The sequence below is a fragment of the Aythya fuligula genome, chromosome 3 (assembly GCF_009819795.1).
Source record: "Aythya fuligula isolate bAytFul2 chromosome 3, bAytFul2.pri, whole genome shotgun sequence".
In the NCBI taxonomy this organism is placed as follows: domain Eukaryota; kingdom Metazoa; phylum Chordata; class Aves; order Anseriformes; family Anatidae; genus Aythya; species Aythya fuligula.
Window position 1 is genome coordinate 80,919,460 of NC_045561.1, and position 144,179 is coordinate 81,063,638.

General features: G+C 40.0%; 2 protein-coding genes and 1 non-coding gene across 5 annotated transcripts; 1 reads left to right on the plus strand and 2 right to left on the minus strand.

Annotated features, from left to right (window-relative positions):
• Positions 1-5,415: 5,415 nt before the first annotated feature.
• AKAP7 (A-kinase anchoring protein 7) lies at positions 5,416-91,493 on the plus strand. Of its 3 annotated transcripts, XR_004253075.1 has the most exons (8): positions 5,416-5,527; positions 6,506-6,651; positions 11,113-11,249; positions 16,400-16,560; positions 30,564-30,676; positions 41,644-41,788; positions 89,221-89,935; positions 90,177-90,244. XR_004253075.1 is itself a non-coding variant. In XM_032184261.1 (7 exons), the coding sequence occupies exons 1-7, from the start codon at positions 5,479-5,481 to the stop codon at positions 90,374-90,376; spliced, it is 951 nt and encodes a 316-aa protein (XP_032040152.1). In that variant the 5' UTR covers positions 5,416-5,478; the 3' UTR covers positions 90,377-91,493. The 3 variants fall into 3 exon arrangements, 2 of the variants coding, with proteins under 2 accessions (XP_032040152.1, XP_032040153.1); XM_032184261.1 differs by lacking the exon at positions 89,221-89,935 and having other exon boundaries at positions 90,177-91,493; XM_032184262.1 differs by lacking the exons at positions 89,221-89,935; positions 90,177-90,244 and adding an exon at positions 43,354-43,956.
• TRNAQ-UUG lies at positions 19,171-19,242 on the minus strand. The gene has a single exon. It is a non-coding gene; the product is annotated as a tRNA-Gln (tRNA).
• On the minus strand, positions 35,151-37,586 carry MSH5 (mutS homolog 5). Its single transcript, XM_032184260.1, has one exon. The coding sequence runs from the start codon at positions 37,584-37,586 to the stop codon at positions 35,151-35,153; it is 2,436 nt and encodes an 811-aa protein (XP_032040151.1).
• Positions 91,494-144,179: the final 52,686 nt, after the last annotated feature.

Below are 144,179 nucleotides of genomic sequence, written 5' to 3' on the forward strand. Positions count from 1 at the left end.
TTGCTTTTTGATCTTTGCATTAGATTACTTTAACCCTGTCTCTTTTTGTCTACCTTTCATTTAGTAGTATCTGTAGTTTTGCAACACATGCTTTTCATTGTTCCTGTAGTAAGTCTCTTATTACTATCAGATCATGGTCTATTTTTCTTCACTTGTGAGAAAACAAGTTGTTCTATCAGCAGTGGCCGTAATGAAGGCTTGTTTCATATCAGTTATGTCCTCCCTTCTTATCACAATAATCCAAGCTTCCCCTATAGTCTCCATGCCCTCCCATTACAATACCGTCAACTCCCTCCCACATCCTACACAATATCCCAATATCCTCTTTCAATATTTAGGCCTCCCTGTAGCATGTCCCGTTTCTGCTCCTTTACTTCCTAACCTCCCACAAGTGAGCCATGTCCTGAATTGTCACAGCTCCCCCATATCTCTTGCTTGACTAACATAAGAGATAATATGTGTCGATAGTATGTGCTGTGACCTATCATTTAATGAGCTGACCAGTATTCATGGCCAGCTGCCACCATTTCATCGAAAAGCATGAAAAAACACAGCACCGTTTCTTCATTCCCTCCTTTGAGAGCTACATGAATCTCTCTTTTCCCCCAAACCACTCATCTTCAGGAAAGGCGTGGGAATATCGTACCTCCTACTTTGTACTAAATTTGACTGAAATTAGGTGATGGACTAAGAGGCAGTCAGGTGAGAGGCTAACAGGCGTGGGAAGGGTGGTTGTATAGGCAAATCCATTTGTAGAGCTGCCTGTTCTTCCTCTTTCTGTTAATGCCACTCAGCTGTCATTACGTGAGAGCTCTGATTTTTTTTTTTTTCTCTTCAAAGGGATAACTGTACCACTGAGAGGTTAATCAGAAACTACGAAAGGCAAGGCCACAGGAAACTGATAATGCTTTGGCATTAGCCCAAACCTAAGTATTAACAAAAACAAAAACCAAAAACCAACCAACCAAACAAACAAATAAAAACCAAACCAAACCAACCAACCAACCAAACAAACAAACAAAAAACAAAAACAAATAAACAGAAAAAAAAAACACACATTGGCTTGCTTCAGACAGGCACCAGGTCAGTGACCACTACGTAACTTGCACAGTATTTGGGCAGGCAGGAAGATCAGAACTTCTCAGCCTTCTAGTCCTCAGCTGAACATTCTGCTTCCAACCACTTTTAGGACTTAAAGGGTCAATTTGTGATATCAGCTAATCTTATCAGATCCAGCTAATGCATTTTTAATTTCTTACTTCCCCTTATCCTGTATATTCAGGCACCTCATGAACCTAAAGAATATATCCATGTATCAGTACTAGGCTAGTGGCATTGGTTACATACAATTTTAGGTCTACCAAAAATGTAAAAATATGTTGCATTTTCAAGTGTTATAGAGACCATTAAATGCTCACTTATCTAGTATTACATTAGACTCCCCTGTCCACTGTACAAACAGAAATATTCCTTCTAGAGTTTGGTTGCTGAAGATTTCAGCAAAACATCTCATGAATTGACTGGGAACAATTTCAGGTTCAAAACTGTGTTTTACATTGCATTTTTACAGACACTTAATAACAATAGATTTTCTCCCAGTATTTCATCGGTAACTCCATGGAATCAAACCTTTAAGTATATATATATATATATTTAACAACGATAACCAGCTAGGAAGAGATGACCACTTATATAGTTAGCCTCCTAACGATAGCTGATATTTAGCTTGAAACACATACAGTGAAAAAAACTGCCAGCAGCCTTATCCTAAAGCTCCTCTGTGATTCCACCAAACTTGGATTTCTGTGTTGCATCCACTCTTTGGTTTCCACAGGCCCCATGAAAACAGTGTGAAAGACATTGAGGGCAAACACAGCATGAGATGGGTCAAAAAGGTTGTAAAGTATTTCCAAACAAACTTTATCTCCCAGAAAGGGAAGGCACAGACAAGCCAAATACAGAAACTCATTTAATTTTCCCTAGTCTCTCAGGTTTGAACATCCAGAATGCATGCAGCTTTGCAGCTTCCTCCCTAATGCAGGCGCCTTTTTTTTTTAATCTTTTTTTTCCCCTCCAATCCTACTCCCTTTAAAAGCGAAAGTAAGAATTTGTATATATGGATAAACAATCAGCTCCTTCAGATCTGGTCTATATGCACAGGCTGATCTGCAAAAACAGAAGGCGAGATTTGGCTTGGCTTCGCCCACAGAATGTAGTGACAGCGTTTGGCTTCCAAAGGGCACAAAGTCTTTATTTAAGCAGGAAAATAGTGTCTTGCATTCCTCGCCTCGGAGAAACAGCCTCTCGTGTACACCCAAGAGGTTGATTCCCAATAGGAGATTGTACAGCCACAGTAGAAGCATTATTGCCAATGGGAAGGGTGGGCCAGAGCTACGTTAGGAGACTGGGTGACTGCATAAAGAATGGATGTTTCAAGGAAGATGATGTTTTTCCCTGGACTGCAGCTAAAAGGATGAAAACTAGAGCTTTGGGTGGTATAAAATTCCTCTGGTGGTCCCAAGACACAAATGATTATTTTGAGGAGTCTGAGGAGTAGTCAGCTCCAAGCACTCCCGTGGAGTTACAGGCGTCCTGTTTAGCTGACAATTGTTGGTAAAACAGAATGAAAACAACAAATGGACATAACATACATGAGATGTATGTTATGAGATACGTAACATATATGGGATGTACGTGACATACATGGGATGTACATGACATACATGTATATGGGATGTAGGTGACATATATGAGATGTGTGTGGAATATATGAGATGTATGTGGTATATATGAGAGGTATGTAATATATACGAGATATACACAACAACCAACGTACATCTCGTGTCAGGACACGCTATCCGGATGCCTTCACTGCGTACAGGGCAGCTGGACAACAGCACACCACAGAGTTCAAGCTGCAGGCAGACCATAGGGCAAAACACACGCTCCAAACTCGAGCGGGGAACCCTCGGCCCCCTCAGCACCACCATGAGGGCCACCCCCTGCGCGGGGCAGCGTCGGGGGCGGGAGCACCGCCATGGCGGCCCACCCCGCCCCTCCCGCCATGCCGCACGCGGGGCTCCGTGCGCGGGGCACGCCGGGGGCTGTAGTCCCGGGGCAGCGCCGTGCCCCGTGCTCCGTGCCCCGGCCGTCCCGCGGCGGGGCTCCCCGCCGGGCATGCAGCGGCTGCTGCGCCGCCTGCTCCCCGCGCTGCGCCCCGTGCCGCGGCCCCGCGCCCTGCTCGCTCCGCCGCGGCCCATGGCGCTGCTCCCGGCGGCGGCGGCAGCGGGGGGCGGCGGGGGCACCCCCGGCGGGTCCCCCCCCCGGGAGCACGGTGAGGAGGCGGCCGGAGGGGGAGGGAGGGAGGGAGGGAGGGAGGGAGGCGGCCGGGCTGGGCTGGGCTGGGCTGGGCTCGGCACCCCGGCGCCGTCCCTGTAACGGGAGCGGGGGGCTCCAGGGCAGCTCCGGGCCTGATCCCCCCCCGGGCTCCGGGGTGCGGGTGGGAAGTAATGAAACGTGCCTTAGGGCGCCCCGCTGGGCGTGCTTCCCTGTACGAGCTAGGGGGATCTTCCTTGTCCTTATCGCTGTTTCCTGCTGGAACAGATGGCTCGTGAAGATCAGGAACCACTTAAAGACATCTATAAGATCATGCAGGTTCCTGCTCGTTTATAAAACCCAGGCGATGTCATTAAACTTGCAATTAAAAAAGAGTTTATCCTGCAGTAGCGTGGTGATCAAGGCGCTCCTACTTTTTGGGTTGCCTAGGTCTCGGATGACCTGCGTGAAGTCAGGAATCCCTAAAAGTTCTGTTTTCACCTTGTTTTAGTGACCGAAACACACTTCTCGGACTCTGTTGCTGCTGTCTTCAGCGTGTTGTGCCAGGGATCTTGATAACTTCTCTGCCCTGGTTGTCAGTTTCATGGATTTTTGTCTTTTCCTTCAGTTCGTGATCTCTTTTAAGGATAATACATTGTTTTCTGTGTGCTGGTGGATCACCAGCAATAACCTCTGTTGTGTACACTTTATATGTTAAGTAATAAATTCATGATTGCTTTAACATCTCTTTGTGGCACATAGTTTGTAGTGTCTACAGGGGGTACAAACAACCAGTCTAAATAGCTTGCTTCGTTTTACTCAGCCTCTGGCACAAAGTTAGGTGTCAGATCACAACCACGGAGTGATTTATGCCTCCCTACTTCAGGCTGGAGTGAATTAGCATTGAACCAACTTGTTCTTTTACTTATCATCCTTAGCATAGAGTGATACACGCACACAGAAAACCAAAACCCACTCTATAGGGCTCTAATAGCCCAGGCTGGGTCTGTACCGTTGATTTTACACAGATAGTGCAGCTTTGCAGGGCACAAGAAAATAATACACACTTCTGCTGCCAAATTTCCCCCTTGGGCCAGATTTGGGCTATCTGCACTGGTCACAAGAGGAGCTTTGAAAGCGTGTTGTCTGTAGTAATGAGCTGTCCTGGGATAAACTGCAATTCTGACATAAGGCTTCTTCCACTACAGTAATCCCATTGTGGACTTGTCCCAGAAGAATATTGCTGGATGTTTGGTTACGTGCACATTTTCTGTTGCTAGAGGAGATTTTGATTTTTATCTTCTTACGGTATAGCTTAGTACACAGCTATTAGCATTTACTGATGAAGAAATATGAAACAAGTATAGGGAAATGACTGTGCATAATTAGTACTCTTGGGGGGAAAAAGGCCTTTTTGAAAACTTTTTAGTGGAGTTCCTTCTGTCATTGTGGTATTTCTCTGAGATTCATGTTTATACATGCAAGATGAATTTAGATTTGTAGTGATTCCTTCTTAAATGTCATTAGTTTCTAGAACAGGTTGAAATTGTTGCTGTCTATAACATGTTAATGCTGTGTGGGAGATGCAGGAATAGAATAATCATCTCATTCTTGCATGATGTAGTTAGCTGAGAGTTCTTTGTTTTATGTGGAACTGTAGGATTCCCTTTGTGCTCCTCCATGCCTTATTTGCAGTGTGTTTACACTGCAGGTCATTTGCCAGTGTTCATCTGCATTCAATTTCATATGCCATTGCTGTTATCTATAGTGAACTTCACATGCTATGTAAAGGCTTACTGTTTTATACTTGGTCATAACTGTCCTCTTTGCACATAATTGCATTTACTCAGTACTGAACAAGAACAAGTTACTAAACATAGAAAGCTAAATGCACTTTTTATGCTATTCCACATCGAGTGTTGAAGTCCTTTTGCTGATATGTTGACGAGGAAATGCTGGTAAATAGAGAAATTTATAAATTGTATATTGCTTGTGTATAATGCCAACGGCTGTTTGTATTGAAAACTCAGACCCGGTGTCTTAAAATATATTACAGATGGGCTGGAAAATGTACAGGAAAAGAAGAAAATCTTTGCTGAGATTAAAAAAGCAACACAACAGAGAAAAAAGCCATGTCCATCTGCTGAATCAGTAGACTCTCTGATGGCAGAAATGCCGTTTGCCAACACAGATATTGAAGATGAATTTGCTCGTAAGTAAATCTAAACAGAAATTGTGTTTCTGTTCCACATGCGCTTCTTGGTTCTGCCTGTTGGAGCTCATGGGTGGGCTCTGTGCGTGGGGTGGTAGAGCTCCTGCAAGCAGTATCAAGCCTGGTGTATCCGTTGTTGGTAGGCAATCCTGTAGGTACATGAGCGTATTAAAAATGTACTATTTTATGATCTGTTTCAAGATTTAGCTGCAGAATAAAGACATCTTGTATGTCTATTTGCATTACTACATACGAACTTTTCAATTGATGGCTTCCAGCTGATGGTTGGAAGAGCTGTCTTGCAATGCCTGTGTTCTCAGCACATGGCTATAAATAAGTGCACCTGTCAGTGGACAGTGCAGGACTGCAGTCTGGTCAGCTTATGGATGTGTATACCTCCATGTGGTGGGAGAGGGTCTGCAAAGTCTTGAGGAAATAAGCTGGGAGGGAAGTGATTTATGGTACAGAGAGAACTGAGGACATGCGCTTTTCTTCGTGTTGGAAGGAGCCTTCGGGAAAGGAGCCAGACAGTAGGTCTTGTTTAGATTAAATTTTCTTCTGGGCAGGGTTTGTTCTATGAACTATAGGTTGGCCAGTCCTAGTCTACTGCAACCTTTTCCTTTAATAATCCTGTGTATTACCTGGTTTTGAAGTCATGTCCACACATTTCATGTGTGGAGAGTTGCAGGCCAAGTCCACTGCAGTGAGCTGACAAAACATGGGAGTAGCTTGGAAGCTGTGTTAGCAGTTGATGAGCCCTGCTTGGATATACATACTTTTATTTCAAGTATGGTATTCCACCTGGGTGACTGTGTTAATTCAAGTTGGAATAGGATCCCAATCAGACAGTTCAGTGCACGGGCAGATCAGATGCTTCAGTCAGTTGACTGAAGGCAGCTCCTGTAGGCATGATGTTATTTGTATCTTTGTTCTGATTTGTCCGTATGCTGATTTTTTTAATTCTTTTTTTCTTTTCAGTGCATGCCACCTCCGAATTAAATAAGGAAAAGAAAAGAAAGAGGACTACTGGAAAGGAAATTCCAGAAGGCAGTGAGAGAAATAAGAAAAAGAAAAAACAGTATCAGCCAAATTATTTCATTTCTATTCCAATTACTAATCCAGAGGTGATGTTCTTTATGATAGTAATTTTGTATAACCAGAATTACTTCAACAGCTACATGTGTTTGTAAGAAGAGAGGTTTATATTTATCTTTTTACTCAGTTGTATGGATTTCATACTGTTTTGATTGTAGCTGGCTTAAATTTCCCCTTTGTACTTTTCCAGTATTACATATTTGGTGTTTCATTTAGAATAAGGAAAAGAGACATTTCATTTAATAGGGAAAAACTCTGCATTATTTTTAGCTCTCCTTATAGGTAAGAATTTAAATTTGGATCTGTTGTTGTTTTAACAAGGCATTTTGTAGTTTAAAAAGTTTCCAGTAAAATAGATGATCTTATTTAAAATTCAAACAAGCTGTTGTTTTAGTGACAAGCTGTTCAGATGGATTCAAGAAGTGCAGTGGACTTTTAAAGAACATGTATTTTCCTATAGTTGGCATATGTTGTCTCATTTAACCTAACAGTGAACAAAGATGATGTTTTTATGTGCTATGGGATGTGTCTGATACAGCTTTGGTATTGAGTTTCTTCATCAAGGAAAGCAGGTGTATTATGTTTAAAAAGTTGAAAACAACAGTTTACCACCATTTCCAATTTTAGATTTATATTTTAATATCAGAAGCTATATCTTTCAGGTGATCTTTAACTCATTCTACATCTGTACTGTTTTCAGAGAAAGTCAAAGATTGAGATAATCTGAAATTAAAAAGATACAATATAGATTTGAAAGTTACGATGCAGTCTTCGATGCTTCAAAAAGCACTGTGTGAAGAAGAGATTGCAGAGGCTCTATTCTTCGTCTTCAGAATAGATCAGGAATAGCCTGACACAAATATCTTCTATGCCATCTTGGTCTGAAATGGCTTTTCTTTCTGTCTCTTCCATGATTTAACAGCAACAATTAATGCAAAGGTTACATAATCTGATCTTTGAGAATTGCTGCTCACAATTGTTATGTTGAATTGGTGGCTGAGTAGAAAAAATCTTAACTAAACATCCATTTTTATATGCCCTGTATTGTTTACAAAGGTAAAGAAACAACTCTAAATCTCAGAGCATTTTGGGAATTCCAAGACTTTGCTAAAAAGTTTTGTTTATACTTGCCTCAGATGTAGAGTTGTTATGAAAGTAGAAAATACACGTTGGAATTTGTATAGGCAACATTAGCCAAAATGTAGACTTAAGACACCTGGCTTCTTGATAGCCAGAGGGGATCTGGTAATTACTAGTAGCATTTCAATTAGGAAGGAGGGGTCTTTCCTTTGTGAGGATCTAATTTTACTCCGGTGAATTGTTTTAGGCATTAGTACTCTTTCTTCATGTTTTATATAGGCTTTTAGGCTTTACACAGAGAAACATTTTGTAGTAAGGAATATTTCTGGAACATTTAATGAACTGTTCCTGTTGAAAATTAAACATTTTCCTTGCTTTCATTTTAATCATGTTCCAAATCTTCAGAAGTAAAATGAGGTATTCCATTAATTTGGGATTTATATTTAACGTTTTATTAGTTCTGTAAGAATAGTTGAATGTTATTACTTGGCAGGTTAGTCTTTCGGGCTCTTCCAGTCTTGATTATAATTTCAATTAATCTGTTAAATCTTTAAAGCTCACAGTAATCACTTCCCAGTAGTGTTCTTGCAGTAAGCAGAATCGTTATTTTATTACTCTTCAGAATAACATATCCCAGGGAATGGGAGAGGATACCTTGAAATTACTATTTGAGTCCTTATTTAGGGGGAAATTTTATAAATAATCTGAGAGGAGAATTATTGAGTATGATCTGCCCTCAGCCGTTTCTTTTTGGAAATGGATATGGAAGTTAGGAAATCTCAGATTAGATGAAGTTGTTGTCAGCATGACAGCAGTTGAAATTTAACATAAAATTTCATAAGGCAATGTAAATAGCAAGTAAAAACAATATGAAGTTTTCATTCATGCATGGGCTATAACTAGATATTACTGAGATTCAGGAAGAGTCCTGGCTAGCTTGATTAAAATTCAGTGCTCTCAGCTGTTAAATGCACATTCGATTTACCAAAGAGAACAGCATCAGTCTGAAGTCATGACAGCATGGCTAAGCTCTAGCTGTTGTGTTACATTTTGATCACGTGAGTTCTGGGAAAACACACTAAAAATAAATTGCTGAATTCACAAAAATGGATTTGAAAAGTTCTTTTATCCCTTCTCTCTGTACAACCTCAACATCTATCATACAGAATGTTGTTGCTCCAGCCAGAGAACACGATCACTCATCGTTCTATTTTGCTGTTATCAAGAAGGCAGCACATTTCTCTGCTGGGTTCAACAACAGCTTGTCTCTGGACCTGCTAACTATCCATCTTTGGAATTAATCTTCTTCCAAAGGTGCGTTATTCATTAGGTTTTAACCTGTCAGAGGTACTAATTTTCTACGGTGTTTTGTGGAATTTGTGGTGGTGAAAAGAGAGCTTTGAAAGAACGTGCGTGTGTTACAGGCTGCAGTGTGAGTATGGCAATTACCTGTTCTTTGAGATCTGACAGATGATGAATAAAAATATGCATATTTTTTAGGCAGTCAACCCCTGATAACTGAAAATCAGCCACAGCATGTGTTCTTTCTTGCCTGAGCTAAAACTGAGCTATAGGAGGGACCTGGGGGTAGTGCAGGGAGTTTAGGAAATGAGTAGGAAGGGATTTGGAAGTACTACTGAAGGGAACTGTATGGGCGAGGGAAAGTGGAGTGTTGGCTGAATAACTGAATGCTGAGTAACGCTGATCTTTTTCTGAGCTAGGATATGGTTTTATCACTGTGATAACACAGCTCCAAACCTGTCTAATGTATTCCGAAGGGCGTGTATACTTACACGTATCTTTTTTTTTTTTTTTCTTTGCCAGCTCTCAGGTACAAATTAAATTTAGATAGACTAGTCAAAAATAGTTGAAAATGGAACGAAACTGTAATTGTTATGATAGAGCATTTCATTTTTTTTTCTTTACTGGGGTAACTGCATTTGCTTTAGTTTATAAACTTAAATAATTATGCAGTCGATACACTGTAGCTATCAGGGATTGTGTTTACCAGTTTCTTGTGTAAACACGGGTTAAGTTTCTCCTGCATCTTGGACTACAATGGAAGCGTCACGTATTTATGATAAGTTCTGACTATGAAGGAAACGGTCTTATATTATAACAAGAGTTATAATCGGAGTGCTGGTGCAATTTTCTTCATGTGTCTCACACTACTAAAGACATGTCTGAGTTGTAGATGCCATATTACTTCTGGCAAGTGAGTTTCGTTTCCTTCTCTCCACCCTTCCTGGAGTTGGTTCTCTTCAGCTATAACTAGTTTTTATTTATATGGCGCTTTACCTCAAATAAATAAAGTGGTACTAGATATATTAGGTAAAACTCCTGCATGGCAAACCTCATCATAAGGACGTGGGTCACAGAAGTACTGACCACTCCCATTATAGTGTACTTTTTATGGAAATTTGTGTGTTAATTATCATCAGCAGAGTAACTGAATTGTAGCTTTTTATTTTAGCCTAACAGCTACTTATGCGTGTTATAAAAATTAATATATACAGTATATTCATTAAGCATTCACCAATGGGTTGCAAATAAAAATCAGATTCAAGTTTTCTACGTGCTTCTTTTAGACTATATACCCCAAAGCTGATTTGTCTGTAATATCTTTGCTTATCATCTTTTAGAAATAACTCATTTTGTCATGTGGTCAGGGTTACTGGATTTGATTTAATTTCTACTAATATACTCAAGCATTCTTGAAGCTTTTTTTTAAAAAATACTATAATACAAGTATTGTAACTGCAGGCACAGTAAGCAAGTTGAATACAATTTGTATAGCATGTATAACTATACAAATAAATTTAATTGAAGAAAAATGTGAACCAAACACTTTTATAGAAAAAGACTGGTGATGTTAGAACTGTATTACAGAGATTCATTAAAACGTTTGAAGAGATTATATAAATTATACAATCTTTTGGACAGTGTAATCAGAATTGTAAATCTCCACAAATAGCTTACTGACTATTTGCCTGTTCCTTTTTTGCCTGATACTGTAAAGGCCCCTTTATCTTTTCAGACACTTGTCTGCACATAGCAGTATACATGTTTAGCAGACAGTAGAGAAGCTCTCTAAAGAAGCCTCTGATCTGGACTACTGGCAGTGTAAAACTGGATGATTTTAATCTGTTCTGGGAATTTGTCATTTTATGGAACCTAGCTCCTGTTAAGATGTGATGGGAAATGTCCTGCTACTTGTTAATCACTGCATTTGTACCCACTATGAGTTTACTCAGGCCAATTAGCACGGCTTTATCAGAGGATAAAACTTGCTTCTGCTAGGATGATTTCTACATAAACATTTGACTTCAGTTTGTGCGCTTTTGTGTTCACTTACATTACGGGATGCAGTAATTGCTAACTGCTGTTTCTGTGCCTGTCTGTCTTTCCAGATTACTGACGGTATTCGGGCCGTCCAAGATGCAATAATACAAAAGGATCATAGGCTTTCCAAAGCAATGGTTCGCTGTGCCTCGCTGCACGTCACCATGTTGGTGATGCATTTATCTGGAGAAGAAGAAATTGGCATGTAGGTATTTTGGTGTTAAATGTATAAAAGTAGTTTTGTTGGAGGAGTTAATAAAAAGAGTAGGAGGGGTAACTGATGCTTGTTTTTTTGTCATCCCTAAATTACTAGGGCTACTGAGCATTTAATTCACGTTGTTCTTAAGCTGCTAATCTTAATATCAGCCATTTTCCTAATTTATGGTATGTCATAAATTCTGCACAAAGTACTCTTTTTGCTTCCTTACATTTTTCATAACTGTGTGCTGAACTTGCATGCACAAATCTCATGTTTGCTAAAGTAGTTATTTCAAAACAATGTTTTGTTGTAGGGGATGTTGAGCAGATCAACAGAGGAGCTTTCAGAATTTTGTAGCTCAGCAGATATTATAGGCCAAATTAGTAACTTTCACTGAAAGACTTCAATGAAATAAGCCTTAGCTGCAAGGTAATGCCTCATGCAGTTGGCTTTTAATGCCTCTAAATGAATTTATTATACTCAAACTATAAGTACATTTTTAAAAGAGAGTTCATTAGGCCTTATCAAAAGTATAATTTTTATATTGCTTCAGTGAAATAGCTGAGTTTTTGCTCATATAAAACTCCTAACAGTCATGGAAAGGGCTATGTGTTATGTGATGATACCATGTATAAGTGTCAAATGTGACTATTTGCTTTATAAAAAGTGCAGTTCTTGGATGGCTTTTACTGTCTATCACATGCTGTATAGCTCTCTGACAAGCCTACTTTAAAGTACAAGTTCCATGGTTAATATGAAGAAATTCAGACTTTTAAGTCCATACAGATATAATTTATGAACCTTTAGAATAATAGTTTGTGTGTCTAGCTGTATGTTTGACTTGAAAACATCCTTTGTGTTTCATAGTCCTACTTCACACAGACTTTCCTGGCAGTTGCTATTGAGATGTGGTGCCCAGTAGCCTACATATGTCATGTCTCTCTGTATGTGTACATTGTAATTGCAGGATGGAGATGACAAACACTTGGGTACCTGTAACAGTGTTAATTAAAATACTGATAAATGGCCTGCTGGCATTATACAGACATCTGGGAATCCTCCATTGCTTATGTATCAATTTTGAAGAGAATTAGTAATGAATCAAAAGTCCTTATATTGTAGTTTTGTGAAAGAAAAACGTTACTTATTCATCTACCCAAGATGAGTTATTTCAGGGGTCTTCCATGATCTATATATTGTAGTCGTTTTCTCTGCAGTATTAGAAGACATGCAGTCCATATACTGAATTACATAGATCAAATAATGAACAAGTACAGTGAGACATTGCTTGCGTTTTGGTCACACAGTTACAAAATGATGTGTATAATAAGTGTGTGCATTGAATCATTTTTCCCCCAGAAGGTTTTGCTATTGAAGTACAGGTTGCTCATAGGAAAGCCAGAATCCAACGCGGAATGTGAGAACAATTAGTAGAAGGTATTTTGGCTGAAAACATTTATCACACCTAAAAATAATGATATCAATGTATCTAAATCAATTGCCCAGCTTGTTTTTCACACGTTTCCCTGAATGTTGTAATATTGAATCCTTGAGGGATCTATGCTGTCACCTCTTCTGTGAGGTTACAAATCTGTTGGCTTCTTCCTCCAACACTGCTCTGAAGGGAGACACAGACAGCTGGGAGCAGGGAATCGAAACGAGAGGAAAGGATTCTAGATTTGCTGGGCTCCCTCTCCTCTCCACGTTGTCTCCTAGAGTTGGCACACAAGCTTCCTCCTTCTCTGGTTGATGAGTGAACTTTGGTAGCCCCTGAAAATCGTAGAGAACAACCACCAACTGTGTGAGCACTTTTTTTTTTTTTTTAAGGGTTTTAAGTATGAACTTCTGAAGAAGGCAGTATGAGAGGATACCTCAAAGGCAAGTATGCCTCCTCATGACTGGAGTCATGAATTCTGTATCAAAATGAATATTGCCAAGTTCAGTATTCTCAGCAACATCCTTTGCAGCTCTCTCTGTTCAGCTGCCACCTGGGCACTTACTTATGGAGTTCTTCTCTGCCTCTCCCAGCAGAACTCCACAGTCCAGGCATGCAGGAGCTGTCTTCTAGTCAGCAGCAGCTTCCCCAGGGATTCACCCCTTTCCTGGCCAGGTGCCTACTACAGGTGTCTAGCTCAGCTATCCTCAGGTATTCTAGGTTGCATTTCTATTATATGGAATTCTTATTTTTCTCATAACTGTTGTTTTCTGCTTAATATTCTGTAAGTACTTGAAGAGTTAAAACTTGAATTTTCTTTTCCTTGCATCACCAATTTTTGATACTACATTAATGGAATTAAATCAAGAACCAGACTAGCAGAAGAACCTGTGTGTAATTTCAGATGACAGTAGCCTCTCAAACAAAGGGCAACTAGTGAACTAGACGTCTAAGAGTTCACAGATCCAAAAGTTTGGATGTGTTAAGTTACTTAGATATCTACAGTTTTTCTACTCTATATGCACAATAGTACTTCTGTCTGTATAGAAATGAAATGAGTTGAATGCTATTTGAAGTCCAAACACATGATAAGAATGTTCTGAACATAATACTCAGTTCAGCACAAAGCTCTTTGTATGATGTTTTAGTACATACAGCTTTTGCCTTGGAAATAGAAGATCTGCATTTTAGGTTTCTCCTTCTAAGGGAATCCAGACCTACAATTTGCATGGGAATTTTCTAACTCATGGGCTGTAGTCTAGCCTTCATGAGGACACGTTACAACTGTTTTTATAAGACTGTATGAAATCAAGAATGTGAGGTTTAAAATAACATAACGAAAACAAGCAAAAAAGAGTCATGACAGCACTCCCTTCAAGCAAAGCAGTTGTAGTCCATGCTAACAGCATGTCTTTTATCTATTTACTTTAATGTCAAATGCATTCGTAGCATACTTGGGATCTGGTATTGGAAATTAGGATACCAGCCTTCACAGTAAGTGCCTTCATTAACAGACTATAGCTTAAAGTTCCTTTTGTAACTTGTCAAAGACTGTGAATCTAACCTTTTTATTATAAATATGAAAGCTATTGAATTCTAAACTAACAGTTCAGAAATTCCTGAAAAGAATTACACCAAACAAATGCTATAATGTTTACATTAGAACAGTATAGAAAACGAGAAGCACTGCTTCTGTAACCCTTGTTTGTATACACTGAGAACATACTGCCTTTTTTTATTATTATTTTTCCAGTTTGGAGCAAAATGCATGTAAGCTCTTTTGTTATGTTTGTGGGGTAGTTGCACTGAGTGTAATTACTGTTTGGCATTGTAAGTACTATTTGGTATGGAATAAGAAGAAAATACCACTGTTGTGTTCATTGCTGTTGAATTCAGCGGAAACGTTTGTCCTTTGTGCTTTATTCTTACAAAGCAATCGTCAGTTGTTATAAAATAATAGATGGAAAAGAAAAATACAAAATATTCTCAATAGAGATGACAGCAATTTTAAAAAAATAATTTAGTGTATTTAAAGATTATTAAAAAAAAAAAAGTAGAACTAAATCTTTAGCGACAACAGTGCTAAACTGAAAACACACTGCTCTGTTTGAGTTGACCTTTCATAGACCTCATCAACTGAAATTGGGCTGGTCAGTGAGTTCTGCAGCACACCCTACAGTATGGAAATACAAGTCTGTATTCAGTTGGGGACCAGAGCTTTCCATGGCTGTCTGTGTACCAGTTCTCAGATGTAAAAAGTCCAAAGAGGGATTTTAGGGCATGATTTAGTACTTAAAAGCCCACTGAAGTCTTTGATACTGTTTATTAGTAATATCTGTATCTGTTTTTGAATGATTTTCAGGTTCGTGTCAGTAAATAAATACAGAAACAATAATCTGTGAAATAATCTGACAGGCATAATCAGTATTAGATGGTGTTTTTAAAAAGCCTTGAAGTATAGCAGACATGGAAGGCATTCAGAACAATCTTGTCTTAAGGTGATGAAGGTGGCAGAGATAATGCTTAAAAATAAATACCTTTGCCAAGGAACAAGTAATAGCATTGTTGCTGAAAGTGATCATACAGGAGCTAAAATACTTCCAGTTTGTAGCTTAAAGTCATAAGAAAAAACACAGGAGAACTATATCAATCAGAGATGCTTTCTTAACTTGATTTCAATTAACTGTATGGTTCCCATCAAGACTCTGTCTTGTTAAACATAATGGAAAAGTGAGTAGAGCTGTTTGTATGTGTACAGGCTTAAAAAATAGATTTCAGAAATCATGGTGATGGCTTTCATCCAGTTAATGTAGAGAGAATAAAATAAACTCCTGAGATTTTTTTAACCTTTTACTGCCATCTAGCGTTGATAAAGTCAACATTGTTTTAGTGAGCAGTTTAAATATAGTTTCACTGAGTAGAACTAAAAACTTGGAGCATGCAAGAGATTTTTAGAAGACACTAAGAATATATATATATACATTTTTTTTTCTCATGAATCATTTCAAAACAAGTACATGTACTTAATGGGGCTAATTAAAATGATTATTAACAGGTTACCAGGCTTGCTACAGTTTCTTAAATTACATGTAGATTATATGTGCGCACTACTTCTCCCTTAAAGAAAGTAAGCATTAATTTAGTATGTCTTTTCCTGATAGCTCTCAATGAGCTTAATAGTAATTTACATCTAATTACATCTAATTTTATCATTATATATATATATAGTACATATAAAATGTCACTAACTTCTGTTTACAGTAACAAGTAATATTCTGTAGCACGTTTGAATGAAGCAGCATCTTAGAGTGTCCCATTGCAATGTCAGGAGAAGAACAAAAGTAGGCTACTTTCAGAATGGAAAACCAAATGCTTCTGAATTAGACTCTTACTTAAATGGGATGCACAGAGTAATAGAAATATTGTCATCTTATTATCTAGTCTCCTTGAGAATTGAGATACATTCTTTCAAGGAATTGTACCTGCTGCTAAGTCTGCCTTGTAGTTTCCATGTTTTTACAGCAGGGCATATGAACCAGTTTACCATTATAAAATGATGAGAACAGTACTGACTGCATTGATAGGGAGTAGTGCAAAAGTACCTGAGTAGCTAATAAATTAATACTAATAAAGCTTTTTGAAACTTATGTATAGAAGGATTAATAGTAATGTAAACATTAATATTTGACTTTCACACAGATGTTTTCTTTCTTCTTGACAGAGCAGTTGATGCTCTTTCAGACAGCAAGGATTTTGTAGAAGATCTCCTAAAAGGAAAAACTGTGGACTTGTCTTTTCAAGGAATCGATCATTTCAAAAATGAAGTTGGATTTGTGAAGTTGACAGAAAATGATCATACAGCTGTACTTACAGAAATAGCAGGTAAGAAAAGTTATTTCTTACACATTGTGAAGACAGGCTCAGAGAGTTGGGGTTGCTCAGCCTAAAGATGAAAAGGCCCAGGGGAGACATTACAGTGGCCTTCCAGTGCCTAAAGGGGGCCTGCAGGAGGGACTCTTTGTCAGGGATTGTAATGGTAGGACAAGGAGTAATGTCTTTAAACTAAAAAGGGTAGATTTAGATTAGATATTAGGAAGAAATCCTTTACTCTGAGGGTGGTACGAAGTGTGAGAACAGGTCATCCAGAGAAGCTGTGGCTTCCCCATCCCTGGAAGTGCTCAAGGCCAGGCTGGATGGGGCTTTGGGCAACCTGGTCTAGTGGAAGGTGTCCCTGCCCATGGGAGGGGGATCAGAACTGAGTGGTCTTTAAGGTCCCTTCCAACCCAAACCAGTCTGTGATTCTATGATTCTGTGATGTATTTGCACCACCTGCATGTGCACTAACTCTCAGTTCTGTCTTAGCAGTGGAGCTAAGGCTGCTTCATTTGCCAGTCAGGTAAAATGCATCCAAAATATAGTTCTCAAGTCAGTAGGAATATATAAATTAAAAGGCATATAAATATCAGCTGAATAACAGCAGACAGTATTTAGATCAAACCAAGGTACAGTGGAGGTTTTTTTATCTGTTTACAAGGCTGTACTTAAATTATGTTGTTTACAGATATTAAAGAAAAATTATCAGTAAACAGTACTGTCTGTAATTCACCAGTGTCCTTTAAAACTATCCCAGTAATTCCAGCTATTCTTTGAAAAGACTCTTTAAAAGAGTTTTTCAGTATTGATGAATCATCTTTTGTGTTCTGTGGAATGTGAGGTCACACCATTTTTTAATAGTGCAATAACCCATATCAGGCATTTTGCGGAACAGCAAAGACTACTGTTGTCACGCTACATCTTGTGCAGTCCAGTACAGAGAAAAAAATGGAGAAAGTCTTCGTTAATACAGTGCTTTATCTAGCAGTTCACTAGGTTAATTTCTGAAGTGCATTTCCATAATGTTTAGTATTTTTAAACTTACATTTTGAAGAGACGTTGAAGAGAAGAGTGTGAGAGAGCTTTCCAGCTTACTAAATTGCTTGTGTTGTTATTGGGCGATGCCTTCTTACTTTAAGCAATGTTTGATAGAGAAGTATTTTTAATATTTATTATAGTAGGAATTGAGCAGTACTTACAGTTCCAGAGAGGCTTTGGTTGTCAAATAATACCATAATTATTTTAGGGATTTAATGTACCAAGTATTTTTTCAGTCATTTGGAAGATGCACTTCCTCATCCTTGTCTTTGAGTTTGTCTTTACCTTTCTTTTAAAGGTGATTACTGTGTGTACGCTGCTTTATGAACAGTGAGAGTTCACGTATAAGCTGAGTTCCCTTTCAGTACCTCTTATGAAAGGAGATGAATGGTTTCTGTTAGTCACTGACTTTTGATTTTAAGGAATTTATAGTGAATTATTAATAATTCTAAAATAACTGAAGTTGCTGGACTCAGACAGCTAAACATCTTCTGGCTACAGGAAATAAAGACATTGTTCTAAGTGATTTACTATATATTATAGCCTAGTTAAACAGATTTTTATCAGAATATTTGGTAAAAGATGAGGTCAGATTTCAACTTCAACATTGAACGTTTTTCAGATTTTCAATGTTGAAGGTCCTTCGCAGTGGATGAACTCATGGTACAGTCAAATTCAGCAAACAAGCAAACCTATGTTTTCTTAGTAAAGTATAACTATCGGTACTCATTGGTGAACTTTCTTTGCTTATATTAGAACTACAGCTGTATCTTACTGTTTTCATTTAACATTGCTCTTTAGTAAAAATGTTTCTTATTTCAGTTCTTACTTTTGACAACTGAATGGACTGTTTCTTGCCTTAGGACTGTCTTTTAGTTTGTTGACCTATGTAATGATGTATGTTTCATTCAGATTTATTTCTGAAACAGGGTAAGGAGCTGAACATTACCAGAAGAAAATGGTAAAATGAAATGGCTGAAAGTGTTAAATGGATATGACTTATCATATTCTTTCCTAACACTTCTTTACTGGCTGTCAGAACTGTAACTTCTCAATTGCTGCTGATTCCAGAATCTCTTTTGATGCTTTCTTGGAAGTGCTAGTATTATTTCATAACAGGTAGCCTATATTTTGTGAAAGCAAATTCAGCTTTATGTTGATACTTAAGCCAGGAAAAAGTTTTCAGGTTTATAATCACTGCATATCAAAGATCATAAAAGTTTCAAAAGCTTTCAAAAAGCTTTCAAAAGTTAGCTTAGTTGCATGTTAAATTAGTGGAAAGACCAGTAGAAGGAAAATGGACACACTAAATGTTTTCAGTCTATGTCTTCATTAAGATTGAATTGCAAAGACTTTTAATATAAGTAACCTGGTTAAATAGATAAATTGTTAATACACTTATATCACAGAATCATCTAGGTTGGAAGAGACCTCCAAGATCACCTAGTCCAATCTCTGACCTAACAGTGAGCAGCCCACCACTAACCCAGATCACTAAGTTCTGCATCTAAATGTCTTTTAAAGAAGACCTCCAGGGGTGTTGACTGAACCACTTCCCTAGGCAAAGGGAAACATCCCCATAGGTTCTGCTGAGACTTGAACTCAGATCACTGGATTCAAAGTCCAGAGTGCTGCCCATTACACCACAGAACCAAATCTGTGGCCAAGAGTAATTTTGATCCTGTAGCTCACAAGACTGTAACTGCTGTTTGTCATTTACTACTGTGTAGCCAGGCAAGGATAAGCAATTTAATTGATAAGTGAAGGCACCCCACACAGAGTACTTTGCAGGAAAGGGCTTGTTACTTCAAGGTAGTGCAATTTAGAATAGTAAATAATATGAAACAAAAGAATCTCTGTGAACTTTTCAAAACTGATGAGGCAAATGGGAGTCATTAGGGTCCCCCCATCTCCCAAATGTATCACACATATAGTTCCTTTAGCATAATGATGCACTTAGAGGCCTAATTACAGCACATTTACTTTGCAAGCAGTTTTTACAAAGCATTAGCAGACAGTCCTCTAGTGGCCAAAACTCCTACTATGGGTAGTGTATTTTGGAAAAGATGGAATTATAACAGTGTTGATCTGAATTTTTTAAAAATCCTGCAAAATTTAAATAATGATGTATACATTTTTTTCCATCACATCCACAAATTAGGAAAAAAGTAAAAATGCCATTGGAAATTAGGATCTTCTTGTGGTCAGTGGAGAATAGATGTATTATAAAAAAGGTATTCTTCAATTTTGCACTTCCAATAGTAACCAACTAGGTATGATAAGAAGGGAAATGCATTGTAATCATCCTTCCTCTGCCTTTAGATGAGCCATTAGACGTGAATGAAATGAAATCAGATGCTATGGGCAGAGTTCAGGGAATTTTAGGCTGGCAGATTGCGATTTTCTAAAATATTACCCCTATTACTACGGAGAATCGGAGAGCAAGGTAGAGACATGTAGAAACTGAATGAGAAGTCTGTGTCTTGTTACACAGAGAATTTTCCTGAGCTGGAAAAAAGGCAATCCTGGTTTGTGGGTTCTTCGTCTGTTATGTTTCATGGTTGAGTTTTGTAGCGCTTACACAATATAGTAGAACTACTTACTGTCAGAAAAGAGCTTAATGAACTTTCCCTAACATTTACAGCAAACAGTAATTTTGTATTGACATTGTTGTAACAAAACAATAGGCTTGCATATGAGGCAAATCACAAAGCATCTAACAATGTAATGAACCCACTTTTCTTACTGTCCAGCGTTTTCTGGTTGACTATACAGACACTAAGCATACAGCTACTAAAAAAAATAAATTATGAGTTCACAATTGTGCTAAATAACTGTTTTTTGAAAAAAAGACTAAATTCCTTGAGGCACAGTGACATTTTACATGATCCTTCACAAGCAGCAAGAATTGTCTTGCCTTTAAAAAAAAAAATAAAAATAAGAATTGTGGAACTTTCAAAATATAGTAACACACCATATGGAGGCTAGAGCTGAGGTATCCTTTTTTTGGCTGCCAGGAAGAGTTTTTAGTACTTGCACAGAAAGTTGCAAGTACAGTAAATGAAATTATTATTTGTCTCCATTTAACATTATGGTTTTGTAGATGGCATGAAAGGAAAATATTAATGGTTTTCTTTCAAATCTAAGGAACCAGAGATCTGATGGTATAATTTCACATACTTATGAAAGAATTTCTAATGTATCATTTTTATAACACTTTGAAGATAAGTTGGTGGAGTTTTAAAAATTCTGGTAAGCTTTAATTCTCTTTCTACTTGGAAGCTCTTACTTTAGTGAATGTTCATTTGTTCATTCAGCTTCATGCTGCACATAGTATATGACTTTTTTGTATGAATTGTCTTATCACAGTGTGAGTGCTCTGCTTCTCTCTTTCTGAAGTGGAAACACCTTGGAAACACCTAACACAGCCTTTCTTTATGACTACGGAAAATCTGAATTTTCTTGTCATTTTTCTCCTGGACGTGATTATACAGCTTATAGAGGGCTTTAAGAAGCATAAATCCACATTTGATTCTGTGATATACCAGCTTCAGTTTTTCTCCTCCTGTATTAGTTCCTCTTTTGTTGTCTTCTCTGTATGTTTTTCATGTCACTTTTCTTAGCTTGGCCTTCTTTTGAACCATCATTTCTAGACATCACACTTTCTGCTTTAGACTCTAATCTTAGAACCATTGTCTCCCCCATCTCCCTTTGTTATTAAAAATCTCATTTCCTAACCTTCATACTGCAGTTTACAATTACTTAAATATTTTTTCTCTTTTTTTAGCATTTTTATCTACTTGTGGCATGCATTTTGTTTGATCTGGATTGATTCTTAGGCTCACCTGTGTGAGCTTTTATGTACAAGTGATAAAATTGTGCTCTACTATCAAAAACTGTGCTCTGTTGTACTCTTGCATGTTTTTGAGTTCAGAATGTCCAGAACACAATGTCTTGAATTAAATCTGAGTATGTTCCGCGTATTTTCTGAGTTTGTGTTTAGCTGGAATTTTGTGATCTTGGTGTTGTTTTTCAAGTCTTAGCGATGCTTTCAAGATCTGAAATATAAAGAGAAATCCTGACACAGCTTATTGACAGAATTTATAATAGGAATGTTTTTTCTTTGATGTTTTTCTACAATTTCTTGGCTTTGATTTCTTTTGTTTGAGCGTGGCCTATTTTTGGAATATGCTCTTTCCCTCTCTAATACACTCAATGTATTCCAGTCATAGTTGTTGACCTTTGGCTTATATCATAGCCATTGAAAAGAGTGGATGAGTGTTTTTTTTATTATTTTAACTTCTGGGACTGATATTACCTTTTGCTGGTTTGGATATATTGGATGCTTCATCTAACAGGTTGCACAGGTTCAACAATGGAGTTTTTTAATGCTTATGTTGTTAGCAAAATGAGTCCAATAAAAATGATCGCATATTTCATCTACAGTTGTTTTCCTTGTATATTAGAGATTATATTTTGGTGCACTGCTCTGCTTGTATACCATGTAGTACTTTCTGGACTGTACTTAAAATAATAAATACATTCTAATGTAAAGAAGCACATGAGCAAAAATGTACCACTTAGTTTGTTTTTTGTAATACATTTCATGTATTCTGTCAAAAATATGCCTGGCATTCCTGCTTTGTGGTTGTATCCTGAGTACATGATTTTATGGGCACAGCTGCCAGAGACAATATCAGAAACTCTTTGCTGCTGGGCTGCTGATACCAGGATCTGTATGACGAGTGCTGCTCACAGCCTACTGCTGTGATGCTATATGTGTTTGACATAAACTAATTGTTGAAAATTTATTCTCTCTTCTAGTACAGCTTGTCTGTGATACAACTGGTGTCCCTGGAAAACTGGAGTTTTAAAACTGAAGCTTACAGAAATTAAAAAATATACAATATTGCTTGTAGGTTATTAATCATTTTGTTGTTGTCTGTGGAGCAGTAAAGAGAGATCACTCCTGTAGTTGGTTTGATTTTTGGCAAGAACTAATTTTAGTTTATTACAGAATCACTGTTTTGCAACTTCAAAGTTATATATAGCTTCTCTTGTACTCTAAAGTGAATTCTGACTTAACCTGTTATTTTGTCTTCTGTGAAGATGTTGAAAGAAAAATATTGGTACAAGAGAAAATGTGTTAAGTTCAAATCAGCTTTCTGTAAGATACCACTTAGTTCCATAAATTACATGGAAATTTATCATATCCAGACATTGTCAGTATCAAAATATTATAATGATAAGTGCATGTCTGGTAGTACCAATGTAAATGCAAGTTTGCCAGAGACAAAAATTAAGGAGAAACAGGGTTAATATGGATCTTCTGTTTTAATTTGCTATTTATTCCTTAGCATTTATTCCATTATTTTATTCCATATATATATAGCATTTATTCCATTATTTTATTCCATATATATATAGCATGTATTCCATTATTCCATATACCATTAACAGCATCCTGTAATTATCTACCAGAAATAACACAATTAGTTCTGAAGTGTTAAGTCAGAAGTTTGAGAAGTATTATAATCAATTTTTGTCCAAGACGTCATAGAAATCCTGAGCTAAAAGCTACACATACAGTGATTTAATAAATAATTTCTTGTGCTTTTCTATACTATGGAATATTTGAAATACTAAGTGAATTTGAGAAATACAACAAATTCTTCAGCTTAAATTTTCATTTTTATAATTACATTAAAAATGCTCTTTGAAGCTGATAAAGTGAGTAGGTGAATCCCGTTTCCTTATTTTAACCATAGGCTTTGCAGTGTTGGTTATATGAATGAACGATGGTGTTTATGCTCTGACCATTAGAGGGAGCCTGCATTCCACGAACAAGTTACTCTTCTGTTTATGTGGATAACCATTTCGTTTGCTTTTGATCCCTTTTTTAGTAAATATTGATTTGTTGGATTAAATATTTTAATTAGAATTACAGAAGGAAGACAAGTAGTCACTTCCTCTAACTGTTTACTAAAACTGACATTTACTCTAATCTCTCTAAATTGGTGTTCTTAACAGTTGCTACTAGAGGGAGAAATGGAGAGCAAGTCACACTGCCTATCAGTTGCTTTAAATACATTACAGCTTTACGCAAGCGTAAGTTGGCATTGCCACCATGCCAAAGCAGCCTTTATCCCTGTTGTGCTGGGGATTTCTGCCACCACACAGCGAATTCAAATGTGGTTAAATTAACCATTTGTCCTTTGCCAGGTAACTTTAACCTATTTGGTTCCCCACTGCAGTTTACTGAAGAGGTGCATGACTGTCAGCACAAAGAACAGGAGTGGTGGCTGGCATGGGGCTAGAGAGAAGCAGCCTGTTTTGGCAAGGATGGGGGTTTATGCACTTCTTTAAAGATTATGTAACCGCAATATTTAGCATCTGTTTTAGGGTGAGACCCTAGAGAAATAGTTTAATTCGGTTAATTTGGTTCACTTCAGTTCCAGATGGCTGAAGCTAAGATAAATGAATTTTGCTTCTTGTCAGTTACTCTTAAGTCATGTCATATGATGTAAAATTGAAGAAATTTATTTATGTACTAGGGAGATTGAAATATCTTTAGTTTGTCATGGTTTCTTATCTTTGCACTTTAACCTCATGGTGACTTTTATTGTCACTGTAACTGTAAAATACATGAAACAAACTATCCATGTGCATTGCTCTGAATCTGCACGTTAATTTCTCCTTTTTCATTTATTGTGAGGTGGTTTTGATTGTTAGCATCCCTCTGATGTTGTCTGAACACAGACAGTTATCTGGTAAAGGCTGCTGAGCACTGCTCGATAGTTTAATGAACTGGATGTGCTGTTCACTGTGTTCATTACCTTCATTCCTCTAAAATACCTTTTAGTGATCTCCACGCTGGTTCTTTAATGCTGAAAATGTTGAGTCCCACGGTCCTTTGAAAACAAGGACAGCAAATGCTTTTGGGTTTTCATTCACATTATTTTATGTAGAGCACTACCAAACACAGAATAACAGTCACTGTGATAAACATCTTATTAAAAAGAAACAATACAATATGTTTTTGTGAGTTAAAAGAAGCGGTGTTCACCTACTTTTGTGATGGTGACAAACATTTAGGAAGTATTGAGATGACTTAAAGCCCTTAGGAGAACTGAGTTTTATCAAGAAATCTGATGTAAGTTTCTATTTCAGTCTATCACTTTCAGCCTTCACACTATCACTGTCTTGTAAGGCCTACCTTATTTATTGGCATCTGTGCACAGTGTGGATTGCTTGGTCCAGGTGCTTCTTGGATCCTACCTTATGAATGAGCACGTTTTTAATCTATGCTTCTGTGTAACAATGGGGTGAAAGAGAACAACCCACACATATTGATGATATGTGGTTGAAAGAACCATGTAGCTTGCTGATACGTGATAGTGGTATGGTATGTATGGTGACAACTCACTATAGAAAAGCCTAAACAATATATAACCAAGTAACCATGAAGAAACACTGGGAATCATCTTGACTGTGGTTTGCCTGCTGGCACAGTGCAGAGCTGAATGAATATTTGAGGAGAAACTCTAGGGATGATGGGGAGTAGAAATAGCCCTTTTCATACAGAGAAACAAGGTCTTTCTTTTTCTTAGACCTTGGAGACAAAAGCACATCAGGTAGTTACTGACCCTGGTTTAACCACCGTATTTTTCCACCAGAGATTGACTATTGCTGAGCTGTTCAAGAGTCAATAGCTCTTGTCTGACAATAGCTAGGGTCACTCGTCAGTCTAACGCAATCCTTCCTGACCCTGTTAAGGGTCTTAGCAGTAAGGCGGTTGAGAGCGTGGTGCTTGGTGCAGTGTTTGACTATATATTCCAAGGATAATGTGATTTCTGAAGTAATTTATTTTATCACTTGGTACTTACTTCTCATGATTTATTGATGAGGTTGTGATAAATCTTACCATCTGAAGTGGTTGGTTTAAATTTCTTCGTTGGCTTACATGTTGGTCCTTGTGAGGCTTTGTACTTTGTTATGCTCAGTACTATTACAAAAAGTAAGGATAACTAAAAAGCTTCTTTATAAAAAAAAAAACAAATTTCTGCCAATTGGTAACCAACACTCTATACTCTTAAAATACTCTTAAATGCAAACAAACAACCGAAGAACTTAACAATTTTAACATGACTTGACATGCTGAAGTTATGATTGGAAGTTAGCTATGCTTAGCTTCTTCTCTGTCTTCAGCTTTGAGTGTATAGTCAGAAATCTTTCAGTAAAGAGACAAAATGCTGTTTCTAAATTCTAAATCTTTTAATTGAGGTATGAGCAAAAATTAATAGACTAGAAAAAAGTGTGTACATAGTAGTTTTTCATATTTAATGAAATCTTGGAAGATAAAGCTACTTGCTACTTACTTATGGAACATTGCTCAATATGCAGCTCTTCTATGAATCATTCTGTATTGATCTAGCTGTTTAAATTTTGGGCCTTTCCAGTATATAGCTGTTCTGAGCAAGCTTCATTCTGTAATATATCACATTTCAAGTCTAATTATGGGAAAACAGTCGTCTAATGGATTCAGCCACATCCAATGTAAGAGATGCAGATGACATTCAGTAATTTTGACATTATAAAAATAACGTACAAAATGGTGTTGCAGAGTACTTCAAATTGCATGAAAGATGCTCTGAAAGCTGTCCAAAAATTTGTTCCAGGAAGTCATTGAGAATGCAAAAATAGCCTTAATTTTTCAAGGGTGTACTTTGAAGCTGCAAACATCGGTCAGCCTGAAACTAATAAGGGAAAACACAGATTCTGTTTTGTTTTCCAGTCCAGCTAGTAACGTTGAAATCTGGTGTAAGGATGGCTGATCCTTATCTGTTAAGACCAGTCTATCATTCTTATAACTGGCCTCTCTCATTTACTCCAGTTTGGGCAATCTCCATCACAGAGTTTAACCTTCATATAGTTGCTCAGTTTTCAAATTGACTTTCATGCTGTCCCATAAACCTTCTCTTGCCCACAATATCCATGCTTCCTTCCCCTGTTCTTTTAAAACCCTCCTTGTCACCACCTCTTTAAAGGACTGCATGGATATTAATAGCATTGCATTATCTTTTACCCTTCCTGTAGTCTCAGGATAACATTTCCCTTTGTTTCTTCCCTGAGCCACCACCACCATCCCACCCATCCCTTCACATTTCTTTCTATTTTCATTATCTTTGAGGAGGGGAATACTGGTAGTTACTGGTTTATTTATCACAAAGTGAAGATACCCAGGCCGTGTGGTTGTGGTTCAGCAACATGAAGTGTAGGGGCCCTACTGTCCAGCTGTAACACATATTGTATACCATAGGATTACCATAGGATCGTTCTACCCTGTTGAAACTGCCGTGCTTAAAATCCCATGATCAGATGTGTGGGGGCAAACCACTGGTCTGACACTGAGCTCTTTCTTAAAGGAGTTAGGGGGAGACCCCTAGATGTGGATCTTCACCACTAGAAATCTTAATTGCAGAGGTGAGAGATAAAGCATGCTGGCCATAAGACATGCTGGCAGAAAGAATTGAGCTTTTTAGGAGGAAAAAAAACTACAATTCGTTAGATCAAGAGTATCAGAGGGTAGCATGAACTTTTTTTTTTATAAGACTAATCCTTTGCTGGAACATCAAAGTCAATGAGTCCCCAAATGATGCTGTTAAGGGAACGAAAGAAAGGGACCAGAAAATGGGTTTGTTACACATCATTTCAGTTTTAAATAAATGTAACACTTTATTCAGCGTTTACTCAGCTACCAACATCAGAAAATAAGCAGACCATCTGAAGCATAGAAATTCATGCACAGCATTACTAAACGACTTGATTTGAACTTCTGTATCTCAATTTGAAGAAGCAGCAAACATTTCTTTATAGTCTTCTCTTTTGATATGTTAATCTGTTGTTCAACAGCATTTGTGTGCGCAGCTCCACAATAGTTTAGTGGGGATTTAGTGCAAATTTAGAAATGTTTCTTGCAGACACAAAATAAACAAGTAGGTAAGCTGTATTTACGTATAGACATGTATCTATAGCTACGGATATACAGTAGATCTAGATATATAGATCTAGGTATCTGTGGATCCACAGATCTACAGATGCCTGTGTGTTGTAAGTTATGCCTGCATATACATATATATGTAGATATGGAGAGAGAGGGAGGGAGGGGAGGAAGGAAGGAAATGGGCACAAACTGAAACATGGGAGGCTTGGGCTGAACATCAGGAAACACTTCTTTACTGAGCACTGGCACAGGTTGCCCAGAGAGGCTGTGAAGTTTCCCTCCTGGGAGATCTTCAAAAGCTGCCTGGATGTGGTCCTGGGCACCTTGCTCAGGTGATTTGGACCAGATGGCCTCCAGATGTCCCTTCCCACCTCAACCATTCTGTGTTTCTATATTATATGCATATGTATATATATGCACACATATGCTCTTTTATATAACCCTATATTGTAAATAGAGGAATAAAACCAGAGGAAAGCATAATGACATCCATTATAACACAACAGGTTTGTTTCATTTGTGTAAATGAAGTCTAGGTCAGTTCTGAGCCTCGTCTCTTGGGCTGCATCACACCTCCACCTTCTTCTGTGTTACATGCCGTGTATACATTTGTCCTGCAGAGAGAGAGATCTTGCAGCTGAATTTGAAACCATGCCCTTAAAAAATAAATGTTGGTGCTCTTCTTCATCTCTGTTTTCTCAATGTTTATCACAAAACTTGTAATAAAAAAAACGTTTGTTTACTCCATTGACTCCTAGAGTATTGTATATTACTAGGTAGTATAGTAAAAACTGCAAGAAATAAATGTAAATGATAAATGAGTGGAAAATAAAAACAAAAGACTGAAAACAAGTCTAAGTGCACTGACTAGCTCGGAGGCAAGTGACTGTTTATAGCATATGTTGTTACTTGTGCTTTGAACAGTGTATTGTGGATTTGCCTGAATTTATGTAGCTATGGAAGAAGGTGGTTTCAGTGCTGACAATTCACATTGTCCTACAACCAAATTCTCTTCTGTTCAGCTGTTCAGTTTCACAGCAGAGAAAACTAGCTAGAAATACTAGCTTCAAGGAAGGACTGAAAGAGCTTCATGAGTTCTCTGTAACTTTTTGTCTCTTTTCAATTGAAGTGTATCAGCTTTACTGTTTTAAGACTTCTGTTGTTTGGCAGGAGAGAGAGGCAAAATGGTTTTGATGCATTATATATTCTGCTCTACTGGTAAAAGGCAAAATTTTATCTTCTAGTAGGTCACTTTCAGTGTTTGTGATGGTAGTGTGACCCTGATACCACTGTGTAGATGCTTCATGGTTTTTAATCCTAATGACTTTTCAGCTTCTTCTGAGGTAGAAAAAAAAGGGTATACTTTTTTTTTTTTCTTCTTCTTCTTTTTAAGTTGCATCGGCATCTTTTAAGTGGAGAATGAAACTTGAAAGAGAATCTTCAAGTGGGCTTCTCTAGGAAGTGCTGTTTGGGTCTTTGATTTCCTTGGCATCTTTCAAAATCCCAGTCTCAGCTGCATAGACTGTGGAGCCTAGGTTTATAAATCATACGCAGCAGAGAACAAGAAGTGAATTTTGATCTCCGGGCCTAAGGAGAACACTCTGAGGTTCTTTTAGAACTTATTTTTTTGTGAAGTAATGCACAAGCCTGTAAAATCTTTCTTACTTGTGATTTCCAACTACCTCACAAGTACCTCACTGAAGCAATGAAAAACAAGGTACAAGTAGGGACTCTGGAACGATGTTTTACACGAGCATGAGCTGGCAGACTTAGGCTAACCAGCTTTATATGCCTGAATTCCTCTTCCTTGGACCATCCCTATTTTTTTCACCTATCTTTGCTGTTCACTTCCCAGTGTAATGCATTTCCTTCCAGGCGAGAGAATAATGCACTGGTTCTTTCTGTTACAGCTGAAATATCCAGCCAAAAAGTAATACACTTTAATGCAAACACATCATTATAGCAAGGGTTGATTAAATTCATGTGATAGGATTGATTTTTTTCCATATTCTGAATTTAGCTCAAGGACAGTGTGAGTCAACTAGACTTAGAGCCAGAGAAACAGTGTAAGTTGTATTTGCAAAGAAGGAAAAAAAAAATGCAGTTTTTCTGTTTCTCAGTAACAGAGATAGTCTATTTACCATTATTATTTTTGCCACAGGTTTTGTTAAATTTTATCAAAAACATTTCAAAATTACAACAGATACTTTTCATGTAAAGTATTTCAGTTAAAAAATGAAACATAGTTCAAAAATGACACTAAAACTTACTTCCAAGAAATGAAATACTGTATAGGGTAAATAAGCTGCAAAATAGTAAGCTATGTCTATGCAGTAGAGTTGCTTAGGCCTTTGCTGAAGATAGGTAAAAGTGTACTTTAAAAATAGGAAGTGAGCTTCAAAGGCAAATGAAGCTTAAGAAAAGCATAAGAAAAATCATCCAACTTCAGTATACTTGATGTGTCCTCAAACTCTGCCATGTAAATGGCAGCTCAGCACCAGATTTTATAGCTTCCAATTTCAGATTTCCTTTGGTCTAACTGGGAGATTACCCAAATACAGAGTAGAGCTTGCCACAGAACAGGGTTTTTGAAGAGGGAAATTTCCATTATATACTCAGTTTTCCTGAAGTTTGCAAATTTTTTTCAGTGAGAGTAACTCCAGAACCATTTTATTGTGAATTTCCTAATTTGATAGCAAAAGCAGACAGCATGAACAGCTTTTTAATTGCCATTATTTTAATAAAGCCAAATTTGTGACCCATATTAACTGCAAATGCAAGAATATTTTCATATGGAATAATACGCACCTTTGAAGCTAACTAGAAATCTCTTTGCCTGATAGTACTCTTGCTTGTTTTTTTTGTTTTTTGCTTTTAATGTGGTGTGGCTGTGACTCATGCTACAGTTGCACATTTTAAGCATTCTATCATCTAGTGTCTGAGTTCCTCTATATTTTCCTTCTCTCTTCAGAGACTATGAAGAAGATATTTCAAGAAAAAGGCATCTTGGCAGGAGAAGGAAGAGCTTTTAAACCCCATCTGACTTTCATGAAGTTGTCAAAATCAACGCAGCTACGTAAGGAGGTGAGCTCACATTTCACATAGCTCAGCAGCAATCTAGAAAGTTTAATTTGGAAACAAACACTGGAGTTGCTTATGCTGTAGCATCATAGTTATTATGTCTTTGTAACCAGCTGAAGAGGTAAGACTTTAAAATACTGATACTTTAGAAAAAAAAACAAACATTAGTACATCTACTGTGTAAGCAGTAGTCCTGTACTGTACTGCACTGCAGGTTAGTAAACTTGACGTTCTCAATACAGTAAAGTCATGGTCTCTTCTGTAAAACTACGCAAAGCCAAAGGATGTAAGTACTTGCTCAAAATTACAGAATTAGTATTAGGGTATAGATTATATATTTATAAATGGTATCACACTGTTTGTATGCAGTTTGTTTGAATAGTGTTGTTTTGTTACTGCCTGAGAGAAAGTAAGCAAACGAACAGTAGAATTTGTATTTAGATGATGCATAATATGCAGACTGTCACTTCTCTCGATTGAATATGCTTTGGTGAATTCCGGGGTAGTGATGAAACACAGCATTTATATTCTTTCTTGCAGGTATAGTATTCCTTGAGCATTTATTAGCTTTTTTGACAAGAAAAAGACAAATACAAACAAGTTACAGTAACTTTAATGAGAAGTACATAGACTCAATACTAGTATATCTAGGGTTTTATTTCACACTGGTTTATCAGTAATATAGTATTGACCATAAGGTATATCTCCATAAGATTTCTTTGCTGACACTGCATAGAATGTTTTATGTGACCCTTTGATATTGACCAGGAAAATAATTTTCAAAATAAATATATTTTTTTTAAAATAAGAACTAAAGCACGTAGTATAAATATTTTAAGTTGAGTTAGCAACCATTAAAGATAAATACTTTAAAATTTTCATTATAATAAAAGAACTCTAAAATTTAAAGATGTGAATTTTAATTAAGTAGTATTGTGAAATCATTTGGAAGAATGAAATGAGTTCTGAGATACATCAAGAAACTTCAAGGACATAACACGTATCTGCTCTGAAACAGAAATAAGGACTTGTCCACAGGTTGTAGGTGGTATGTTATAGCTCTCAAAATTGTAAGTTCAAATAAGCTTTTGCTTGTATTAACAATTGCTTTTACAAGTACAGCTCTTCTAGAATATTAATTTAACTGTTTTTTTAAAACCTCTCAGATAACTAGGGTGCTTTTTTTTTCCATTCTTTTTTTTTTTTTTTAATAGCTGTTTTTTATTATTTTAATGTTTATCTACCTTTCATGAACTATTGCTCAGGATAGATATTTTCTGTGTTCTGAAATTCATGGCTACTGACAGAACCAGGTCAGTGTCATTCCAAATCATCTTCTTTAGTCCTCCACAATACTGGATAATGCATATAATATTCTAAAGATACACTGTTTGGAAAGATATTATATATTAAAAATCTGTAAATTATTTTAACAGGAGTTTTTCTCTGTCAATCCACTGTCTGTCATAAGCATCATAACCATTATTTCTAGTTGCATTGTGCCTATGCATTCAGTAAGACAGTTTCATGGATTTACTGAAACAAGCCTGAAGCACAAAAGGTATAACTATTTTGTAAAACATTTTAACGAAACATTTAGTTGCATTCTCAGATCATTCAACAGTATGAAAAACAAGAAATGGTACATGAAGTTTGAATGAAAACACTTGTAAAAGAGCAAATGGAATGAGGTAGTTGACTGTAGTTCACAGCTACAGCTTCATAACTGTTTTAATATTTTTAAAATGTGTGTTTTCTAATTTGAAGCAATACCTTAAGACACCCTTAATAATGACATCTGAGTTCCACCAACGTTTCCTTTTGGAAAAAAAAATTAAAACTTTTTCAATGCTTAATATAGATAAACACATTTAGAGATGCATATGTTCTGAAAAAGATTTTAACTTTCTGTAGTTGATACTGGTATTTAGAAAGAAAAGAGTGTGAGAATTCAGAATTAATAAAAGAAAACAGCTTTCTACTTTGAAGGCACAGCATTAAGCTAAAAATAGAAAAATGATAAATGGAAAAAAAAACACCTTGGAATTATAAATTAATAAAGGGTAAAAATTTCAGATAATGTGGGTGAGGAAAAGGGCTATCTGAGTACTCTTAGCTTTTCAGGTTAAAGAGCCATCTTAACTGCTCAGAAGTGGGAGCAACTCACAACTCAATTTGACAGTTCCAAAATCTCAATTGCCACGGAAAACTTCCCCACTTGCCACTGAAAATTAAGAAGGCACAGTGTGCCTGTGGGTGTCCTTGTGGAAGGAGATAAAGGGAGATAATTTACTTGCATGTGCTTAGCTGTTTCCACACTTGACTGGATGATAAGAATCTTGGATTGGTTCATTATCTTCTGTACAAAGAACCTAATGAAACAGTGAAAGAAGCAATTGGAGTTTTCCACTTAAAGAAAACATTCCTATTCCTGCTTCCCCTATGAGCCTGCTATGTTGCTGGAGGTCAGTCACAACCCCTCTGTTTTTCACTCACCCAGACTGCTGTTTATTTCAGGGAGTGGTGTGAGGCACATTTGATACATGCTGTATGACATTCTGAGATCCTTTGATGCATAGTGCTGCCAGAACTGCAGATAGGGTGAAGTGGATTTTGTAAGTGGATGACTGACAGCTACACTGCTCAGGTGGCATCTACTTGGTCAATAAGCAGTGTATCCTTAGCCTAGGCAGAGGCTGACAAGGAGGTATTCAAAAAATATCTTGTATGAATATTTAACATATTTAATATATAGTACATATTTAGAGTGCTGCATGTATAATTAGTCAAATATATCAGTGAGAAAAATCCTTTTGTATTTAAAACACTTCTAAGAGTTGTGCATGGCCTGTACTCTGCTACCGTTCAACTTCAACAGTAATATTGCCAATATGTTAGATAGTATCTTGCAGACGGTATTATTACGATTGCACCAAAAATAGCAGGAAATGCATGATTCAGTCATTTATTCGTGTATTTTTAATGTGAATTATGTTAAACCTTTGTCACTATCCTAGTTTCATTAGAGATAACAAAAGCTACTTATTTTGTAATACTAAAGCACATCATAAAGGAAGAAATTCTGCACTGAATCAAAACCAAAGCAGTGTTTCTGAATTCACAACTTTTGGTGGACACATTCGTCTTTTTGCTATCTTCAGTGAAACATACCAAGCAAATAAGATGTTTAATACTGATAGTATGAATATAATTATTTTTTCCTCATGTATTTTTTCTCTCGCTGTATGTGACATTAATATTTTTGGTTCTTGAAATCGGATACAAGTGAAGAGAGATGTAATATATCTGCTGATGTCTTTTATGGGCCATATTGTGGGCAATTATAGCAAGTTTTGGCAGTTGGTTAGAAATCTAATGTCTCTTCTGTCTTACTCTTAGATAAGGAATCTCAGGCACTTATCCCATTGCAGGGAAGGTTATTACTTCTGTGGTACTTAGATATCATGTCTGCTGCTTCATTAATTTGTTCCTGAATATTTTTGGCATACTAATTCATCAAACGCTGTGTTCAGTAAAGATCATTTGCACTGACAGAAGTGAAGGGGAATGCTATGGCTCTGGTATTATTCCCTTAACCATAACTTTTACTCAATGCTTTAAAATAGACTATAAAATGTCAGTTCCTGTTTTACGTCCTTAGTATAGTTTTCCATTTCCTAGACTTGTAATTTTGTTTTTATTTATACTCATACAGTATAGATAGTAGTCTTACAATAGTCCTACAAGTCCTATAGGTAGTAATATAGGACCTGAAGAGAAGAGAGTTATTCGCAGTAAAACCAAAGTGCTTCCCCTGTAATCAGTCCCTGCTGATTCTGACTTCCAGTATTCTTTTTATAGCAACTCTTGGGATCTCTGGCATTTTAGACAGAAATGCTGTTTTAAGAAAAGCGTAAGAAAAAGCCACAGAGCTCATTAAATTCCTCTCTATATTTCCATTCATCAGCCTTTACTTCAGAGGTTTGTATTGTGCCAACTGTTACTTGCTGATCTGGGAGTCTCAGGCACTTATTTGTAATCTTTTGATGCTGATCTTAAAATAGCTGAAACAATCCCTTTGACACAAACACAAAACAATAAACACTTTGCTTATACAGTCTCTTGAGACCAGCAGAAATACTTTGTGATTTTTCTACAGTATTTTTTTCAGTCTGGGGATCTAACAAGAGGGGCTCAAAAAGCACAAACTGTATAATCCAACAGGTGGAAGAGGTTCTTGAATTCTCTTTGTTCAGCCTTCTTGTTTTCATATCATACACCATATTGCAGAGATATCCAAGATATATACACATCTCCAATACTTTTTTTTTTAAACAATAAGAAAGGACGTACACTACAGACAGTTTTTTACAAGTGAAATGTATTGTAAGGTGTTAATGATTGTGATCATTGCTTAAATTACTGAACTGTCCTGCTAAACATGGTGGATACCATGTAATTCATGCTTTTACATGTGTTACAGAACTGAGGCTGCAGAAGGCAGCACCTCTTTACGCATGAACTCTTCTAAGTCCAGATTGGGATCATCAAGGTCTAGGCAAAGAAACTTTTCCACAACAGACTTGCATTTTTCCATCTGGTCTCCTTTTGAAGGATGATCGATACGTTTGATAGCTTTTCCATTGCGAATCAGTTCCGATACTTCCACTCCTCTTTCAATAATTTTGGCCGGCATTCCAGCTAACGCAGCGATGTTGGCAGCATGACTGACAGTGGACACGCCTTGTTTGATCTGATAGAAAAATATCAACTCATCTCCATCTTGGTGGGTCTCCATGGTCAGGTACTCCAGCAGAGGTGAGGCAGGCAGGAGTTCTAGCTGCATCAAACTGTGAAAATTCGTGGAGACAAAGACCTGCGGACAGCGGGTTCCTTGATTGATCCAGTACCTCAGCACGGCAGCCAGAAGGGACAGCCCATCCAGTGTGTTGGTCCCTTTACCAAACTCATCAATAAGCACCAAGGACCTCTCTGTAGCATTGTTCACTGCCTTGGCAACCTGGTTAAGATCAATCATGAAAGTGGAGAGCCCTACAGAAACAGATTCCCTGCTGTGGATTCTTGTGTAAATCCCGTCAATTGCTCCAATCTCTGCCTCGGCTGCAGGGACATAACTGCCAATCAGAGCCATAAATATTATAAGACCTACTTGCTTTAAGTAGACGCTCTTTCCAGATGAGTTGGGCCCTGTGATGATCTTTATTCGCCTGGCAGCCTCACCGCTGTTCACAGGATTGGCCACAAAAGTCTTTGCGCATAGTTCCATGAGCGGGTGTCTCCCTTCCTTGATGTGGAAGCCATGGCGGTGAGTAAAGCGCGGCCGGCAGTAGGAGTTCTCCCGAGCCATCACTGCCAAAGCCAGCAGCACGTCAAGGTGTGCAGTGTACTCGATCACGCTGCTAAGCACATCAGACTTCTCCAAGATCTTTGTCTGCAGCTGGTGCATAATTAGTGTTTCCTGGTCTCTTATCTCACAGTGCAAGTCACCCAGCAGGCTGTCTAGCTCCTTAGTCCTCGCACTTCTGTAGTGCAGTTTATCCTCTGACAAAAACATGAAGTCCAAGCCTTCAATTTCAAAGTCACTCTTCTCCACCATAGTTGGTAGCCGTGGAATGGAGAGAAGGAACCCAATCAGAGGAATGTAGATCACACAGCAGGAAGGAATATGGTCGTCCAAGGTTTCCAGTTCTTTCCGTGCCACTTCTGTAAGGAAGTCTGACAGTCCCATGAGCCTTCGTTTCTTTTCATCAATGGTGGGATCCACATTAGGTCTAACAGTGAAGCGGTTCTCTGAGATGCTGCCTTCAAAGTCCACCACTTTGCTGATGAGACTGGCGATGTAGTGCAGGTCATCAGTGAAGACACGTGAAATAGTCTGAAAGAGTTCGATGTTAGTGGGCAGAGAACGGCACGTGTCTCTAAGGCACACTGCACTGTACAGTGTCTTATAGAGAGCCTGCCAGTCACTAACTTTTGTATGGGAAAGAGTCATTCTTTTTAGAATAAGAGGCACGTTTTTTATATTCCTGAGACAATCTTGAAGGGTGAGGACTGTTTCATGGTTCTGAGCCAGCAGGAAGAAGTGGATAACATCCAGCCGTTTGTTCAGCTCTGTCAAGTTCCGAGTAGGTCGTGTAAGCCAAAGCTTCAGTAGCTTTTCTCCCCATTTGCACCTGCAGCGGTTTAAAATCCCATATAAACTGAATCCTTCTTTTAATCCACTGGACAGCTTGTACACAGAAGGATGGATATCACTTTTAAATATCTGTAGGACACAGTAAGCGTCTTGGTCCATATTCACGGTATCTGACAGCACAAACTTTTTAAAGGCCAAAATAGGAACCACAACACTGCTTTCTTCTAGCTCGATTCCAACCCTTCTCCTGTCTAGGAACTTAAGGAGCCCCCCTAGAGCTCGTATAACAAGTGGGCTCTCAAAAGGGATGACCGAGGACAAGTAGAGAATTTTCTCTGTTGCAGTCATATGGGATGGGATGAATGGAAATTGCCTAGATAGGATTCGTTGTTTGCTGACTTCTAGACCAAAGTCTGTGTTAGGAAACAAGACAATTTCTGGTTTTCCCGCATCTTTATCACTATCACTAGCTGTTAGGTCAGCCAGGAATTTGGCAATATTCTGGTCCTGTTTTGCACTTGTCACTATGCATTGAGGATGAACTTCCTCAATTACTTTTTGCAGTAGGTCAAGGTCTTCATTATCAGGTGTGTCAGGCATGAAGTAAACTGAGCAGTCTTCTGTATCATAGTACGTAACTGCAAACTGCCCTGCGTACCACAGAACAGACATATGCGTCTCAGAACACTCCTGGTCCTCTTGTTCGGGCACAAGCAGTGACGGCAAGGGACAGCTTGTGGTTGATGTCGAACTCATTCTGTTGGTGAAGAAAATTTTTATTCACAACTCATCCTAGCAGTCCTGGGAACTAACTGTAATTGACAACGGCAAGTTAACACTCATTCTCCCAACCGTGGAGAAAGTAACATGCTACCAGCAATTAAAGACAGATGTTAACAGTTCCAGTGAAAGGATGCAGCCAATATCTACAGATGCATCTTGATTCTAAGCAAGCTGTAACTTGTAACTAAGTTTATATTTTTTCTTAGTATCTTTTAGTACTATCACACCCTTCAAACTCCTCATAATGCTGTTTGAACCCTTCTGCTACTGACTCGGTGTTACAAGCCAATAGCTGGAGAAACTCCAAACCACCTTTAGGTACGGAGCTTGAAAGCTCAAACATAGTAAATTTTGTCTATCTTCAGGTTGCGTAGATTGTAATTAATCTAATCTCATATCTAATATGTAATCCCAGCAGGCATCTAATAGCCTGCTGTATAACCCGTTTCCATAATAAGCTATAGAAATAACTGTAGAAGGTAAAAACTTGCTGTCAGCCATGTGCTGATGGTTAAGGTACTGAAGCAACTCACATGTGAGATGCCAACAGATCTGGGATTGTTTAGCCTGGAGAGGGCTCAAGGAGGGCTCTTACCACAGCGTATAAATACCTGATGGGGGGAGTGCAGAAGGCAGAGCCAGATCCTCCTCAGTGATGCTCACTGACAGGCAGAGGCAGTAGACACAAAAAGTACAGGAAATGCCACTAAAACATGAAAAAAACAAACAAACTTTCACTGTGAGGGTGATCAAACACTGGAACAGGTTGTCGGAGAGGTTGTGGGGTGTACAGCTTTGGAGATACTCGGACCCTGACTGGACACGGCCCAGCTGCTGCAAGCGATCCTGCTTCGAGCTTGGAGTGGACTGGGGGATTTCCACAGGTCCTGCCCAGCCTCAGCAACTCTCTGATTTGTATCCAGTCTTTCAGAGATGCAGCTTTACTATATGTGTGCCCAAATACCCATCAGTACAGTAAAGTACGCTCACCAGTTTGCCCCTATGAAGGCCAAAGTCACCGTCAGCTCCCTGGCTCCAGCCCTCTCCCTGCCCAGTACTCACCCTCCTCACTCATAAATGGGCAGCTCCTCTAAGCAGCTACATGAAGTAGCTGCTGCTACTTCATGAAGTCCGAAACTCTGATCTCACCCCCTTTTCTCCCCTTCCTTCCCCAGACTGGAGCTTGGCTCCTGATCCTGTCAGGAGGGAGACACGCTCTGGGCTGAGCCCTCTCCCCACGGCCTGCCTCTGCCAGTGACTGCCACAGAGGCAGCCTGTCCTTCTGCAGGCCCATTTGCACAGGCCCGTCCCTCCACAGGCATCCTCCTCTTCCTCATCCAGCACCCAAGTACAGCATCTCTCTGTAAGCAGCATCTACAGCTTTCCCAGATGGGAATAACTCCTCTCTTTCTTCCCCACTGCTGCAAACACTTTCAAATAAATGAACTCTCCCATGCACCTGTGTTGTTTAATCCTTTCTTTCACCATCTGTATCTCATTGCAACCATTGCAAGCAGTACTCCATAAATTGCTCCAAACTCAGTTTTCCTTTGGCTGCTTTTCCAAATGTCTTTCTGTAGTGCATCAGAAACATAACTCACTTTGGACCATTCAATATTTGATTCACACATGACTGATCTGTTTTTGACAAGCAAGTTCCCCGCCTTGTGTGAATGCTATTATTCATTGTAGCATGCATAGGTTATCTTAATCTTTTCTTCTTTTTTTTTGATGAGTATTCAAGGCTTCACATTTTGAGAAGTGTTCTCCTGTCTGAAAAGGTCTTTTTTATTCCTAATTGATGTCTAAATGCATTTCAGAGAGCTGTCAGCCAGAGAGCACCAACTGATGATTTAATTTCAAAATAACTTTAGTACATAGAAACCAATCTAGCCACAGAATATCATATTTTAAATAAAAATGACTATGGAGTCTTCCAGTGTGATTATTTACCCTAAAGGAAAAACATCCACCACTAGATGTCATCATTTCAGACATTAAGGAACTGGAAAGATGGTTTTTGACCTCTACTAAATTAGAGTTCATGGGAAAGAGAACCAGCTGTGTAGGTCGTTACTCAAGCATAGTGCTTCTGAATTTTATCTAAGTAAAAGCTCAGTAGAAATACCACCACTGAGCACATATTGCATGTGACTAATTGTGAAGCATCACAAGAAATGATTAAATGTAATGCTGAGATCAACTGAGGTAGAGTAAGGGTATGTGCAAGGGGAAAGCGTATGTCTACTTTATGGCGCCTGGTTGAGGACCTTTCCAGTGCAGAAGGGGATAATAAAAGAAGGGGGAAGCCACAGACAGCAGCATATAGAGACACAAACCTCCCTATCATACAACTGGGAGATATAGTGGGGGCAAAAACTGGTCAGTCACACTGATTGCTAGGGTTCTGAAGAGTGTAGGAATGCTTATTTCTGTAGCGTCATCTGGTCGAGGGCCTTGTCAAATGGGACAATAAGGAAAGATGTATACCGAATATATGGAGTCACAGAGCTGTCAGACAAACCCAACAGGGACAAAAACAAGAAACAAACGTTATCCGTCTCACTAATTAATGATCTGTCAGGAAACTGCAGGCAAAACCATACCTTTGCAACTGTTGGGGACATAAACTTGAGGGTGCAGGGTGTTTGCAGTCCCGCTGACCAGTTTGCAGGTCAGCGGGACTGCAAACTGATGGGGCAATGAACAGTGGGGGGAGATCAAGGAGGAACAAAAGAGGAACAGACAGAGGGTGTTGTAAAGGTGGCCAGTTGTGTGTAAAATGGAGCTTGTCTGACGTTAGCCCTTTGGCTGACCACTGCAGACTGTTCTGTCTTCTTACAAAGCCTCTTAACCATCTCTCTTTCTTTTCTCTCCCAATACTGTGCACATGGTACAAGGACAAGGTACCAGATACTGGGGTCTGGTGTGGGTGGATTTGGAGTCAGACTGGCTCTTTGGGCATCTCGGGCCTGGAGTGTCAACGGCTGGAGCCAGTGGGATCTCTGTGCCAGGCGCTGGGGTGGGTGGGGGTCTGTCTGCTCTCAGCCCTGTCCCTGGGGGCTGTGTGTGGCAGTGCCTTGTCTGTGGCAATGTGTGTGACATGTCCACGTCCTCAGTGCTTGTACCTGTGTCTCAGGGCCACATGCCCAGCTTCTCTACTGTTCGCACCTGCAAAGAGGAGAGCAGCTGGCACATCCACCAGAGACCCCATGTCCCCACCAGAGACCCCGCGTCCCCGGGGCACTGGGCTGGCTCCAGCATCTGGGCTGGAGGGAGCCCTGGGTGGAGGTGCTGCAGGCTGCAGCCCTTGCTTACATCCCTTAGCACACTGTAGCAGTTTTTGAAGAGGAACTGACATTATGTTGAAGTACACTGAAGGAGAAAATAGAGTTTCTACAGAGATCATCATTTTTATTGAAAACATGATGGAATGAGGAGCATTAAACTGCTAAAATACTATTATTACTGCTGATATTATGAATCATTAATATTTATCATTAGAATTGACTCAGTCTTTTTGATAGGTAAAGTTCAGAAATATAAGTAAGTTTTTGGATTTGCTGACATAAAAAGCCTCGTGTTGGTTATACAGAAACATGTTTTCCTGTTTGGTGATTTTAAAAACACAGAAAACTTTCCTTGACAAACATTTGAGATTCCTCTGTGTAATTACATGCCCGGTGCTGACAGAGAATTATTTCCAGTTACGTGTTCCATGAAGACTCTTGCAAGCCACTTGAAGTTAAAGCAGTTATAGTGTTGTACACAGCTGTACACAGGATTGAAGAGGGATGAGTAGACAGGAGGCATAATGACACTTCTATTTCCATGTTTAAGTTCTGCATCAGATAACTGCTTAACTGAGACAGAAGATTTGGCACAATGTTGTTTCAGTATTCTTTTTGCATTTTGAAGCAATTTCCCATTCTAATTATAACTCTGGTTAAAACAAAAACTATAGGAATTAAATGTGAAAATTCAGTCTCCTAGCAGAATGCCTGATTGAATTTTCTGTTGATATTGAAAGGTAAAAAAAATTGACGCAAGCCTATATGAAGATTTTAAAAACCAGTATTTTGGAGATGAAGTCCTTCATCGCTTAGATCTTTGCTCCATGTTGAAAAAAAAGCAACCCAATGGCTACTACTACTGTGAGTCCTCTGTTTTTCTTGGTAAGTACATCTTCATTTTCTTCCTGTATCAATCATGCCTGTAAATTATATGCCTGAAAAGTCATTTTTTCTGTGGTGGATGTTAGGCAATTCTCTCTGTTGATTATAAAGATAGCCTGTGTGACTAAGTAAGATTAGATGCAGTAGTTTTCGATTATTAAAGCTAAATGAAGTGTGTGGTTTGGCAAAGATGTGACCTTACTCAGACTGTATTCCTATATAGAGAAAATTTCAAGGTACAACAGATTTAATGATAACTGTTCAGAGTATCATCAACACTTCAAACATTGTACAAAATACCTTGCCTAGATCATTGCAATGCTAGAAGTTACATTTGTGTCCTTCTGCTTTATCTGAACAGAAGTTTCACATCCTGGTGATTATTCTAGGCTTGTCTTCTTATTTTTGCCATTTGTATATAGCTGGCACTTCAGTTGGTGTGCATGGAAAGTCTGTGCACCGAGACTATGGGATAATTGCTGTATAATTAATTAACCACCTCTCCAGGGTGGTTAGCTCTCACTAGATGATAGTGGAGCTTGGAGTTGGGGTTAGTTGTATTTACAACAAGAGTTGTAAGATTCTTCAATGAAGTAACTCAGGAATGCTGAGGATTTTTCTTAATGCAGCCAGCCCTTTAAACCTAGGAATGTATTGTGCGATGTGTTGGGAATATCTTGAAAGATACCATTCACCTTGGGGATCTTTAAGAAACCAGATGACATGGGAAGACAGGCAAGTAGTAATACTGCAAAATAAGAGCTTTTTTACATTAATTTTATTTTTTACTTTACTAATTTGTCTGGTTCTTTGTATGTGCCATGTTAGATGTTGAGTCTTAAAAGAGGTTTATAGCAAGGAATAGGTCATGGTCTCAGGAGGTCAGTTGGTATTTTTTCTTATTTGTACTGAGTACAGCTTGATTTTTATGTTTTGGGCATTTTTTTCCTGAATTTGTGTCAGAGGTTGAATGCAGTGGTGTTGGAAGACATGGGATACTGACATTCATGACAAAAGTTCATGTGAACTCTTAACTTTGTCTTTTTTCCTTAAAAATAGAGATTCAGAACTCTGTTGTGCATGTTGTCAATGAGCAATAGTTCCATTTCAAAAAGAATATGGATGGTCTTAATAAATCTGAATAAATCAAAGTCTTAACTCATACTCAAGGGAAAAGAAAACATCTGTTCTTGTATGGATTCTCTGACAAAAAGAAAGAAATATAAAAAATCTTTTTACAGGGAGCCTCAACAATAAAATACTTAAAGACCATGATGCATTTCTTCTCATATACTTTGCAACATTTTCCAGATCTCTGCTAATAAACAGGAATATTCATAACAAAAATTCACCATAAATCATTTCAACAAGCAATCATTCAGTGGATCTAACCTTTCCTACTCCAAAGCATACTAACCTTATTAATGAAAATATTAATGACCAAGGAACGATCGTATCCTCAGAAAGAAAGAACAAAACACGCAACGTTAGGGAAGTTTTCCAAGACTGTTGCCATCCCAACTAGTTGAATAGAAACATCTTCACTGGAGTCTTTTCTTGTGCAGGCAGTTTAATAGAAAGACACGTCTTCACCCTTGAAAACTAAGAAATCTTTAAACGGATGAAAACAACAATTTGTTATGAAGATAACATCCTTAAGGACTAAAAAATCTTAAAAAGATGAAAACATCTATTGGTTTTGAAGATGCATCCTTAAGGACAAAGAAATCTGAAAAAAAAAGAGGAAAACTTTACAGAAGTGCTGTGTCCACCCCCAAATTCTGCAAAACCCTTAAAGGCATGATGAGCATAAAATAAAAGGAAAACTGCTGATCCAGATACCTTTTCTGGTAGAGCTAATTTTGGTGGAAAGATCCAATTTTCTAAGGCTTATAACTGATGGGATCAATACATTATACTCCATTTTTGCTTAGCAAATACTGTTCTTTCATCATCATAAAAACTGTACCGGGTTCATGTGCCTCATCTACTGTTTTTCAGGCACTCTTCGTTCAGCATCTGAATTGTTTCATTCTTAATGCTGTGTCAAAACTAATACTGTAGTGGAGACAAAAAGTGTTAATGAGCAACTACTACGAACTCTGTATTTCTGTAGTTTGGACCAGCTTTGCATAAGCACTGCTATTAAAAGGTGACTCTAATCACCAGGACTCCATGTGGGGCTTTGGTGACAGCTTGCTTTGTGTCTTGTGGTGCCTTGCTCCTCCTTGTGGTCCTTGTTCCCACGGTATTACTGGTGGGATATTACTGTTTTTGAGAGGACTGTTTTGAGGATTTATTATTAAATACTTATACAAGAATTTCAGCATTTCAGGCACTTTGTAAATGCTGAATATTATTTCCTGTTAATGATTTTGTTTGCACTTAGGCCCCCCTTATTTAGAAGAGGTATACTGTTACAAAACAAATAGAAAGTAGTTGCCTGCAGTACAGAGGAAAAAAAATTGTAGGATGGCTATTTAAATTTGTGACAATATTGCAAAATCCAGATCAGTCAAAACCAAAAAGAGATTTATTTATACATCTCTCTCTCTGTATATAATATTTATTGCCGTGTGTTATGTATGTCCCATATTTATATCTCTGTGTGTATATATATATATATGACGTCTTCTGTACACATTTGTACATTCAGTTAGGTATTTATGTGCATCCAAATGCTTAGAGAAATTACAAGATGATTTAACATCGTATAATTTTTTTTAATTTGGATGAAATTAAGGCTCAGCTATTCACAAATACACTTGTTTTAGAATCTGTATCTGATTAATGAATTTGGCAAATACTCATTACAAATAAAGATGTTTAGTAGTATATTTGGTAGATATTGACAATGTGTTTTCGAAACATTTGTTTAAATCTCTCTTCTTGAACTTTTCTTGTTACTGACATTTCAGAATGCTAAAATGAGATAGTCTTTCATCTGTCTTTTGAGTCCCATTAAATGGTTGGTAACAGCAGTCAATCAACTGGTATTCAAAGCAAGAATCAGATGCTTGTTTGGCTTTGGCTGAGTGGTGTTGTGACAATGCCTAAACAATTTATGGGAATTGTCATCTTCACAGTCTGAGCAAAATTCTCTGAATTATTTTTACATTAGTACTACATCTGGCTTTCTCAAGCCAAGAATATTTGAATAGATGTTCTTCACTGACACCACATTAAGAAAGTGTAGCTTTATTATCCTCGCCTCCCTCAACCTTACATGAATGTGGATGCATCTTGCTGAAATGTATGCATCTTGTTTTTCTGTTTTTGAATACATTAATATATACTTATCTAAAGCCAAAAGGAGAGGGAAGACATCTATATTGGAACAGAGTTTTAATGACTTCTATTTTAATTTTAGAGAAGAATTGATTTTTTTTTAAACCCAATATATAAAATATTTTAAAATGTTACATGAACAGGGGTTTTAGTAACTATAGGTAATTAGGGCATTAAAATAAACATGGGGAGAATTAACCCAGTTTTATTAATACATCAGAAACAATAGAATTTGAAATTTACTTTATATAGACAAGAGCTGTATCCAGCTCTCGTTCTTTCTACATGCACATGGCACTCAAGCACTTGTCTTTTTTTTTCCTTGAAGTGCAGAGAAAATGTAACATCAGTATTTACTTTTTGTTACCTGGAGTTTGGGCCACATTTCAGGGTTATGCATCTAATACGATGAAAAGATCTAAAAAGGGATCAGATGTAATGTTAGAAGAGAAACAGAAATCCATGCACAATGAAGAACTATGTACTACCATTGCTAAGTGCCACAACACCTATCAGCTTGGTAGCTAGACATTTTAAAAACATGTTTAAAAGTATAGGAAGCACAAAAGCTCAATATAGATAAAGACAGAGGTGAAACACCTGCTGAGCTGCAACAATACGCACAGCAGGTAAATAAGCTTTGACAGTATGTTACAGAGAAACATCCACTATCTTCAGCAGAGCCTACAGACATCTGCACCAAAAGATTTCTCTCCATCTGCATGTCAGCCCCACAGGGTATGTATTCAGGAGTTAAAATTTGACTTGACAGTGACAATGGGGAGAAGCTTCATTCTCAAAGCAGAGATCAGTTTGTTCTTTAAAGCAAATAAATCAGCAAGCTGACAAAAAGTCCTTCAGACCACCCACCTCATGGCAGCTGTTGTATGTCACCTTGAATCCCAAATAGCAGTGAATGCTAGAATATGTTGAGCTTCTCAATATATACGCTTTCACCTGAATGATGAATGAGTTCTTTATGTCACAGTAAAGATGTTCAGTAGACCCTCAAAGGGAACATTATATACATCTTCTTATGTTAAACATGCCTTTGACATTATGTACCCCTCTTAAATATTTTCTGGATCCATGTATTAAGATTTTTATACAAATCTGTTTTAAAGAAAATGTGTTTATAGTAATATAATGTAAAATCAAATTATATGCACATTAAGGAAAGTTGTCAGATGCTAAGCTGTATTCAGCCTGTAAACTGTGTTAAGTTTCTCCTGCATGGCTGGTATGGAGAAGGTTAAATATGAGACTTCCCATGTGCCAGGTTGGAGGTTGAAGTGCTGTTATGGTTCCCCTTAATCCTTGCAATCTAGCAGTAGCAATCTAGAAATCAAAATACCAGACCACAAACATCTAATTTATCTGAATAAAAGCGTAAAAATATGGTAAAAGTTAATGTTTCTTGCTCCTCAAATAATAACCCATACAGATGGGTTTTAAGTAGCAGAACATCTGTGTGTCGGTCTACATTTCTGTGGAGCCACGTACAAGTTAGGTCTAACTTCATTTTCCAGGAACCTTCTGAAAGTCTCTCTGAAATGGGAGACACCTTCAGACAGTCATTCATCCCATCCTAAAATATGTGTGTATGACAGGCAAGATCTAAGAAGTGTCTAAGATAGGCAAGATTAGAATCTCAGATATATTACGTGAACGGTTGTTAATATTTGTTAATTAGTTTGCTTGTTAATTTTTTATATAGAAATGCGTAGATTCTCAACGAAAGGATGCATTATATTTGCAAGCTTCATGTTTCTGAGGTAGGGCAATAACCATATGAATGGAATGTGTTACAAGCAAAATATATTTTTGCAGATCTCTACTGTTAGGCCATCTGAGTCATTTAAGTAACTTTTTAATAGCCTTGATTTAGGATTTAGTGTTGCAGTTTATGCTTCCACATTACATTTTATGGTTCCACCAAGGCAGCTAGTCAGCACTCCTCTCTCAAACAAGGAACAAGATGCTCCTGCTGGCAGCTTATAGAAGAGCTCTCTATTTTGTGGATAAACTTGCCAGGAATAGATTTTGGGAATACTGACCAAGAAGAAAGGAATTACAAAGGAGGAAACACATCTGTACTGGATACAGGAAATAGATATGATAACATCACTTTTTGAACTCAAAGTAATACTGAAAAGAAATAGTAGACTTAAAATGAAAGAATTGGTGGCCAATGGACAGCTGGGAGAGATTGTCAACATCCCTTGGTTTGCTGTTTTAAAAAAATGCAGTGTCATGCAAGAAGGATGGTGATACCTCACCTTCATCAAGGAAGAAATGAATTCAAATACAGTGTGCAATATGAATTCTTCCCAATTTGTCTGACATCTTTTTAAAGCAGCACTGGGTCAAATGAAAAGAAAGACTGGCATTTGTCTGCTTTACATACTGTCCTACTTCCCTGTCTACAGATGGTTTGACCTGACTGTGACTGATTTTACTCGTATAGCAATTAAACATTTTCTCACATAGGAAGCAACAGTAGTAACGAAGTAAATGCTGTTTTGATCATCCAGATTCTACATGCTCCAAAAATACGCTTCTCTCATGTTTCTTTTGCTATCCATGCCTGCATGGCATTGAATTACTTCTAAAATGAATCATTCTTTGAACTTATCTGATACCTGTTCTTATTTCTGCTTCTTCTGTAAATTCCAAATATGCCCGTTAAATTCACTTCTTAATTTTTCTTTTCGTGATAATGTGTTTAAAGGCTAGCTTCTAACTTCTCTACTCTATTTGGCTGTGATTAACCACTCTTGCGTTTCTTGCATACCTATGACACTCATCCTAAATTTTAATTAAAAACGACAGTCATACTGCTTATGGATAAAATGTCTTGGGCAGCTTACCAGGGGCTATTTCTGAACATTTGTAATTAGCAATTCATTCACTGTTTGTGATGAGTTTTTCCACAGCCGCTGCAATTTTGTGCATATAGTATGCTAAATAACTCTTTGCCTTACATACAAAGCAACAGGTATTGTGGGTTAATCTGTAGTCTTTCCCCAAAGCACTAATTCTTAACAGCATAATGTGGTCTAATACTGACTCATAAAAGTGATCCTTTAAACGCGGCAGAGAAACACTCATATTTTAGTTTATAATGTAGAAGTCAGACTCTATTTAAGGTGGATAGAAAATGGTGATCCAGTGGTTTCATACACAAATCAAGTATCTTGTATTGACTTCTGAGGATAGAGTGGTCCCCTATTGCTTCCTTCTCTCTGGTCTTACATTAAAACTTGATAGATGTTCTCTTTAGCTCTAGTGATACAGCTCATCTTGTATCAGTACACTGGACAGTTTCTTCTGTACTTGGTAATTTTGTTATTGAAACATTAACCATCGGTACAGTATTTTTCTTCATGATAGAGCATTTTTATTTTAGTTTTTTAATACCAGTTTAATAAAACCATTGTAACTTAGAAGTTACAATGGCAAATTCTGTGTAGATACAAAGGAGAACAAGTTGATTGAAGTTAAAATAACCAATGTAAATATGACTTGAAAGTGGAAATTTTCATTTCATAGTAATATTCAGTTGTTTTGAGGGCAAATTCTAATATCCACGACTTTGAGCTTTAATGTTGGCAAATGTGTTAGAAGCTGTTCATTGGAAAGTGACAATGAATTTTCAAGAAAGAAGCATGCTTTGTATTCAATCATGCATCTCTTAATACCGATGGTAAGGAAAACTTTCTCATCACCTTCCGTGATTGCAATTTGTGATTCAGTGATTATGGGGTATGTATTATTTGCTTTGTACAAGGTAGTTTTTGCATTTTTCTTTTAAGAATACCATATTGTAATTAGAGGGCTATTTAAAGACTAAATGCTGATATTTATCTTTTTATTTTTCAGCAAAAAGATGTTTGAAATAGTGATGTGTTTTCATGCCAGTGCTGTTATCAATAGTTGAAACTAAATGAAAATATTTTCCACAAATGACTTTCAAAAATAAGTGCAGACAGTGGGATAAAATTGGTGAAGTAAATCTGAAGGAAAACACAAAAGCATATTTCAGATCAGTAAGAATGTGACTTGTGAGTGAAAATTTTGTCAGCTATATAAAACAAACATTGAATTTTTTGCCCATGCTGTAAAGTACAATTTAATATCATCCAGCATCTTTTTTTGGTGCATTAAGTATTTCTGCTTGAAAGACATTTTTCCTCAAGCAGACTTTGGCTTCCAAACAAGTAATTTATTCCTAATTTTAATATATTTAAAATACTTTGAAAATAAGTAACGCATTAATGTCAAGATATGTTCATTGCATATATTAAAAAAAAGACTGCCAAAGTGGTGAGGAGCATATTAATTATTTGGTATTCTTTCATTGAATAGATCAGTAGAACTTAATTATTTTTTATTATTAAAATTTTCCAAGCTAGAATGTTGCTCTTCTTGATACTTATTTTATGCACTCTATTTTACTGTCGTAACATCAAAAGGAAGCTATGTTTGATTTACCATAATTTAATTATGCTCTTCTGCAGTACTCGTGAGAAGTGTTTTTCAGTAGTTCAAAGGACATGGACAGAAAGGAAAAACATTATTCCATTGTTATAATGTCAGTATTTTTCAGTTGTTGATGGTTTATATAGATCTGAAGAGTTTACACAGTGTGCAGCATTATTACATGGAGAGATTCTGCTATGCTTGTTCTAAAATAAAACATGGTTACAGATCAGTCCAGATCAGTACTTCAGGATAATACAAGCCATGACATAAAAGTTTAGTTGTTAAATAAAAGTGCTTTGTTTTGCTTATTACTACAATTCACATTTGTCTTTTCAGAACACTACTCAGCAATGAATAGACACAGATGATAGTTTCATTTCCAGCACTTTCTTATTTTAGACTGTATTAAAAATATTTTTGAAGCCCCTAAAATTAATAATAATAAAAAAAAACAAACAAACAACAAACAAACAGTTTTTTTCCAGTGGAGATAATTTCAAGATAAAATGTGACTGGTTTTAAAGAAGTTAAAGGTTAGTGTGGTGTATAGCATCATTTTTTAATTCCTAGAAAGCAGCAATGCACTGTTTCTTATGGAAGTAGTAGACTGTAACAGCACTTTCCATTGCAAGATCACAGCAATCACAAGCTGAAACATACCACTATAGTCTTAAGAGTAGTCTGCCAAATCATGTGAAGTTTTAATCTGTTCTCAAACCCATCAGAAAGAACAATCACAGACCCTGCAGAATGCATAGTACATTTGTATCAAACATTTAAGATCTGAGTAATGACAGGAGTGAAATCTGAAACATCCCTCTTCATAGGAGGGTTACACAGATCTGTTGGATATGAACGGCTGGAGGCTGTTAGTCATGCACCACATAGAATTTCTGGGAAGGAGCGACATAAACATTGCTTTGTTGTACACAGAATGGTTTGGGTTGGAAGGGACCTTACAGACCATCCTGTTCCACCCCCCTGCCATGGGCAGGGACACCTCCCACCAGACCAGGTTGCCCAAAGCCCCATCCAGCCTGGCCTTGAACACCTCCAGGGATGGGGCATCCACAGCTCCTCTGGGCAGCCTGTGCTAGGGCCTCAGAGTAAAGAATTTCGTCCTAATGCCTAATCTAAATCTACCCTTTTTTAGTTTAAAGCCATTACCCCCTGTCCTACCATTATACTTCCTGACAAAGAGTCCCTCCCGATCTTTCCTGTGGGCCCCTTTTAGGCACTGGAAGGCCGCTGCAATGTCTCCCCTGGGCCTTTTCTTCTCTAGGCTGAGCAACCCCAACTCTCTCAGCCTGTCTTTGCAATGCGTAAGAAATAACTTTACACAGCCTTTCATGCTTTGTGAACTTTCCTCATCTGTACCACTGCAAGATTAAACGAGTTAACCACTGAAGACATAAGCTATCTGATTTCACTTGAGTGGTTTTAGGTGCTCTGCTTGCATTTGCTGTGAAACAGACAAAGAACAATCAAGATTATGAAGAGATGATAGTGCCTCAAGATGTCCTTCCTGCTTCTCAAGTGCTGGCTGTGGACTTTGGGCTGATGCTATAGTGTTTAACTACGTACTAATTTGTACACAAATATCCATAACTCAAGAGACTTAAGTGACCAAAGCTGTGGTACCAGGCCTAGGTCATACATACTTACAGCCACCTAAAGTTAGGCTTCCAATTTTTTATGTTCCTAACCATGTCTACACGGTATTTTCCGAGTCGGTGTGAATTCACACTGCTTGCATTGTGAGCAGGTTGTCTGGGTGAGCGAGGTCGGCACAGCGCTGAGCGTGACGGTGTGAGTTGTCACCACAGGGTCTGCTCACCTGGTCTGCCTCAGCTCTGAGTATGGGAAGGGTGAGCTCCTCCTGTCCTCTCTGAAGGGTGTGGTTTTATTTTATCTTAGGTAAATACCTTGATTTCTGAAGTGCTGAGGCACTCCAGTTGAGCCTCTGGCTCAATAAGCTTTAATAATCTATGCTAACTTTGTGTTTTACAAAAAGCAGATTTGTTTTAAAGAGTTCAGACTAACCGTGCACAGCCTACCAATTACAGCAAAAAGTAATTTCTGACCAAAGACTGTTTAAATAACCTTCTAAATTCAAAATGACTTATTTAGGGAAACAGTGGAAATGCATTTTAATACCTAGTCACTGTTTCCATAGCTTGTTAATTTTTTTAAAATGTTTAAGTTGTTTTGAATCAGAAACCCTAGATACTGAACTTCATAGCTTTAATCAAGAGAATAAACAAAAGGCTTCTTTACACATAAAACTGTTCCTCATTAAATACACTTGGAAAGTGGGTCAAGCTGAACAGGAACAAAGCACTCTTATTCCAAAGTAAGAGTGTTCACATATGGAATTATTCAGAAATGGCTCCTAGTGCTTTAAAATTCCCAACCATTGTTAATCTATTCTGTCTTTCAAATGCAGGCAAGCCTTATGCTTTTCCTTCTCCATTACTATCTATCATATCAGAAACACAAAACATTGCATGTTAAAACTTAACGTCACTTGATTAGGACATATGCAACCCTTGGCAGAAAAGGAGGCTTGTTAGAGTATATTTAATATTATAAATGCTATTTTAGTACTGTATTGAAGTTGTATTGGATCATTGTGAAGACATTTTCAGGATGGAACCTTTGCTTTTTATAGCTTTTTTTTTTTTCAAGAGAGATATAACCATGCTTTGGTGAAAAAATATACTAGGAAGAGTTAGTATAATACTAAAGAACAAAACAAAATGACATGATTGTTAAGATATGATAATATAAGCACATGAAAGCAAGTGAAAGCAATAATTACTTTACATGGCAAGAATAGCTGTTTCTCATGGATATACTCTTTTAGAAGCATACACTGAATTCTTTGTGATCTTTATTACTGATGAATTCTATTTTCTGTAGTTTGTAACTTCCTTTCCTGACGTTACCCAAGACGTATAGATGCTAATCTCCAGATCTCTCAGTTACCATCCATAATCTGGCTTAGCTATTTGCATCATGTTTTGCATCATTGGCATCGTCCAATTGTTTTGCAGTTATCTAGTCAGAGCTTCTCATGTATATTTTTTCTTTTGAGAAATACAGAGAACGCCTCAATAATCTTAATAATTCACTGTCTGTATTGGTTTGAGTGTACTTAGGCTAGATATATTCTCGGGATAGTTACATTAATTATGAAGATCATACAGGTATACTGTTTTCCAAATGGTGTTTAAAATATTATACTACAATTCCTTCTGTATAAGTATGACAAACATATTTCAATGTAAACCTCACTTCATAATTTGAAATACAGGTATGTAAATACTAATGCCTTACTACTTTTAAATTTGTAAATACTTTCCTGATAAAGAGACATCTGTATTTTTACTGCTTTTCTGTATTATTGGGCTTTAATTTTTGACGTATATTACCAATTTACAGAGTGATGCTGCAATTATTGAAGTTGTTTATGAGGAGAAAGGGCTAAGAGTTTTTAAAACTTGAGTTATTTCTGATTTTTCATCTGTCCTTTCAATTCTAAACTCTCCAATCACTTTCAGTTCTTTTTTTTCCACATCATTTTGGGACTTCAGGGCTAGCGGTGGTGAGACATACATAATGAAATTCTAAAGAAAAAAGAATATTTTGGGAAAATACTGTGTTTTAGGGTAGATTTCAAGGTAACAGTTGAAGTGGAGTGCAATAGTCAAGTACAAAATATTTCTGAAAGATGAGATGCTACTTAGTATTCCTTTTGTCTAGAGTCTAGATGAGTTGTAACTCTTAAACACATAGAATTAGTCAGCTGTTTATATTTAATAAATTCACCTTTTGTAACTGTAGCTATTCTAACATTTTCTTTTATTTGAACACTTCAGTCTTTATTGATTAATGTAACGACAGAATCGGCAAGGGTTTGCATTCTGTCACACATACATTTTTCAATGTAAATTTACTTAGAGGCACACAAATTCAAATGTAATGGTCTACCAGTGCAATTATATTAAAAATGTTGTGCTGTTAGTGCAATTGTAGTAACAATTCTCTCTACAGACTCTCTCGTAGAGTCTAAGGCTCCCTAGAGTCTAAGGGCTGTTCTCTAAACAAATTTGTACTACTAGTCCAGTCTTTTTTGTCTACCCGACTGAAAAGTGCATTTGATAGGTGTATCATGTTGAATAAATACATTTTGCACAGTCTTTGACTGGGATTGTTATCACCTTGACATATATCAAAGCTGCTGCCTTCCAGTTGCAAAGTACAGATTCCCCACTATGTATAGGCTTTGCACTGAGTACAGCCCAGATGTTCTTTTTCGCATGTGTTGTTAGTACGTGATTCATTGAAATGTTCTTTTACTTGGAAACAGCTAGGAAAGTCTCCTATACTGACGTTTTTAGGAATGTCCATTTAAAGGAGCATCTTTAGTTATTGCATGTTATTATCTTTTGTATGTGGTCTTATTTTTCCAGCTATGAAAATAGCTTTTTCAAACTATTGCATCCTTACATAAAAGCTTCATTAGCACATAAATGAAAAGTTCATGTTCAGCATTATAATTAAAATAAATATATAAATCCCATTTTATCAACTTGGGTAGAACAGCAATTTAAAAATAAAAGCAAATACCTAAGGTGTATAACCACTGATTTCCACTACATAATTTTTGTTGCCAAGGATGAAAACAAATCTCTCTTTGCCTTCTCTAGGAGGTAAATGCAGTTTTAGTTTGTACAGTACACAAAAAATCCAGAATAAAAGGAACCATTTTACTTCTTTTAAAGACTGTTTATACATGACTTCATTTTGTAAAAAAAATATTTTCAATACGTTGAGGAAGGGAGAAAGAATTTGTTATTTCACATAACAGGTATTGTATCATCTCCTTGTTCTGATTGCAAATGCTGAATCCCATTCCTTTTTTGAAAATCTTTATAAATACCACCGTGTCCTTGGAGTGAAGAAATGTGTAGGAATGTTCACTCATTTACTTGTTTGTGCAGGGATCTCAGTCAGAAACCCCAGTTCTTGAATTCTTTTTTTTTAAGAATTAAAATATTTTTCTCAAAATGCTTTAATTTTTATACAAATAGAGCAGGTGTTCATATATGAAACTAAAATTCTAGAATGCACTTTCCTCATAAATCTTAAAACCAGATTCAAAAACAATAAGCATGTTTCTACATGAAGATACAAGAAATTTTTACAGGTGTGGTGCCAGATGAGGCTTTTTGAGAATCTTCTAGTAAATCACTCCTAGCTTGGGGCTTACTTTTGACTCCATAGATTTCTCTTTTCAGATTACGATCTTTCTGTATTAACAGCCTGATATTAATTAGATAACACTTCTGCATCATTTGGTAGAGATGTGATAGAAAATCTTAATGGACAAGTGCTGGACTTAATGGACTTGTTCTTTCCTTTTTACTTTCTCCAGGTATAAATAGCATTCAGATTAATTGTTGTCAACATGCTTACATGTAATGATTTACAGAATAATTTACAGGATTGAATTTGTTTGAAAATATATGTATTTTGATTTTAAGTCTGTCAGTACATTCTGTTAACACTTGAGTCTCTCGAGTAAGTAGTGTAATTAGGTTTACATTATTTTAATGAACTCTAATGTTTTATCTCATCTCCAATGGAAAACAGAAAACCAAGTGTAACTATTTGTTTCATGCAGTATTAAACTGAGGCTGATGATCTGTAGCAAAGGAATGGCTGGATTCCAGCAGAAGTTTCTCTTAACATTGGAGCAGGGCATCATTTTTGTTACACAAGTTTTTCTGTGAAGAGTATATGGGAGGAATAAACCGAAAAGAGTTCAAAGGAGGGCCACCAAGATGATGAAGGGCCTGGAGCACCCCTCATGTGAGGACAGGCTGAGAGAGCTGGGACTGTTCAGCCTAGAGAAGAGGAGGCTCAGGAGGGATCTTATCAATGCCTATAAATACCTCAAGGGAGGATGCAGAGGATGGGGCCAGGCTCTTTTCTGTGGTGCCCAGTGGCAGGACAAGAGGCTGTGGTCACAAACTGAAACACAGGAGGTTCAATCTGAGCATCAGGCGGTGCTTTCCTGTGAGGGTAACAGAGCAGTGGCACAGAGTGCCCAGAGAGGCTTTGGAGTCTCTTACACTTAGGGGTCACCTGCAAATGAGAAATTCAGTTTTCAGTAGACTTCCTGCAAAGATCTAGTAGTAATGAATGCATATTTTGCACCTGCTTGTGAGAGCAGACATTTTAATTCCATGCTGTTTTCCCCTCCCTTTTCATAGTTTTAAATAAAAGAGGGAGAAGAAGTCATAAAAGGAAAGCAACAGCTTTTAAAATTATACGCAACAGATGACTGCTGAAATAATGTTTAAAGTATTCTAAAATATGTGGGCTAGATCTTGAAATATTGTCTATTGCCCCATTTCTGTCTTTTTAGAAAGGACTGGGAGTAAAGTTGTTCCCGGAATAGGTTTGATTTCACTGCTGTACTCAGGGTAGAGTTTTGTGTATTGGCCACCTGCGGAAGATTGTACTCCAAGTACCAGTTTTAGCTGGTATAGATTTGGGTTTAACTTTATAGATACTGCCTGAAGTTACATTATGCCTCCAGATGGGAGCTCCAGAGCTGTACATAAATCAGATAAAAACAATTCAGGAAGGCAGCCTGAAGTCTCCATATGCGATTTCTCTTCAAAAATCTACATGGAGACTGCTGAATTTCTGAAAAAAATAGCTGCTGAAGCTGTATGATGTATAAAGCCAGGGATGGTTCCATAATCCAATCTCAGCTCATTTACAGCATGGGCTCTAAGCCTGCTTGGCTCTTCGTGGAGCTGAGTGAATTTAGGCAGTCTGAAAGGACAGTGCTCCTGTGGAACCCCACAGGTGCGTGGTACCGGCATGGCACAAGGACATCTCACCTGCAGGCAGTGGTCAAAGCCTTGCCAATGGTGGACGATTAATTGCTGGGAAGACTAAGCTGCTTTCTCATCTCATCAGAGTAGAGGACACTGCAATTCCTCTGGGCATCAATTCTTGTTGTCAGACTCCCTTCCTGCAAGTTCTGTATGTGTGCACCAGTGAGGCACCTGAATCTGAGGATTTTCTGTACTGAATTCAGTCACTGGTCATGGCATCCCTCTTTCTTCACAGACCTTCATCCCACTGTGTTTGACTGTTTTGAAGGCCTGTTGGCTGTGAAAAAAAAAAAAAGAAAAAAGAAAAAAAAAAGGATATATATGTATTTAAGGATATATTCAGATCTTGAGATTTCATTTCTGGACAGTTACAAGGTGAAATGTGTTAGATATTTCAAAGGAGGGGGAATCAAGGGTTAATCTCTTTCTTTCAGAATATGTTTTTCTTTACAGTCTAAACAAACAGATTGGTTGAGGTGTGTTCCTTGCTTAGCAGTACAGGTTACTAAGCTAATTTACAGTGCGCAGGTAGATTTCAGTGAACCATATTAAGGTGCAGAAGCCAAGCAAGTGGTATCAGCTGACAACATCAAAACCTCATTGTATGAACTGCGGGGTTTTTTAATACATTTTACATGGATTGCTTTGGTGACTTGGTGCTGCTTCCCTGTTTTTCCTCCCATGAATCATGAAAAGCCTTTGATACAATCTTGAGAACATAGCTCTTATCAGAGTAACTATCATTGGTCTCTTCATTTCTGTTCTCTAGAGCTAAGTGTTATTAGTTGCACTGCACCAAACACCACATTATCACTGATGTACAGGAAAAATACAGCAAAAGGTTGAAAAATGACCTAAAATGCTGGGTCTTTGTTCTCTCCAGAAAGTTAGCAGAAATAACATATTAGTACTGATTTCCACAACTTCTAAGAGCATAGTGCAGCTGTCTATTCAACATTGACTTTTTCTTCCGACTGCAAAAACACACATTTAAGGAATCTCCTCCTGTTGCACTGTCAAGTACCTTTTGAATTACTGAAAATTTTACGGACAGTATTACATTAAATCTCAACCCCATGCTGTCTTGCAGTCTTATCAGCTGCTTTAACAAGGGAGAGCAAATGAGCTTTGTAATATTCTCAGAAAATTAACACATCTGTGCTTTGGAGCTCGAAATGTGGGAGACTAGGAAGAAGTTGCAATACACACGGGTGTTGCAACAGGAATGGAGTGGGGGCTGAAATCATGGCTGTTCTGTGCAACCTTAGCAAGCCAGCTAAGTTTTGGGCTTATTCAGTGAGCCTATTTAAGCGTGTTCCAAATCCCAGAAGAATTCTTCATACCCAGAAGAGCAGTAATGAATAGCAAGCAATGCACCAGCGATAGGATGCTAGCACTGAACAGAATGACAAGGGTCAGAGATACTAACAGTGGGTTGAATACACAAAACTGTTGTGCAATGTCAGCATTTTATTTTCTCCTTTCTTCACAAACTTTGAAGGGAAAAAAATTAGTACTTGCTATTTAAATTTATTTTTTTTTTCGGTTTGCGTGTTCTAGTGGAAAATGCATTCTGATTTTTTTTTTTAACACGACTTGTTCTTCTAGGCTGAGCACAGTAGTGTTCCAGAAGCCAACTTCTAACATTTTGTGTTTGTAATATATGCACATTGCAAAAAATATCTCACTGTTCATGTTGCATTTTATTTTTAATGTAAGAGATTGGCATGTTCCAACGGAGTTGAATGGAAGTATGGTAAGTACTGGCAATTTGGTAGCCAGGTTTTCCTGTTCATTAAAATAAGCATTTAAAAAGGCTAAATGTAATCAGAAAAGTAAAGTAAATATTCAGAATAATATTAGGGAGAAAAAAAAAAAGTCCTCTTAAAAAATGCAAACAACGTAGAGGTAATCTGTTGGAAATGAAAGTATCAATTCAGATATCTGAACATAGTCATTAGCATCTTTCTACTGATTTTTTTTCCTTGTTTCATTTCCATACACATAAAAAAAAATCTGCTATTTTACTATATAAGTTAAATGTAAAGGAACAGTTTTCCTTTCTCCTTAGAACTTTTTTAGTATCCTCACAGTCAGGTTAACTCTCAGTAAACCATTAGTGGACAGCAATAGCTGTCTCCAACTACTTGCAGCATTGTGAGATTGCCATGCTAGGAACATAACTCTTTTCAAGCCTCATTATCCTCAACTGTTCAAATCACCTTTGACATTTTAGAAGGAAAAAGTATGTAAGTACCAGCATTTTTGCCCTGAATTCGATTTCACTCGCTTCACATGGCATTTAGTAACTTTTATCGAGCTAATAGGTTCAGTTTCTTTTTGTGTTTTTGGAGAGTTTTTTTCCCCACAAAAATACAGTAATTAATATAAGACAATAATTAAGTAGCCTTCAGTTCCCCCTCCTGCTTTTATATGTTCCTTAATTTTTGTCTTTTCCACACCAGCAGGAACAAAAATAAATCTCATTATTAAGTTACTGCGCCATTTCTTAGTTATTATTTAAAGATCAAGATACAAACATAAGCATCTCAGCACCCAAGTGGAAACAATAGGGGTTTTGAATGAAATGAACACTTGGTAGATCTCAGAGGCTTGGGCTTGTAAGGTGAGCCTTGGGAAGACCCTCAAGTGTCAGGTTTGCCTTGCCCCTGCTTTTCACATGGTCGCACTCTTGGTGCTTACATGCACATCTCCTGTGTCCAGGGGCTCACGTTCTTGTGTGCTGGCATTCTCTAGGAAGTCCATCTCATAAACCCACTCTCAGTGAGGCAAAATCACTGCCAAAGCAGGTAGGATACTTACCTAGACACCACTGCAAAGAAGGGTGCTATGAGTACTCTGCAGAGCTTGAATGTATTTGGGGTTTTCACCCAGAGGTGCTGTTTGACTTATACTAAATATGGCTCTGAATGCATTCCTGAGGGTAAGCAATCTGGACAGTTGGCACATTTGGTCTTGAGCCTTGCCTTGAGGTTGCACTTAAAATAGAAGGCAGGCATATCAGTGGCTGACTTCCCAGCCTTTGCTGAAAAGGTACAGTATGTTCAGCAAGTGGAAGTACGAGAAGGAGTAATTTACAGTGAAAAAGAGCAAGATTCTCTCTCTAGAAGGCAGTGTTGTAAAACACAAATTAGTGGTGAGACTCCCCTTAAGTATTTTAATGTGCTTTAAAAAGGCGAAGCTAAAATAGGCACTTCTATTTTAAAATGCAAATGTCAACTCAGTATCTCTTTTCCCCTGCTGTAGATGTTTCTAGGGATGTTCTTAAACCATAGGAATAAGAAAATCAAATACTTTAAAATGAATTTAGTGTAGTCATTTATTTTTTTTCTCCATGAAAAATCAATTGGAATTGTTTTCAGAAGGACACAGTGGAAAATCCGATAGAATTAAACAATGCATTATAGACCAAGTATTGAAAAGAGACGAGAGCATAGTCTGCACTGTCGAGCACAGTAAGATGTTTGCATTTCAGGCAGTCCAACAGAAGGTATGTAGTTGCAAAGGCTTCCCTCATTTATTTCTGTTCTCTCTTCTTGACGGAGATTGTAATTCTGAATTGGTAGGTACTCCCAAAACAACACTTAGAGTGATAACACTGTTTTCTGCACTGTGGGGTCTGTGTGTGCATATATATATTTATACACACACACACATATATATAGATGCACAGGCTTGGAAACAGCTTAGGTTCTGAGTGCAGAAATAATTTTAAGTTCAAATGCAAATCAGCTTTTCTTCCTCACCCACTTTTTCCATAATCTGCACCACAAGCATCATCCAAGAAAAAGCTTTGCTAGGTTCCTTCTGGATCAACGCAACAGTATTCCGGATCATAAAGAAGGCTGAAATTCTCTCTGCTTACCTTTAAGCTTATTTTAGTCTCTGTCTGCTCTGAAAAGAGACACTTTCCAAGATTTGAAACTGGCCTGGGGTGAGGCCAGTAGTTCTACTTGGAGGTTTTGTACAGGTTTAACTTGGTTAGTCTGCGTTATCCTTGATAAAGGACAGTTATCCTTGATAAAGGACAGTACCTTGCCGTTCCTTCCCCGGAAAAATGCCACACCTCAGCTACAGACCCAAGGAACCTTCACGCTTCTCTGTCTCCCAGCAAAATACATACCAGCATATCTTAGGGCTTGTTCATTTTTAGTAATACTGTGGCTGTTTAGGCCTCATACAGCTTGGGTGGCTGTAGTTATATATCCAGTCAGACTCATGTGCCTGTAACAGCTGAAAGCTTTGCTGCTGTGCCATAACTTCCATCAAAATGGAAGTTATGTGTCTCACCAAAATTTCAAGAGGTATCAAAACAGAGTGACTGGAGGCCTTGAGCCAACAAAGCACTGAAAATGTGATCAGTCCCATTTTTGTGAGTGAATACATATTCAAATACTTAAGTTGGGCCATAGCCACCTGTGAAGGTATCCACTGACTTCATGGTCCCCGCACATGGTCTCTTGCACGTTAGAGCAAATACACTGATCTGCCCAGTGCCCTTCTTGAATCCTCTGTTTCTTCTCTTTATCTGCATTTGTGCATATGTGCTTTGTTAGGTTTGGCTAAAAGATGGCTTGTGGATGTTTGAAAGAGATCTCTCACTGGTTGGGACTGTTCCAAAATTGCTTAGTAGGATACTGTCAACCTGATAACCGCGAATTGCCAGGACTGCTTAGAAAGAGATGACTACAGAAAGCTATGGTTGTTACATTTTAATAGAGGATGCTTGGTTTTGAGTGCAACAGGACTTTATGCTTCATATGCTGCTTTGTATAACATGTTTTCCAAAATATGACAGCACTGGGAGTTTTCTGCTCATGTAGCTACTGCATAGATGTGACGTACATGTATGGGGATTGTGCCTACATAAAAGTGAAAAATGTATGTTATTGTTTTGTGTATTACTTGAACACTTATGATTTTTTTAACTTTTGCTGATGGAGAACATTTACTTTCCTTTATAAAATATTGCCTGTGTTCTTGTTTTCATTCTGAAAAGGATGGAAGATACCGCTGACTCTTAGAAATAGTCTCTCTATGCTTTGATGACTGGCTTCATGTATGCCCTGTAGTATTCATGTTTAATTCACTCATCTAGTAGAATGTGGGTCATATTCCTTGCTTTTTGGTCTTGATTAGGCTGACAGCATCTCCTCAAATGAGGGAACTGCACAGCTGAAAAAAAATATCCTATGAATATAGAACTTACTAATTTTTATAGTTATTATTAAAACGTATACTGTCCTGATTTTTTGTTTCTACTACTGTAAGAGAATAATTTTAAAGCAGTAGATGATTTAATTACTACTAATAACAGAGTAGTGATAGAAAACAATACAAAAATGACAAGCTGGCAACCTTATTTTAATGCATTTTAGTTTTGGAGTTGTACTTAGCTTAAGGACAATCCATTTTTCATATGGAACAATGCCCTACAAACATTTGCTTTAAATATGTCACACATGTTCTCAAATAAGCTGACATATCTCTATAAGGAGTATGAAATATTGATAGGATTCTCCAGTCTGAGATTTTTACGTCTGGGAAAATAAATATGTAAGTTCATGAATCAAATAGTGCTTTGAATATGAAGCACTAGACATTTTTGTGGGAGTTTCTGCCACTGATTAAATTACTGCTTTTCTGGGAAGTGTCTCATGCTAACTAGAACCCTTAAAAGGTGCTGGGTAGTAGTAGCAAAATTCAAACTCTTATTTTGTGGTAAATGGGTTCTTCTTATAAGTGTAAATGTTAGTCTTCAGAATATAAATAATTTTTAAAATGTCATTTAGTTCTAATAAATTAGTTTATTGGAGTGATAATAAATGCAAGTGCATGCTTCATCCATCCCACATATTAATATTAGATGTTGTGGGTTCTCTGTTATATTCATAGATGTTGTAGGTTTGCTGTTATATTCAATGGGTACATAGTGTGTCAGTGACTGCAAGTATTAAGGGAGAATGTCTGCAAGATTAGGTCTTCTAATTGAAAATATGTGTAGACTTGGCTTCTTCTGGACTTTTGTTTTACATTCTGAATAGAGGAAAATTATACTGAAAAGCAAAGTGAGTGCAGTCGTGGAAGAATGCTTTTCCAGTGCACTCAGATGATCTTTCAGTAGAACACCATGATTTTTCTGGGTAACCTGGACAGGAAACTGTGTGTGGATTTTCTAGACTGCAATTTCACGATTCCTATGTATACCTGCGCTCCTTAATTATTAGCCAGGTTTCCTAATGATAGCTTGTGGGGTCATGCTTTCATTCTGTACATGTGCTGGTGTTAACTGGCCATTACAATAACTTCTAAAGTTGTTGGCAAATTTCTGCTAAATTAAACAGATGTAGAATTTTCAAAATTTTAAATACTTACATGATAATGGAAATATACAGATGAAGAAAAATTTATTTATTTTTAATTCCTGTGGCGAAGGGAAAATTGCAGCATGAGCTGAACTTGTAAGAGACGTGGGGTATCCACAGTTGTCCTGAAAGGCTTGCCATGGGTCAATTGTCAGCGTGATGATTTCAGTGGACACCAAAGAGTTACTTCTCAGCTGCGTACCTCACCTGTAGTGTTTGCTGTCTGCAGAACAGTCTGTGATGACAGCCATTTCCAGTGAAAGCAGGGATATTTGCAATCTGCTTGTCCCGCAAGGATGCTGTGATAGCTAATAGCCTGTGAGCATCCCAGTGGTGTTTGTCTAATGCCATTAAAAATTCAGTGAACTACAAGACAAAACAAGTAGGAGGCCAGGCATTTTTAATTCGGGTGAGCACAAGAACACTTAAGCAAAACACACATCTTTACATTTAGTTTTATTAACATACTTTGCACAAACAGACTGTATCGGGGCTATGCAGGATGCTCTCATTTACCATCCTATGCTCCCTGTATACACCAAACTTCCAGTCTTATTTATGTGTTTTATTGCTTATGTTCCTGTGATTAATTAACATGTTGGTTCATGGTGGGACTAGTACTACTGCCCATAAGACTGTCTTTGATTATTTTTCATCTTTAGTCCCAGATGCAGTCTTTACTGACGTTGACATAGCATTTTGACATTTTGCAACCTAAAATCTCATTGTTTTTTTTTGCTACCACAGCGGAGCCCAAGCTCCAGGTGTCCACTCGGTGCCCTGTCCTGGCCCCTTCTGCTATACAGGCCGTGCTGGGAGAGGAGCCGAAGCCTTGGCTTTGCCTGGTATGTGGGCAGCCCTACTGACCTGGGTGTTTTGGGGTGGCAGCCTCCAGCACCCCGGGGGCACCGGGCCACCCTCCGGGCGACTCGCTGAAGGCAGCCAAGTTGTGCCCGGCTATTTTAAGCTCCTCACAACGCGGGACAAGGGCAGGCAGGGCAGTCGCCTGGGGGCTCAGCTGGCTGCCGGCGAGGACAGGCGGGGCGGGCAAGGCTTCCAGCGAGCCGAGCCGAGCCAAACCGGGCTGGGCTGCAGCGCCGGGACCGGGGCCGGTGTAACCGGGGCTGGTGTGACGGGCTGGTGTGACAGGGGCCGGTGGTGCCGGGTCAGTCCCCGCTGGGAGCCGCCCGCGCCCCGCCTCGCCGCCCGCCCCGCTCCGCCCCGCCTCGCCTCGCCTCGCCTCGCCGCGGCCGCCGGCTGCGGGAGCAGCGTGAGCGGGTCCCGGCTCGGTGCTGGCCGCGCTGTGCTCGGGGGCGGGCGGCGGGTGCCATGGGGCAGCTGTGCTGCTTCCCCTTCTCCAGAGGAGAGGAGAAGATCGGTGAGTGTGGCGGCTCGGCGCTGCCCTGCGCCTCCGCCGGGTGTGCCGCCGCGCCGGGGAGTTTGCGGCTGAGGAAGGCAGGCTGGCGTGCCCGGGGTGCGTTTCTGGGGGGTTTGTTGGTTTTGCTATCTTGAGAACTAACTGACTGCTTCTAGAGACGTGATGGGAATAGGTGGAGACGGATCGAGCAATATTTCCACCAAGTAGATGAAGATTTCTTTGTAATACAGCTTATTATTAATTATGCCTGATTTCACCAGCATCCTGGCGGTCCTTTTCCATAAGCAGCTGTAGCCGGAGTGAATACTTTAATCCTCCTTTCTCACAAGGGCTGGACAAGCGAGGTTCAGAGTAAGAGGTGAAGAGGTTTGGGGGCCGGTGGCATAGGCAGGGCGGCGAGCACCAGGTAGGAGGGAGGTGGCTGGTGGCAGCGGTGCTGACAGCTGGTGAGGGAAATCCTCAGGTCCTCGTGCATTTGGGTGTTGTTCGGTTGTGGTGTTTGAAGCTGACCAGATGAGGGAATAGTGGCACTTTTACAAATTCATTCACCTGCTAGTGTCTGGAGGGAGTAGCAAGCGTATCTCCCTGGTTTTGCTTTTGGTCAAGCACGTCCAAGTTGCATGAGAGGAAGCGGGTCTCATTGCTTCGTCCTTCGCTGCTCTGAGTCGAGCGGGCTGCCTTGGCAGGGTTTGTTGTTTCTGTTAATTTCTCTGCTGAAACTGATGTGTGCCCAAACTTGGGTTACACAATAAAATGCTTACTCTCAACTTGCTACCAACTGAAATATTTTTCAACCTTTCTTCTAGAAAATGCAGCCAAATTTCGGTCACGTTGTTTCTGAAATCAATTTGAACTGAACTCTCATAATTCATTAGCTGTAGGCTAGCAAATCAAGTTCTGTGGATCCGGTTTATATTTTATTCTTGTTACTCAGGAAGCTGTCTAGGCATAAATAAAATTAGAGTTCATATCATTAATTAAAATAAACGTACACACCAATAATGCAATAAATCTAGAAGACAGCCTGAAGAAAAGAGTTGGCTGTTTTAAAATGTTTTTCCTTTACAGGTCATGATAGGAGGATAAATGTTACAAATTTGGCTTGGGGAAAATGGCTAGGAATATATTTCCAAACTTTTTTTCATCACATAGTCAGTACAGAATGGCTTTTTGTGCACCTCATTTCTAATACGCAGCAGAGGCGGGGACAGACAGCAAACACAAATTGTTCTTTAAGACAGCTCTGTTGACACAGAACAAAAGATACAAGGGTGATTGAGCCTCCTGCATCCGGCTTCTCTCAGTCCTTTCGCTTTGCTGCCTTTTGACTTTTCCTCTGGCATCACCTGTCACGTACCAGGATTCTCCCTATGTGCTCCTGCGAGTGCGCGTAACATACAGCGAATATAGTGCGTAGCGTAGCGTGACCTGACTCTGCTTGTAGTTGAACACATTGTTTGGGGGATGTCACACTGCACGAGACACCTTAAAAAGGGGAAGGTACAGGAAATATTTGATGAGGATGGTAGATGGTTAGCTTTTTCCTCAGTCCAGGACAGTTGGGTGAAATGCAAGAAGAAAAGAGCAAGAGCTTTCCTTCCCTTTAGCTGCTGGTGCCAACTCACTTGTCCCACAGCTTCCCAGAGCCTGCCGTGCCACACGTGGGCAGGCAGAAGGGAATGACTTGTACGTCCATTTGTTGTCTTCCTGTCATATTATCACGATGGCCTTTAAACTGACTGTGCTAGGAAGTGAACCTGGATATTTTATTGCCCCCGCTTTAAATAAAAGCAGGCGTTTGCAGGAAAGAGCAGCTTACCACGCTACTCACTTCAGTCACGGTGAAGATGAAAGTGCCCAAACATTGCTGTCTTTCCATAGGTGTGTTTCAGCTGATGTTCCTCAGGTTAAACAAGCTGACAAATGCCAGTCATGACATCGCTGTGAGTTCATTACTCAGTAAGGCATTCACATTCACACGTAGTGTGTATTTCATGCCCAGTCTCTCCAAATACATATGCTACCTTGGGAAAACACTTAGCCAAGCTTCGTGGTTGTAGTAAGATTTTAAGAAAGGCAGTTCTGGCCCAGGTTAAAGACCCCTCTACCCAGCATCACAGGCATGGTGTGTTTGATAAGACCACGAGAAAAGGGCAATCACCAGGTTTTTTTTTCAGAAGTCCAGCTCAAGTGCTCCAGTGGCTGGAGGCATCCTGAAGCAGGGTGGCATTCCAGTTTTTGAGAATTCTTAATTTTTTTGCAGTCACCTCTTGAATTTATGTAAACTTCTGGTATCTATACTATCTTCCGCTTTACAGCGTAAATGCCTATTTTGTGAAGAACCTTATTAGTCACGCCAACAAACACATTTTGTTTTACCGAGTGCTAAATGGACAATTTTCCTGGCACACTTCAGAGAAATCAATTCACAGAACGTCCCTGGGGAGCAAAGAGCTGGGGCATTGTTCAGGGAAGGAAGGAAAGAAACACCTGTCCTCACCACTGGTTGTGGGACAGAGATACAGGTAAAGCCTAAGTAGAAGCTGTTGTAACTTACACATTTAGGACCTTCACAGCCTATTCTTGGCAGCTGTCTCAGTGGATGATCTTTTAACCACTCTAACGCTGGTAGGCTCTCTGTAGGGATGCAGACACTTGATTCGGCATCTCCAAGCACTGCCTTCCTGTATATTCACCTGTGCATCCGATGTTGAGTCCTTTAACAGGCAACCCTTTTTAAATAAGTGGTGACTTAACTAGTTTTTCTTAACTTTTAGGTACATAAATTGAGTCATTTTTCATGTCACTATCCTGATCCTGTGCAAGAGATCCCTCAGATTTCTATACGTTTGAAGTTATGTTTGTGAATTGGATATAATCATTCTAGAAATTACATACTTTCTGATAAAATTTATGAAGAATTTTCTTTTAGATGAAAATTATGAGGGTAGAAGTGACTTGCTTTATACAACAAAGCAGAACCCAAACACATGTTGTTTCTGTCCTCATTCAACAATGTTACATCTCAAAGAAATTGGGGGGGATTTCAAAATTTGGCTTTTTATACATAAGAAGAGACTTATTGAAAGAGTGTGAATTCCAAAAATGTGTTATGAAATATATGTAGAGGCTAACAGTTTTTGATATTTCTGTGGCCATGGAGGAATTTGCTGTATGATAATCTGGGATTATCATATCATATATCATATATTATATTATGTATTATCATACATAATCATAACTGATTATCAGTATGATAATCAGTTAGCCTTGGTATTGATTTGATTGTGTCAGTGCTAAATGTGTGAGGTTTTCTTCCTCTCTTCTTCCATGCTCTGATGTGCAATTAGAAATTAACTACAGTAAATGTGTGAAGCCAAAGGTGCCAATTCACTGTTTTTAATACAGTTGTTCCTTACATACCTTGAATTCTACTTGAAGTCTATCTTTGGTACATGCTGAGAAGTTGCTTCATTATGTGTGTGTATTTAATAGACACTACATATTCCTAAACACACACAACATATAAAACATCCAGCACTGTGGGGGCTGTAAATATCATCAGGATTACGTATGTTACACAAAAACATATGTAGCGTATACTTCTGTGTTTTGAAATGATCTTATTGGAAGCTTATTTTTGGTCTGAAGTTTGGGTTTGTTTCTTTTTTAATTTCCTGGTGTGACACCCTTTAATGTGGCATGAAAGAAAATATTTTCCAAAATGATCATTGTTACACTGCATTTTATCTATGTACATCTTAGCCCATTTTCTACTTGGCTCCAAACAGGAAATGAAGGATTTGGATCTTGTAGTGGCATGAAATTTTTGTTTGAAAAAGGCTGTTAAATATTGAGCATATCACTAACTGTCTGAACAGTAATTTTGTATGTGAGATAAGGTTGGTCATAGCAAAGTAGCACATGAAATGTGTTTGCACTCTAAGAGATGAACAACTTGAGAGCAGAGCAGAGCAATTTGAGCACTCTTATGTGTTTTGATTTAATGAGATTAAGCACTTAATTTATTATTTCATAGCTACTGTACAATATTACTTATGGTGCAGATCGAATATAATACATATAAATTGTTGGGGAGATAAGTGAATGAAGGCAGGGACTGGGGCTGTGTACCATGTGGGCAGGAGCAAGGGAAACTCAAACACACAGCCAGGTGAGCGAAACTCAGTCCCCATCTTGCTCTTCCAGCCTCACCAAGAATTGCCAAAATGCATCAAACCAGGGATCCTTTTTTCAGGCTAAATGAGAGGACAGTGAACAAAACGCAACCATTTTATTTAGCTCTTGAACTAATTCTGAAAATCCTGAAAGTTACATTTGTAAGTCAATGACTTGGTTAAACTTATAATTTGTTGGAGGTTAACCTCAATTATTTTGTGTTTGTACAATATCCACATAACAGAGCCATTGTCTGGCCTTCTGTCATGAGAGACAGGACAGGTTTGCCTACCACAAACAGTAAGTCAGTCCCTGTTGTTAAACAGTCCTGGTGTGCTTGCCAAGCTGTCGAACTAGTTTCCAATACTGGTAGGTCCCTATCCAGCAGATTGTGTGTCATTTTCACTTCTGTTTTCTGGGATTTTAATTCCTAGCTGCTCCAAGTGATTCTGGTATCAGAAAGATACTATCCTTTTCCCATCTTCTTCTCTGTATGTGAAAACACCCACTCATCAGCTGAGCTTGGTAAGCCCTACACACGCTCCATTCTCCAGTGCCTCTGTTCTTTACGGTGTTGCTAATCTCCCCGGGCAGTTTTGTTTCTTCACTCATACACAAGGTATGTGCAGACAAAGCAGTGCAGGATGTGGATGAAGAACCAAATAGTCTGAAGGAAAGATGCATTCCTCAGAATGACAACTGGAATAATCGCTAGCTGTTGTTTGTCTTCTTCCCACCACAAAGCCCATGAGGAGGCTGCTAATGTTGCTTCCATTTTCTTCTGGAGAAAAAGAGGCACAAGCAACAGCAATCCCACAGACCTTGTTGCAATGTAAAGAAATATGGGGCTGACAAATGGGGCATCAGTAGTTCCTTTAGGATTTGGTGGTCCTCTCCAAAACTACATGTTCAATACTTGTCAAAGTATGTCAAAGGTCAAAGTTTCACAAATCCTTCCTGCGACCAGTGATGTTCGGTTTAACAACTGAGGCAATAAGCCTTAACCAGGGCTTGATGACAGCCAAAGCTGTCATTTATGTGTGTGAAGCATCAGTATGTGTCTGCTTGTTTGTCCATTCTTGGGACTGACATCGGCTTAGAAAATAGTCCCTCATTCATTAGTGCAACCATTTTGTACATTAATGCCAAATTAAGGTTGCAGTAGCGGGGGAGTTGTAGGTACCAGTGAAGATGAAGAGAAAACAGAGATTTAGAGAAAATCTGGGAGATAAAATAGGGGAGTTAGTTAACTGTTAAGTTCAACTTATCAGGTTGTCCTGGAGGAGATGATAAAAGAACAGGCTTTCAAATAGGATGAAATAGATTTAGGAAATAAAATAAAAATAAAAATGAACACACACACACACACACACATCCAAGCATTTATGGCCTAAAAAATGGAAGAATATAGTCATCTTGAAGTAAAAAGAATAAAAATAATGGTGACTATGAAATTGGGGTGTTCTTACAGTGACCCTTAGATATACCCATATGCCTTTATGTAAGCCTCCTTGAAATTGAAATGTCTCTACATGGTATTTATTAAATTAAAATTACTTACTGCTTTTATTAAATAGTCCTACAAGTTGTTAACATATTGCTGTATTTCCTCCACTGTCTGATCTATAGTCATTTTGGGTGTATTTGACTTTTAATTGAAAAAAAATATATATTTCTACCTTTATGTTTAATATAAAGATAAAGAAGTCAAATGTTAAGTCCTATAAACATTTGTATCCCATAGAAAGAAATCAAATTCTTTAATTTTTGTTACAATTTTTATTTGGGTATAAGAAATTCTGAAGCACAGAAGTCTATAATTTTTAAAACCAGGCTACATTTTCCTGTTCCACAAGGATACAGCAGCCTATCTTGATCTATAATGTATTAGACTGCAGATGTTGGGATCTCTGCCACCTTTCTGTCAGGATGTTTTATGTAAAATGAATTGCAACTGGAAATTCTGGAGATGAGTCAAGTCAAATGTGATTGCCTTGCTATTAAGTTATGTTACTGATTGGGGAAAGTAGCAGTGTTTATTATAGAATTTATGTAGAGACACGGCAGAACTGCTTTTTTTTTTCTGAAAGGAAGCACAAACAAAGACAGGGAGTTCCCTGGTACATAATCTAAAAAAGTCCAAGCTAATTTATAAGTGCTCTAGAATGCACAAAATTGTAGAATCAGTTTAAAGTCTAAACTTTTATGTAGCATGTACTTATGTGCAAAATGAAGATGTATGTGGAGCCTAGGACCTTATGTGGAAGTGCTTTGGACCACAGTGATCTGTTTCTGCTGAATACTGAGAAACTTCAGTGATGCCTTTAAACCTGTTTGTATTAAAGGACGTGAAGAATTACCTGTGAGAAGGTAGGAAGAGATTTCACTTTGTTTTAGTTGAGGCAAGCGGAAGACCAGGACAAACTAATTGGTGTACGTGACTGCTTTCATGGTAGGACAGGTGCATTTCTTCTTGATCACACTGAGAAGAAAGTTCAGAAGAGCCTGATGAAAAAACGTAAGGATCCCATTTTCAAGAAGGATGTTGGCAGAGAGCCAGCCTCCAGTGATTTCTGACCCTGTAGCAAGATGAGAAGTGCAGAGGTCCCTAAGTGCAGCACACTGTTACTGCAATATATTGGTTATTTTCTTTCTTCCACTGACCCCACTGGGAGCCTGCTGCAGAAAATGTCTCTGATGGTGGTTTAGGCCCTTTTAAAATTTCCCTCCTGGATTTAACTTGTGGGCAGTTTGTTCCTGGCTGGTGTTGTACCAGCACTGACCATCAGCTTAAGCATCTAAGGGTAAATAAATAGGTTAATGTCCATTTTATGACAAGCATAATCGCCAAACTATCACTTTGAGTAGGTGGAAAAAATGAGGACATTTTTGGCTTTTGGATGATGCACAATATTTTGCAGCTATGTTTGCATAGATTCCTCCTGTAGTGTTGAAATCATGTTTGATTTCCATATTGAGGCCAAGCCCATCTCTTTGCATGCTACAGTTAATTAACTGTGAGTACCTCCACAGCTGTGTTAGGCTTCGAAACTCTGCTTAAATGACTGGCAGAGAGGGGTGTAAGATAACTGTCTTTTGCTCTCCCCTTTGCTATGCCTGTATTCATCTTGGCCCTGTATATGGGAATTGTGTGATACTTGGCATGCCCACCTCTCTGATGAGACTATAGAGTTGAAAACTGGCCCCACTTGTGATAACCCTGCCAGTGCTCTGATGTGGGCTGGTGGGAAGGAAGAACCTTCCTTCTTTCCTAGAGAACTCCAGTGAGAAATACGTGGTCGTGCACAGCGTTAATGAACAAAACAATTTAATGTTGATATTGACAAAGTTGTTAGGCTGGCAATTGTTAGGTAAGCAAGGCAATAATGGCTCCAAGGCCATAAAACCCCATCCTCTTCTGGATTCAGAAGTACTGGCCTAAGAGTTTACTGATCCCACATGGTTATTGTTGCCACCTTCATCGGTCACGTGGACCATACCCTGGTGACATATGCTGTGCATACCAGTCCACAGCAGAGCAGGTTTTGTGAGCTCTTCTTTAAGGCAAAATCACCTCAGGGAGGTTCAACACTTCTTCATTAATCAAAACTAACCCAGCAAATTTTTATTGAAGTGTGTTAAGGAATTCTACAAAACCCAGAGGACAGATGATGGTAAGAAGCAGCTCGGCACCGTAACTTCTTCCATCATAGGACTGGATCAAGTAAAAAGTATCTGTATATTGCTTCAGAAATATAGGGGCTCAGTCTTGCAAAGTGTTGAGCAGCCTCGATCCCTTGTGTACACATACAGACACAATAATGCTGCCAGCAGACGACGTTGGGAGCATTGACCAGAACAGTTTGGTTATGGTGTCTTTCTCAACAGACTCTTAATAATATTTATATTGAGATAAGGTTTAAATAAAACTGTACTCCCTTGGCACAATTAGAGGGATTTTGCTGTCTAAAATATTAAGCTTTGCTTCTGTGCAGATTGATCTGCTGATACTTGTGGATCAAATATTAAACTGAGTAGACAAGAAATAAGAATTGGAGGGAGAGAACAACCGGAATGCACCTGATTGTAGTCCTGATGCTTTTTGGGAACTGCAACAAGAATAGCTGGAGGGGCAAATCTCCGTGAGAGGTATATAGACTATGTATCTCCCTCTTGCCATCCCTCCTAGCTGTGTTGCCTCATAGTTGTTGCCCAGCAAGACAAAATGCAGTACTCTTCATCGCGTGGCTGACTTGCAAGGTGCTGTAAGGTTTATCAAACTTACATTTCACAGAAAGGTTATCTTCATACCTGTATGCTTCCCTATCCTCTTCTGATCTGCCAAACGGTAATTCTCTGAGATATAAGTTTACTGAGAAAGAAATGATAGTTAATGCCCATCTGGGACTGCTAAGAGCCATGGAAGAAAATGAGGTGGCTGATGCAAGTTTATACCACATTCCTGCAGTGAAGGGCATTCTGTGAACCGTTGATGGATTTTTAGGTAAAATAATCTAATTATACAAGAGCAAATTCTTCACTGTTCTGTCATGTTAGTGCTGCAGCGGATAACTCAGTTCCAGGTTTTTCATTGAGTAAAGATGAGAGACAAGATTAAAATTGTTTTGTTTACGGCTGAAGGCTTCTTTGCTGATTATGGGAATTGAGCCTATGGTCTCAGTCAGCCAATACAAAGGTCACCACTGCTGGAACTCATCAGTGCACTCGTCAGTCCAGCAGTGATTGAGTGGGTTGAGAAAAATGTACTGTTTGTTATGCTGTGGCTGTACAACTCTTTCTGGGCAGAAACAAAACACAGTAAGAGACCATGATCACTGTCATTCAGTGTTGCTCCCATTGTAGGTATAACACTATAAAGAACAGAAAAACAAATTCTCTGTCAAGGCGAAAGGCCTTCCTTAATATTTATTTTACTGCAGGTTTATGCCACGAATTATTTCTGTGACGTGTTTTCTTGCATTTGATCACTAGTTTAAAATTTATGACCAAGTAACTTTTTAGCACACTTCTCTACAAGGTCAGGCAGTCCATGTGGAGAGGTAATGCACTGGAAACTTGCTTATGTGGAGAAATTTCTAACAGTGACATTAAGCAGATGTTTTATTTGTTGTCTCCAGTAGGTATTTCATTCAAAGAACTGCACGAATGAAAGAGCAGATTCCAGAAGAAAAGTATTCTTGATCTCTTTACTGAGCACACTGGTGCTCCTTCAGTTAAATCGATTTGCGAATCTTTGGTGCAGCATGAAGCTTCTGTAGATATGGAAATAAGCCTTAAATTTCTTCGCTTGTATAGACAGCAGTTTCAATACCGTCCACAGTGGGTCATTTCCTTGCCCTGTTGGGCGGCAGGAGGGAAGGTCCAAGACTATATCCAAATATGCAGTGTGTCAGTCTTGGGAGAAGGAAGCTTTGAGATGGCTTGCAGTATGAAGGAGTTTTGCTGCAAGAGAATTCAAACGGCCCTGGGCACTTCTGTTGGCCAACAGCTGCAGTGGCAGATTTTAGCTGATAATTGCATTTAATATTCCAAATTATGCTGCTGCTTGCTTCAAAGGACCAAAACAACACAGACCAAAGAATGGTGAATACCATCTCTCATGGGGCAAAATCTTTTGACTGCAATTAATTTGTGTGTTGTAAATCTCCAACATGAAGTTAGAACAAAAACTTGAATGGAGATGAATCTCTCTCTACTGTAATGGCCCTTTTCTATTTTGTAAAGGGGAGATATCCAGTTAACTATTACTTGTCAATTTGCAGGGTTACATAAATAAGAATTTACACTGCTTTTGCCCAAAAACTTATTCTGTATAATAAAAATGATTGCTTTCTACTAGTGATAAAATCTCAGATAATTTTCTGGTGTACATTAAAATTCCTAGTTAGTTAATAATGGTTTATATATAATATAAACCATTAAATTTATATTAAAAATTTATATTATATTAAATATAAATGAATATATTCATTTAAAAATAATAATTTTGATAATATACAGTTTCGGTACTGCAGTGCTTGGAGGCTGTCTAAGAGGATACTTCAGCTGGATTATTTAATTAGAAGCAAGTTAAGTGTTTAAGGATATTTGCTAAACATGCAAGTAAAACCATGAAAGTGAGACAGATTATCTGGGGCGTGAATAAAGCAGTAGTGAAATGTCAAGTGAAATCCTTAGCAGCTGTAAGCAAGAATAGTGCTGATTTATACCAACCAAGGACCTGGCCTGCCAACTGTCATGGCTGTGACAGTCTGCTGGCAGTCCCTGGAGTCAAGGACTGCGGCGAGATGGATGGGAATATCAGCGAGCCCATGTAAAAGGGACTTGCTATAAATAATTCCAGGGAGACTGGTTCGTATGGCAAGCCAACAAATGGCCAGCTTCATCTGGAATCTACTTCATAAGAACATAGCAAGAAGAGGAGGACAGGTGACATACTGTTCTTTCAGCCCTGGGCAGAAAAAATCAGGCTCCCTTTGAAGAAGCCTGGTGTTCTGCTCACGCGGCTGTTGCAGGAGACGTCCAATGTGATTTCTTCAAGAGAGAGGAGAGTGAACCCTTAAGGAGAATAAGATCACTTTAAATGTTCTGCATTTACACCAGTTCCCTTAAGCAGCTTGTTTACTGCTATCCCGTATCGTCTTGGGCTTGAAAGGGAGTGTAAAGGATAGCAGACTGTCGTGGTTCTGCTCGAGTGGGCAGCCGAGCTCCACCACAGCCGCTCTCTCACTCCCCCTCCTCAAAGAGGAATGGGGAGAAAATATGTGAAAAGGGCTCAAGGATTGAGATAAGGACGAGAAAATCATGCAATAATTATTGTAACGGGCAAAACAGACTCGGCATAAGGAGATAGTAAGATTTATTGCCTACAACTAACAAGCGAGAGAAGTGAGAAAACAAAGGGAAAAAAAACAAAAGCACCTTCCCCCCCCATCCACCCTTTTCCACCTCCTCCCCCCGAGCGGCGCAGGGGAACGGGGAATGGGGGTTATGGTCAGTCTACAGCACTTCTTCTCTGCCGCTCCTTCTCGGTCACTCTCGTCCCCTGTGCTGTGGGGTCCCACCCACGGGATGCAGTCCTTGATGAACTGATCCGGCGTGGGCTTCCCACAGGCAGCAGCTCTTCCAGAACTGCTCCAGATATGGGTCCGTACCACGGGGTCCATCCCTCAGGAGAAAACTGCTCCAACCTGGCTCCCCTACGGGCAGCAGCTCCTGCCAGATCACCTGCTCCTGCGTGGGCTCCTCTCCACGGGCTACAGGTCCGGCCCGGAATCTGCTCCGGCAGGGGTCTTCCACAGGCGGCAGCCTCCGTCGGTGCAGGGCCACCTGCTCCACCGTGGTCTCCTCCACGGGCTGCAGCGTGGAACCCTGCTCCACCGTGGTACTCCATGGGCTGCAGGGGGACATCCTGCTTCACCATGGTCCTCACCACAGGCCGCAGGGGACTTCTGCTCCGGCGCCTGGAGCACCTCTCCCCCTCCTTCTACACTGACCTTGGTGCAAGGCTGTTCTCTCACTCCTTTGACTCTCCCGGCTGCTGTGTGGCGCAGCGTTTTTTCCCTGTCTTAAATATGCTCTCACAGAGGCGCAAAACAACATCGCTTATTGGCTCGGATCTGGAAAACAATGGGGCCCTTCCCAAACATGGGGCAGCTTCTAGATCTTTCTCACAGAAACCACCCCTATGGCTCCCTGCTACCAAAACCTTGCCACGTAAACCCACTACACAGACAAAGTAAATAAATACCAGTATATTCTAGGTGAGCTGGAGAGAGTAACTTCACTAATTGTCCCATATGCAGATGTTTCATTTACACAGAGAAGCAGCGTATCGGATTTCTCATGCTTCTGTAAGCATGCTGGTCAATCCACACTGAGTACTTATGATAAGATGTATTCTGTATTTACCACGTACACACTTAGATATGAGATATTCTGTCTTTTAAGCTGTTAAGATGGCTTAACGATAATCTTAGTAAGACCATTGCTGCAGTAAAAGGAAGATAAGGTGAGACTAGCTTCTCAGAACTGTGCTCGCTTCACGCTAATGTATTATTGAATAAACCAAAGGCTACAACTTAATGCTTTTATTGATTTCCTGAAGTGTAAATTAGAGGCTCTTGCTATCATGGATACTATTAAAAGCTGCCTGATATTCCCTGTGAACGTATGAGAACAGCATCCAAATATTATCCTTACTCTATCTGAGGGAGGTCCCCTTGCTCGGTACTGTTTCTCATATTCATATTCTCATATACTTCTTTCTCTGTTTACTGAGCTTTATGTATGCTCTGGCACGATGCCCCTAAACTCAGTACGCAAATTGAAAAAAAGAGCTCATGCTACTTGCTGCTCGCCAAACAATAGAAGGAGCAGCGTGTTTTTCTTAGGTCCTGTAAGACCTGCCCTGAAAAGTAGAAAGTGTCAGAAAGTCTCAGGGGTTATGAATCTTACCTCTGTGCTTCCTCACTTCTGAAGATTAAATCAGAAGTACCGCAGGAGGATTTCATTGTGGTGGAAGAGGAAATTGGCTGTGTTGTTCCCACAGCTTTATTGGAGTCTCAAGCCAAATCCTGTCCCCTGTCACTTGTGTTACTCCAGCTGCTGCTGCACTGCGTTGTGAAACTCTTCTTGTTTAATATTCTTGGTTGCCTGTGCTCGTAAACTGTTACTATGGACCCTGGTACAGTTCCTCCCTGGAGAAAATCGCTTTCTGAAATAGTTCCTAGAAACAGTTTGGGAGTGAGCATCGACCTGAATCCAGTCCCCCAGGCAGCTGGGAGGCAGCTGTGCTGCTGCAGAGGTGAGCACGAGTGGGTGGCGTGGACCTGAGCTGTCTGCTGCTAACTGGCCTCGTTGCCAGAGAGCAGATACCGGCTCTGTGTAGCTCACCTGTGTCAGCATAGCCCCGTGTGTCTGAATGAAGCGCTGGGCTTCAGAGATTACTTTCACGTTACTTTAACGACAGCTTGCCAAATGACAAAAGGGAACCACCTTAGCTGAATGCTCGTTCTTGGCTCCGAAGTGATGCGTGAGCAAACCCGTGTTACAGCCAGACGAGCAGTGTGACACGCTGAGCTCCAAACCCTGCTCTGGTAGCGCCAAGCAGCCACCCCAGTTTGGGTGCCCACGTACTGGGACCTGTTGCCTTGCTCTATGGCAGGTTGTACCGGCACCGCATCCCCGTAGGCTCCGAGCGGAGCCAGTCACAGTGTAGAAATCGTAACATACGGAGAAAAACGTGTATTACAGGAGTAGAATAGCCTCACTCGGGAGGGGGGAAGTGTTATATGCCCGCTATGTAGTAGTTGTCTCCTCCTTCCTAGCCTGACTTTTTAAATGTGCTTTTTTCTGCTCTTGTACTGCCTTGATTGTAAATGCTTAATGCCTGATAATTGTGTGCTTTGTTTTCCAGTGGAGAGTGGTATTCCTGGAAGCAGGCAGGCGTGCTTTAACCTTTCTTCTGGAAACATTTAAAGTATTACAATAAAAAAAAAATAAATGAAGGTCTGCACAGCCTCTCTTAAAGATTACTTTTTTCTTCTTAATTATATATGGTATTTCGTTTTGTTTTATTAAAGATCTCTAGGAACTGAAATCTGGACAAATAATTGGACTGTCACACCTGACATTTCCCTACTGACGTGGAGTGATCAGGAAGCTGTACTCTGATCCCTTTGAAAAAGGGGAGAAACCAGGTTTCATCCATAAGAAAGGTTCAACTGTGGGAAAGAAAAAAACACCAAATGCTCTCTCTTCCCCCTCCCCTCCCAGCAAGATAGCGCATCACCAGACCTACGTTTTAGCATAAATGATGTGCGTGTGGTGCCAATTAAGTCTGCCCCAGACAGATCAGTGTAACTTTTGTCCTGGAAGTGCAAGAGGCAAAATAGGAGTGGCGGAGGGTATGGCCAGTGTTGCACGGAGAAGGCTGTGTTCAGCTGGGGCTATCCGAGTTAGGGCTGGTAACGTGGAAGAGGTTTGGAGGAAGGGTTGCTTCTTCTACAGAAGAAAATGCTCCAAAAGCATTGTAGGAGACCAGGCTGCACTTCCAGAAAATGGCTGAGGATCCATGGAGCTACAGCCGATGTGGTTTTTGAGTAGAAGTTTAGAAAATAGCTACAAAGCCAGAAGGCAGGAGGAGGAACTGGTTAACATGATTAAGCAACTGTTAAGATATCATGGGATTAATTCTATTACATCATGCAAAATAAGAACAAGAGAGAACATTTTGTATGTATTTCGGGAAAAGCTTCCTGACAGTGACAGATGCTGGACTGCAGAGCAGTCTCTACATCTTGCAGTATTGGGACTGAGATTTTCAGATGAATGCAGACAAGTAAAGCAAACGAGGCAGACAAATAAAGTTAGCAAGGCAAACGAAGGTCCCTGGTCCGGTGAGTGGTTCTTCCTTAGATAACACTGGTCTGCTATTATTTGCTAAACACCAGGCAAAATGGAAAATAAGGTGTGTTGTGTGTTGAAAATTATTGTAATAATTTATTGTAATAAAGCATACTGTCACGGTGTTCAGCAGCTAATTATTACTGGTTAAGTAATGTTAGTAATTGTTCTTGCTATTCCTGAGACATGAGTAAAGCTGTTCCTGTTTCTGAAAGCTTGAGTTATAGGATTAACAGAAGGGACTGAGATTTAGTGAGAAGTTTGGGGTCTTGGAGGGGGGTTGCTTATGCTATGAAAGTCAGACTGGGGAAAGGGATAGGAAATTATCCTGAATTAACAAAAGGATAATGGGCTAGATGCCATAAATATAATTTAAAATCTGGTTACCTTCCACCAAAGGAAACATTTGAATATAGACTAAGTCCCTGGGCCTTAAGAATCTAAAAGTGTAACATGCCAGCGTGCTTCTAGGGGCTGCCAAACTTTTGCAACTGTTGATGCTTTTAGGCTTGTAATTCAGCTATTAGCACACACAGCTGAACTTCGTCAGGCTCATGCCCCTGCTTGGAGCCCTCCTGAACCTTAGGAATTGCCATTTTACGTTGATACAGAGAAAATTTGCACTTTGTTATGTATCTTGTCTGGATCCCAATCCACAAAGTCTCCAAATCCACCATTAGCTTTGTCTTCCTGCAGATGACTTATCTCTCTGAATATCTGCCAATCTCAGGTGAAGTTCACCTGGCCACTTGCTTAGTTTCTTGTGAGTTAAAACACTGAGGCACACATTTGCTCTCGCTAGAGAACTTGTATCCTCTTGCTAAGAAGAGAAATGTATTTTGTCATGGTCTATTACTGTGTTACTCATTCTGTTTCACATAATAGCAATAATTTTTTAAATGGCATTTTATTCAATTTTCCACTTTAGTACAAAGCACAAGGATTGAACAAAGCCATATTAAATATCAGGCATGTTTTTGTGCAGCACTTACTGTGGCTGAGGAGAATCAGCAAATGCATAATATTTTTTGCTGTCTTAAAAATCCATTACCACTCAGCATAGACTAACGCAATCAAAAAGGTTTCTTTCTTCCTCTCTTCTCCCTGCTCCTCTTTTACTTTTCACATATATAACAGTAATAGAATGCAAGAGTTTTTTTCAGCACAACATGAAAGTTTTTCTTGTTGTTCCTCTAAACATAATCTGAGGCTGAGGTGAGTTCCATTGATCAAACTGAAGTGTGGGGTTATCTTCTTTTTGTTAATGTAAAATTAGATGCAGCGTGTGCATATTTCAAACCACTCGATCCTCTAATTTAGTGAAGTAAATGTTACTTCATGCTGACCCCACTGTGTGCGTTCTCTCTCATAGTGGGGCTGGAAGATGTCGAATGAAGGCCGGGTATGGTAAGGACGAAGGGCCCAGGCCACTGGACATTGCCCGTCATGCTCACTCCAGTGCAAGTGAATAGCAGTAATATTAACTGTGTTCCAAATGAAGCTCGGCATTTTCCTCTGAAAGATGAATTTAATTCCCTTGATCCTTTTTTTAGCCATAATCTCTATACAAGGTGTAAAATAGGAAGAGATTAGAGGATTAGACTGCGGATAAAAACCCGTTATGTGGTAAGATGCATCCAAGTGTGAGGTCCTACAGCAGCAGCAGAACAGCTGGCTCCAAGTGGTGCTGCACCCAGGCTAGGGGCTAATTCTCAAGAGCTCTGGGTACTACTATGTAGTCGCTTCACATAACCCCCCAAGGTATAGATGTGCTTGCATTCTTGGAGTTGGCACTGCATTGCATTGTGCCGTGTGACTGAAATGTGTGTTTACCCATCTCAGGAAATCTCAAAGCCATGAAAAATATGATCCGCTCTTACGGGGAACTGTTGCCCAACTCCTGCCTTTCTACATATCCTACTGAACTTTTCTTGGCACTTCTATCCAAAAATAAAGTGGGGGAGCTTTTTCTGTGTGGAAATATAAAGGCAAAGGGAACTATGGAATCAAATGCACTGGTATTTAGCTGGAGTAAAGAAAAAATGCTACTTTTGTTTTCAAGGCTAGCTCTGAATGTAGTGAAGAGAAACGCAACAAATTTTTTGCTTGAATATCAAACCTTTATTCCTTCACCTTGAAAAGACCAAGGAAAAATATTACTTTAAAATAGAGGGGAGGAAGAGGCAAAGATGAAACTCCAAATGAGAGCTGTTTAACCTAATAGAAATAAAGGACCAGAAGAATAGGACAGTTACAATTATTAGGTTGGTAAGGATGAAAGAATAAAGTTCGGAATGCCGTGTCAATAGAAAAATATAAAATCTGAGAATGAAAGAAGGAGCAGAAAGAGAATAGAACAATCAAATCTAAGGCATGGTAATCAGCAATCAGTTGCACAGTGTAAGCTGGTAAAAGTTGTGATGGTTAGTTCAGTTTTCGGCATTGCAGAGGTATTTTTCCAACTTGATTTCACTGAAGTGCTAGTACAATAGGCTTTGATTCACTGAGTTTGAGGAAGTAGAAATATGGGGGAGAGAGTGAGTTACTCTCCTGATGGAGTGCATTTTTGAAGCTGTAGGGAATCTTGTGAAAGTGGCGTTGCTGTTAGGTAGAGAAATATTGGCTATGTTCTTAACAAGTTTTATGTTGTTTATGAAGAAAGTGATTTTACAGCTGTTTGATTTTCCACATAGGAAGGATGTGAACAGTAAGGCCCACTGATTTAAACAAATAATCAGGCCTCAATGATTCTTGATTTCTAACAGACTGCAGAACAATGTTATGTTTGATTAAGTGATGGTTGATCAACTTCAGATATGTGTGTTATTCATACATAAAATAGGAAAAAAAAAGAAGTATTGTCTTCTAGTATCCTTATTCTGTTTTTTGTATGTGTGTGTATACGTGTCCCCTAATCTGGTTATTTTATATGAAGGATTGATTACATTAAATTTAGGTTTATGACACAGTAAACTGTAAACCATTTTTTTCCATCCATAGATTTAAGCGGTCTCTCTTTACTCTGTGCTCTGGCAACAATTTTTAGATTCCTGTGAATTAGATTAACTGTGGTTGTACCTTCATTATTATTAACAACTCTTTAACTAACAGCCACTCTGATACCATATGGCTAAGATGACCAAAAACCCCATGACAGAATAATTTATGACCAAACATTTGTCTGAAATTATTGCTTAAAATACCAGATTTCTTTTTTATTTGACATCAAGATTGTGTTCTTGCAAGTGAGTATATTTAGACTTTGAGAGAAATTAAAGCTGAGGAAATACTTATATGAAACAAAAGTCAGCAACAGTACTACTCTTACATTCAAAAATACATAACTTCATGGTTTGCCCAAGAAGCTGATGAAGTGGGTTCAGCTCCTTCATGCAAGATCCTGGGAAAGGGGTGAGACTCATCTCTTTAGACAACTTTGGGTTCATAGCATCAGAGAATCATTAAGGTTGGAAAAGACCTCCAAGATCTTCTGGTCCAACCATCGCCCTACCACCAATGTCACCCACTAAACCATGTCCCTAAGCACCAGGTCCAACCTTTCCTTAAACACCCCCAGGGACGGTGACTCCACCACCTCCCTGGGCAACCTGTTCCAATGCCTGACTACTCTTTCTGAGAAGAAATTTCTCCTAATTTCCAACCTGAAATTTGTAGTGGTAGTGGTAGTTACATTATAGTTGGTTTGTAGTTACATTGCCGGTTCAAGCTTGTGTGAGATGCTCCTACCAAAAGAACTGCCTTTAGCCTTCTGTTAGATTTAGATCCTAATTATGATTAAAGAGATGATAAAACCATCTTGCAAATTGCATTTTCCCTAAAAATTGCAATTAATTGAAGTATTTTATGGACACTATTGGACATTCTCTTTAATAGCAATTATATCTACAAAATGGTTTTTTTTGGACAAGATTTCACCTTCCTTCTACAGTTCAAGTAGTATGCAGCTGTTTCGCAACTCATGTTGCAGTAATTGAAATAACGAAATGTTAATGCTTGTTGATTAAAATTTGCCTTTTCTCTCCATAATTTAAAAAATATATTCAAAATTGGTTTTCCTGAGGAACGACATATTATGTGAGAGACTGTTTGATAGCATGAGTTTGTATGGAGTCTTGGTGTGAGCTCAGGAGCAGCAGCCCCATGCTGAACAATGCAGGAACAGCTTGCTGACCTTCGCTTGACACTTGGTAAGATCCATCCATCATATCTGAAAGAACAGGTTGATTTTTGTTTGATTTAAATCTACTTTATGATAGCATTAAGAAGTCCCAGCCAAAACAGGGTCTTCAGGAATCAAAACCTGTGTGTGCCGTGTCAGTTGCTGCATGTGTTGGGCCTACGCCCCACGCAGCCTGGTGACCTGGCTGAGTGATTTTTCAGCCTTCAGGACCGTCCAGCTCCTTCTGTGGTCACTGACAAACTTGGTTGATGGGGGAGCAACATATGCTGTTTGCACAGCGCGTAGCATTTCTTGAGGGCTGCTGAAGACCTAACCTGTGCCACGTTGAGCTTTAGACAAGCCATGCTTCCTGAGAGGACAGGAAGGCCTGGTCTCTCTCGACTCCCTTCATGTCTGGCATGAAGCCACTGGACATGGCTATGGATGGTGAAGAGGGGTGAATAAATCCATCTGGGGGGCTCAGTTCTCCTGTGGTCAGCACACACAATGTGTGGTTGTGTAAAACCACTTTTGTGACCGTGACCTGGGCTGTTTTCTCGACCTGCCTGTCAGTGAGAAAGTCGAATAAAGCTTAGAGCTGTTTAAAGCAACCTTCTTTCCTTCAGCCATTACTGTAATAGCAATGATAACACAGACACAGACTTGCTTAAAATTAATGAATTCATAAGATTTTAAACTCCATTAGGGGAATCAGGAGATTTATCTGTCAGCAGGTCTCATTTAATAGGAAAATAAGGAGAGGTAGAGACTTAGTTCTATTTAGTTATGATTTAGGTTTGTTTTTGTTTTGGAAGACTCATGTCTGTGGCATTGCATCCCTCAGTGCTCATAGGAGGATGACTAGGTTTAGCAGAGCATGTTCTGTGTTTCTCCACTTGTAGTTAGAGGTGTTCCAGAAACCTTAGATCGCTGAGCTTCAAAGGGTTTTGTCTGAAACAAAGCAAAAGTTTTCCAAATTATCCAAGCCTCCAAATCCAAGGCCGTCTGCAGGTATTGTTGCTGTCCTCCCTGAAACTGGTAAGAACATAATATTCCCTGAATAGGTACAAGAATTTCCTCTTCACTAGAAATTAATGTTTTTGTTGGCTTTATTCCATGATGGGTCAAATCAAATAATAAAAAAATAAAAAATCCAGCAAACTAGAAATCCATTAGTTCTGCCCAAAGAGATTATTTATATTACCCTGTTAGGCAGTCCTATATGTACAGAACAATATACTTAAAAACAAAAAAAGGGTTTTCAGATGTCCAAGATGAGCTAAACTAATGCTGCTTAGCATCATTTATGGGAATATGCAGCAATGCAAATGTCCTTACCGTAATGTCATAACATCATTATAATTTCACCCTTCCTCTCAGTGCTTTATTTGTGCCAATTTCTTAAGTGACCGCCTGAGACATTTTGTGAAAGTCTTTCCTAATTAACAAGGAATTGTTTAGGGTTGTGATTTTCCTGCTGATGCTTATTGTGCTGATTAGATATGGGCACATGCTCGTGTTTGTGTTCATTACATGTTCTTGACTGTGCTGGATGATTCACAGTCTGCTGCAACAGGGAGAAGTATACGGTCTGCTGACTGGATGTAGCTTGTAATTCAGTTTATTACGGACTCTGTCTTGGCAGGATGAAGGTGATAGTATTTTTCTAATGCTAGAGTTTTGTTACTATGTATAGCCTATCAAATTTATATGAAAGTCCTCAGTAAAGAAAATGTTGAACACATTGTACTGATGGGGTGAAGCAGGGCATGGCAGCCTTGCGGTAGCCTACATCTGCCTGGGTGTTGTGAGTATAAATAATGTCTTCAGTCTTAAGTCGTTTCCTGATAACATGGAGATAGTGAGCCATGGTAAAGGCACAACCACTGAAGTCACAAGCTCCATGGATTCACGTGGCTGAAATCTATCTGGCAATGGTTTTATTGGCCTTTCCCTGTTTTCTCTAACCCCATCATAGACAGAAATAAATGACAGACATCTGCTGAAGGTTTCTTAGTGTGCCAATAATTAGGATAGTGTCTCTTTCCTTCCAATCTCATCATACTACACACAAACAAAGCCTTCCGCTCTCTACAGAGGAGATAATAATAAATTATTTTATGGTTAGTGGTTTTTATGACTTAGAGTGGACTTCTCAGTCACTGAGGGGTCACCTGCAGAAAGGGAGTCTTGGTGAAATTGAAAGCTTTGCACGTATACAACAGTGACTTAGCTCACTGTTTGGGTGTCAGCAAGAGGTACAGTGTAAGTAGAAAAATTAAGTTTTCTAGCATTTCTTCCTTTCAGAAGGAATTTCTTAATGTTTAGTTTTTTGAAAGATGGCTGAAGTCTCTTGTGGGCTTTTTATTTCTCGATTTTGCAAAGAGAACATTAGAAAATTGATGAACTAAACAGGAGATAGAGGCATGTCTGTTACCACAGTAGTCCCCAGGGCACTGCCTGTAATCTCTGCTTTCACAAAACAGGCTTCTCAGCTGGTCTTATTCACCTATTTAAAATACCAGCAGTCTCCTTCATAATTTGCCACATTTTTTGTGATGAAAGGTTGTTGGAAGCAAAAACAAAACCACCAAGTATATTAAGGCCATGAGACAAGGACGGCCGAAGTTTGTCCTGGAATGTAGCTGGTAAAAGGCTGTAAGACTGGCTTTTCTTGTAAAATGGAGGTACTGTTGACTCTTTCACAAAAGAATCAAAGTCACAAAAGGTAAATCTCACAAAAGCAGACTAGTAATATAAACAGGGATAAACTGTCCTGCCTCTCCAAACAACAAGGATGCCTAAAACAGGCTGTATCGGAACCATGAAAAGTCTGTACCAGGACCACCAAAGGTGATTTGTTCCAGTGCATTATTTCAAAATCCAGATCAGTCTTGTAAAAACATAAGGGAGTGTAGAACTGGAGAGTAAACCTAGTCTAGCAGGGAGATGCAACAGTGAATTTAAATCTAAATGTGGATTTGGTTGCAGGGCTCCCATTTGTGTCCATAACAGCATGTTGTGGGATCATAAATCCCCTTTCAAATAATTCTGTGCACTTGGTAGTTCTCTTATGAGAAAGAGAAAAAAAAACAACAAACAAAGCAATAAAGAAACAAACAAACAAAAAAACAACAAGTTGTTATTTCAGGACAACAGGTATGCTTTAGTTTCTACAAATAATAAAAAAGGATGTATGAATTTAAATATATTCACAGAATATTAATTTATTTTCATCTTCTGAAAATTAGAGAATTCTGGGATAAACAAAATGGAAGCTTTATTTTATTTTTCATTTTTTATTTCATTTATTTCATTTTTGTTCAAAGCCATATGCAGGAGAAGGCACTGGAAAGGTTTTTCTAACAGTAGTAAAGTACAGTTTTATAGTAATGGCATGGTCCATACTAAGAGGCCTACTGTAGATGCAAATACAGTGCACTGTTCCCTTTTTCAGAACAGAGTTTACAAACAAAGTAATTCTGAATTTTTAAACCTCCCTTTTAAATCCAAAACTTCCTTGTCATCAATGACTTCATACTGATATTAAGATAAATCATGTAATATAAGACAATCTACACAAAGAAGCCTGCTGCAAAGCTGTTATACATATAAGAAGCAGGCAAGCAGCAGGTGCAGCATGGAGAAAGATACATGAAGAAGACATATACCTTAAATATTCTCATAAATATAGATGATCAATACTTGTTATTTTTAACCTGACCTATTTTGTTTTGTAAATGGTCATGAATAGGGATGATACTACAGTACAACACTGCCTTGCCAATGAACTCAGCATTGCGCACGCACACACACAAGTGCAATTTAGGGAGTCTAAACATGTAAAGAGATGATAAGTGAATCATATAGTCCTGTGTGCCAGGTAACAAAAGTGACTGGAAGATAAATCCAGGGTTACTCTTCACGTAAGGATGTGCATGAAGTCACACATCAGTCAGGTCCTGTGTAAGTCCTCCCAGCTGGAATGCAGGATGGACTTACAAGGTACTACAGACTGCTGGTGAGCCATGGAAGTCTCAAATATTAGAAATAAATAAAAGCCACAGAACTCTTTTTTAAATTTGTAAACTGTACTTTTGGAAGGGTCATTTTAGATATTTCAGATTTTTTTTTTCATGCTTGAGAAATTAGTGAACCATCTACTTAATATGAAGTTTTTAAATGCCGTTTATATATATATAAATATATATATGGACTTGCTATGTATGTGGAAATGACAACTGTTTTGTAAGAATGCAGAAAATGCTTGTGAAAGAAGAGCGCTGTCCATACTTACAATATAAGAATAATACATAATGTACTAAAGTAAAACAGCATTGTGAACAAACACAATCACAACTGTTTTGTGGTATCTGAAGGCCTCTGTGCTGATTGCTCATATTCTGCATATTGAGTAGGGTCAGGTGGTGGAGTTGCTGAGCACCAATTTCCCATTGATTTTGTTTGGAGTTGCTTGGACAGATCATTAGAGCTGTGTGAATAATAATTTCAGTGATTCACTGGCAATTCTGAGAAATCTGAAACTCCTAACTGGAAAGCACGGTGCTAGTCTGTTTATTTGCTAGGAAAAAAAAAAAAGTGTCAACCAAAACATCTTGTTTCAGTTCTGAGTATCTTTAACAAAAGCAAAGGAGGTTTAGAATCAAAGGGTTGCATTCAAAGGAGCCCGTGGGGTCAACTCATAAAAGCTCGGAGGAGCTTTTCCCAGCTTTTTCCAAAACCTGATGAAATGCTGTGTCCAGGTCTAGTCCGATCACTCTTCAGCTGGAGACCCCAGTTCATCCTGTCCTACAATAGCAGCACTGCAGAGACCCAGAACTGGAGGAGTTTGGTCCTGCTCTTGTTCCAGAGCAGGATGCTCTTGCTAATAGCTAATAAAGGCGCAGCCTCTGAAAATGAAGGCTTCTGCGTACCTCTCCCTCTTGAATCCCCATATGATCTATGTTTTGTCAGTGAAATTGCTCACAAGTTCTCCAGTCCCCTAGGAAGACTAATAAAAGTCTTTTATATCTATAATCTATATGTGCTGGCAAACTTGAATAAATTTACATATATGAAAAAGAACAAATTGAGATAATTGAAGAGTACAAAGCTTAGTGCTGAGAACATACAATAGTATCTCTTTCACCAGATGTGTGTGACTAAGCAGCATCTTATTACTGGTTACAGAACGCGAATTCCAGAAAGGGCCATTAAAGAGATGGCCTTTAAATGTACAGGGCGAGAAACAGTTACTTACCTAGTGCCAGAAACTGCAAAGTGGCAGGCACAAATTATATGGCCGGTGGAAACTGGACAGTGAAATATGCTTTTCCTCAGTTACGTTGTTCATAAAAGGAGGATGCTGTAGTAGGCTGTGTAAGTCCTTAGGAAAATGATTCATGGACAAGTACAATTTCAAAACGTATGTAATGTTATACGGGACCCCTTATTATGTGTACAGTTATTTAGTTGTGTGTGTTTACTCCTGGGAATTCCTAACAAAGCAGGGAAATGCCGGCTTCTTGCTTTTATCAGTGGATACCTATGAATAGACTCAGCACTTGCATTCCTTCAGTGTCAGAACTTCAAATCAGAAGACTGAAGGGGGATTGGGAGTACATGTGTTTTCCAACTTTGATGCTTTGATTTAAAATAACAGTAGTAATTTTTAACCTGCACTTAGGGTATTTTAACCATTTTTTCCCCATGAGAAGCTCTTGAATGATAAGCAATGGTTAAGTAAGGTAGAAGCTTTCAGCTTTATTAAGCAAACTCACAAAACAGGGGCAGCTAGACTTCAGAATTTTACTAAGAGGTAAATTGTGTGTCATATCCCTCATCTTTGCCCAGATGGCATGGCTTGTTGGTGACCAGAAGAAATGACACCTCTTACTCTTCTAAGCTGACTCAGTGCTCCTAATGTTAGTCAGTGGCTTACAGGAGTGTTACAATAAAGATAAGAAGTGAAATATTTTTAGTCTGATCTACTGCGTACATCTCATGAAACACTTGATTTAGAGCTCGTGGAGGGGGAAATCATTTTTACAGTCAGGAAAAGGCAGTCTTAAATCCAGCTAATAACTTGAAATCTAGATGTCCAGCTCAGCCAGAGGCTTCTGGTACAATTACATTTGGCTGCTGTCTTTCCGTGGCAATGAATTCCTTCTCTTGTCTGTTGTGACACATAGGTGAAAAACATGCAGCAGAGCCAGATGATGCAGAGCTGGTGAGCCTCAGCAAAAGGCTGGTGGAGAACGCAGTGCTCAAGGCTGTACAGCAATATTTAGAAGAAACGCAAAACAAAACCAGACAGACTGATGGAAGCCCTGTGAAAACTGAGGAAGCAGCCAGTGGCACTAAGAATGAAAGCGACAATGACAGCAGCAAGTGAGCACTGTGCAAAAGCCCGGGAGCAAATATCCCACCGAGAATAACCACAGAAACATGTCCCGGCTCCCTGCTGAAACTTGCTAAGTGGTGCTGGGTGACAGGCACTCTGCTTTGTGAGTCTCTTATCAAAAGTTTGTTCTGAACCGAAGGACACTGCCGACGAGCCTAACAAGTGCTTGCGTTGCTGAAAATCTGTTGAATGCTGAGAGGGATGGACTGCAGAAAAAAGGCAAGAATGGTGAATCAGACAGCTCCAGTCTTCGCTGGCTCTTCACCAAGAGCCCCTTCCTTGCTTCTGGAGAGAAACTGAGCCCTCTGTGTTTGCCTTTTGGGTTGTAATGAATGGCCACGGAAGGGGCCTCGCCATATGTGGAAACAATGCCCTCCGTGCTGCTTGGCGCTGCCACAGGGCTGCTCGCTGGATGTGAGAGCACATTCTGTTTCGTAGTCAGCAGCAGTCATCCCAGGCTAAAAATTACCACTACAGATATTCCTCGCAGATACTATTACACAGTATGTAATATAGCAGGAGTTTCTCTTAAATGTGACACTGTTCTGTTCTGTACTTTTTGGTAACATTTGTTGATGCAAATTGTATTATTTTTTTTTTGTCAGAGTACCTTTTTATAAAAAATCAATATGGGAAAAAGCACTGAATACTGTCCAAAACAGATATGATCTCTTTTTCTCTGTACATTAATAATTCTAAGTAACATTAGTTATTATAAAACGTTATATTGTTCTTCCCCTCTAGGAAAGAACCGTGAAGCAGACTTAGTAAAGGAAGCTTTGCACAGAGAAACACAGGCCCTGTTATCCAGGCTGAATCAGATAAAGGAGCTGTTATCCAGTCCAGAGATCCGCATGAAAATTAGCAAAGAACTGTTTGAAGACAGGCACAACTCCAACAGTAAATGGAAAAGTTGTATCAGCTCTGGATCTCCAAATGCATGATTGTAAATGGCTGTGATGTGAGATCTCACCAGGTTGTTAGAAGATGAAAAACATTTCTTCAAGAAATTTTCTTATCTCTGTTCATCTTTTATTTTATTTTTATTTTTTTACTGAAAATACAATTGATGTAAATGGCTCATGAGGAGTATACTAAAGTACTTGCACAGAAGGAGTATAGTTCATCATTAAATACAACTACTCCTCAGCACCGCTTTGAAAACATGTGAGCATACAGGTAGACAACATGATTCCGAAGTGGAAAACTACTGGCGTCAAAAAAAGCTGAGCAAACACTGTGCCCTTCCTTTATCATTGTGAAAAATTCAGACTTTTCTCATAGATTCTTTCTCTAGCAGTGATATACCGATATTAAAAATATTGATGCTTTTAAATACTTTAAAATGTGTATTTGAAAAAAGCTCTTTTAATTATCTGCCTTTTGTATACATACTGGCATTTTGGGTTAGCACTGTCTATTTTTAATTTTTTTTAAACAGCACTTGAATACATGTATAGATGCTGATATGCTGTTTCTGCTGATGTTTACACTAACACAAGAATGTTTTAAATTTCAGAATGAAATTCAGACTCCACTGATCTCAATGTCAAACTCTTGTTGGCTTTAATGGAGTCAGGATGCTGCAATTAAAGCCTCATGAAAATAATAATATTCCTCGGGATGATATTTGCCTTTTCATTTTTGTAGAACAGTGTTTTATGTCTTCTGTTTTTGATGTCTCCTCCATCTCTACCTTGGGTAGCCTGGGGTGGGGTGTCAGTTTGCTCTGCGGGGTGTCATTGTTCCCTCCATACACCCACAAGATTCAGTGAAGCTTTGGATGTACAATGCAGGAATAGATCCAATATTTGAACTTTTTATAAATATTGTTTTAAATTTCCGCTGATGATAAAAGTTATTTAATACATGTTGTGATTGGTATCAGTTTTGTGCTGTTAGAACAGCTGTGTGCATATTCTTCATTGGTCTCAAGCACTGGTCATTTATCTCATGCTTTATGGCTCATTTTTTCCCCTCATTTGATAAATAGCAGTATATTCTGAAATGTCTCATACATTTCTCAATCCATGCTCACAATAAAGTATTTCTTCCTTTGCACTCTGTGTATGTTTTCACCCATCTCCAAATGGATTTTTAATAAAATGAGGTACTTTGCAAGTAACAAAACTGACAGGATCATTGCTTGTATGAATCACCCCCACAATGCTGACTGCGGGTCTCGAGCCAAGACACTGAGCTAGAGCTTGGATGCTGAAATCATGTGAAGAAATTCATGCAGATAAGTCCCAAGTCAGTATGGATTTTAAAAAGCCACCAGGAATTACATTCTCTTCTTTGAATCACAGAATCATCTAGGTTGGAAGAGACCTCCAAGATCACCGAGTCCAACCTCTGACCTAACACTAACAAGTCCTCCTAAACCATATCACTAAGCTATACATCTAAACATCTTTTAAACACCTCCAGACTTCCCTGGGCAGCCCATTTTAAGTGCTAGTTTCATCAAAAAATTCCCAAGGCAAAATTTTAAATGGTAAAACTTCACCATTCTCTAGAAATTGACCTGTTGTTTGGGCATTATGGGTTTAGAAGGAAGTACAGCTACAGCTTCCTTGAGGTCCATATGCAATCTTCAACCTCAAAAGTCGAGATTAAATTTAAGAAATGGTCTAAAATTTTCTCTAGAATTTAATAAGTAAATAAATAGATAAATAAATAATCAGAATTTGCCATCCTGGCATGGGTCTGGAAAAAAATGACAAACAAACCTTACAGGAGACCTGCATTCTTCTCGATCAGGAGCTGTGGGTTCGAGGCTCCCCCAGAGGCTCTAGGAAGACACTAGATGTCCCTGTTCAAGCAATTGAATCCCACCCTTGATTTTCAGATGTTTTGACCTGTGAAAATCAACAGGGCTTTTGTTTCTAAAGCACTGTTTCTTCGAAAATGCAAGCCATAGCCTTTAATTCTGGGTTTGACAAGGCGCCACTACTAATTTACTCAAAATTGAGCTCAAAATAGGGTAAAACAAAACAATCCTGCATCTAGATTCATGCTCTTACAACAGCCCTTCTTCCCCTCTCTCTGGTTTTGTTTTGGTTTGGTTTTGATTTTGTTTGTTTGCTTGTTTTTGGCTACTACTACTAGGCAGCGGAGCCTGCTTGCCACATTAAAGCAGAAATCTCTGGTATGGAGCTGCGAGGTGAGCACTGAAGAACAGGGATACACAGAGACTGAACCTAATATAGAAAGGTGTGAAGCTCTGAGCAGCATATGACAGAACAAATATGCTGCCTTCCTCACACTCCTAACTAATTTTCAGATAATTCTGATTTTTAATTAAGTTCTTCTTTTGGAGAATGTCTTGAGGTAGTGATGCACAGGTTATTCTGGGAAAGCGTTGGCAGATGGTGCAAGTTTGTCCATGTTCTGTTTTCAGTTCTACCTTCTAGCTCGTGCTCGAGAGTATTTCTGTGCTGTTGGTTGTGGAGATGTCTGTGACAGCTCCAAAACAGCTTCCAATACTACTGTAGCTGGAACTGCTGTGACCACTGAGAAACTGTCTGATATCAACACTTGCTCTGGGTGAAGACCACGAAATTTGCAGAAGCTGTGCTTTTGATACCTGAGCAGCCCACGGCATACTTTGCCTGCACTGTTGAGCTGTGCATCAGAGATTAGGGGTTGACAGAGTAAACCGAGACATCAGTAAATCAGAGGATCCCAAGTTGGAAGGGGACCACAAGTATCATTGCTTCCAGCTCCTGAAATCTGTGCGAGTCCTGCCCTATAAAGATGCTAATTCTTGTTACGTGGGAAGAGAGGTTGTTTTAGAAACCAATGTCCATGAGCATAAGTAAACATGGCATAAGGATGCTTGGTCTGCAAGCTAGACAGTAACAAAAGATGAATGTGCAATGAGCTCTTTGTAAAAAGGAGACTAACTAGTGTTTCTGTGCTGACTGAAGGTGATATAAATCTAAAGGGACTGGAACTTTTAAGGTCAGATTCAGGCACTGCATATCCAGATGCACAGATACTGGGATCCACTTATACACAGATACTGGGATCCACTTCAGATAATACCCTGTATCTACCAATAGGCTTATTGAAATAACTATGCTGCTTTCAATGGTAAAGATGCACCTTCATGTCAAAGTTATACAATCTGGAAGTTAGGATTTAAGAGACCTCATGTTCTGTATTTATGGAAGTTTCTGATTATAACCACACTCCTCTACCTGTGCTTTTTTAACCTAAAGGCCATGTGAGTCTGTGAGGGCTCAAGGGGTGTCAGCCCTACTTCATTCCAGTGACAAGAACAATACCATTTCATTTTTATGTCAGTCTAGACATGTGACTCGTGTCTTCTTGTTAGAATTCTGATTTTGTAAAGGTCTTGATGGATATCCTACATGTATATTAACCAGCCAGCAGGAAAACTAGAAGAGAATCAGCGAAGTCACCACACTCAGCTGAGCTTGTAAGTTGATCTTCAACAGAAATTTGCATTTTAAATTCAGTTATGTCTGAGAATATGCTGGTGTAATTAAGTGTAAACCAGAAATTTTCCAGTGCAGATGCGACACCACCTGCAGAGGCAGAGCCAGTCCTGTGGAAACCAGGAGCGTGTCCTGTGGCCACAGAGAGAGCTCAGCTGCCGGACACCTGGGGCTTCACTCTGCTCCTAACCTGGGTGTTGTTTTACACAGTCTTTTTCAAAACAGCCTTATATCCATGAATTCCCCTGCCTCTGTTCAACTCTTAATGACATGTTGTCTTAGCCTTAGCAAATGAGCGTCTGAACTGGCAGCATGGCTTTCTACAGTTTCTCTCCAGAAAGAAGAGGGGAAATCTGCCACCGAAATCCCAAAGAAGTTGTCTTTGCAGAGCCACTCCTGATGCTGTGGGAGGGCAGAGGAAGCTGTCTGCTAAAGTCTTGACCTACAGGTGACTGCTGTCTGATCCTGAAGCAGCAGGGACAGCCTAAAACCACCAGGCAAAAGCAGCTCCTGAGGGGTGCACCCTCCCAGAAGCAAGCTGGCTGGTGGTTCAGCCGTGTGGGCAGGGGCCAGTCGGATGAAGTAAGTGATGTTGTCTAGCCTTGTGAAAGTTGTTCTCAGCAGGGCTCACCCAGTAACTTAACACGTGAGCATCTTTTGGACTTTCAGTTCTTCCATAAGGAAGATTGGCGAAGACTGCATTTGCTTGCAAAGAACTCCTTGGAGCCATACAACAATGGTCTATAATAATCACAGGAAACAATTTGCACCTTCTATTTCAGTTAAGTAAAACCAGCAAGTTGACCTGCTTTTAGAGGCTAGGAGTCATGCCACTCCTATGAGAAAGGAAACTATTTGGACGCTGCAAACAGGAGCACATTAATGCTGGCATGTGTTTTACTCTGCCACTCCTTTGATCAATACAATTCCTGTATAAGCAAGTTCTTAGTGTGCACTCATCCTCTCATTTATATTCTCCTCATGTTAAGTCTTTATAATGAGAACATTTGTACAGAATGAAAATCAGTCCTGAGAGACAGCAAGGCTGAGAAGTAAAACACAGTCGTAGTGGAACAATAATTAGAACAGTACCTAGGAAAACAAAAAGCGATACGGCTGCCATTCCTGGCATAGCAAAGGGGGCACGCTGGCATTGATAAGCAAGTAACTGATACAGCAGTAGGCTGGAGTTCGACTGCTGGGGTCTGCTCTCTGCTCCCACTGCTGTTTCTGTTTTGTTTAGCGACTTTTGGATGCAAAATGCATTAGCAGAGACTAGGATGTGGAACTATTTCTTCCAAGGGTCTGTCCTCATTACTGGAAAATAGTCCCCTTTTTCTCATGGTGATTAAGGATTATCCCAATCAAAAATGGAGAATTAGGGTAGTTAAAAGAGTTGATTAAGAAACGACACATGAAGATTTCAGCAGAAGCTTATTTGAAATAAAAGGAGTTTTTCTTTCAGATAAGAAAGGCAGAGATGTTTTGAGGTCAGGATAGACTCTAGATATTTTTTTTTTTGTTTGTTTGTTTTTCCAGGAAAATTGCAATTTGAATTAAAACACATAGAAAGCACTTTCAGAATCTTTTTTTTTTTTTAATTATTTTCTTTCCCCAGCCATACAGAGAACTTCAGACACTGAAACCTTCAGAAGAAAAGAAGAAAAAAAACAGGTGCTGGCATGATTTTACTTCAGTCATATCTCAGACAACCAAAATGCAACAGAAAAACAAAATCAAGAAAAAATACCGTCAGCTACTGGTAAAATCAGAATGTAGGTGCCAGAGTAAGAAAGGTTTTATAAGTCAAAATGTTTGGAAGAATAACTGGTGAAAGGAAAAGTGTTCTCTGCATCTGGCCAGTCAAAGGATGCACACCTGCGTTTGTCACTCAGAGGCACTGTTATAGGCAAATGTCACAATTTCCACTCACATTTTCCAATCAAATACATCAGAGAGGAAAGGCTGAATGATCATGTTGCTGTGAAACACTACTCTGGCAGAGCGCTGGAGTGAAGTGATATATGAAATATTGCAGGATAGTGGCTAAATCAAGACAAAGCAGTCTGAGATTGAATCTGCAAGCTCAAGGCAGTGATCTCTGGGGAAGCAAAGAAACAGAATTTACATTTGAAACTCCTTTTACTAATAATTTTTGCCATTGTGCAAGTCCACTGAAGTTCTGTGTCTAGAAATCAAAGGGGACCAAGTAGTCAAATCCCTAAATGTGCACAGAGAGCTACAGAAACGAATTGTGAATGATCTTACAGTCCTGGGCTGCCCATGCTCCCAGCCAGCATAGCAATGGCACAGAGCAGAGTGGGAAACAAATCTCCTTTCTCGAGGAGCACGTTTATGACTGAATGTTTATAAGTGTCTGGGTGTGATGACTGCAGCATCAAGCTTCTAGTTGTGTCATGTTATGCTTGTGAAGCACTGAATACAAGAAGAAATTAAATGTCTGTTCCTTGGATAGGTAACACCAGCAAACCTATTTATGTTACCAGTCACTGCACAACCAGGCAGAATCATCAAGCAAATAGGATAACTAGATAAATTAAAAGACTCCTTACCATTATGCTGTAAAATGGGCTACATCACTGCACCTGGGTGCAGAGAACGATTGCTAACAAAGGCAACAATATAGAGAATGGCTAAACCACTGTACTAAATGAATAATACTGCAAAGATAAGGAAGAAATTTCAAAAGTAAAGGTGCAAAAAGGAAAAAGCAGATTAATTTTTAAGTAAATATATTTTATTATATTCATACCTTAACCCTGTCAAAACTTCAAGTGCAGGACAGCTCTCAAAAAGCTCCATTAAGCTAAAACCATAAAAAATCTCTAATGTGCTAATCAAGGAAACACAACTGAAACTGTTTTTAGAATTAAATGTGGCATACATGTAGAAATAGATTGATTGCTCATCAAGGTAGCATTTATTGTAAATTATCTAACATTTTCTTTACATATGTATTCTAGAATTTTCTGAGTAGAGACAGTAATAATCTTTCTTGAAATACAGGAAAGGAACTGAAATACAGAGGACAGTCAACTTGTACCTTAAAAGATTAAAAGTAGGAAATGAAGTTATGCACTTTTTTGAGAGACTGGAAATGAGCTTATTCAGTTATGTACTAGACACTTCTCCATTTTCAGTATATGAGGATTTATTAGTTTCAAAATAACAGAGGTTAAACGTATTACTGGACATTACTGGATTTAGTGAGTCACAGGAAAATGCATGGAGAACTCACAGATCAATTTGTGTCATTTTGTCTTGTTGCTCCCATGTAATTTCAGACTGTTGGAAGACCACTTTCATCTGTGGTAACGATGGGGATTCTCCTTCATAATTATCTACTGAGCTTCTGGCTCTTTTCCTAGTGTAGCATTTCTGGACCACCGATATGAATTAATAATTTATGTAAATTAATAATTTACACTAGGGGGGTCTGATGAAATAACAGCGCCTAGAGGCCATGGGATCAAAGTGAAGATCTTCACTGTAGTCAATGAACTCATCTGGGTCATGAAGAGGAAATAAAAAGACCTTGTGTGGGAGTTTCCCATCTTTGTGGGGAAAAGCAACAATGTGCTCTAGCAGGCTGGATGAACAACCTACCCCACCAACATCCACTTCAGGGCCCACCTGGGGGCTCAGCACCAACCCCCAGGCCGGCTGGGCCTTGCCGTGCTGCTGCCACGTGGGTCAGGGGACACCCACAGCCTGTGCTTTGGGGCCTTCGTCCTGTTGCTCCCACCCTACAGGACACCCGCAGCCACACAGCAGCTGGTGGTGTGGCCAGGTCTGCGGCTGTAATGAAAGTCCTTCTCACTACCAGCAGACATTTCTGCCCAAATACTGCGTTAGCTTATGCATGATTGCATTAATGTTACTATTAATATTCCAGGCTCAAGCTGGTCCTCGCAAGAATTAGGAAAAGGAGGTTTCAGAGCAGTGCTAGCTAACATTTGTTAATCATTATTCCTTGAAGAAATCCCTTAGCGCTTTGCTCTGCCAAAACTTTAGGCACTTTCTTAACCCATCTCCTTTGCCAAAGGGAAGATTCCTTTTGCTGTGGCTGGCCCCAGGAGGTTAGTCACGATGGCACAGAAGGCATGTGGCCAAAATCAACCAGAAACCCTGAGGAATGGGTGTTGATCACATACATAAAACCCCCATATTGCATGTAGCCTTCTTTGTGCCTTATTTTGTCCAGGAATCACATTGCAGAGTCTCTGGTGGGGGCTACACACTGTCATGGAAATGCTCATGTTCAGCTGCTTTATGTAATTCATCCCTGACTGTGATATTTGCATTTGTGGGTTTGTATAAGACCAGTTTAAAAATAAACACCTGGCACAGCAGAGACCTGGCACAGACCAGGATGAACATGTTGCTTCGGCTGACTTGCACTGCCCCAGAACTAAAGAAGCTTAGTATCTTACCAGCACTCTCCCCAGAAACCATACAAGTAAATTAAGAAGCTTTAGGAAGAAACCATTTCTTAAGCAAGAGAGAGAAAGGCTTAGCAATGGGCTAGCTGCTATCCGGACATTTCATTAAAGGTATGAGTGGGTACATTAGGATAGTTCAGAAGGCATGGGCCACAGAGTCTCACTTCATGGTTTCTGTTGAGACTCAACACATGGCCACACATGAAACTAGGTTCACATCATCACTTGTGTTCCCTTCACTTTCCAGTGCAGCAGTAGAAGCCAATGTCATGTAAATTACCTGTGTGACAAGTGGGTTATGCCCTTATGTGTGAGCACCATCAGGTTCTTCCTTTCCTGTGAACATTCCTAGTGAACATTTTTTAAATTGTTATTCTGAAACTCTGGATTAAATGCAGTTAAATCATGGAAAAGTAAACCCATGAACATTTTAATAAATGCTTTCCACAAGTGACATTGCTGTTTTAAGGGCTCAACGATCATTAGGCACAAAATTATGCATGAATAGTCAGCCCAGCTCCTGTGACAAACATAACATTAGAGAAGCGTAACATTTTGAGTCTGTTCAAGGAAATAATTTTTTCTCTATTTTTGATAGATTCCCTGCCAATAGACTTCCAGAGCCAAATGAGAAAAAGTCTATCCTCTGCCCTAGCAGGTATTCCACATATCAAACTGTATTTTACATGAACAAATGCATTATTTCACACCAGAAATTTTCCCTGTATTCTTTACTCATGCAAATGTAATAACTGAGTTAAAGCAAAAATCCACCTTTAACAATAGCCAGGAGCAACTGCTTAAGTAGTGGCAGCTGAGTGTTTCTTCCCCTGGCAGATCCTCCCATTTTCCAGCAATCAGCTTTTCAGGGATTTTGTGAGTGGGAGCTTGCGTCTGGAACTGGAGGCTTTGATTATGAGTCTGATTACCAAAAGTGAAAATGATTTGCAAAGAGCAATGAAGAAATCTAAGAGAATAACAAAAGACAGTTGGAGGTATAAGTGAATTAATGAGCTAGAGAGAAACCCATTTCTATTTAACAATAACAAATTGAATATTATTTGGTATTGTCCCAGCTCTCACTGAAGGTGGGCTGCAAAATGCTGAGAGGCCTGGTTTGTGAATATATGCTACTACTTTATGCTGTAGATGTGTACATATAGCATGCACAGGAAGTGGCAAAGCACATTTTAACACAGTCCTTAGCACCATATAGCAAGCCTTGGCCAAAGCATTTAAATACTTAGACTGAAGGCTGTCTTTATTGCCATGCAGAATCAGAAATGTTCAGCTGTTGGGATACCAAGGAAGTTCTAGCAGCAAACTGGTGAACAGCTCTGTTTTTCAAACAGGACAGTGTAAATCCTTGCCACCTGGATGAGAGGCCACTGCTACCAGCTGAGGAGCAGTCCTGTAATTCTGCCTGGAATGGATGTGGTGCCATTTTCACAGGTGAGCAGTTTAGGTAATTTACACTCTCTTGGGTCAAATGGATTTCAACTAGACCTGAGGGTCAAATGCAGTATATTAGGCAAAATAGCTAACACAGGATAGATTTTTGGCTACAGGAAATACAGATGTACTTTGACAGAAAATGTTCTTACTGCACTATTAGGTCAGGAGAAATGTCACATGAAAAATAAATGTAATTGAAATTCAGGCCTGATGCACTTTTGTTTTTCAACTTGGTTTGAGGGTGGAATAGCATTTATTTTATTATCATAGCATTTATTTATTTTATTATATATTATTATTTTTATAATATATAAATAATATATATTATAATAATATATATTTATTATATTATAATATAATTATAATATATAAACTATATATGTTATATTTATTTTACTATCATAGCATTTATTTATTTTATTACATATTATTATTTTTCACTATATCTTTCTTTCTTTCTCAGAATTGTAGGGGTTGGACGGGACCTCGAGAGATCATTGTGTTCAACCCCCAGAATCATCACAGCTAGCAGAAGAGTCTAATTCTTCTTGATGTCCCAAATCTGCTAACTGGACAGAAAGTATTATTCAGAGTCCTTTTCTCTTACGTGCCTTTCCCATTCACATTCTTTTAAATTAGTCCTTTTCAAACACATGGCAACAGGCTGGGGATATATTATTCTTTGGTGCTTCAACAGACCCTTTCTGTACACTGTGTTGTAGTGAGGGGCATCAACAGAAGCTGGCAGGAAACGGTCTCAAAACAAAAATAAGGAGTTTGTCATGCAGCAGATAATTGACTTATGGCATCTATTACAAAAGGCTCTTGTTAATGGAAAATCTTTATGTGCCTCAGGGGAACAACTGGATGAGTACTTGGAAGGGAAATCCATCATGGATTGACATGGAAACCATAACCTATTCAATAAAGCTCCAACAGTAAAACTAGTTGGAGGTTGAGAGAATATTGGTGGAAGAAGATTATCTCATGTTCTTGCCCCTTTTCTACTCCTTTCTGGGTATCTGCCTGGCTCGGAGACACGATGTTAACACACTAGACCATTGGTCTGACTGTTCTTAAAATCCTGCTCATTTGAAATGTTGAAAGAGGCAATAATGAAGAACAAAGTATGGAGGTTCAATTTCCATCTTTTAAAATATTCAATTATTTAATACATATTTTTTACAAATAAATACAAAAATATTTAGGCTTTTAATTCAGCCACTCTATAAGTGCTGTGGGCTTTGTTACCCTGACTTCTTGGACTTTGGAAAGTGCTATGAATTTGAAAATCTATTGGAAAAACATTGCTGCCAAGCTGCAAAGAGATTACCTGTAAAATTATAATCATAGACTTGGCAAATTCAGGACAGCCCATTGAAGGTGTTAATATGTGCAGATCCCTCTTCTACAGCTTCAGGGGATTTTCACGCTTCAGTGGTATCTGGCACACCACTGGCATGGGGAATTATCCTCCTTCATCCCTTTCCACTTAGTTCAGTTTAGAGCTCTTTACTAACACAAGTAACCTATTGCTATTTCTCTTTAGGAGCATACCCAAGTACATCAATGATGAGGGCTCCATGCCCAGAAAAGACTTCTCCTTCCTCTATTCCCTCCCTCTGTACTTTCAGTTTGTGCAACAAATCGGACAAGAAGGGCCTGCCATCCCTGCTGCCATGTGAGAGCTACGATGAGCTACAGAATCACAGAACAGTTGAGGCTGGAGGGGTCCTCTGGAGGCCATCTGGTCCAACCCCTTCCAAGCATGGACACCCAGAGCAGGGTGCCCAGGACCACGTCCAGGCAGCTTTTGGAGATTTCCAAGGAGGAGACTCCACAGCCTCTCTGGGCAACCTGTGCCAGTGCTTCGTCACCTGCACAGTACAGAAGTGCTTCCTGATGTTCAGACAGAACCTCCTATGTTTCAGTTTTTGTCCATAGCCTCATGTCCTGGCACTGGGCACCACTGAAAAGTCTGGCCTCATCCTCTTTGCACCTCATGTATTTATAGATACTGATAAGATCTGCCCTGAGCCTCCTCTTCTCCAGGCTGAACAGTCCCAGCTCTCAGCCTCTCCTCATAGGAGAGCTGCTCCCAGCCCTCGATCATCTCAATGGTCCTTTGCTAGACTCTCTCCATGTTTCTCTTTCTCTCATGGGGGAGTCCACCACTGGACTCCAGCTGTGGCCTCACCACTGCTGAGTAGAGGAAATATTCATAGTGATACCAAGATGTTTTTCCTGGGTAGTAACAGCTAAATTATTGTGCCATTATTATGAAAGTTCAGTTAGGGTTGTTTTTTCTCCATTCATTAATTTATATTTATCAGGATTGAATTTCATCAGCCACTGCATTATCACTGACATTCTCACAAAATCCTTTTACAACTCATTTTGGACCTAACTTTGACTACTGTGACTAATTCAGCAAAAAAAAATCTCCAAATTCCTCATGTTCTTATGTTCACTTACAAACATTAATGGAATTATACAGCTATTCCATTTTCTATTTACAAATTTTATACTCAAAACTGTTTAGTTTCTTTAAGGCTCTTTGAGGAGACACATTGTTAAAGTGATTTAGTGATTAGCTCATCCTTAACTGTATGTTTTTTGATATCTTCAAATAACTCCAACAGATTTTACTCTAAAAGTCATGTTGATTCATTCCCTTTATAACATATTTATCTACAAAAGCACTAATTCTAATTTTTAATATTGTTTCCACTATTCTGCTCCTCATAGAAGGCAAATTTATCTCCCTGTAATTCTCTAAATTTCCCTAGAGGTCATATTAAATATTGATATGGCATTTACTGTTTTCCAGTCCTTGGGATCTGAGGTAATTTTAAGAAAGAGGTTGCAGATGGCATTTGACAGCTTGGTCATTTCAAACCATTGTAGTATTGAGTCAGGCAGAAATTATTCATGGTCAGTTAGCTGGGCTTCATAGTGTCTTTTTTTGTACCATTGCTGTGGGAAATTTCAGAGGAAAAGCAGTGCCATGCTGGAAATTTCACCACTTGTAGATGAGCACCACCTCATCCACCTGCAGATGAGCATACCTTTCATTTATATTAATTACTTATAATGGCTCAACAGGAAATGCAGAATTCACCTGTTGCCAGTGTCCTTAACCGAGTATAAGACATACTTCTAATGGAAAGGTTTTAGTGAGATAAAAGAGATGAGTGGAGGCCAAATTGTGTGGGCCTCCCCTTTCATCCCTTTGCAAAGACTCATGCAGGTAAAAGTTAGGGTAAAAAACTCAGACAGCACTTCATTGTGTGAGAGAGAAGAAAAGGGATCATCCAAGCATTTACAATAGCTTTGGTCCAGAGTCACTTTCTCCTGACTGTATTTAGACTTAGGCAATTTGAGGGGTGGCAAATCAGGATGAGAGAAATGAAATTTAATAAAAAGAAAACCCCCACATACAGAAGGTACATATTTAATAATGTTTCATAAAAGAAAGATTATTTTTGGGCTTCTGAAAGAAAGCTGCATTCAATTTTTTGTCATACTCAAGCCATTTTTGTACCATCTGGACCTTCAATCCACTTTTCTGGCAGGAAATGTTTTTGATGCGGTGTAATCATTGTGTCCTAGTTGCAGTGATCTCTAGAATACAGTTACAAAAATACTGTAGGTAATATAGAAAAAATACTGAGCTTCAAATATTAGATTGTTTCTCCAGAGATTCCATTTCCTTAATGTGCAACTCATTATGTCTTTGCAAGGAGCCTGTTATAGTGCTTTGCCTTCTGGCAACACCAGAAACAGAACCAGGATTCCCCCTACGGCTTGCTCCTGAACCCACTAAGTGGAGTGCAACGCTGCCTGACATTTTGACAGTAGTAAAAGAAAAGTTGAAAGATCCTGTCCTGCTGTCAGCTGTGATAGGTCTAATTTTCTTATAGCAGCTGTTATGGTGCTGTGTTTTGAATTTAGGAAGAGCACAGTGCTGATAACAGAGGGATGTTTCAGGTAGTGCAGAGCAGTGCTTGCACAGAGCTGAGGCCTCTCCTGCTCCTGGTGCTGCCCGGCCAGTGAGGAGGCTGGGGGTGCCCCAGGAGCTGGGAGGGGACACAGCCAGGACAGCTGGCCCAGGCTGCCCAAAGGGATGTCCCACACCGTGTGGCATTGTGCCTGCTGGGTTAAACCACAGCAGACCCAAGGTCCCACCAACTTTCTGAGGGATATGACAAGAATAACAGATGCAAGAATCTAATTTATGCTTTTATTTTCAAATACAAAACTTAGCACTAGAGCAGATCTTTGGCATATGTCAATGTAATTTTATTGACTGGAGTTTATTCTACATCAGTATAAACCCACATGAATATGTATTTTTAGGATTACACTTTCCACACTTACAGAGAAACAGATCTATACAGGCAAAAATTTTCTTGTATATTCAGACACAGCTCACAGCATACAGGACCTCATTTGTAAGAGTAAAAATGTTTCAATTCTGGTTCACAGGGTGTGGTTGTCTTAATGTTCAAAATAAAGTAATGCTGGAAAATCTGCCCAGAGTTAACAACAGGTGATTAGATATGCAACTAACCAAGGACCTAAAGCTTGTGGCAGGATTAGGAGAAAGTTTTTCCTATCTTCACTGGGGTTTTCTGTTTCAGTTTGGGCTGAAAATACTTCGGGAATAGTTTGAAACAGCAATGCTGTACTTCCAGTCCCAGCAGCATCTGAGAACTGAGGACAAAACTTTTAAAGTAACAATTAACAAAAGTCTAAGCATTTCTATAAAGTCTGTTTCGCATCAGTTATTTTTTTGAAATGAACATCTGAGGCAGAAAGCTCTTTTGGGAAAGCCTGCACTCGCATTTCTTTTCTTGGAATGATCTGACTTCCCTCAGAAAAACAATAAAAATATCCATAAACAAGCATAAAATCTTCATAAGTTTTTCTAGCTGTGTGTCTTTGGTTAAAATATTCTTAATCTCTTAAGTGTGATTTTATGTCACTTTGTATGCTGCAAAAGTACTTTTCCGACCTTGTAAATTGAGTTTTAGATGTACGCTTATCTACAACCCTCATTTGTAATGCCAGAGGCAATTTAATTGTTCAATACTTCCATTAGTCTGCTATTGACCAGTTCCCTTTCTTCCCCACTGCGTAGAGAAAGGTACATTTCCTTTTGCTATTTACTATTTAACAAAACTCTCTCACTGTTTCTTTGGCATTTTGATGATATTTGATGCTAATCTTGCCTAGTGGCACCTCAAGCAACATGTTCATTTAAGATTTTATTTAAAGCAACCTCCCAAGCAGTTTTACCTGGCCTGGCAAGCTCTTTTACTCTGGGCCCTCAGTAACCCACTTCTCCTCCCTGCCTTCCTCCCAGCACCTATTAAACCGAATACTGGGCTGGGCCGGGGGAACCTTTCCTCAGGTATCTGAAGGCATTCATTAGCTGGTATTAGTTAATGAGTGATGGCATGCCCTCTATGGCTAGTCTCCAGTCTATACTGGGAAACAGAGCACCCTAACAGACTGTGGGTGTCAGCAGCCATGATTTTGGGATCTCCACTCTCAGAGCAAATTCTTCCACCACCATGCACTGGAGCAGGGCCATCGGAGCTGGGCCTGACCTGCCTTATCCCGGCCAGAGGGTGTTACATGAGATTGTTACCATACACTAAAATACACTTGATTATTTTTTATACAGGCCTAAGCTTGCTTTCATGGCATGATGTCCCCCTGGAGCAGCTGCTCCCCGCAGACTGGGCATTTCAGGTTTTTGGTGATGAAAGAATGAGAAGAGTGGAAAAAGAGAGTGATTTACTTATCAAATGGTCTCATAAGAGCTAAAGGAGCATACACGTTTTAGTATGCCCCATTTGGTGGCTCACCCTCAAGTACTGCAGGTGGAGACAGGCTGGTACCTATGGGACATTGCCAACATGTCCTGCAGGTGCTGCAGCTGCCAGGCACGGCCAGCCTCTGCTGTGAGATGGGGTCACCAGCATGGGGACAATAGCTGCTGGTGGTTGCTGCAGTGTGGTACTACAGACGCCTCACAAGACAACGAGCAGCTGTAGTATGTCCCTGTATGGTAACTGCCAGCAAACAAAAGGGCTGTAGTTGTTTGACAGCATCATGGTCTTCAGGCTGTTTTACAGATCTATTCATTTAATGTTTTTGATGAGGCATAGAGGCACATAACTCTCATAGTGACCTTAAAAGTCTCTCAGGTAAGAAGCAAGACTGAGGCCCACAACATATTTTTGGAAAGGAGTGCTACAATTTAGGGACAAGGGAGAGTTGAGCTTGCTAGCAAGGCTTGCTAGTGGGCTTACTGCCATGTTGTCTGTTTCCTCACTTTCCCCAGCCTGTGCAGAACTGGACCAAAAGTCACTGGAGGTGGTAGCAAGCCACTACATCAGTGTCAAATCCTTCAGCCAGAATGACTCAATTTCTGCCAGACATTATTTAAGAATAAATAAATATATAAACAATAATAATAAAAGAATAAGCCTTGACATTGATTCTTGATATTAAATATCAGATCCTGAAATTTGAATTTTCATTACTACACTTCTTATTATAAAATGGAAAAGCTGAAAAACTTAACCATTTCAAAGGCCTTTCCTGAATGCTGGCAGAAAATTTCAGCCAAGTTTCTGCCCTGGTCCAACAGAGCAGTCCTCCTGTTAAGGTCCAAAGCTCCAGCATGGAAATTCATGAGTTTCGTGCTGGTATATCACTGAGAGTTTAGCATTGATATGGAAATGCTGTTGATTTATGCTTAATGTCTGGCTTTTGCCCATGCTTCCCTGCAATTAACAGCGGCCCACGAGGTTTGTTTGCATGGATTTCTTCTCTTGCCTTCTGTGCTTCATGGTTCAGGTAAGAAAGGCAGGCAGACACACAGAACTGTGGTTCACCAACCCACAGATTTGTGCTGGGGTGCTGAGCATCCCTTCTGTCAACGTTTGTCATGTGCCAGCTAACAGAAGAAACAACTTTTCCTGCTGCCATTATTGACCAAACTACTGCCTGATGCCCTTCATCAGGTAAAACACCTTTGCAACCAGGGTCCATGTCATGCTACAACCACTTTGGTAGAAGGCATGGGGTAGATGTCTGGAAAGAGCCCTGTTACATCTCGTTTGTGTACCAGCCACGTCTGGCAGTAACAGGGACTGAGCATTTAGCAGGGGAGGGGGAAATCGGAGAGCAAGGTTTAAAGCAGCAGGAGGCTCAGAGAAGAGACATCAGCACAAGGCCCTTTTGCCACGGCTCTGCCCGCAGTGACACAAGCAAGTTTGGGGACAAGTTCTTCATTCAGGGAAGCTGTGTGTCCTGTGTGAGCCACGGCCTTTCTCTGCCCTGGGACACAGGCCTGCCACCGCCACCCCTGCGCCTTTCTGCAGAGCCCTGTAGGAGCAAAGTGAAATGGGAATAGTTCCCAAGAAACTGAGTCCTTGCTGGTCCCTGGAGCCCCAGGGGGATGTGACTGGAAATACTTCTATGCCCCAGGCAATTTGCAGGTGATGGCATCCAGCTGGATGGGTTACGGCCATGCAGTCCTCGGCATTTCCAGTCTCTAAAGCACATGACCTTCTCCCAGCAGCAGTTTGTGTGAATGGGGAGGTTTTAATGGTACCCAGAGCAAAAGTGGGATGTCCTTCACTTGTCGTGTTTTTCAGTGCCTCAGCCCCTGTGCCATGCCACAGGACTGCCCAGGGGTCCTCTATTTTCTGTCATCCTGAGCCGAGGAATCTCCCCCCTTGTCCTGGGCAGAGCACATTTGGCTGGATGTGATGCAGAAGGAGGGTGCTACCCAAGAAAAAAAATAATAAAAAAAATCATCCGAGGTTGTTTTTGGGACCCTGCAGAATCCTGAGCAGTTTGGGGGCATTGCCCAGCACCCTGGCTTTGTCCCCATCCACCCCAGGTCCCTTTGACCATATTGTAGCAGTATCAGTGACGTACCTGTGAAGGCTGCATCACCACTGATAGGACAGGGCACTTCCCAGCTCCAGAATACCTATCTACTTATTGGTTACCTAACTGGGCTCTCTTTTAGCTCTCCAGATCCAGCTTCTGCCCTGGTCCTTCAAACTGGACCCTTCTCCTTTCAAGACTTTTCCTTTCTGGGATCTGCCAACCACCTCCTTTCCCTGGACACTGCAGCCATGTGCTGCAAAGCTGAAGTCATCCAATAACCCTGATGTTCAACGGATTTTGAAGATTTAATTGTGAAGAGCATTTGGTCTTCAAACCTTATATTTTGCAGGTAAAAAATGATATACCTTTAGATTGATCAAGTCTCAACCGCATTTCCTGAAATCAATACCAGGATCAATGTTTGTAACCTGCTGTGGGACAGCAATGATAGCACAGAAGTGTAATGTACTCTGAAATATTTATCTAAATAATTATGGATGAGTAAACAACTCGCCGATCACCTTTTAAGCTTTTCAAGAACCAAAGAGCATTTCCAAGTACTGCTCTTTGAAGATAGCCATTAAACTGCAGATTTGAGCTCTGACCTTGGGATTATGACATATTAATGTGTTCCCATCAGTCACAACACCTTAGGAATACTTTGTGTGGGTTAGCTATGATTATGATAATTTGCAAAACTAAATGAAACCCTTAAATTCTGAATACACCATTTATTTCCATCAAATACATACCTCTCTTAGAGTGTGCTAGTTTTTACGTGCAGCATGCAGAGTGGGTGGACCTTTTTCCTAATGCCTGAAAACTATGAAATCCACAAAAAAAAAAAAAAAAAAAAATTTCAGATGAAGTCATTAGCAGCATTACATTAGGCTGATCCCCTAAACAAAAATGGTGACAAGAGACTCCCTATAAAAGGGTGGCTGCCATAGTCAGGGGAAGTCTGGGTTTGGCACAAACAGGGCTTACTATCCCTGGCTAACTCCACCTGATGCCCTGCTGGCTCACTGATTCAGCACAAGAAAGCTCTGCTGCACAAAACTCTCCATCCTGCCATCATTTGACTTCTACTTACTTCTCCCTAAGTCTAAGAAGGAGGAATGATTCTACCGAAAGAGTCCACAAGTCTTTCCTTCACAAGCTACAGATTCCCATGGCACATATGGTCTAGGAAAGTGAGCATAACAAAAATCAACCAACCAAAAATAATTCATATACATGAAGATCTTCTGTTCACCCTCAGAAGAGAGGCAGGAACGTCTGTAGGCAAGCATCTCCAGCTTTGTTAATATGCTCCTTTCCACTCTGATCATGCTCTGGAGCCTGAGTCAGGATTTAAGTACGTGTTCATTGCATTGCTTCTGTATTCATATTGGCCCAAAAGGAAAAAAAAAAATCTGCTTCAGGACACTTTGAAAGTCAAATTCAAACACCTTTTAAAAACTGTCACTTTAAATTGGAGCTATCAGTAAAAAGAATTAACATTTGTCAAGGCACATCTACAGCTTTCAGAGTGCTTTAGCTTCAGGATGTCTGTTGCAGTGTTGCATTTCCTCACATTTGGACTGTTCCTCCTCAGCAACGAGGTGGCTGCAGACAACTGTGAATGAGAAGGGTAAGGGAAAGGCAGAGCAGGGCCTGGGGAAGACACAGGAGTTGGGAAACTCTGTCCCCAGGCATGGGACTGTTGCTTGTCTGTGGGAGATTTTGTTTGCGAACCCCTGCTGCTGAGAGGGCAGGATGGAAAGCAATTTGGAAGAGTCCATAAGATGCCACCATGAGCTCTGACAGAAAGAATACCACTCTCAGGAGCTGGAAACACAGCCTCTGCCGTGTGCCCTCATCCCAGAGGGAAAGGCACAGCTGTCATAACCCACATACAGGCTCACACACACACAGCATGGATGCAATGTGCCCCAGAAGGGTGTCTTACACCGTGCTCAGGCCAGGCTGGGCACGCAGTGTGACTTTGCTACACCTCTAGTTCCAGGCTGTAGAGGAATGCAAACCGATGGAGTCTAATTACTGTGAATTTATTGTATTGGTCATTTAAAATGAAATGGCAAAAGGGGGAAAAACACAACCTTTTCTTCTGCAAATGGGCGAGTATTGAATTAAAGAGACCCAGTCTCTCACCATTACTCTCTAATTGTGTTGATTTTTCTGTGCCCACTGTGTAGGGTAAGCTGAAAATGTTTTCAAGAGGCAGAAAGACAATGAGAAAAATCTGAGAAAAATCTTGATGTTTTGGTCCTTGCCACATATTATGACTCTTACTGGTGCTGTATTGACAGAAGAATACGGGCAACATGTCCTGAAAACACAATTATGCCCTGAAAGTCCTACTCCTTTGCTGCAAGAGTCAAGTGATCTGCTCTGAACTGAGCATCCATGGCAGAACAAAAAAGTTGAGTTCTGCACCCAGATGCCACCCACCTGTGGCATCTGGGTGAAGAAAAGACACGAGGGACTTTCTCAAAGAGGGACTTTAGTTATGCAGCTTTTTTAATGCAATCTGTGCACTTCAGGAGCAGAGCTTCACATTTGTCCCGGTGCTGACTGGGGGCATAGCACAGAGCAAAGCATCACTGGGCTGTCTCTTCTTTCAGTAGATATTAAATAGTATCACTGTAGATATTAAATAGTATCCACTTACTCCCTCCCAGACATCTCTCACCACTCAGGTGGGAGCTGGCAGTGGGAGACACTGCCCTTTTAACCCCTTGCCCCCTCTCCTTTGGAAACATGAATTTTCATCCTCTTTAGAAGACACATGTTGGTGCTTTCACCGGTTGGTTTCCCTCCCTCACCAACCTCCTACAGCGTGACCACAATTGCAGAGCAAGAAACCAAGAAAACAAATGCATTAATGGCTCTCAGCTCAAAGGAAAGCTCTGCAGCACTGGAGGAGCGATGCTATGAAAGGGCAGGGTGCAGAAGGCGGCCTGCGGGGTTACACAGGCTGAATATGAGGCTCATTTCTGGAGCATCTCCTTGCTCTCCCTTGTGGCAATGCCTGCCCAGTCCGTGCTGCAGAGATCAGTGTGAGGTGGGGCAGGGGCCAAGGTCCCTCTCTGCACAAACCCTGCAATTAAGGTTTCCCCCTCACTGAGGTATTTCCCCTTCACTTGTTCAGGTCGGGCTGCTTGGCTTGACAACCTACTTTTTGGCTAAGTACCACGTTTTAACTACAAGGTTCCCAAATCTGCAGATGGAGGGTATTCTTAGTTCTCACCAGACCTTCCCACGTAGAAAGTAATTTGTATTTCAATCAGGGTAGCAAATGTAGCGTATGTGCAACAAAGCTACTGGAGGCAGGCTGAGGAAACATAAATGAGCTTCATTTCTGCTGCTTTCAAGTCACTTCTGTACAATCTCTTCAGTTCTTATTTACTGTAATCAACATCCATCTGATGGCAATTTGTAGGTAATTGTGCGCTACAGTTTGTTCAATATTCACAGCAAAACTGCAACTCTCTGAAACCTGGAGTAAAACCCTGCAAGTGCTAGAGCTCCGGACAGGAGATGAAAAGGACTCAGCACAGGATGCTTTTTGTTCTGCTCCAGAGAAAGGCACGGAGGCAGAACACAAGGGCACTGGGGCCTCAAAGCAGCTTTTACACTGAAATTACTCCAAAGACAAAGCAGATCGAGAGCTGGTGCTCTTCCCTCCATGAGGGGTGTCTCAGGCTGAGTCGCAGGGTTTCAGCACGGCTGCATACAGCTGGACGATGTTGGAGAGTTTTTCTGCTGAAAGCTTTTATTCCTGGTGGCAGCATGTGAGCGAGGCAGAGTTTGAGCTCTGCAGTGATAAAGTCAACAAAGTCATCTGTGTCCTTCCACATGTGGCTTCTCTCTGATTGTGCTCCAATAGCTCATTAACCTTGGTCCAACTGTTCTCATGGCACAACCCTTTCGGAACTGATAGGGGCCTTCCTTGGAACAGCAATGCTGTATTTATGTTTGTAAAGTGCCATGTAAATTTATAGCGCTGCCTAAGTGATGACCCATAATAAACATACCAAAGGTCAGCGCAGCTGCCAGCCTCAGCATGGCTGCAAGCGATAAGCTTGGCATGAAAATGCTGTTTGTGTTTCACAGAGATAACATAATCCTCTCAGGTAAACCCAGTGAGATGCTATCCTGGGAAGAAGATGGAGCAGGCAGCGTAAAGCACAGCCTCTGACAGGGACTAAGCAGCATGGGCACATTTTAGGCAGTGGCTGCAATTCAAAATGCCTTTTCCCTGCAGCGGTTGTCATTGCTGAAAATGGTAATGGACTGAACTGGTTTAAGATCTTGGGGCAGGCTGTGATTCAATTGTCCTTTGCCTCCACGTAAAAGGTGCTTAATTTCTGTGCAGAGTCTTTATCCTGGAGCACAGACCTTCCTTTGCATTTAGATGACTGGGGAGAGCGCTCTTTGTGATAAGCCTGAAGCAAGTCTGATTTAATTTTGAATAAACCTTTATTATCAGACAGATCAGCTACTGCTTCTGCCCCGGTCTGGTGAAAGGGCTCTTTTGCTTTGCAGCCAGTAATGTTTTAAAGCTTCTTTAGCACCCCAAATACTTAGATCCTTGCATAAACAAACCAACAAAGCTGGCTTCTGTGAAGTCAAATTCTCCACAGAGGTCTGCTCACTCTGCAGCTGAGAAGTGTGTGTGAAAGCTGCTTTGGAATAGCTAAACCCATTTAAATCCATTAAAAGGCTTCACAATTAAATTTGCATGCAGCCAGTGCCTGTTCTGTGTCTCCTGAGTAGCAGTGGGCTCAGCAGCCTGGAGGAAACCAGGCCCACGTCTCACTGCCTTCATCTCTGTCATCTTGGCCTCCACCTGGTTTGGTGAGGCAAACCTGCTTGCTCCCAAGTGCTGTTTTCCCACAAAAGCAGCCTCCCCATGGTGAAGATGGGGTGCAGACAGATGCCAGGGCTCCCTCTGAGGAGGCTCGCTGGTCACCCAGCAAGGGGAACCCACAGGGGCTTTGGCTGCACAAGATGAGCCCCAAGAGGCTGCAGGTTTGGGCTTGGTCGTGTCCTCCCTCAGCAGGTGGCAGGACCTGGATGCCTTCATTGGAGAGGGTCTTTTCCAGACAGGCTTTGGGAAGATGGCACTGTTGCTGAAGCAGCTTGGTGACAGGGAAAATTCAAAGCAGGCAAAGTGCAAAGGAGAGAAAAGGCCAGATGTTGGCTGTCACGGCACCTTCAGCAGTCACTGCTCCTCATTAAAGGACTAATGATGCCAGGGGGGTCATGTGGCAGCTCTGCCTTAACATGCAGAGCAGAAACATTTGCTCTGCCATGCAGATTTAGGGTGACACTTCTCTCTGGGTGCAGGGAACCCTTACTGAAATGGATGGATAAATTGCTGAGGGTTTGTGTGTCAGGGTTAGGAAAAGCACATCTTCCCACAGCCACACAGAAATCCTGGGGATGGGTAAGCGGGCGTTTCTGTCTGCTTTCAAATACGGGCCAGCGCCATGTGTAACAGCAGCTGTGTGTTCCCAAAACATTTCCTTGCAATTAGGTTGCAGGGAGACAAAATCAGCCAGCCCGGCTCGCTTCTCCCTTCCTCTGCTGCAGCCTCAGGGAGCTGCGATGTGCTGACACCAGGCGCAGCAGAGATGAGCACCTGAGGCTTTAATCGGTTTCTAATTGAACCTTGCTGCCTAACTCCTGGAGCAGGGCAGGGACACCCTCCTTTCCTGAAAGTCATTCAGGGGGATGCTATTTTTATTTTAATGTTTCCTGGCTATTAGGAGCATATTCATAGAATGTTATTCTGGGTTTCATTCAGGGAGAAAACATGAAACACTTTTAGTCTGAACAAGGCTAATGAGGAAGGAAAGCTCAGTGATACAGTCTGTATTCATCCAAATCTGTGAATTTTTAAAGCTTTTTTTCATAAGATTAAAATGCAACCATGCTTCCTTTTCCTTCCTTCCTTCCTTCCTTCCTTCCTTCCTTCCTTCCTTCCTTCCTTCCTTCCTTCCTTCCTTCCTTCCTTCCTTCCTTCCTTCCTTCCTTCCTTCCTTCCTTCATGTCCTTTTTCCCCCTGTACTGCATGCCCTGCTGCTCCAAGTATCTGCAAGCAGACATGTAGAGCTGGCTGCTAAATGCCTGCCATACTAACAACTCGTGCAGCAAAACACTGTTTGTGCTGTGTGGAGTAAGCTTTTCTTATCCTGGTGGGTTCAGCCTTCTCTCACCACTCTGAGCTGGTTTGGACTTCCAGGAGGAAGACTGGCTACAAGCTGATGGATGAGGAGGAACAGGGTTGGGAGCTGGGCACTAGCAGCTGGCAGCCCTGAGTGAGCTGAGAGCACCTAGAGGGAAGGAGAAGCTAAACTTTTGAGTATACATGACCTCAAGGGCTTAGTTCATTGCAGGTGCTAAAGACTGGCTCCTGTTCCACTGGAAAAAAAAAAGTAGACCCTCGCTGACTTTAGGTATGAGCAGCTCAGCTGTTTGGTATTCCTTTTCCCACTGTAGAAGGCAATAATATGCATCTTTGCCTTTTTAGTCACTTCTGGGTTTTCAAATAGTCTTAAGAGAGCCTTTAAAAGCTTTTTCTCCCACCAGGTTCAGAAATAGTTTGGTTTTAAATTCCTGCAGTAGAATTATTATAATGCTGGAGCATGTTCATTCACACAGTTTAAAGTGCAGACTGCTCAGGAACAAAGATTTGGTGGTGGAGGTGTTAAAATTCTTCCAATAAACCAGAGAAATGATTATTAATCCTCCAGCTGCTCAGCAACGTTGTCAGAACATGCAGATTTAGCGGAAGAGAGCAAAGATGCGCGTGCTTGCAAGTGGATTTGCAGCATTGCTCCTTCAAATTCTTCAGGCATGAGCACATTACATGTCTAATGAAGTGGCAATTACAAACGAAACGGTCCTTATTAGTCCCTTTGGCAACAAGGATATTTCTAGATGATTTTCATCCCACCTTTTGCAGATCCCACTGAAATTCAAGGTGAATTTCTTGCAGTTTTACCACAAGCCTCAAAGGAGTGAACATTCAGGGAGGGATCCTGTGCACAGGTCTCTGAGAGGCTGCATTGCCTCTCGAGAGGCAATAACACCGTCACTGCGGACACAATTTGTGGAATATATTGCCAAAGAGATGTGAAAAATACTCCTAGGCTTTACAAATGGGTACCCTAGAGCTTTCAACTGGGATGGGGAGGAGTTGATTTACACTTCAAAAACTGAAGTCTGCCCTTGGCCCAGCTCCTTCAGAAGTTAACAAGGACCATGAAATTTAAGGAGATATAATTTAGCTTAACTGTGTCTTAGTAACTACACTATTTATATGGCTAATCCTTTTTATTCTGCCTATTTTACAACTTCCACAACCCAGTTTTTCAAATGAGTTTCTGAATGTTCAAGCTGAGCTATCTTAGGAAGAATAGGCAGTCTGGAAGCATCTCCAAAAGATGCCAACAAAAATAAACAATCCCCAAATCTCCAGTTTCTTCTAAGACTAGGAAGAGGTTTTATATATTCAAAAGCTTATTTTCCTCCAGCTAAGCTACTTCATTCAATAACATATTAACTCTACCTAAAAACTTTGTCTTATCAACATGTCTAAGTTCTTTTTTTTTTTTTTTTTTTTAATCACACTTTAAAATGCTCCAAATTCTGCATTTTTTTTTTTTTGTCTGAAATGAAATGTAAGGAAGGTTTTAGCTTTAAAAAAAAAAAAAACAAAAAAAAAACAATATAAAAAAATCTAAAATAAGTTCAGATCAATAAAAAGAGCAATGGAATGTGATGACAAAAGTTTGTTTGTTTTTTTCATTTAATCTGTTCCCACACAATGAAGTAATGTGGGGCAGGGATCAAATATTCCTCAACTCCTGGAAACATGTGTCAGGTTGTGCCCAGCTGTAAAACAGGGAGATTTTTTTTAATTTTTATTTTTTTTCCCGACAGACACTTAATATCAGTGTAGGATTTTCTAAAGCAGCAGCAGGTCTAACCTCATTAAAAACAATTACGGATTATTCTTTAATCAGTTTGTCTCAAGACAATTATGCTGCCTTACATTGGCATACTAAATATACCGAGGTCAGTTTAGTTTTGTCTACAGTAATTAAATAGAAAAGTCCATATAAAAAGAAATCAATTTGATGGTCTGACACAAACTGGGAGTGCAGGCACATGCCAAGGCATGGCATTCACTTGCTTTGTCCTGCCTTGTTCTTCAGACAGGCAAACATGCCATTGACGTGGGCACTATGGAGGCGTCCGTAATGCATGGAGGCATTACAAAACCAGAGGCAGAAACAGGGACATGAACTCTCTCTCCTTTTTTTTTTAAACAGATCAGATCAGAGAAAACATTTTAAAACAACTTTTGTTTTTGTTTTCTTTTAGTGTTTTTTTTTTTTTTTTTTTTTTTTTTAACCAAATGATTTTGTACCATTCATTCCTCTTCCTTCCCCTCTGCCCTTTTCTGCCTTGTTTTTTTTTTGGGGGTGGGGTTGAAAAGCTGCTGCTGCCACAGACCTTGCAGAACAACTCAGAGGGCCTTCCAGATAGCATGGGAAAGTGGGAAGTAACAAAGGAAAGCCTCAAGGCATGATTTCAAAGGTCTGGTAGGAAATAAAAGTGCCTGGATGCTTGAGCAACCCTCCTGGCTGCTGGTCTCTGCTGCTGGCTGCACCTTCCCATTCCTATTTGCTGGAAGCTGAGTCAACATTGCTGTGCTTTGGCATCTCTTTCCTCTTCTGTGCAAGGACCATCACTGTGACTGTTTGCCTATGTCCTCTCACAGAACAGCTGTCTCCTCTTAGAAATTGTGTGATGCTGAGGATAGCAGCAAGATTTTGCGTATGGCTCCGATGGACTTTGCCTTGCACCACTTTAAAACCTAAGACAGGTGAATGTGATGGCAACGATGAGGTTAGAATTTCTGGATTAGTAACAAAATAATTGATTTTCAGCATCTCTATTTCTAAACAAACTATGGTCATTTGCTATATTCCAGGGCATTCAGAAAATGTGTAATAAAGAAAAACAAATGAAATTAAACCTGTATGAAAGCAAATGCTTCAATTACAGGAACATAACAGGAGAGGAAAGCTTCCGTCCCCACCCCCAACAAGTTTTTAGGCCGGTCAGACATCACTCTTCTTGATGATGAGTGAGAAATGTTACCACCAAAGTGAGTAGGTGCAGCATGTACTTCTGAAAATGTCTTAGATGGAAAAAATGCTTCTCATATATACCAGCTATCTGGTCATTGGTTGTTCGAGTTTCAGAAGCAGCAACAAGCCCGCTGCTAGGTCTTGGCTTACTGGTGCTCATTCCTGTACACACCCAAAGCACCATGTCTGTCCAGTGCAGCCTGCCAGGTCAGCCCATGGTCAGGCAATCGACTCACAGTGGTTTTCTCTGTGCAAGGTCAATAGAAAGTTTTCAGCTCTATAAAGTCCCTGAGGCTAATGGTACATACGTTATTCTAAAAAGATGAACAATATGGGCAGGTTGAAATATATAGGGTGTGTAATACAGCCTTTAACATATAACTAAAAATCATGAACCTGGTGGGACATGCTGCTTCTGTAACCATTCGATGAACTGTCACTAGTAATACAGCAGGAAAATCATGACATTTTTGGTCAAAACCAATGAGAGAAGTCTAGTCAGTTCACAGCTATCACTTAATTAGATGTAGTAAAGTTGTTGATTTTCCCCTAAGAAAATATTTTTCTATTAAATTGAAAAGCTGAGACCACTGATTTCACAGGATCACAGAATGGCTGAGGCTGGAAGGGACCTGTGGGTGTCACTTGCTCCAACCCCCAGCTCAAGCAGGGACACCCAGAGCAGGGTGCCCAGGACCATGTCCAGTTGGCTTCTGAAGGTCTCCAAGGAGGGAGGCTCCACAGCTTCTTTGGGATGTGCTGTTTTCTCAGCAAAATACTAGTCCACATTTACTTAGTCTGGTATAATAGTACCCACTATTGTGTCTCAGTGAAGAGCCATAAAATGTATAAAAATGTATAAAACGATGTGAACAGGAGCTCATTCTCTTAGTGGAACGCACAGTGTGTAATACGACTTTTAAGAAAGCCGTACTGTGAAGTTTCCCTTTTAATTGTGTTGTTGACTGACAGCTCCTCCTGAAAGGGAGAACCCTGTAACCTTCCAGGGTTCACATCAGCATCTGTAACCATAGAGACCGTAACAATGTCTCCTTAAAAAATATTACCTATTATCTGTCTTATCTCTTATCTATGAATTATCCTGAGCTATAGGATTACAGAACAATTTTGGGTGGAAGGAGCCCCTGGAGCAGCAAAACATAGATAAGGTTGTTCTGTGTATAGTGTGCAGTCTAGTTGAAAGTATCTGCAAGAACAGAGGATGCTCAGCCTCTCTCTACAACAGGTTAATTGATGATCTGATTCTGAAGAGGACTAGGTAAAATTTTGTATTCTCGCATACCGTTTGCCCTCAGCACCCCCAGCTGCACCCTGCCTGGTCCAATGGCCTGCTCTAGGCTCCTGCACCAAACTGAGTGGTATCAGCCCGCAGATTGTGTGCAAAGGGAGGGTGCTGCTGCCTGACAATGAACTGGGAAATGTTTTCCCAGGCCACGAGAAAACATGACATGGTTTTTGATTACTTAACATCATAATCTACTCCTCCGCCTTGATGGACTCCATGCTGCAGATCTGTGATGTCCATTCCAGCTTTGGCCCTGATGTGATCCAACATGCTCTGGCTAGGAGGAATAACTCCTCCTCTGAAACATTAGTAGTATCTATTGCTGGCAATGTTTGGCAGCTGTAGGAAATAAATCTATTGTTGCTGCAGAATATTTGCTTCCTGAATAAAGTGAGTAAAGGCAATAGATACCAGAAATCCCACTGCACTTTAATAATCCCGTGGCTCAGAAAAGCCACCTGGATCTTGTGATTAAAATTCTGATGAGCCTGGTGAATTAATGCTGTGGTAGCACAGCGTTGCCTTTCAGCATTTAGCTTGACTGCTGGGTCTGGTGTATTTACGGTGGGCTAATCCCCAGTTTTACAGATGAAACCAAATTCCCTGGGGCAGTGTGTCTGTGTGATATTTTTTTTTAATGAGAAATGCTGAATGCAATGAAAACAACCGGCTGCACCTATAGGCTGGGGAGACACAGAGGGCTCTTATTTACATCTCCAGGTGTGAGCAGCTTGCAGCCAGCATGGTCAGCAGGGTCCTTGTTAGCTGGCATCCCTCACCATGTGTTATGAATGCAACAGTGGAAGATGCTTCAGTGCATGCAAACCTTGAATTGACACCAGCGTGATGCCTGTGTTGGTGTCTCCAGGATAATAAAGCTGGCTTCCCACCAGGGGAAAGCTGGACCTTGTCCAAGCCAGGCTTCAATAACATGGGAAATGGAAGCAAGGATAAGAGATATAAGAGATAAAACAGGGCTGAGAGCAGAATGTAGAAGACAGATCATCAGACAGTGTAAATTTTGCTGGCACCATGGATGTTAATGGCTCATCAGGACATTTTCCTCCTCCAGACCCAGCCAGACCTGAATATCTATTGCTTTACAGTAAATTCTCGCTTAATGCAGTCTAGATTCAATAACAGAGCTCAATGATAATGTGGAAGTGGAGTTAGAAGTTTTCTAGGAAAATAATAATAATAATAATAATAAAGTCGGTGGGCTTCATTTCCATACAGGCATATTCCATTTTAAGGCATAAACCAGAGCAAAAAAAGAGAACAAGATGCGAGATATCCTTGTTTATCATTAACCCAATTACTCCTGGATGCACTGTTTAAAATGACCTTAGATCTTACATAGGATATATGGAACACAGTTCAAGGGAAGGAAACCTTTCAAATTATCACTGCCTGGTCCTCCCTTCCCCCTCCATCCCTTCCTCCCACCCCCCCCCCCCAAAAAAAAAAAAAAAATCTTTCAGAAAACACAGCACAGACATTTCTGGTGCTTTTGTCTCCGTGTGTACTGCCACAGATATCCTGCTACTTTAAAAGACCCAGAGATTAGAGCTGCAACTTCAGGAGCACATCAGATGTTTCAAAATGCATCAGTCCATGTGCCTGGCAGTGTGAGGCAGTTGTCAAAGCCAAGATGTTGAATGTTGTTTGTGGGGCTACAAGTTGCTTTTTCCACTTGCCTTTTTGACATCTGAATGGGTGACCAGAAACTGGAATTTGGCACAAGGGAGCCAGAGCAATGGCTTTAGTGTAAGGAAAGGAGGCTCTTTGGTGCCTCAGTTTACCCTAGTTTAAGCTAGGAAAATTCCGCTACTTCACAGCTCTATTGCAAAAATTGAAGTATGTGATGTATTTGCACATTTCTGCATGTAAAATGCCATTGTTAAGACATTTCTTCAAAATATTCCCAGTCAGTGCTCATCCTTCTTTCTGATGGCATGCCTCTGCATAATGGAAATGATAAAACATTCTTGAAAGCAGGGCATCCCCCACTGCATACTACCTGACTTGCTGGTTCAGGCAAATTGTGTGCACCTGAGGAAGGAGCTGCCATTCAATCTGCTGTTTCTGTTTTCTCCCTCCTGAATTTTCAGTTGGCTCAGGGCACTTCAAGGTTATCCGCAGTCACACAAACAAGAAGCTGTGCTTTGCATCAGGAACCTCTGAGGCTCAACATTAAAAAAAATAATAATATGAAGAAGCCAATAAAAAGATGAAAAGAAAAGCCTTTAGAAAGGTCAATAAGCTGCTTTTAGGCAGCTAGGAGTAGAATTTTAACCATGATTATTTTTTTTTCCCCATGAATTATTAACATGTGCCATAAAAATGCTATCAGCAGAGGACAAACAGGACATTCTGAGAGAATTTTGGAGTTTGATATTTTCAGCTAGAAACCGGAAAGAAACACCATTGATGCAGCTATTAAAATACGGCCAACCATAAAAGCTGTGAAACTGTTTTACTCTCTTACTGCTACCTCATAATCCGGTAGATGTAGAAACTGAAACGTGTCTGCCCCTTATGCACGAGTGACAAAGTTTATCATCTTACCACCATGACCAAGAAACTAATACGCAGGGAATTAACCATACTGCTTCATCATATAAATGTCTTCTCCTATAAATGATATTCTAAGATACTGAAAGAATACAGATCTGCCAGAGGGCAACAGTTTTCTTTTTATAGTTTTATTTCGTGTTGTAATTATTTCTGAGAAAAAAAAATATTATTTTTGTTCCCCAGAAAACCATTTCAATGCATGTTTTCTGAACCTCAGAAAGAATGGTGGTGGTCCTGCCTGGCCCTGTTGTTTTCTAATAGGCTGAGTGACACAGCTTTTAGCTTCATCTTGGTACAGAAATTTCTTTAAAGAGGTCATGTACAGAGGACTTGCGTGTTCTGTAATGTTTCCAGGTTTGCCTGACTCTAGGGCAAAATATGAATAGTTCTATGACTAATCTGGAATAATAAAGGAAGGGATGGGTCCCTGCTCCAGCACATGAAGGTTTCTGACCCCCACAAATAACACTGTGAATCTGCCCCTACCAAACACTGTCCAGGAGCAGTCTGTTTTCCCAGCGATGCAGATTTCCTAGCTCCAAGTTAAAAGAACCCTAACCTGAATAACACATGAAGGACCAGCAAGAAAGTGAGAGAACAAAAATGTTGGCTTGCCAGCTCCTTTCCTCCTGTAAACTCCATTTTCTCCAAACTCCAGCACTGTCTTCAGTTCTCGAGGCTATTGATTTTCCAGCACTAATCAGTACCCTGCCCTTCAGTCCATCCAGGCAGAGAATTACACTTGAGAATAGAAGAGTGAAAAGATGGGCTGCAATTGAAGGCAGCTGCCTTCATAACCCCTCAGGTGCTGCAGACTTCAGTAAGCATAGATATTAGATTTTAGAGGACCTGGACAGCTATGAAGAGTGCAGGTGTGGATAATTTGGTGAGGCCATTAGTCCCCGTTCCCCACGGGGTTCAGCCCTAAATTTGTGATTGGTTACAGGACCACTCTTGAGGTACTCCACAGGATTCAGTCTGCAGAAGGGGAGAAAAGAGCTTTTGTATCCATGCTGTGCCAGCCTTCCTCTCTCAAACTCCTGCATAATAAAGCCCTCAGCTGGGAGGCAGGAAGCTCTGGGCTGCTTAACTCAAAGACCAGACAAAGCTCTAGCCCTAAGCTGAATGTCAGCCTACAGACCCACCCAAGGGCACACGTAACGAACCCCCTCAGTTAACCATCAGCCACATTCCTAGTGGCATTCAGAGTCATATGAAATTCATGAAAAAATAAAATAAAATCTGCGCTTTTTGCCATTCTTAACTCAGCATAACTCTGCTGAGAAAGAAAAGCAAAGCCTTTGGCACCTAAATGAGCTCTCTGCTTCCCACCACCTGGACATGGGAGACTGCATCCCCAACCATGGTGAGGGCTGCCTCCTCCAGGGCCTGGTGGGCTGGGAGCAGCCCCAGAAGAGGCCTGAGGGAAACACCTTTACCACCTTGCAGAGGGAATAGCTGTGGTCAGGTTTCTCATGAAGGCTACTGAAAAAAATAACCCTAAAAGCAAAGAGAAGGGTGCAAGTTGGGCTGTGACCAGGTGTCTGGTCTGTCCAGGCTCTTTGAGGTATGTGTTGTTAGGGTTAGGGTCAGGAGATGGACAGGCTGCAGAAGGCTCCAAGGTGATGTAAAAAGAAAGCCAGTGTTGCTGAGAGCCAAGTGTTTGCTCTCCTTGCAGAGCAGGGGCTGGTTCCCAGTCCAACCCTGCTGAGGGGTGCTGGGAGGACAGCCAAAACCATTCCCTCTGAGGGCTGGATGGATGGCGAGGGTATGTGCTTGTGCTAGCCTAGGCCTTTCCATTGCTTGATTTGGGGGAAGCTCTCGGCAGGCTGTGATTGAGCTATGCCTAATGGCGGCCTTAGGCTTACCGTAAGAAGTGGAAAGCGTTTCCAGAAGGCAGATGGGGGTCTGCTTCTTCAGGATAAAGTGAACAGTGAAGAGGTCCGGTATTTTGGGACCTCAAGGTTATTGCCTTAACACTAGTCATACAACAAGTCAGAAGAGTATACCTCACACTGTGTTCTGAATCAAATGCTTTTAGAATAAGTAGAGCCAATGGATATATCAAGTAGAAAAATAACACATCTGTGTTGTGCAGGCTGAACACACTGTGGATGTAATTAAAAGCTCAGCACCTGCTGCTTAAGTGATTGTGATACAAGCAGCATTAGAGTGGTTAGCAGAGATGCCCATGGCTGGGGATTTCTAAAGGCGTTTGCTGTATTCTTGTCAGGAATAACAACGGGAGTGGGACAACATGCTGAGTCGAGACAGAGCTGCGCCGAGTTGTGCTGGTGGGGAGGAGAAGGCGGCCAGATGCACACCCGTGACCTCTTGTGGGGAAGGGGGAGAAATTGTTTTCAAGAGAGGGTTTAAGCACATGCAGAGGAGGGGGGGTGTCTAACCCAGTGGTCCCCAAAGTGGGCAAGCCATTGCAGTACAGGAAGACAATACTTTTTATACCATTAATAAATAAAATTTCAGTAGCTATTATTTCACCTTTATCTCATCCTTTTTACTTTGTTTTGTCCATGTTTTATATTATTGATGATATATTAGTACAGTGGTACATATATGTAATTCATAAGTAAATAAATACAAATATGTGGAGGATGTATGGTCAATTATTTTTTTCTTACAGATAGGGGTGCACAATCAAAAACCACTGGCCTAAACTGCCCACCAAAAATTTCTAAGGAAGGGAGGTCTTAAAATCCTGCCTCTCACCTACAGTAAGGTGCATAACATCAGCCCTGCACTAGAAGCTTATGTGAGACTGAAACCCATGTCCTCACCGGGGCCCTGCCATTCTGTTTCCAGTCAAGGTATCACCTTCTGTTTTGTTGCATGTGGAAGTTTGCAAATGACCTAAATTAAGAGTGCTGTTTTCTGCTGGGTTCAGTTGCCCTGTAAGGCTTTCCCTGCTCTGTGGTGTGGGTACAGGTCAGAGCTCCTGGCTGGCCGCTCTGCCTCCTCACCCACAGAAACAGCCCTGGCAGCAAACACAAATTGTGAGGCCCCTGTGATGGCATGAGCAGCTTCCATTTTACAGCAAATGTTACATAAATAGGCATGCAAGTTGCTGCTGGCGAGTCCATGATGTCCATAACTGGCACTGCAATGGGTCATTAAATGCATGATTTACACCCCCTGGAAACTGCAGCAGGTGCTGGAAAGGGATTTCTTGTCTCTGGGTGAGGAATGCAGGAAAAACAAACCCAACAACAAACGCCACACATCAAAACTTGAAAGACACTTGAGGAAACTTCTAGCTAGCACCTGAGATTAAAAATTGATGCATGTCTCACCAGGGGGAGCAGAGGCCATTTTCAGCTGGGGGACTGATGCTCATGCTGCAGGAGCTGCAGGGAGGAGAGCCCAGCTGCTGGGACTGCCTCCGCAGATCAGTGAGTCACGGTCAGAGCCTTCTCAAATCCACAGTGGCAGTGGAAAAACAACCAATTCAGTTTTGTTTGTACAGATGACGATGGCAGTAGGGCTCCGTTTTGAAGTGCTGCTTGCGGCGTTGCAGCATTTTGTCTTGCTGGTTCTTCCAGCACCGTTAATAATTCCTCCACCTTTTCCTATGGTGATATTGAAGGGATCCATTTAGGGGTCTGTGGTGTGTCAGTCTGTGTCAGTCATTCTCTCCCAAATGAGAAAAACTAACCGCAGACTTCTTTTTTTTTTTTTTTTTTTTCCTCTTTCACACCCATCAGTCCAATATTTATGTCTCTGTGAAATACATTTTCACACTCTTTCTGATGAAAGCTCTTCATTTTTTTGCTCTTCAGGTGGAAAAAAACCTGAGTGCCATTCCAGCAACTTCAGTGAAATTAAGCAAGCTGTCACGAGTTCATGAGCTACTCTTGCGTATTTTTCACTCCACGTTGCACTCCTCAACTGCTGCTGTCATGCACACATTTCATTTATAATTTTCATTTATAATCTGATTTTGTTAACAGATGAATCTCCACATGGAAGTTCACTCTACTCCTCTCTAATTCCCTCTTTCCCAGCAGAAAAAAAAAATATAAAAATAATGCAGATGAACTTCAGTGCCTAATTTATGCATCTTATTCTCTCTATGAAGCCAGAAAGCAGTAGTCACATTTGAGATGCTCTCAAGCTGGTGCAGGAGAATCAAAAATGTGCTGCCCAACTTCATAGGACTTAAATCTTTAGTTACAATATTAAATTTGAGAAAGAAACAGTTTTTACCTAGCTGTCTTCTGTTCATAATAGAAGCCACAGAAACATCTCTCAGTCCTGTCTAGAAAAATTAAATTAAGGCTTTTCAGTGGAACTAGATGATGCTTACAGTACAAAAATAGACTGTTTCTAGTCAGCGGGATTAAAGGAAAGAAAAGCTCAGCAAGAATGAAGTTTCATTGCTGAGTTATCTCTATCTAGGCAGCAGAATGCAATTTCCATAAACTAAAGAAAAAATTCCCTTCTCATCAATGTCTTGCAGGTCAAAGACCCATTTTGAAATTCCCTTATCTTTTCTTTCATTCCCTTAATTCCATCACTGCCTACTCATCTGTGCTTCATTTGAGAACCCAACAACAGCAAAGTGCAGAAAAAATGACCCTATGATTTTATAGTGGTTTTGGTTGTCTATGGAACAGTGCTTTTTGCAGGAGTAAATGTAACAGAGGAGAGGGTGGTAGGAAATGCCCTCTGACAGCACTAACTATTGCAAGCCACTCTCTGAAAGGGTGTTATCATCCCCTGGTCATTAAAATCAATATGTGATCAAGATTTTATTAAAAAAGTTGGTCCCCTAGACCTCACTACCTTCTCCTGACTCTTCTTAGTGCTTCCTTTGCACCACCACTGCCTTTGCCCAGCAAACAGCTGAAAATAACTTGTCAGTGGCAGTTAGAAAAGTAAAGATTAGCTTTGACCCAGACAAATTGTGTGATCCAGCTCATTGCTGGCCATGTGAATGCCGGTACCCGTTTGAGGGACATGGCAACAACATGAAGCTTGTGGCAGACTGAAAAGTGACTGGAGAAGGATAAAGATACCTCTTCTGACACTAGTCCACCCTTAAATCAGCTTCATGAGATTTCAGAACAGAAAATTCAGCCAAGCAATGTGAAAGCAGTCAGAGAGCTTGCTTCCCCATTAAAGCTGTGGTTTGTGCTGGGTTATCTTCTGTACAGCACAGGGTAATGGGTGTCTGAGCTGACCCTGACAATTACTTGTCCTTAATATAGTATGAGAAGAAAGCATCATTACGAAATAATGAAGCTGTAAAATAGTGCCAGTGGTTTCTTTACTCTTTGATTCAAAATCTCAAGACTTTGAAATGTAAAAGTTGAAGGGTAAAATCCCAGATCTCTTACTGTCTGTGAAAGTACCAAGACAGAGCAAGGTTTCTACCCTTGCTTATTGTATTGTGGACATGGGTATTCCAAGGTATGAACCCCGTGGGTTCTCAAGAATATATTCAGATTAACCAAAAAACCTGAAGAAACGGTAAGAGGTGAAGTATTTCTCCCAAAGGTAAAATTGCAGGAGGAATTCCTGGCAAAGCAAGCTGCTGCTGGCTCCCTTCCCCTTGCAGAGCAGCCATCCAACAGCGGTTGTTCTCCCCTAGCAGCAAGATGCAGCATCCTTCACTGCTTGGCAGGGGATCCTCAGGATGCCCTGGCACTCTCTGCATTATTTACCAATATTATTATTGTTGTTATTGTTATTATTTATTATTTCTATTACTGTTACTCTTATTATGGCAGTGATGTATTTTTCATGCCTCAGTCCTCACTAAGTTAGCAAATAGTACCTTTACCAACATTTGAAATTCCATACCAAAGTTCAAAAGAACAAAGACAGGAGAAATTTGTTTTTACTTTTCTGTACTAACAACAACAACAATAAACTCAAGTTTTATTTATTCCTTCAAAAACAATATACTTATTTAGGCTATTCAAGCACACATACACACACAAACACACACACACCACCAACAAACAAACAAAAACATAGGCCAAAGACTGGTACTTTTGCTTTGGGAACACGTAAAATAAGCATTTGTTTGATGAAAAATGTGTGCAGAATACCTATAGTGGGTGCATACTTAGTATCTTAGAAACTAATTGTACATATTCTCCCCCAGAACAATATACACACAAACAAATACCTAAATATGTAAAATGTTAACTGTAGTGTGTACGGTTACCTCTGTGGACAGTGATCTAAGATAAATACCTAAGAACAGAACATAATGAATAACATATATTCTGAATTTATTTATTCTAAATCTATTTATCCACATGGCTTGCTAACTAAATAACTTATTTAGTTCATATACTCTTGGCTTGACAAGCTGGCATGTTTTTCAACTAAATTAATAGCAAAGTTTATGGGCTCTGGTTCATTAATCTATTTAGGGATGGTACTTAGCACCAAAGGAAGGAGAAAAAGAGAAAATCATGCAAGCAACATGGAAGGCTGGCTATTTCGGAGTCCCTGTATGTTTGTTTACAGCTCAGGGCAGCTACCATGCAGCCTCCAAACCGAGCTCCATGCAGCCGAGCAAGGAGCTGACTCTCTGCCTGCCCTATGCAGTCAGCAGGCAGTGCCAGCCCTTTCACTCTCATGACTTTCCATCCTCCCACCGCCTCTGGTGGAGCCATGAGCTGGGTTAATGCCACCACATTTTTTGCCACTGCATGTTTTTGCACATCTGCCTCCACCATAGGAGGGGGCAGAGCTGCACGGGATGAGCTGCGGCACCACAGCTTGGGAAGAGCAAGTGAGCAGCACCCGCAAGGGCTGAGGAGCCCGTGGGGAGCTTCACTCTCTTGGACTGATGCATGGCACATCTCAGGGACTATGCTCCCTGGGAGCCCTCCAGATGGGAAGGGAAAGCTCGTTTTGCTATCACTCATGTTACATTTAATACTGAAGTAATTAAAGGAAATGAAGATGGAAAAGCAAACCATTACAGTAATAAAAATTCAGAAGAATAATTAGACACTTTTTATACTAATGAAGACTGGTGGGGGAACTCATTTGCATTTACCAGCAGTTTTAAAATATTAAAAATATTGTATTGTGTTTTATATTTAGCACCTAATTTCTGCACATACACACAATTTTTACTCAGTGCTTGTAATGAAATTCCAACAAGGTTATCTAGGGCTTTCGATGCATATTCAGCTGTGATTGACTCACTGCTCCTGGGAGTCTGGAAAAAAACACATGCATGGCAGTTTTCTTAGCTCTTCACTTAAAGCACAGTTACAGACTCCTCTGCATGTTTGTATCAGTGTGATTGAAAATGAATGCAAAAAAAGGCTTTATTCTTATGCTAGATCTCACCACTATAAAGACACCACGCTCTTGTTCTGCAGTGAAAGGGAGGACAACATGACACATTTGTAGGTTAAACTCCAAGCAACAAGCATGTTTGATACAGCTTTATGCATAACAGTTGTAAATTCTGTTTTATCCCTGTTATTTTTTTTTTCTTTACTGTTGACTAAATAATAAATCCCAATTGTGTACATGAATCCTTAAATTCTAACAGGATTTGCTAAGAGTGGTATACCTGCTGAGTTTGCAAGCTGAAAAGAACCCCCTTTATGCTGGGTAGCTTAATTCCCACTAAGGCCTCCTCTCCAAAGCCCTTCTGAGGCCCATTGCAGACACTATTGCTTGAGTTAAGGAATTCTCCCTAGGCCACAAAGCTAATCAGAAGCAAACTCAGGCTTGCTTCTGGGAGTCCTGGTCCCATCCCTCATTAACACACCCCTGGGGCAGAAAGAGATCCTTTCCACAGAGAAGGATGACTGCTTTCAAAGCAAGTCTTAAAATTTCTGGCTCCCAGAGAAAAGCAGCGCAAAACTTGAGTAGTGCCTTCTGCTCTGTTGAAGTCACAGAGAAACTGGTGCCATCACGACTATGAGTGACATGCATATCACCAGCCTTTCCTTCTCTGTGCACAAGTTTTTCCTCAGCCAACATCTTTGACAAGAGAGCCCTGGAAGTTCAAAGCGGAGAGTTTCCAGGGTCAGGTTTAGTGCCTTTTAGCAACTACAGAAAATTTGGCTTCGGATTTTTTTTTTTTTTTCCAATCCTTCACTTCGACTTTCAAAGAGCAGCTGGTATTTACTTCTGGAGAACGTGTGGGCATAGAGCAGGGAAGGCAGAACAGACTTGGATAGGAAAAGAAAACACAAAACACAGAAGGCAGGTAGCAGAGATGAAAGAGTAAAGGTCAGGACCATAGGGAGGAAGATATGAAAGAAATTAATGTGATATTTAAGTCTGTAACACTATTGGCTGGCTGTGTTGATTCAGTCAGATATAATGCTATTAAAACCTTAGTCAGTGTTTAGAGATCTTTTCTGCACCATCCCCCAGAGCTTTATTCTTTATTCCCTGGAACAAGCCCTGTAAATACCATCTTCTACTTGCACTGAAACTGGACTCTGCATTATCTTCTGTTTTCTGGGCTGCTGTGAGGCCTTTTAAGCTGCAGTTTCTTCAGAAACAGCCATCAGCCCCTTCCCTTTGGTGTCTGCAGAGGAGCAGTGCAAGAAGAAGCAAGCAGTGTCAGGACAGGGGCTCACAGGCCTGTGAGCCTTCTTTTGAGGCCCACCCTGTAGGCTGATTAGTTTTTGAAACAAGCCTTGTCTGTGTTGGGTCTCCAGGTATTTAGGGACTGGGATTGTATTGAGATGGCAGAACAGCTATGGCATTGCACTGTAGTGCTGAAATGGAGAATTTGGGCCGTACCCAGGTTCATTGCTAAGGAGGTCCCAGCAGCCTGCACTGGTGGTGCTGGGCTGGTTGCACCAGAGACCTTGGGCCCACAGGGGCACTGCAAATTCCCATTGTTTCCAGTGCAACGGACAACTTCTTGTAAAGTTCCTTACATCTATCCTTTTTTTTTTTTTTTTTTTTGTACATTTATAGGAAAAGGAATTATGCCCCCGCAAAAAGGCATTCTAGAAAATGTATCACACAAAATGACCCTGACATTCTCCAGGGTTCAGCCATTGTTTCACTCAGAAGATGATGATACAGACTGCCTTATGAGCAGTGGTGCCACACCATACACAGCTGGACAGCTTTTGTCTTAGCCTGAACCTGAGCTGACAGCTTCCTGCTCCAGTCCCACACCAGCCTACCCAGAACTGCTGCTGCCTCATTTCCAGCCTGGCCAGTTAAAGTCGGCCAGGGGAGAGACAACACTGTGGGCACCTCCCTGGTGTTTCCCTGGCAGCCCTGCTCATACAACTCTGAGCAGCAAGAGCAGGACACAACTACACCCAGCTGGCACTCGTAAAGCTGGAGTGGGGAATTAATCTGCTCATTTTTCTCTGACATAGCTATTTCTCTTGGACAATCCTACAGGTTAAGCTGCTGGGGTTTTGTTGTTTTATTTTGTTCTGTTATGAGTCAAGTGGGCATGGAATCAGAGACTGTAAGACCAGAACTGCTGCCACTGCCATCTCATCTGACCTTCTATAATACACAAGCCACAGGCCTGCTCTGATTCTGTCTTTGTTACTCTTGCTCAGGCTTTCAGAAAAACCTCATCTGGACTGGCTGGCAGGCCAGGCTGCATGTGTGTACCAGCTGGCCAGCTGGCACCTGCACTCAACAGCATAAAGCACCATTGCAGCTGCCTCACCCCGGCAACTTTTGTCATAAGTGGGCAAGCATATTATAGATATTTTAAACTTGTCTTGGTAGTGGAGAAGGAGGAAAAACAAAGGGAGGAACTGAAAGATGGATGAATCCCAGTTGCAGAGACTTTGCTATCCCTAGGAAAGCATGAAAAAAAAATACATTTGGCCAACTCTATTTTCCAGCTTTTAATGGTTTCATAGCTTGAAAACTGACTATCTAATATTTGTTCCCCATGTTTAAAAAAGAGTACAGGTTCCTGGCAAACATAACATAATAATAATAATAATAATAATAATAATAATAATAATAATAATAATAATAATAATAATAATCCCTTGATTTCTTTCTCAAGAGGTGAATTTTCTACCCCATAAATAATTTCTGTTTTTGTTTGTTTTTGTTTGTTTCCTGAATCCTCTCTATTTTCATCAGCATCTTACTTGAATTTGTAGGTGTCAGGCTACACAAACATTTTAGCAGCAACCTCCCTGTAGGCATGAAACAAACTTTGTTTCTTTTGTTTTGTACTTTTAAAAGTGAGATAGAGCAAAGATAATATAAGGTGGTCATCATCATTTTGAAGCTCATGTTCAGCAGGACCACCTTACTGCAGTCCTCCCCAGATCTTAACTTACAGCCTTTGTAGAGACATATCTTCCACATTCAAATACCTACTGTTTGTTTGCATCTCATTTACTTTCAGATACTTTCCCCTACATTTTAAAACTATTAGATTTCTCTAGACAGTTAAAGGGCAATTTCATATGGCATAATGTTAAAAATTGATCTCTGTGGGAATCAGTAGAAATGCAACCATTAAAACAGAAATCCACATTAAAATTTGAGACATACCTGCCAGTTTTTAATGCATTCTGCCTCTTAATCAAAATGCCATGCTGTACCATATAAAGCACCCTGCAGGGTCTATGACAACAGCCCCAGTTAGGTTTTGCAATCAGTCTTGTAACATTATGAATGGATAAAAAATCTTTGTTAGTTTTGCATAATTGCACTCTGTTCACCATTAAATATACCACTTCCTTTTATTTTATTTTATTTTATTTTATTTTATTTTATTTTATTTTATTTTATTTTATTTTATTTTATTTTATTTTATTTTATTTTATTTTATTTGTTGACTCTCATATCAGCTGCAGAGTATTTTACCTGGGATTAGTTTCAGGCTATCGGGCTTATATTGTCATGAACTGCTCTATTTGTCTTGTTTGAGAGGATTGGCAAGATATGGCTGATTATTATTATAATTATTATTTTCCACATGTGCAGCAATAGATATTTATCCAAAATATAACATGACCTCAGTCAGACTGTTTCCAGAATATTTCAGATGCAAGATCAGTTCATGGGGCATCAGCCTTTCAACTTGGAAAGTGGTGGGTTCTGGTCCACTGCACAGGTCCTGCATTTTTTCCACACTGAAGCATTTAGAAACTAAACATCTCCTCCTCCAAGTTCAGAGAGTTATTCAGAAGGAAATGAGATGGGGAAACCACTGGCCTAATGCCAGAAGAGCAGTAGGAATGAGTGCTGGGAGGCTGATGGAGCACAAGGAGTGTGTTGTTGGAGGTCCCTCCACAGCAGCACTGCCTCTGGTGGCCCTGTACGGTGCAGAGCAGGACCTGCCCACAAGCAGCAGGGAGGACCCCAGTGTCTTTAGTGTGGCTCTTCTGCTGTTTTGCACTCTTCCATCCAGGGAAGAAGCCAGGAACACTTCAAATATGAGGAGGTTGATGGTCATAAGGCTATGATACCATTGCTACTGTGACTATTCTTAATGTCCCATATATTTATCTGTGTGCACCCGTAAATGCTGTTTCTTCCTGTGGTCAGATGGGCTCCTCAGAAGTGCCAGCCTTCACCATACATTCCTCATCATAAATGCTGTTTAACACTTTCTCTCTTGAACACCAAATGGAGCCGTTGTCTGCTGGCTGCACAGTTCCCACAGGCTGGAGATGTAGGGGAGGAGGTGGAAGGCAAGGGAAGCTCTACCAAAGGATCTAGTCCATTGCCTCCCTTGCACCAAGACCCTGAGTAGACTGCTCTATGTTCTGTCAAGAAGTGCAAATGCTACTCAGATTTTACACAAAGAAATTTGCAGCATCTGATAGGCCTGGAGAGAGGCTGAAGCCTGCTTGAGTTGTGTCTGAAGTGACAATGCTGCTTTTCTATTTCATGTACAAATTAAAATGAGTCCCAAGGAGGGCCACAAAGATGATCAAGGAGCTGGAGCACTTCTATTATGACAGGGTAAAGGAGTTGGGGTTGTTCAGCCTGGAGAAGAGAAGGTACTGGGGAGGCCTTCCAGTACATAAAAAGGGCCTTCAAGAAAACTGGGAGGGACTCTTCATCAGGGAGTGTAGTGATAGGACAAGGAGTAACTGTTTTAAACTTAAAAATTGTAGATTTAGGATAGATATTAGGAATAAATCATTTACTATGAAGGTGGTGAGGCCCTGGCACAGGTTGCCCAGAGAAGCTGTGGATGCCCCATCCCTGGAGTTGTTCAAGGCCAGGTTGGATGGGGCTTAGAGCATCCTGGTCTGGTGGGAGGTGTCCCTGCCCATGGCAGAGGGGGTAGAATTAGGTGGTCTTTAAGGTCCCTTCCAACCCAAACCATTCCGTGATTCTATGATTCTATGTTTCTATTTTTCCCTTCTGTTTTCTCAAAAAGATTTTGATGTGCATTAGAATTGTAATGGGAGGGGGCTTCTATAGAGTCTCAAGCCAGAAACAATAGCTTTGGAGAATCTGCAAGCCTGTGTTCATTTTCATTAACGAAGTGTGGAGTAGACCCATAGCTGGTACAAATCAGGACAGCTGGTGTGTCTTCAATGGACCTGACCCTGGTGACATCTGTTGTGAGTGTGACTCTAAAATGAAGGACATACTGCACAAGCAAGTATGGGAGCAATTGTTTTTTTCTGATTTATTCAAAATATATAGAGATAGGTTCTTTATATAGCAAGAATGAAATAAAATAGCTGAAATAATAAATGTGCCCTTTTTACTTTCACGGGCAAGTAGAAAATAAAATCATCCTTTTCATTAAACCAATTTGGCACTAGAATGGGATTTGTTGGATCCTTGCAGTTATGCCCAAGACCTTGTCCCAGTTTCCCCCTTTCCTTCTCCACCTGCTCCTTTAATAGCTGCTGAATAGCTGTAAAACAAGGACAGTGGAGGATATCAGATGCTTTTTTTTTTTTTTTCTTTTCTTTTTAATAAAGCAGCAATTTAAAATCCCCTACATGAATAAACAATCCATATGTTGCCTGAATTTTTTATGACATGAATTCCAAAAAAAAAAACAACTTTAAAAGCTTTCTCTGTGGTTTTGGAACTGGGTCAGGAAACTCACTCAGGGAATTTTTAATGAGCAAGGCAGCCTCTCAGCTCTGGGTTACTGGTTCAAACATGAATCAGGTTAGTAGGGACCAGAATTTGTCACTGCAGTTGAAGAAGTTAGACCCACTCCTTAGCTCAGATACCCACTTTGCCATGGGCAATAACAACATGACAAGCACAAAAGCCCAGGATGGAAACAGAGCCTGTCTTATCACAGTCACTGAATATCCTTCCTCTCAACACCTGCTCTTTAGCCCATGCCCTTGCTTGGACATTGCCCTCCTGCCCTTAGTTCCTTCCAAAACCTGCTGTACTACCTCTGACTGTGAGGGGACCATTATCCTCAGTCAGCACAAGGATAATGAAATATCCACCTGTCTGAAGGGCAATCTTACACAGTTAGATTTTTTCCCCTAGCTTTCAGGCATTAACCATGGTGAGTCTCCCTGCCTTTGTCATTCACCTCAACTTTTAGATCCATCACTGTCCCAGGCATCCCATTTTACTACTCCTAGGTGATAAAAGCAGAAGGGAAGCACTGGTACTACATGGAGCTGCCCCATCAAACCAAATGTCTTACATGGTCTGTCTGCCCTCCTTAAGTGCTTCCTCCAGCCCCAGCACTTCTGTGGCAATGAGGAAAACATTGCCAAAGGGTCAAATACAGATGGGGAAATCAACACCTGTTTTGTGTACTTATGTCTTTTTATTATGAAGGATCAATAAATATGTAACAGATGAGCTTTCACACATTAGAAGAAAACAAGTAAGAATTTAACTGCACTGCAGATGCAAAATGACATTTCTTTTTTATCTTCAATGTAACAACCAGTGTTTTATACCACTGGTGCTACTTTACCAATCACAGTAGAAGAGCATTAAGGAAAAAGAAGGTAGAAAAAGAAATGGATCATGGAACTGTAGTTACATTCGGCCACATTTATTTGATTGGATTTGTACTTCATGGTATTTTTAGGCACATCTACAAACATACAGGGAGCAGCTTTTAGGGCTCTGCCTCCTTCTGTCTGACTGAGATATACATGTTACAAAGCCCTGTAAAAATCAATAATAAAACTTTCAGGACATAGTAGACAGCATCACAATCCACTCATAAATTTCATTATCTGGTTGTCTGGCTGCTGGGAATGAGAAGGTCACCAAAGAAAACAATATCTGTCAGGTTTAATCATATTCTTTATGTATTTTTGTGGAAGTAGCAAAATGGAACCAATTAGTATAGGGGGATAGCCAGTAAAGATTTTTTTTTTTTTTTTTCAGTATGGAAAAGAATGAGAAGTATCTTTCAGACATCACAGCCAGAGGGAGTTGCTGCCTGCAGGACCTAGCCCAATCATTAGGAAGCCAGTGGAATGGCATTCTTCATGCATACATCAATGGAGACTAGGATTATGCCCTAAATATTTAAACACAACATTTTTTGCATATTGAAGGGAAGCTGTGAATTGCACTGGACAAATTTTATTGAGTTATTGTAAAAGAGAACTAGCAATAAGAAAATTATAGAAAATATAAATAAAACAGAAAAGAATTTATAGTTTATTTTAGTTATTTCTTTGATCAGTTGAAGAGCAACTTTACCTGAACAACTTACACAAAAGTTGTTCGTTTGTTTTGAGAATACTACAGCTAATACCAAAATATACACTCCAAATGCAGTGGCCTGTTTGCATTAAGGTAACCAAGTGCTATTAGGGGTGGAGTAGAAAAAAATAAGTCTCCTATCTCTCCCTGCTAAACCAGAGTCAGGCACTTAAGATGCTTTGGCTTATCTATAAAGACAAAAGTCAGGGTTGGGGTTGGCTGGCTGACTCAGAAAGAACCATTTCTGGAGGAAGGAAGGAAGGAAGGAAGGAAGGAAGCCCTAATGAGACAAGTGTTGGAGACCATCAGCATAAAGGAGAGTTGTTGGGCTGGGAAAGGCAGGGTCAGAAAGACAACTCTAAGAGGTAGGTGGTGAAGTCTTGATTCTATTCACTCTAGGGAACTTCCTACACTAAATAAACTATGCTCCAAGCAAAGCAAAATGTTGCTTGGACAGACCATGGATATGAATAGATTATTTCTGGAACTCAACAAGGAATGTTCCCTGATTGTGAGGTCTTTTTGGCACCAAACTCAATATTATAAAAACTTAGGGGACAAAAACCAAACCAAACCAAAATAAAAGTATAAGCTTAGAGATAGGTTACTTAGACCCATATGGCTTAAAGAGAGCTTAGCTTACTTAGAGATACAGAAGATGGTTGGTAACAATCAGACATCTGTTTGCTGGGACCTGGAAATAATACAAGACTGAAGGACTGCCAAGGTCACTGAATCGCAGATCCCAGCAGATGCATCAGGTGATCTTCTTCTGAAGTGCTTTGTTCTAAGCCTAGTTATGTTCAGGACTGATATGCATGTCAGCCATTCCCTGTTTATCATTCCTCTGTGACTTGCAGGCAAAATTTCAGTAAAGGACATACATCCTATTCTTATGTGTGTCATGTTTTGACATGATTTAGTCCTGAATCAGGTGTGACAGCAGCATTGTATCTCAAGTGCTGGGAGTGGGAAGAAATATCCTGGGAAGTTATTACCCAGAAACATCAACTTCTCTGCCATGAAAAGAAGCTGTGGATGCCCTATCCCTCAGAGTGTTCAAGGCCAGGTTGGATGGGTCTTTGAGCATCCTGGTCTGGTGGGAGGTGCCCCTGCCCATGGCAGGGGGGCTGGAATTAGTTAGTCTTTAAGATCGCTTCCAACCCCAATCATTCTGTGATTCTGTAATTCTAAAAGGTGTAGAGGAGACATTGGACTGTTCTTGACCTGGGTTAAAATTCCCATTTCTTTAGTTCATACCTTCCCTTCTAACAAGGGAGAAATCTGTTTCTAGTCAGTAAGAATTAGTACTTCAGGTAGGTATGTGGCAAGAGAATTGCTTTCCTCTAGTTCAGCTCTCTCAGTGTGTCACCCAGCTCTAAAATAAGTAATCACACAAAAGAGTTTGTGACCGCAACTAGTTAGACACCACCAAAATGTGGAGCTATCTCTCTTAATTTTGACTTGCCTGAATGTTACTGTTTTTTTGTTTTGTTTTATTTTGTTTTGTTTGCATTTGAGTTTTGGAGGGCTCCAAATTTCTGTTCCCAGAAAAGACCTTGAAATCTGATAAGTACAAGTGATTTGTTCCACTACTGATCTGGCTAAACATGCCCATTTTGTTCTTTATATTTCGACAATGAAGGCATTGTGCTAGCACGTGGCTCCTTGCCACTGAGAAAGAACAGAGAGAAAAGAAAGAACAGAGAGAGCCCCGCTCTGGTGCTGGCATGTGGCCGAATGCTCCTTTGGTCAGAGCTTTCTGGGCACTCTGGGGCATGTCACTGTGCCAGACATCAACGCATATCACATCGTTAAATCCATAAATACTACCTGCTGCTGGTGTGCAGTCATGAATTTTTGACAGACTGAAGCGTGATAGAAGGAAATTGCATTGACTTGCTCACGGCAAAATTTTTGTTTAAGGAATTACAAGCAAAGTCTGTGAAATCCTTTGAGATCTCCATCCTCACCATTACTTTCAGCTGCTCTGCAGTCCCTTGTGGATGACAGCAGGTTCCAAGACAGGAAGATGACTACACTTTACACAGCCTTACTGAGCTGCATTTACAGCCAGAGCTGGGAGACAGTCTCAGCCCCACAGACACTTCTGTGACTGTTCTTCAAAGGGAATTGTTAGCAGGAGTTTGCATGCGGAGAACAAGTCATTGCTTCTTGGAGAGGAAGACATTCAGGGAACTTTTCTGGGTAAATTCCTGCCATGTAAACTTAACTTTTAAAGCTCAAAGATTTTTCCAAAAGAGATAGAGAGAGGAGGAGAGAGAGAATTTATTTCGAAGTTTCGTAGTGTAGTTCAAGACTGAAAAAATCATATCACCAAACTCAGAGACTAAATCACCAAAAAAGAAGCACCAGAAATGATCAGTATTCCTGTGGGAAGACATACCTTCACTTCACAGCTTTAATGCCTAGAAATCTCCTGGTCTCCATGCCATGGTTATAAATGGCTTGTTCCTGTCTGTATATTCTTGTGACAATGCTGTCCTTTACCTTCAGTAACTCTTTTCACGGCTCTATCATGTTGGTATTTCATAGTACAGCCATGAGTAATGAATGCACCCAGGTCTTGCTTTTGTTGGAGATAACATGTAGTGGAAACACATACTTTCAGCTTTAAACTTGTATAGCCGCAGAGTAAGAGTGCCATTTAGGTACTAAGGGATGAGAGTGCTGTCAGTGCTTTTGGTTTGAGATATCTCAAAATAGACACAATTAACTTAAAATACTGTATGGTGTCTTACAATGGTATGCCCTATTTTATTAAAATCCCTTCACCTTAAAATGAGAATTTTTCTCTTACTTTACTTGCTTTTCCTTTCCCAATATGAGAATTTCATAGACATTGTTCATGTCCTTTTTATATTTCCTCTTGCATCTGCAATAACGACCCTTTCCTTTGTATTTCTTTGCATCTGCAATAAAGAACCATATCAATGTGCCCTTCCTAAATTTTCCTATCAGTAACAACAACAGCAACAAAGCTAAAGATGAAAGAACAACAGATACAAAGAAGAAGGAAGATGAAGAATAAATATAGTAGAAAGCAAACACAAAAACTTCTGCAAGAATCATTAGGACACAGCAATGCCATATACTTACATAAAAAATAAAATAATCAAACACACATAAAAAGAATGGCTCTGTACCCAAACAAATCAAGGCTTTTCAGAATCTCAGTTCAAAAACTACAATCCTCATTGAGGTTTCCATTTTTTAATTTAAAATATTGCATCAGCTAACAGCTGCGCTTCTCAAGAAATGCACACATTTGTGCACCCAAACCCATGTAGTTAATGGTCAGCAATTCATGGTGAACACAACTCTTCTTTGATGCAGAACTGCATATAAAAGATCAAACCATAAGCAACCGAAATAGGAACTAAAGCAGGTTTCTTGCCACACAACCTTTCATCTTTGCTGCAATGAGATGGACTTTTAAGCTGGATGATAACTTATTTTGCATCAGTCTGGGGGTCCAGCCTAAAATGAAGAATAGAAAACACCTTTGGTGTTTCACAGAATCACAGAATTTCTAGGTTGGAAGAGGCCTTAAGATCATCGAGTCCAACCTCTGATCTAACGCTAACAGTCCTCCACTAAACCATATCCCTAAGCTCTATGTAGGGCTCTATGTAAGCTCTTTGTAAGCTCTACATAGAGCTTAGGGATATGGTTTAGTGGAGGACTGTTAGACCTCCATGTAGAGCTTGGAGACCTCCTTGTAAGACCTCCATGTAGAGCATGGACCATGTAGAGCTTAGGGATATGGTTTAGTGGGGACTGTTAGCGTTAGGTCAGAGGTTGGACTCGATGATCTTGAGGTCTCTTCCAACCTAGAAATTCTGTGATTCTGTGATTCTGTGATTCTGTGATTCTACATCTAAACGTCTTTTAAAGACCTCCAGGGATGGTGACTCCACCACTTCCCTGGGCAGCCCATTCCAATGTCTTCCAACCCTTTCAGTAAAGAAGTTCCTCCTAACATCCAACCTAAAACTCCCGTTGTGCAACTTTAACCCCTTCCCCCTAGTCCTGTCACCAGGCACATGGGAGAACAGACCAACCCCCACCTCGCTACAGCCTCCTTTAAGGTACCTGTAGAGAGCAATAAGGTCGCCTTTGAGCCTCCTTTCCTCCAGGCTGAACAAGCCCAGCTCCCTCAGCTGCTCCTCGTAAGACTTGTTTTCCAGACCCCTCACCAGCTTTGTCGCCCTTCTCTGGACCCGCTCAAGCACCTCGATGTCCTTCTTGTAGCGAGGGGCCCAAAACTGAACACAGTACTCGAGGTGCGGCCTCACCAGAGCCGAGTACAGGGGGACGATCACTTCCCTAGCCCTGCTGGCCACACTGTTTCTGATACAAGCCAGGATGCCGTTGGCCTTCTTGGCCACCTGAGCACACTGCTGGCTCATATTCAGCTGACTATCCACCATCACTCCCAGGTCCTTCTCTGCCTGGCAGCTTTCCAACCACTCATCTCTCAACCTGTAGCACTGCTTGGGGTTGTTGTGCCCCAGGTGCATGACCCGGCACTTGGCCTTGTTGAACTTCATGCAGTTGACCTCAGCCCATCGGTGCAGCCTATCCAGATCCTCCTGCAGAGCCTTCCTACCCTCGAGCAGATCGACACACACACCTAACTTGGTGTCATCTGCACACTTACTGAGGGTGCACTCAATGAACTCATCCAGATCATTGATGAAGATATTAAAGAGGACCGGCCCCAGCACCGAGCCCTGGGGAACACCACTAGTGACTGGCCTCCAACTGGATTTGACTCCATTCACCACGAGTGTCTCTGGTGCCTCTATTGCACCCATGCTCCAATCCTTCTGTTTCAGGAATTTGTCATGAAATATGTTAAAGAGTTTAAGACACCTTTGCACCTACAAGGATTTTGTCAATGACAAGCATAGAACTGATTATTACTTCAAAGTCTTTGAAGTCTCTCTTTTTTCTTTTTTCTTTCTTTTTTCTTTCTTTCTTTCTTTTTTTTTTTTTTTTTTTCTTTTTGACTATTAAGCTTGTTACTTAGACTTCTAAAATAGACTGACTAGACCTTACTGACTAAAAAAATCATTTTGACTCCAATGGGATTATTTTCCTTTGAATCAGTGCCACAGAATTGGTCTGGCATTAAAATCTGTGGAAATTCCAGATAGCACACTTATCTGTCCTCCCCTCCTGACAGCTACTAATACCATTTTCTTTTTCTAGAGGATCAGCAGTTTAACTTAGTAGGGCACAGCACTGGTTTCTGTAAGATGTGCATAAGCTACAGGATATTTAAAAACATAAAATAAACAATACAAAACAAAACAAAAAACAAAACAATACAAATGACCTTAACTTCAAATGACCTTAACAGTCACAAGAACAAATTTTCCCTGGGATATTCTAAAATAGTGTTCTTTTTTCTTTCTGTGGAGAAGTTACACATCCATCTTGACCAAATCATATCACTGCTAGGTTTCAAATTATGAACTTATATGGTTACAAATTTTCTGTCTCTGAATTGAAAAGAAATGTAACATTGCATAGTTTTCAACTTCTGCTCTTACTACACCTTAAGAAACATTTTTAGGATTAAATATTGCATAACAAAATCATCCATGTCACCTGTCTGTGTAACACCCTCTGTGAATGACATGCTGCTGAACTCTTCCCCAGAGGAAACCAAATAGCCTATTTGCTTAGGAATCTCATATATGACTCAATCAGTGACTCCTCTGTGTTGTTCTCTTGACAATTCATTAATTCTAATTAGAAATAAAAGCCTAGAACAGCACACTGGCTCTGCTCAGTTGGTTTATTGATTCAAAAAAAATAAAACAATAACGAATAAAGGAATACATTTTTGTCATTTCTATAGACCCAAGAAACTTCATTGCTTCTAAGGGATGCTGCTCGGTATGGCTGTTCATTAACCCAGATTCAGTACTCTCTTTTCTAAGTTATTAATTTCCCCATTACTTAGGGTAACTCTTTGAAATAGCCCAAATGATTTGTGCTACCAGCCATGAGCACTCAGCCCAGACCTCGAGCTGGTTGTGGGTGACTAAAGTTTGAGGGTTACCAGCAGAATACTCCTCTGATCTCAGTTCAGTACAAGTTTAACATAAATAATAGAAACATTCTCGGACTATGACCTGTACTTCTGGTGTTTATTTTTAATGCAGAAAGAAGTTTTTTTTTTTTTTTTTTCTGTGCATATCCAGGGAATTCAGAGAAAGTAACACTGAACTATTGAATGCTAGAAAGCGAAAGACAAATGTAAGTGTGAAAAATACTCAGCATACAGGAGATTTGTCAATCTCTAACTCAACTGAAAAGTTCAGTGAAATTCATCTTATTACTGAAAAGTCAGGAATCCGGGAGGGAAAAAAGAAGTATTAGTATGTCCCTTGTAACTAATTTATCTAGCTGAAAATAATAATGATGATGTTGTTATTTTGTCTTGAAAGCTTGGATACCAGCAGAAGATTTTGACTTCAAACAGTCTGAGAAATTGCATATTCAGAGCCAAGAATGGAGGAAGAAAAGTACTCCTACATGAACCCCTATTGGTTAGTGGTTTAGAGTTTGCTAAATCAGAATATATATATGTATATTCTTTTATATATATTTATACATATATATTATTATATATATATATTATATATATATTCTTATATATATTCTTTTAAAGTTAGTGCTATCCTGATTTTTAATGTTAGCCATCTAAAACATTTCAAAGTGCATCAGTCAGGTGGGCTACCCATTAGGGGGTTGACCTAATCAACAAATGTCTATTGGTGCTATGACATCAGTCTGCCATGGCTACCAATATATTTTTAAATAGTGCCTACTTTAAAATGTGTAGCCCCATACTCTCAATGTCAACATTGCCTTTCACAGGAAATTACACCTGTTCAGACAGCAGGTAGAGCAAAGAGTACATATGTATTCTCATAAGTAACAAATGATTGCAATTGTAACAAAAAAGAGGCAAAAAAAAAAAAAAAAAAAAAAGACCTAAACTAGAAATAAGTTGTCAGGGCAACCAATTACTCTGCTTTGGGTTTGGGGCCTTGCACAGAAAGCAATGCAAATGGACAGGCACTGGGGAGAGTGGAAGGTTTCAGTCAACCTTCACACCAGGGACATTTTAGCTGGAGTGTGAAGGCTAAAACCAAGGAGCTGCAAGTTAGAAAATAAAAGTCATATGTTTACAGAAATGAAGGTCCAAACTAGACAGCCTTCAGCCTTCAACACGGTAATTAATTGCTTCACAGTGCCCAAATTATAAAAACTTGGGGAGAGTATGTAATGGTGAAATAAAGTGCTCTAGCTTGGTGCATTTTTGTTAAAAGCCCCATCTCCAGAGTATTTTCAATTGATTGTAGAAAACACTGTAAGAAGCCAGAGGAGAGGGGAGTAAACTACTGCTGTAGTGCTGTTATCTTTTATCCTGTACCTACTGCAGCAGTTTTCATGCAGCTTCTTCCTTGCTCCTGCCACACTGGTCCCCACACCAATTTTGTCACCAGGAGGTCACATTTCAATTTCCTTGCCTTTAGCCCCCAGCACATGTGCAAAAGCTCAGTAGTCCTGTGGGCATATCTCTAGCCTTCTGCACCTATCTCTGCATCTGGAAAACAAACGGATTGCAAGGCTTGGGAAACTGCATCAAGAAGGGCTGCACATTTCTTTTAGCCCTCAGACAGGACTCAGTGGCTCCCACCTTCCCAAAAGCTTTCTGAATGTGGTAGGAGCCTGGCTGGGTGCACTCCTCTATGAAGTGGAGGAAAAAGTTTCCTATGCATTTGCTATTTAGGCTGTGCCTGTGGGAGTCCTGATAACAGATGTGAAGGAATGAGGGACACCTCCTTCCAAATGCCCCTATTGCCAAGGCCTTCGGGGCATCAGACCCTTCAGCACTCATGGTAAGCGTGTTGGACACATGCGTGCCTGCCCACCCAGGGACAGGACAGCTTGCGAGCCACAGTCACATCCTTCAGTTACATCAGCAAATATTGGTTTTGGGTGGGGAGAGAAATAAGAGATGTAATTCAGAGCCCTTGGGGAAGACAAAATTTCCTGCTTTGCCACAGGGACTGTGCATGTGCTAGTCCAGCCCACAGCAAAGGCTCTGCCTGAAGGTGCACACAGCTCACAGCAGATCGCAGACCTGAATGGCAAAAAAAGGGGAATGAGTATACACAGGAATTACATGATCTTGAAGGTCCCTTCCAACCCAAAGCATTCCATGATTAAGGAAAACACGGAGGGTTAATCAAGAATGGAAATCAAGATGGTTTATGTCTCTGATGGTCTGATTCTTGAACATTTACACACGCATGCACACCCCCCCCAAAAACAAAACAAAACAAACAAAAAAAACAAACAAGCAAAACAAACAAACAAACAAAAAAGGGAGAGCAAGGGAAAAAAAATCTAGAAATGTGTTAATGTCATGACTTTTTATCCACGTGTATGAACATCAGCCCTTACTGAGCTTTGAGCTGAGGATCAGAAAAAATGCTGGTTGCTTGAGGTTTTTTTTGTTGGAAAGACAGGAACCTTGCATCGCACAGGAAACCCTCCCCCACTTGCTGGCTTGGCAAGAAGCAGAGATGCACAACCACAGAAGAGGGTAAACACATTTCTGAAAAGTCTCTTAATTAAAAAGAAGAGAAAAAAAAAAAGGATTGTATATTTCATCCACATGACACTGACACATTCAAATTTGTATTATATGA

Bases quoted from the DNA above. Each gene is read 5' to 3' on its own strand.
- AKAP7 (XM_032184261.1), top strand. From the start codon at position 5,479: ATGGCAGAAATGCCGTTTGCCAACACAGATATTGAAGATGAATTTGCT. The intron at 30,677-41,643 runs GTGAGCTCACAT...TGATATTGAAAG, and splicing joins CAACGCAGCTACGTAAGGAG to GTAAAAAAAATTGACGCAAG. The intron at 41,789-90,176 runs GTAAGTACATCT...CTTCCCCTCTAG, and splicing joins TGAGTCCTCTGTTTTTCTTG to GAAAGAACCGTGAAGCAGAC.
- MSH5 (XM_032184260.1), bottom strand. From the start codon at position 37,586: ATGAGTTCGACATCAACCACAAGCTGTCCCTTGCCGTCACTGCTTGTG.